The sequence below is a fragment of the Vanellus vanellus genome, assembly GCF_965231255.1.
Source record: "Vanellus vanellus genome assembly, chromosome: 2".
NCBI lineage: Eukaryota > Metazoa > Chordata > Aves > Charadriiformes > Charadriidae > Vanellus > Vanellus vanellus.
In genome coordinates, this window is record NC_138906.1 from 120,091,924 (window position 1) to 120,221,666 (window position 129,743).

General features: G+C 42.6%; 1 protein-coding gene across 1 annotated transcript; it reads left to right on the forward strand.

Moving 5' to 3' along the window:
* Window positions 1–24,488: 24,488 nt before the first annotated feature.
* On the forward strand, window positions 24,489–97,804 carry TAF4B (TATA-box binding protein associated factor 4b; the record flags this gene model as incomplete). Its single annotated transcript, XM_082480067.1, has 15 exons — window positions 24,489–24,777; window positions 42,758–42,906; window positions 43,699–43,806; window positions 48,009–48,176; window positions 48,283–48,405; window positions 50,579–50,668; window positions 53,998–54,582; window positions 59,738–59,873; window positions 60,477–60,582; window positions 66,026–66,198; window positions 69,212–69,342; window positions 72,130–72,255; window positions 73,247–73,303; window positions 86,209–86,328; window positions 97,637–97,804. The coding sequence occupies 15 exons, from the start codon at window positions 24,489–24,491 to the stop codon at window positions 97,802–97,804; spliced, it is 2,529 nt and encodes an 842-aa protein (XP_082336193.1).
* Window positions 97,805–129,743: the final 31,939 nt, after the last annotated feature.

Here is a 129,743-nt window from a genome sequence, read left to right on the forward strand (position 1 = left end):
TTAATTCATAATAACTAAAACCATCTCTTTTGCCTAATTTTGTCTGGTGATTAAATCCATTTATTCCCCTTTGTGATGATTCTTCATTCATATGTTTAAAATGTTGGACTTCCATATTCATAAATAGCAACAGATATAGAGAAACATTGAAAAAAAGAGTCTGTGGTTCCATTTTTTTACCATGGAAAGGGAAATTCACACTCAAAATCAACATTTAAATTAAGGCACAGATGCATACAAGCAGGGAAATAGATAGCTACAATGGAAATGTGCCACATGTCTCAGAACACATAACCACAACAGGGTGTCTCTTTTATGACTTTCTTAATGCACTGCAATATGCCAAGATATCAAAGGACATATGGTATATTTTCTCTTTAATTGTACATTTCTTTGCTCTTGTGAGTTACTCACAACCTTAACATTATTTAATCATAATTTAGATGCATAAATCTAGATCATCGCTGAGAGTTTCAAATGCAAATATGTTTCAATCAGATCTTCTTCGACCCCTGTTCCAACTTTTGTCAGTCTAGCGTCTTTTTTGTTGATGTGCATTTGAGTATGCCATATTTTTTTGAGAGAAAAGAATGCACATAGAGAAGGATGGACTCTTTTCTGAAAGATTTTTCCCCCATGTTTCCAATTCATATTTCTCAGTAACAAGTAGTAGGTAAAGATAGTTCCCAAGATTACGGCCTGGAAAGAATTAACATTTAGTTCCTGGAGAAAGCTATCTGAAATTAAGTGCTAACAGTAGAACAATTTTAGTCTTCTCAGGATCGTGTCAAAATTCCTCATTGCAGAGGACTTCATTTGGTTTTGGACAAAACTATAACATTTGCAGTGATCCAGTCTTCCAACAATTCTGCGAAAAAATGTAAGCGATCTTCAATTTATGTCTGTATTTTCTGCCATTTTATTATCTAAGTTTCCATAAATTTTCTGTAATAGAGAGAGATATGTAAGAGGAGGAACCCACAGACATTCCCATCACAAGCAGGAAAATACAGAATGCTGATTCATCATAATTTTCAAACTTAACAACTGAAATTAAAATTTAAAACTTGGCATTTACAAAGCTATATATACAAGAAAGAGGACAGCAAAGAATGTTATGGTAGCACCATCTGCTTAAACCTGCTTGACTAAAGGTCTTGGTATCAAAGTTGAGAATGATTCCTGAGAGTTAGACTGTCTGTTTCTCCGACAAAGCCTTTAACATGTTGGTGAGAGCACCTCATTTTGTGCATTCACTTCAAATTGACAAAAAACCCCACCTACTTTCTTTACTGCAGTAAGTATGATAGCTCAGGATCTACTGCTAATAGGATGGCAAGGTGAATTTGAGCCTTATTTTCAGGGTAGACTACATTTTCATCTTGCAATTAAAAAAAGAAAAAGGGGGATGTTTATGCCTGTGTTTTGGAACATCAGCAATACAATCAGGTAACAGATCCCAAGGAAGAAGCGTCTTTTGGTAGATGAAAAAGGAAGAAATGCTGGTTTTGGTTTAGTATTTCTTCACCAACTGAACTTGACATGATCTCGTAACTTTGTTGGGATTTCCTATGTGCCCAGTCTCCGTGTTAATTCATCTTGTGCATCTGTGTAAATGGTTGAGTCTTAAAAATGGTTCCAGTTCTGCTTACTTGTTAAGTGGTAATTTGTTATCAAAATACCCAACAATATGAGACTGCTGGTGGAGTAAAACAGTGCTTTTGGCTTCCTAGAAGAGATCGCGCTAACAGGATAAATTTGTCTTTAATTTATTCTGTCAGCTTCCTGTCTGTTTTTTTTCAATTTTCTCATTTATATTCTGCCCTGGCGATTGTAGAGAATATTAATAAGAAGTAGCATCTGAAATTCAAGCCTATATGTTCTGATATAAAGTGAAGCACCCAAACAGCACTGCATGCTACATGGATATCGGTGGCTCTGCCGTGTTCCAGAGGCGCAATAACAAACCCAGAAAAAAATCATTGGGATGCTAAATTTTTATTCTAGTATCTGTCATTTTAGTCTGGAAACATAAATATTTAGAGTAAAGAAACGCACAGCAGGTTCAGCAGTTTGCACTAGTGGGAGTAAGTGCAACAGCTGCGGTGAGAAAATCTTTCTGTGTCCTGATTTTATTCTTCAAAAGGGAATCTCCAGCTACTAGGAATGTATGCTATAAATAAAGAATAGCAGAACATCTAATCTAAGCCTCCTTAGAGCTGAAAATTCTTCAAGAATTCTTAGCAGTTAATATTTTATTTTAGGACACAGAAGCAAAGCACTGTAGTTCACTAGCTTCCTCATTTTTTGAATGTCAAAAGCAAAGCAGAAAAGATAAACATGAGAAGGCACTGCCAAGAAATCCTGAAGAAAAGGTAGCGATGATCTTGATGATCATTGAATATTCATATCTGTTAAAGGCAATACATTTGCAATGGAAAGGTATACTGTTCTTCTGGAGATGCTTTTGTGACATCTGCATCATCTTCAGCTTCTGCCTTCTGAAGACTCATGACCAAGAAGGACAGAGGAGATGACTGAATGGCTACGAGACAGTACTTCTCCCTTATCATCACAATCCTAATCAACAAGTTGCTGAGCTAATGTAGAAAGATAATTATATCGAGTGCAATTTTCTTTCAGCAAGCCTGATCCCATGACTTAAATGAGACCTCCCTCATTCTGCTCCCAATGCTACCCAGGATGCTGTTGGGCTCTGCTGCAAGGCCGCATTGCTGGCTCACATTCCCCTTGTCCACCAGCACCCCCAGGGCCTTTTCTGCAAAGCTTCTTACCAGCTGGTCGGCCCCCAGCATGTACTGGTGCAGGGGGTTGTTCCTCCCCAAGGGTAGGACTTTGCACTTTCTTCAACGTGTTGTGGTCCCTGTGAATGGCAGCACAACCATCTGGTGTACCAACGACTTCTCCCAGTCTTGTAACATCTGCAAACTTGCTGAGGGTGTACTGTTTCCTGTCATCCAGGTCATTAATGAAGAAGTTAAACAGTACTGGCTCCAGTATTGACCCCTGAGATATATCAGTATTGACTGGCCCCCAGCTGGACTCCATGCCACTGACCACAACCCTATGAGCCTGGCAGTTCATCTAGTTTTCAGTACACCTTGCTGTACACTCATTTAACCTGTACTTCAGTGTGCCTACGACAAAGTTATGGGAGATAACTGTCTAAAAGTTTACTAAGGTTGAGATAAAAAAAAATCCACTGGTCTGCCCTCCTTGCATGCTCAGACAGTGTCTCTGTATTGCTCCAGGTCACCTGCCCTTGCTTCCACCTCTGGTAGGTTTCCTTTTTATGTTTGGGGTTTTTTTGTCAGGACCTCCTTGTTCATCCCTGGAGGCCTCCTTGCTCAATTTCCTGCAGGTCGGGGTGGACCATTTGTTTGGAGGAGCTGATCTTTGAAAATTGGCCACCTTTCTTGGATCCCTCTTCTCTCCAGGGCCACACCCTGTGGGACTCTTAAGCAGGTCCCCGAATGGGCCAAATTCTGGTCTCCTGGAATCTGAGGCTGTGATCCTGCTTTTTGCTTTGTTCCTTCCTCTTGGGATCCTGAACTCCACCTTCTCATGGTCACTGCAGCTTCACACCCCCAACCAGTCCTCCCTTATTTGTAAGTGTGAAGTCCTGCTGACCACCCCTCCTTGTTGGCTCCTCAATCACCTTTGTTAGGGATTTGTCAATCAATGCACTTCCCAAACCTTTTGCATTGCTTGTGCCCTGCTCTGCTGCCCCTCCAGCAGTTATCAGGATGGTTAGAGTCCTTCATGACCATCAGGGCCTGCAAACATGAAGTTTCTGCTAGCTGTCTGAAGAAGGCCTCTTCAACTTCTTCCTGATGAGGGTGTCTGTAGCAGACACCCAGGACAACTTTGCCCATGTTGTTCTGCCCCCAGGAGCTCCCAGTTGACTCCTCACCCATCCCAAGGCAGAGATCCATGCTCTGTTCCTGCTGCTGTCTCATATAAATGGCATTTGGGGTTTTTTCTCTTCTGTCTGTTTTCTTTGTTGATATACTCTATATATTGCTTTTTAAATCACAGAAGAGCAAGAAATAGCCATTAAACATTGTGTTCTTTAACTTGCTGTACATAGTGTATCTCAAAGTCACTGTGTATTTTATCAGAAGGTCTTAAAATCTTAAAAAATTAATTATTTTGATGGATAAAAAATAATAAATTATACAATGAAATACAAAGCAGGGAATACAGTTATATTTGACGAAAAGTAGATTATAGAGATAGTCTTGTCACTGTTAATAACCAGCGGTGCCATTTCTCTTACACGGCACCTCAGTGACAGCAAAGCTCAGCAAAAGAAACAATATACTCACATTTCTGCAAATACGCTTTGTGAGTATTACTGTGCCTGAAACCAGTTTGGGAAAATATACTCTAACTAAAATCTTATTGTACTGAATGTACATTTATTGTTTTCCACTTTTAATGTCTGTGGGATTCTTGCTTCTTGCTTGCTTTCTTCTACTTTTCAAGTATTTTCAAGGGCAAAGTTATGATGACTGGAGATCCAGATGCAGAGTGAGGCTCTATAACGTTGCTTATACACACAATGCATACATTTGACTCTTAGCTTGGAATGACAGATATAGGATATTCATATTTTATAGTGTTTAAAAGGGAACGAAAATAAACTGTTGAACACATACCACATCAGTGTTTGTACCATGGTATCCATCTTTCCAGATGTGGCCCCATTTCTTTATCCCTATTTCTGTATTTGGTATGTATGCAGTAATTTAATCATCGGGAACGCTCAAAAGGCCCATAATTCACCGAAGGCCTAAACTCCTTTCTTGTGAAAGTTCACTCATTTATACCTTTCTGTCCTGAGTAGTCCCATCATCAGTGGAAATACAGTAACTGGGTATGTATGTATATTCAAGAGCCAAGAGAATCACTACAAAAAATATCTATGACATTTTGAAATGTTTCCTTTATCTAGTCCAAATTTCTAGCATAGACTGTGCAGGTACAATGAATGGTTGCTTGGAATGGCACTGCCTCTAACTTGCATTACTGTTAACATATGTAAATATATATATATATGTATAATATGTATCTATGCATGTATGTTTATTTTCAAGCAGGAGCAAAAGGGAGAAGGAAGATGCTTTGCGTAAGCGCAGTCTATGAGAACGGGGTCCCAGGGTGGAGGAGGTCCACCGTACAAACCGGGAGGTTGCATCCATGGGGAGAAGTTGGTATTCGCAAGGTAGGAATTAAAGGCTTTGGTCTTCCCTTGTTTTAGAATAAGATCAGCAAGGGATGTGTGCTAGAAATAGGTAAGCTGCCTTTGAACTACCCTACAAAGAGGAATCAAGTATAATTTTCTCTAAGCAACATAAGAAACAAAAAAAAAATAGTAACCGTTGATTTCTAGTATTATTTTGCTTTAAGAATGTGACAATGTTTTTTGCCACTCCTCATCTTTTCCTTTTATTCAGCATGAAATTTTATATCATTACTCTAGTCTAAAAAGATACTCTAGAAAAAGTATTACAGTGTTATTCCATAATTGCTATATATTCTTTTGCAAGTAAAATAGCGATGTACCTTACCATTAAATTCATTTGAAAATCAAGTTGAGTTTGCTCTGGATGTCAGTAAGAAAAATTCTAAATTAAAAGACTAATTAGAAGCCTTGTTGATGGGAATGTGGGCCATAATAGGACCTATGCCTCTCTTGTATTGATTTTATAAGAATAAAAAGGAGTCTTTTGTTCAATAACATAATCTGTACTTTATTATTAAATACTACTAGTCTTTGATAATGATAAAATGTGATTTTGCATAATTTTCTAAATATGTTCATATATTAATGTGTATATATTTTTGCAGCAATAAGGTACTGTTGCTCAAATAAATTCATTATGCAGTTTTCTAAATGCTACATTCTTTCCTACTCATTCCAAGTAGGCCTTTGATTCTGCCATATGTAATGCATCATTTTACCCTTCTGATTTAGCTATTGGGAATAATTTAATTTGGAATAGTTCTGTTATGTAGGATTCAGGGTTTATGTGTTTATTGAAAATATTAAGTATAGATTTTATTTTTCATTGATATTTGTCTTTCCCAGACTTCCTCATACTGTTAGGTCAGCCTCAACTTGAAAAATTGATTAGACACTGGCATGGACAAGAAATTATAACCCACGAATCAAGAATAGAGATAATTTTTCTCTCTGGGGATAGGAAACAAAAAACTGAAATTCATCAGAAATTATGACAAGGAGAGCCAAGTGGAAGAGACAGTGGTCAAATCTGGTGAAGGGAAGCAGATGAAACCTCCTATGTTTATTGATATTTATTGGTTCAGATCTAATTTTTGTAAGCAAAGTAATAAATTGTAGGGCTAGAACAGAAGATAAAACTTGTAATGGATTGAAAATGCAACAAGAAATTGTCTATGAAAACTTTTGCTGGCCTATTCAAAATGGAAGTTATATCAGCTATAAAACAAGTAGAATTGATGGCTAGATCTTGTGTATCTGTTGGTTTGGATTTTTTTTAAAGAGCAAACATTTTATAGTAGAAGTATGAAACCATAGTCTGTTACTCTTCCTAAATGCCTCAAGATAACAGTTTATGTCTTTTTAAAATCATGTACAGTTTTCTGCATTCATTTAGGTAATATTTTACCGTCTGTGTACTTTATATAAAATAGTCACATAAACTGAGACGTTTGATGTTGGTTGTGATGTAGCAAAGCTTTGGTATTAGGTAAGTGATAAGGAAAATATTTATCACAAGGAAATAATGTAAAAAAGGGGAGAGTTTTATACGTAGGGTACTCAAAGAGCTTTCCTTTCTTGAGTGCTGGATAAAATGATAAATTTCTTCAAAAAAAAGGACTACTGGTATGTTCCTGTAAGTCCTTTTTTGCATCAATTCCTTAGTGTTGGTAGGAGAGCACCTTTGAGGAAGACTGAGAGAGCAAAGGAGGAGGGGCATGCTTATATGCTATTTTGGTCATGCTTGAGACTTTCAGCTCAAAATCCGACTTTATTTTTCATTGATCTTATCGTTCATTTCTTTGCTTTAGAAAAGACCTGACACAGTGCCAGTCAGTTTTTCTTTCCTTTTTGGCATTCGTTGATTTGTATATTCTAAGAGAAAGGTTTTATGAGGGGAAATGCTGAGTTTCAAACCAACCAACAAAGTTCTTGAGATGCTGCCCTAACACCCTTTCCATTAGTCTTTCCTAGAAGTTTTCAAACCAGCTGTCTACATCTCTCTTTCTACCTCTGGATATGAAAGGAGCTTCTCATAAATGTCCATGATATGTCATTGTCTACCTTCAAAACTGTGCCCCACCAAAATACCTGTGAAACCAGTGACAGCATTTATGTTGCAGTCTGGCATTATCTTATAGCTCAGTAAACCTCACAGCCAGCTGTTATCAAAAGCCATGTTTTTCCTTCGGCCCCCAGTACACTCATGGCTACATGTTCTCACTCTGTCTCCTGTGCCATCACTTTTACTCATCTGATCTTGTAGTGAGATGTTTAAGGAAGCTAAATTAGTAGAAAACCAATTGCTTTTCTCTAAAAGCAGTTTTCTGCCTGTTGAGTTTCACAAATAGGGAGCAGATGAGTTTTGATGTCAAAGCAAAGGAATACAATTACTAGGGCACAAGAGTGGAGCAGCATTACCCTTCTTTGTCAGCAGTTAGCTGTTAGATCAGCTTAGCCATGATTGCACCTATAAACAGAGAGGATACTGAGAATACCGCTTATCACATTGATCTGTGTTGTCTTGCCATCTCCCTGGGCTCTTGTGTCTGTAACCACCTTATTTCCTTTGTTTTCTACTTTGGCTGTGAGCCTTTTGTTCAGGGGCTGCCTCTCTGTACTGTATTTGTAAACCACAACTTTTGCAACTTTGAAACTTTTTGCTGTGATGTTTACCGCAACTTATCATTTTTCCTTCCTAACAGATGTCAAACATTATTATTTATTGTTTGGGGGCAATGGCGCAGCCTCCACATAGCTGTTTGCTGGTGTCCTTGTGAAAAGACTTGGTATAATAACATCTTCTCTGCGTAACGTAAATAAAGTTAATATTGGAAATAAGAACAATTTCTTTATTCTCATCTAACAGATTGGAATTTGAAGGCTAGGTACAGCTGTGTTGGACAGAAAAAAAAACTGTCACCAAGCTTCAAGAGGAAAGAACTGTGAGGAAATGTATGCACTTGATGATCATGTCTGTTTGGCTTTTGCAGGTGTTGTTCCTGGTGTTACTGCTCCACAGTTCATACCATTGCAGATACGGAGTATGCAAAAGTCTTTTAAAGACTGAATTTAAAAAACGTTGTGAAGGTGGACATAGTGGTTTGGGAGATTGGTACCAAGATATGAAGGCTTGTGTTCCTACATAACTGATTTGAATATAGCTGAAGGATTCTTATGGGGACAGTGGCAATTATTTTGATTTTTAAAACTTATTGGTCCCTATTTTCTTTTTTTAAATCATCTTATTTGGGTCTGTTTGCATCTCATCATCAGGGACAAGCCACTTGGAAAGCAGAAGCTGCTCTGTACTGGTTGCAGTGGCAATAGGCAGACTGAAAGGGACAAGAAAGGCAAATCTGGAGATCAAATTCAGCAAAACAAACCAAGGTGTTACTGGAAATATTCCTGGAGAGTTGGAAGACAACTTTAGGCTTGAATCTGTGCTGCTGTCCTCCTCCTCTGCTCCAGAAACTACCTCTTGACATGCCTGTCTCATTTGTGAGACCCCTGTTCCCTATATGAACTAACACTTGTGAACAGTTGCCTCCGCAGGGAATATTTTCCTTCAGATGAGGATTGAATGAAGGTAAAACTGAATGAAAACGCAGCAAATTGGTTAGACAAACTGCTTAGAGCATATGCCTCATCTCAACGTACAGTTCCATGTGAGCACTAAACTGATTGGTCATGGCTAGTTGCCACTGCAAGACAAAGGTCTTACTCCGGTCTGTGCTCTTCTGTTGTCACTTTTGTGCTGGCTTTGCTGCCCAGCTGAAGCATGGTAAGCCAGGCTGGAAGCCTGACCTTCAGAGACATAAGCCAGGAGGAAAAAGTTTCTTGCAGTGTCTGACCAAGGCCAGGTGAGAGCCCGTAGAGGCTCAGGGAGCAATTCACAGAGAGACACAGTAGCACTGACTTTCATCAGTCTGAACTCTCATACAGGTCTGTGCTCTTGGTGGTGCTACTTCATCCCCTTGTCTCTGCTGTACCCCAGGCACTTCCGTCTCCTCCCTGATGCCCTTTCTGATGCTTCTTTGACTCCTTGTGAAGTGACTCAACTCACTAACCTCACAGAAAAAAAACCTCTTTATTTGCTTGTTGAATTGATTCAGTGTGCAACTGCATGAGCCGCCTAACTCTGTGAGGGAAGGGGGGAGTGATGGAAGAAGCTGGTGGAGGAGATGGAACTGTCCTTTTGTGATGGTCAAACCATTATTAACACCCACTGAGGGTACAATTTGATGTTAGACCTAACCTTTGTGCATGCAAGCTGCTACTGAAGAAAATAGTCCTAAACTCACTGATCTGATGCAAAGTGAATTCTTTTTTTCATGAGTAGCCACAAAGTTTTGTCATTGTTAAATCCAATTCAGGGGAAGCTGAAGGAATGTCTATGTGGAAGTGGTTGGGAAGAACAGACTGCTGCTTTTTGTGGCAATCTCTATTTAGGTCATGCTATCAGGATGTGAAACTGTCCTCTTTGCATGCTTTCAGAAGGGATTAAAACAAAACTAACAAATAATTTAGTAAAAAAAATTTAGTTTTGAGTAAAGTCAACACACTGATCTGACTTAACAGCTGCAGAACAGCTCGTCCTAACACTGGGAGAGAATAAGAAGATGCAGCGAGGGACAAGAGATGGGAAAATCTCTTTTGATAGCAGTGTGTTCTTAGATTGGCTGATGTTGAACATAGAGCTGCTCCCCAAGATGGGGCTTCCAAGTGACAGAAGAAATTCTCAGCTTTTTGTAGTAAATGGGTCACCAAAATAATCCAACTTAAAAAAAATATATATTTTACTTTTGGAAGCTGAGTGTTTTCACTGGCCTCACAAGCAGGTGAATCTGTGGGAGAATAGGAGGATGAAGAACTACACCAGTGAATGAATAATTGACTGGGAAAGGGGGAAATCAGGAACCTACTCAACTGGCTTTACCATCAGGAAAGTTATAATGTGAAATGTGCCTTGGATTTTCTACAGTAGCTTGTAATAAAGAAGAATAAGGATGTATCTCAGCAACTCTGTCTTCCTACCTGCGAGTATGGTGCTGTAACCCCAGTTTCCTGTGGGGTGAAGGGAGTTGTACAATACCAAAACCATGATGTGTGGCATGGTAGGGAGCAGGGTGCTTTTCTTATGTGTTTTTTGAGGGGCTAAATCCCTATTTAATTCTGTAAGGTTACTTTCTGTAAACTTAAAAAATGTTATGGCCTGAAATTTACTTAAAGGTGCTGTTTCTCAGTTAGAATAAAGTTACTTCTGTGTGCTGGTTTGAATTTGCTTCTGTCTTCACCTACATTGCTTTTTCAGCAGTTTCTGACTTAAAAAAAAAAAGTTGCAATGGTTTGCTCCTTCTTGAATATTAATTTGTTGCTAGTTAATGAAAGAGTCTTTGTAATGACTTCATCATTATGATTATGCAGACCTGATTGCTGGTGCCAGAATAGTGATTAACAGCACCATAAACTGTCTCTTGAGGGTCCACTCACAGTAGAATATACCACACACAGCTTTGCAACTTCAGCAGGTAAGCAGTTTGGCACTTTCAGGTTTCCGCTTAAAGCGTCAGATGACCCTGAGTATTGAAAACAAACCGATTGTTTCTATTATTATCTGTAAAAAAAGGAAGTCAGGTTAAGTTTCCTTTGCACAACTTCTTTTAAAATGTGAATATCACTTGAGAAAAATAACTGTTTTCTTCATGAGAAAATAATCACCATTATGAGCTCTTTTATTTTGAGGAGCATGAGCAAACATAACTGTCCTCATATGTATAGATCTGTGAAAAACATTTGTTGTATAATTTGGAAATAATAATGCAGAGAGACTAAACAATATTACTGTATAAAAGAGTTGAGATAAAAATATAAACTTAAAAAGAAAATAACAAAATCCCTTACAGAAGACAGCAATGTGAAAGGCGAAATTGAATGTAAAACTCACAGATGCAGATACTTATTTTCAAATACTAAGGACTAGCTGACCACCTGTGAGCAGGCTGATTGACTGCAACCATCTGAGATGTTCCTTCAAATCTGTTCACAACTGTGCCTGAGATTACATTAAAGGATAATCTGATTAAACCTTAATTTCTGTAGTCTGTGTGGTTTTAACAGGGAATAGATTCTTTACAGTGAAAGCTGTTTTGCCTTAGTTACTTGTGTGTGACTTAAATGAAGTTGTGCAACTGGAACACTGACCATGAACTGATTTCTGAAGATCGCAAATAAGCTGTTGATGTATTAGAAATGAAGATTATGGTGAATTATGGTGAATACCTATATCCAGCCTTTTCAGTCTTGTGCTTCCCTTGCGTATTGGCCCAGTAAATTTATTAATTTTCTGGGATGCCAAAACTGGCCAGCTTTCCCACAGTGCTGCGCACAAAGCGATGGCTCTAGACCTTTTGGTATGTCTGCCTTGACTGTGGGCTTCGATAGTGGTGGGAGTCCTGAACTGCACCAGACAGATCCATCTGGTACCTACCAGTCTTGAAAGATAAGTGTCAACTTATATATATATATATAGTCGGTAAGTATTTGAGTACTTACATGTAAGTACTGCATATATGGACTGTAGGAAGAATCAATTGTACGCATTAAAAGTTTTTGCATAGTCAGTGCATGCCTCTGACATTGGATATTGAATTCTGAACCAAACATCAACAGGATCAGAAGGAAGGTTCAAGCCAACTGAGTCACTGAAACATACTTGGTTTTGCAAATAAAGGTATAATAAACTATAGGAAAAATACATAAATAGATGTAAAGCCTTTACAAAGGCTTAATAATTGCTGCAAGAAATGGTAGTCTGTCCATACAGAAAAAAAATATCCATCTGAAATGTGTCTTGTTTTTATTTGTGACTCTTTTGTTCACTTGTTGTGTTTTATAGAAACTTTTCTGTATAGGTACTGAAAGCTCTCCTATCAGCTGTACTTGAAAGAACACAAACAGCATCTAGGCCATTATTAGAGTATTTGTGCCAGTTTTTGTGGCAGTTTTGATTTGTACCTTGCTCTTCATCACAGGTTTTTGTAATTGACTCAAGCAGGACTGGAACAAATACGGTGAACCCTTCGGTGTACGATCTGCTCACACTAGAAGCTCTCCCTGTCAACATTGCAGCTGTCCTGCAAAAGAGCAATCTGGATGATTATACTTAGGCTTCCACTAAAATTGTAGGGAAACTATTGAATATGTTGGTTGGTCATGCAGGCAATGACCAAGAGGAGTATTATTATTATTATTAATTTATTATTAAATGGAGACAGGTAGAAGCAGGGTGGAGGAAGTCCTCTGGCTAAAGGAACGGTCACACCTGACTGAAGCTGGTCTTGTCCGTACTTTGTACTCAGTCAATCAGATATTTACCACTTTAATTAACTGGAGTAATTTCATTGTTGACTTTGTGCCTAGTGGTTGCTGAAAGCTCTTCCAACGCATGAGCTGATGGGGTACCATCTTCATTAGCGAACAAAACTGCCAAAGCCCACTTTTTATCCCTGAGACCATGTTCGTACCAGACCCCCCTTGCCTTCAAAATGGACGAGCTGTGTCCTGGCTGCCTGCTCCCAATGTGTTCCAAAGACCATTGTAGCAACGGAGAGAATCAAGCTTCAGTGTCTGGCCCCGTGCAGTGACGGCTTTTCTGTTCTGGCATAGGTATAGGTGAGGTAGCTGAAAGCTACGGCAGTGGGTTGAGCTCTGCAGTGCAGACAGGAGCGGTGTCCACCTTTACTGCTCAGGTGGCTTTGGATTAATTCTCTTTGAAGACAAGTATCTTCCAAACTCAGTAGGAGAAGAGGGGGGAGGAAGATAATACACCAGAATGTTGTAATAGCTTCTGTGCTTTGGTTATGTGTAAATTGGAACAATTTTTCTGTAGAATGGATTAAAACTCCCCCAGACCTGTAAGTATATGTGCCATGGTGAAGTCAAAATCACAGATCACGTTTGCTTTGAGGCAAAGGACTGAAGGGCATAAGGATCCTTTTAAGTCTTACGCTACTTTTCTGTATGTTCTGTGTATTTTTTTAATATCTCTCTGTCTTTGGCCACCAATGAAATAAAAAATCCAAAGAGGAAGATGAATATTGAATATCACTTCTGTATTGACCTATCTTTGTTTCAAGTGGATAGTTTTATTATATAAGTATTTATCATTACTGTGTTGATACTGTAAGTGCTAGTTTTATCAATTTGATATTTTTGCCATTTTTCTTACAGCTCTTAATTCTGTTGATAGCTTTAATGTAGCTTCTAGAACTGGCAAGTAAGCAAACACTTTGCATTGTCTCCGTTTAAGAAACTTTGTGGGGAAAGTTGCCTTTTGGGTAATTTGTCAGGTAATAGCCATTCTGGCTGTTAGCATTATCTTCCTTCAATTCTTTTTTGCTCTAAGTATTGGGCTCTTAACTTGGAGGTTATGGACAAAAGGTAAGCAGAAGCGCTAATGTCTTCTTTCCTCCTTTCTTAATTATTTCATGTTTGTTTGTTTGTTTTTATTTTTCCCAAGGTGAGCATAGAGTAGCAGTTACCTACCAATGCAAGCGGTAGTGTTTTTGCTTTGTAGTCTTCTATTGTTCTATACCACGATGTGTCCATCACACTGCCTTCTTGGTTCCCTGTCCTGCTGGGACGTGCCTGTAGTTGCTTCTTATTCCCTAGTTTTTGCCTCAAGGGTGTAGTTAATTGGATTACAGTTCATGTTCACGGCTTGATTCCCAAGAGCCGGGAAGCAGGGAAGTCCTAGCCACCGTCTGCTTTTCCCCTGTCCTGTGGATTTCTTTCATCTCTAATGAACTCGGACCAAAACACAGACTGCTGTGCTCATGAGCCATCACAATACTTCAAAGGCGTTTTTGAGCTAGCTGGGAAAGAATTCTGGGCCATGCAGATAGACGTTGGAAAGATCAAGCAATGAGGTAAGGATTTACAGTATCTGACAACTGGTTTATTAATGACAGTATTATAAACATGAAAAGGAAAACAACTTTCTGAATGTACTTTTTTCACTGCAAACAGTGCAAAACACCATTCTTGCCATTCTCATTTTAATTTGAGAAGATGCCGATGGAACCTTGCCTGCAGGATCAGCAGAAGCATGTTGGCTGTTAGGTCACCGGTAATACGGTTAGTTGACAAAGTCATGGCATGTGTGGAGATGGTCATAATCATCTCCTCAGTAAACCCAGATGAAACTTCTGCCCACCTTCCACTTCCCTCTTAAATGAACAAATGTTAGTGATTTTTAAAAATTATTATTATGTTAGAATAATTTATTATTATTATTAAACTTCAGGGGAAGATAACCTTTGAATCACTACAAATATTTATTCGCTAGTTACTGCAAGAAAAGACAATAGCTGCAGCACTAGAAGCGAGTCTCGTGCACCATACCATGTAGGCACTCCTTAATTCACCAGGAAGCTCTGATAGCAATTTAGATGACAGTGAAAATGAAACAAGTTTTGAATTCCCTTTGAGAGAAACCCTGTGTATGCTTTTTTTTTCCTCTCTGATGTAAAGAAATAGGTACCAAACTTTGGCAGTTCTCCCAAACACACCTTCTTAGCTTTTAACTGAAAAAAAAAAAAACAAACCAACCCCAAAACCAGAAACAACATGGCATTTGTAAAACCCTGAATATAGATCTACGTTGTTTAGAGAAGTATTTTACGTCCTGGCTCACTCAGAATGCTTCTCCAATGCAGAGAATTTAATTTGGGGTTCTTCAACTATTTCTCACAGGACTGTGTTAAACGGATTAGAAATTTGTGTCCCTCCCGTGGCTCTACAGCGGAAGAGGTTTTAGCAAAAACAGAGTTACTAGAACAGTTTAGATAAAGAAATATGTGGCATGAAAAAGTTGGAACTGCTCTTCTCATATATTTATGTTCCTGTAGACGCTAAGATCAAGCATTGAAACATTAGCAGAGTCTAAGTAGAAGCTGCAAGGGGGAATGATTGACCTGGCAGACAGGTGAGTTGTGCACTGCATATTGCACAGTGACAGTGAGGGAGTCCCAATATGAAATGTACACAAGCCTTTGTAAGACTGATTACAGCAGGTAAATTAATGTATCTTGCGGTGAGATTTAAAACTTCCTTTCTGTCCTCCACAGGCCAATGCAATTGATGGCAATGCTAAAACTGGGTAAGAGTTTTTGGAAAGGAATTACCCACAAGAAGCTACAGGAGCTCAAAAGTACACCATCGAATCAGCAAGCAGCTTTGCTAAGAAGTAATTCAGTACAAAACACATGATAAGTGCTTCAAGAAAAGCTTAGGCTTCTTTCCTTCATGAAATGTGAAATGCGTGATAAATATACTTGTTTTAATAATTTCATTGTACACTACGCTGTGAAATCTGGTGGAAAAAACATTGAACTTGCCATAATAAGAAGAAACCAGCCACCACAGGTATGTGTTAATGACTTTATAGGAAACAAGTATACAACCAGTGTGCAAAATCTTCTGACAAAAATTATTCCAGGTGACACCTGTGCATTCAACTTGATGTATGAAATCTCCCCTAACATCTGGTGGTATAATGTTAGGTGACTTTTGCAGTGTCTCTGTAGATTGATAGTGCTGGGAGCTATAGTGATTGCTGCTAATTTATAATAGTGTAAGGCACTGTTGGGAACGTTTCATGCAGGAAGCAGTGTAGGAAGGTGTATGGCAACATGCTACTTGTGTGGGTTGTATAAGACATTATCACTGTCTTTGAAAATGATGAAAATGATAGCAATGTTTTATCCTGTAGTGATCCTTATCACAGTATTTCTGACATGCTGTGGTCTCTTTGTAGCTTAATAGCTTCTGTTTCTCTCTCAAGTGGAAAATACAGGCTTTAGAGTATATAAAAAGAATTTACATTAAAAATATTATCGGAGTACAGCATTTTCATTTTTGGAACAGTTATGTTAATACTTATAACACAGTACAAAGTATTGCCAGCAGGTCAAGAGAGGTGATCCTTTCTCTCTGCTCAGCACCGGTGAGGTCACACCTGGAGCGCTGTGTCCAGTTCTGGGCTGCCCAGTACAAGAGAGACTGGAGACAGTCCAGCAAAGAGCCCTGAAGATGACTAAGGGCCTGGAGCATCTCTCCTATGAGGAAAGGCTGAGAGAGCTGGGACTGCTCAGCCTGGAGAAGAGATGGCTCAGGGGCATCTCATGAATAAATACCTGAAGGGAGGGTATAAAGACGACAGAGCCAGGCTGTTGGTGGTGGTGCCCAGTGGCAGGACCTGAGGGAACAAGCACAAACTGAAACACAGGAGGTTCCCTCTGAACATCAGGAAATACTTTTTTTTTTTTTTTTTACTGTAAGGGTGACCAAGCACTGGCACAGGTTGCCCAGAGAGGTTGTGGAGTCTCCTTCCTTAGAGATATTCATAAGTCATCTGGACATGGTCCTGGGCAACTGGTTCTAGGTGGCCCTCCTTAGGCAGGAAGCAGTTGGACCAGAGGACCTCCAGAGGTCCCTTCCAATCTCAGCTATTCCGTCAGTCTGTGATAGCTGGTGGAAAAAATAAACACATCTTCAAAACTGTGTTTGTTGTTCCAGCTCATCATGTTTTGGGGTTTGTGGTATTTTTGTTTTGGTTTTGGTGTTTGGGTTCTTTTTGTTTTGTTTTTCCCCAATAACACTCAGGTGTGGATGGAGAGAAGGGGTGGACTCAAATTTACCTGGCCTAATTACAGGTATCTTGGGTTTCCTATTGACTGTCTTTAGGCCTTCAGCTTGAATAACAAATTTTAACAATGCGTGTGTGCTTTGAAATTCAGTGTGCATTTCATCTCTCCCAATACAATAGCACAGTCAGTGACTGTGACTTGGATGTTTAGGAAAACAGCATACAGAAAACGGGGGAGGGAGCAACATGTAAACACACTTTCCCAAGTATGTGAAGAAATTAAGCAATTCATTTGCTTTGCATTAATGCTTTTGACATTAATTAGACTAATTTTTTAGCTTTAACATTTGCTCAAAGTTTAAAATCTCTCTCTGCTCCTTCAAATATGTGAACAGGGTGGAGGGAGAGGAAGAAAAAAAATATTGACCTTTTTATTATTCACCAAAAGAAATAAAAAGATAAACCCATGTGTTCTTTGCAGGCACTTTTTATTTTTGATCAAGTAAATCAATCTGTTTGATTGCAGTTCCAGGGTCAGAAATCATGTATTCCCATACTTTTATGTTTTGTGTGTGTTAAGGGAGAATCAAATTATGCATTCCCAGCGGACAGCCAGCCGTTCAGCTAAAAAACATGCACCTGCTTAATCCAAGATGATACACAAGCACAGGGAGGTGGAAATTAAATGCATCACTCCAGCAATAGTTTCCTACAACATGGTGCTTCTGAAGATGAAGGAAAACAAGGACACAGCCTTGTAACTTGAAGGAGGATTCATGATGTGCCCTAATGAAGATGATTTGCTACGTCCTTTTTTCCAGTCAGTAATGGATTTTTGGTTTGGTTTTGGTTTGGTTTGTTGGTGTTTCTTTTTCTTTGTAGAGAAAAAATAACTGCATTGCAGCCTTATTTTCCCAACAAAGTTGGAATACTCATCAGAGTGTTTATTCTTTAACGTTCTGTTTTCTCTTAGAAATAAAAATTTCTAATACCTGGCCTAACTACTTATGTGTTTATAAAATGCTGATGAACACAATTAAATAGAGTACTTTAAAAAAAAATAATTTGGAAACTACCTAGTGGAACATAGCTCCAACTGACACCTAAGCTTGTTTAATACTAGGGCACAGCATGAAAGAACAGGAAGACATCTTATACGCTACAACAGAATTCCAGTCTCCGTTTACAGAGGTAGGTGAACACCAACACCAGTTTTAATTTGGCTGCAGTTGGACTTCAGATTTTACTGGCATAGTTTGTGTTACAGCTTTCGCTCAGCCTTAAAGTGGGTGTTGTTAAGTGGTGGGAAAGGGATGCAGCCCCATTTTAGCACCTCTGGTAACTCCACTGTTGGTTGCCAGCACTCTCTTAATTCACCATTATCTGATTCGTCAATCTGATTCTGACTGTTTACACCACTTTGAAGTGCTTTACAAATATTTAGCAGCACAATTTTTGCTATGGAATGTAATTAAATAGATTGTAGCATCACAATTGGAAATCAGTGGTGTTAATCATTTTGTCTTAGATTTTTAGTGCAAAAGATACTGAAATTCATGTTGCAGAAACAGGGAAGGGGAAAAGCATCTGAAAAGAGAAAAAATAGCTGTTGCAGAACGATTACAATGGCTGTTATAATGTTTTTGATGTTCTAAGAGGCAGTAATTGTCTACAGTGCACAGAGTTGCTGAATGCACTTGGTTCTTCTTAAGCTGAGTTCTGTAGTTTTCCTGAAACTTGATGGAGCTACAGTTGTGCTAAACCCAATGTGCTTGTTCCTCCTGCACTGTGCAAAGAGGCATATCTTCACACATTCCTCTTTTTCTTGAAAATACATTTGCCACAAAAAATTATTAACATGTTTTCCAGGACCTGATGATTTCCCCCAGTTAGTGTTGGTACAAGATATGTAAAATCGGTCAGACACCCCACACACCTTTTTTTTTCCTTTTCTACTGTAACTTTTTGTAAAATGGATAATGACTGCTCAGTGCTATTATGAGTCCAGTAAAGTTCTGATTTTTGTTCTGTTTCATTTACTAAGTGTTGCAATTTGTCCATTATTCATGAAAAATAGATTAGCAATGTCACTTTATGTAATGCTGTATTATTATAGGCCACTGCAGCTTCAGTGATAAAACTGCTTTCTTCTAGTGAATTTTACCAGATAGCAAGTGGTATCCAGTACAACTTCTTAATACAGTTATATAATTCTTAAAATGTTAAATCTTAGATCAGTTGGGTTTTTTTTTTACTGTCTGTGTTCCATTGAGAATATATTTGTGCCCAAAGGCTAACCTTTTAATACTGTGAATCTTTTTGCCAAGGCATTTTACCTGTACCTATTTCCTGTTATTCTATATTTCCAGCTACGCATTTCTATTGCTTGTGCCCAATCCTCCCTTCCTTCTCCCTCTGTTCGCTTGGTCTTCTGACCTTTCTTCCTCACTTAAAGCCTAGTTTGTGAGGTTTGTGTGCTTCCCTGACCTTCCCACCTCATCAGATCGCTTGTGTGGCTTCATTGTGTCACTTTGGGTTCCTCAAACCAGGAAGAACTGCAAGTGCACATCCAGGTAGGACTTGGGGTAGGAGTTGGGGTTGTTCAACCTGGAGAAGAGAAGGCTCCAGGGAGACCTTATAGCAGCCTTCCAGTACCTAAAGGCGGCCTACAGGAGAGCAGGGAAAGAACTTTTCACAAGGGCGTGTAGTGATAGGACAAGGGGGAATGGCTTCAAACTGGAAGAGCGGAGATTTAGACTAGATATTAGGAAAACATTTTTCACTGTTAGGGTGTAAGGCACTGGAACAGGTTGCCCAGAGAAGCTGTGGAAGCTCCATCCCTGGAGGTGTTTAAGGCCAGGTTGGATGGGGCTTTGAGCAACCTGGTCTAGCAGGAAGTGTCCCTGCCTACGGCAGGGGGTAAATGATCTTCAAGGTCCCTTCCAACCTAAACCGTTCTATGATTCTATGATTCCTCTGCTGGACTTTACATGCCTCACCATATAGATAAGCTCCATGTCCAGTTAGCTCTCTTGTTATTAATAGCTCAGAATAGTCAACCAAGCTTTATAGCTTAGAACAACATAAAAGTATATGCCTAATTCTTTTGTTGTACTTTCCTGTTGTACTTTTAAATGTTTCATAAGATTTTGAAGCTGCAGCGTATCGTATCTCATGGAACAAAGAGTTTGACTTATTTATGCAAGTGTAACATTTGGTTTGGCATCTTTCACCTGAATGCCCAAAAGAAAGACGTACTGCCGTAAAATATCATCAGTCAAGACAGAAAAAACAGGGGAGACTGACTATAAATTTAGAAATCACTATAAATTTAGAAAAAAAAATGTACTCAAATTGCAAACTTAATGTAGAGGTGTGGTTTCTGAGGGTATTAAATAGCCAGTCATGATTTCAGTCGATAGTTTTCATCACTAAATAAACTAACATTTGCAACGTTATTCTCATTACTTAACATTTTTAATCATATCTTCTATTACTGCATTTTCAACTAGCTCATTCTCACTTTTTTTTGGGGTGTTGAAATTTTCTATTCTCTGTTTTTTTACTGCTCTTATCTACAGTATCTCTTTTCTTTCAGCATCTTTTCCTGACGAGATAGTGTTCTTTGTTACTATTTAACATGTTTCATGTTAAGCTTTTCATTTTTCCTGTTGGAATTAACTATTTTAACTAATGAGATTAAATCTTCACACATATTTCTTCCCTTCATGTTGTAGTTACATGCTTAAGTGAATTCCGTAGCACTGCCAAGTCTCTGTCATTTAAGAAAAGCTTAAGGCAAATATTACAAGTTTCTCATTCCAGCTAATTTGCTGGTTGTATTTAATTGATGATTTATCAATCGGAGAGAAAATAAAACTTTTGTGAAAAGGATCACTGACAGATTAAAAACCTCGAAGCATATTAGATGGATTTTATAGGGTTGTAGGAAACTAAAACCGAAGTGTTGGATGTGAAAGTGATGTAAGATCTGAGGACTTCATAAAGGTCTGTCTTTGGAAGAGTTAAGGCCTGCTCTCTGGAGAGGAATTTTGGAGGGTGGGTAGTTGGTCTGTGTTTTAAGTATCCGATTTGAAACCCTGGAGAAATCTTGGTAGAGCAGAGACTGATTCAATGTGCACAATATAAGTCTCAACTGTTGGAAAGGGGTTATGCAGACGAAACTATGGGCAGTATATAACCTAACAGCTCCTGGGAAGGAAATCTGAACTGCTGTTTACAGTAATGCTTTCCTATGCCTGGAAGGTAAAGAAGATACTTCTACACGAACATCAGATGAGTCCATTCATGAGTTATTTGAAGTAGTAAAGCAGGTCAATTCTCCAAGGCTGGAAATTCATGGAATGAACAGCTAGATATATCTTCAGCTGACTTTGAAAAGCAGTTACCATATTTATCAGTATGTCCTGGACAAGGTCTTGGGGAAAAAAAGGTGTAGACAAGAATGATTACTTAATTCAAAGATTTTCACTGCATAGTTTTTTTTGGTGGTAGCAGTCGCCCAAGAAAATAACGATTAAAAATCACAAAACTCCAGGTAGTGACAAAAATAACTTTCTTTACATGTGCTGTAATCTGTTCAGTTATGAAAATAGCTTTAAAATTCCAGATTCTTTGTTCCTTGTTATTCTGACAGACTTTTTGCATTTCTTTTACTCTGTGTAATGAAGACTGCATACTGGTAATATTCAGTCTTCTATTACAACACATTTTTCCAGTGTGAAAAAAGGACCCTTCCTTCTATTTCCTATGCAGTTTCATAGAATAATGAGTGCATCTGCTTTGTTTGGAAAGGACACTTACGGCATTTTAACCTTATCTGGTTTGGGGTTTTTTTGGTTTTTTTTTTTTTTTTAAGATATGCATAATTCTAAATCTTCTGGGCTTTTTTCAGTGTTTTTTTTTCTCTTTATTATCATTGTACCTTTTCCTGTGTTGTCTTTCATATCACTTCCTTTGCTCCTTTTGCAGCCTCCGTATGTTTTTCTCTCACTATCCTGTGTTTTTCGCTTCCTTTCTTCACACTTTGCTATGCTTTGCAGCTTTACTGCCTACACTTCTGTCTTCTTCAGCTGTTTGTCTCCTTCAAATATGCTTTCAATCCTGAGCATTTGCACGGGAGTCTCAGAGATTCCTTCAGAAGCTGAATGGCCCCATAAAGAGAAAAACTTGTTCTTAAGTAATAAGCCATCTCTGTTCTTCCCGAAGCCCAAGAACAGTGGACAGTGTGCCTTCCCTTGCATCCTCCTCCTTCTGCCATCACTCACTGTTGGTCTTTGCTGGAACTGGTTTCTCTCTCTGCTGGTCTCTGAGCATCCTTTGGCATGTGGGAGGTAACTCACTGTACCCTGGCTGTTGCTCTGTGTGTGTAACACAACTTAAGAAGTGGCGTAAATTGCCCAGACTTGGCAGAGCTCTAAGGGGTAGAGAGTCTGCCTCCCTCCTGTGTTCTCCCATCACCTCCTTTTCCACCATCTTCCTAGCCTGCTCTCACACCTGGAGGCTGTAACCATTGCTGCTGCCGCCTCTTTGGGATTTTGGACTGTTTGTTCTGGAATGGTCAGCACGCTGAGAGCAGAGGCAAGGCAAGAGCTGCAGCGATGAGGGAGAGGGGATGCCGCATGAGACAGCAAATACAGTGTTTGCATCCTAAATATGTTTTTTCTTCTGTGTTCCTGAATATAGGCTTCTGTGGCACTGTGTTTCTTACCTGGTGTGTTGCAAATGCAGGTGCGATAGCTGCGCTTTCTGCAATCTGTTAAAGCTGTTGATATAATAATAGTGAAAGCATGGGAGTATGAACTTGACATGCATATAAAAGATTAAGACACTTATCCAGCTAGTTCATGCAACTTATCTTCATGCCTGTTGTTACCTGTACTAGTGGAGTTTGGGAGGGTACAGTTACCTGTGTTGTGACCACGCTGGAAATTAAGCTGTGGCCATATGCTTTCAATTTTGACCTCAAGCAATTTCTGTTCTAGAGCTGTTCCAGCTGCTGCTGACAGCATTTTAAAACAGCCATACCATGAAATTGAGCAAGGTTGTGAATGGAAATTGTCAAAAAGAGGAGCGTTTCCTTTGCTCACACAGTCTGACAAACCTGTAAGCAGTGGTGCATGAAACTATCTATCAGGGCGTGGAAGACAGTTGTATAATTTTTTGCATTCTGTTCGTCTTATACAATTTTTCAGTGTTATCTTCGAGTATTAGAATTTCTCATGTACATTTCTACCTAAAGAGCAAAGGATGCTTAATAGGAGAGTAATTAAAATGAAAATTATTTTTTTCTCTCCTAACATTTTGTTGGATTTTGTGCTTGTCTTGCCACTATAATGAACTGTACACCAGGCCTTGGGTTTTGTAATCACTTACGCTGTGCTCAACTTGGGCAGATGAGCAACGCCCCTGGAGTTCCACGGGTAAAGAGGGGCATGTGCAGAAACATGCTTCCAAAACCTCTTGAAACTTAGCCCAAACTCAGCTATGATAAGTAAAAAAACCTCAAAACAGAATTACTGAAGGTCATGCCGATACCCTTATCAAACGAGCAAAAGCTTTTCAGTTATACTGTGAAATTTTATTTTTTTTTAAAAAGCTTCGTTGTATGTCTCCTGCAACGACTACGCTTGCTTTGCGAGGGCAGCAAGCTGCACCTCGTCCCTCCTCAGCCCTTCTTCAGATCCAGCCCTGGGCGCCAAGGTCAAACGAGACAACTTCATCCCCTTCGTCCTTACAGGCAGGCGGCTGCTCTCGCTTTTTCGGCCTGTCAGCAAGTTCAGCTCCGGTACGGAGGTGCGGGTGAACTTCTTGCGCTTGCCGGAGCGCCTTTGTTTTTTAACGGGAGCCCCGAGGACACCTGCAGCCCGCCGGTACCATCAGCGGCTTCCAGCTCGGCGGCCGTCACCCACGCTTCGCCTCCTCCGCTGACTGAAACCGGGGGGCTCTGACAGCGGCCGGTGCTGCCCGGCGGGGACGGGAGCCGGATCCCGGCAGCGAGGCGGCGGCGGTATCTCCTCCCTGGCGAGACCCCGGGGCGAGACCCCGCCTACGGGGCAGCGTACCCGCCTTCTCCTTCTACCGTGACGGGGATACCCTCAGGCTGCCGCCAACTTTCTCCTCAGAGCCGGGCATCACGGCCTGCGCGGGGGTCCGCATGGCTCTACAAACGCGGCGGGCGGGGGCGGGCTCTGAGGGGCGGTGGCGGGGCCGGGCCAGGCCAGGCCGGGGCGGACGCCGCCGCAGTAGGCCGCGCCGGCAGCGTGGGCCCGCCCTCCGCCCGTCCTCCCTCCCTCCCTCCCCACCTTCTCTCCCTCCCTCCCTCCCTCCCTCCCGCCGCCGGCAGGGGAGGCCGGGCCGGCCGGGCCCACGTGCGCGGCGGCCGGGAGCTGGCAGAGCGGGGCCACCATGTGTCTCGGGGAGCGAGGCGGCGGCCGGGGCAGCGCCTGAGCGTCCCCCCGCCCGCGATGCTGTGGGACGGCGCGGGGCTCGACGCGACGCGGCCGTCCCCTCGCCGCCTTCTTCTCCTCCTCCTCCTCCTCCTCCTCCATGAGCACCTCAGCGGCGGCCCCCGTCAGGCTCATGCCCGGCGGGCACCCGGAGCAAGCGGCCGCCGCCGCTCCCCCCGCCGGGCTCCTCTGCGCCCCCGCCGCAGGCCCGGCGCCCGACCGGGGCGACCCCGCCGCCAAGGTGCCCGGCGGCCCGTCGCCCTCCGCCGCCCCGCAACCACCTCCGGGGACGCGCCGGGTGGCCGCCTCCGGGGGCCCGCGGCCGGTGGCGCCCAAGGGGACGCCCACGGCCACCCTCCAGGTACCGGCCAACTTACAGCTGCCCCCAGGTGAGTGAGCGGCCGCCCTGCCGGGCTGCCCCGGCTTCGGGCTGGGTACTGTGTCGCGACTTAGCTGGCATGTCGCGCTGCCCGCTTGCCTGGGAACGGGTCGGGGGGGACGGTGTGGCAGCCGGGCGCCCCCGGGAGCCCGTCGCCCTGCCCTTGCGGCGGGGGGACCGGCGGCTGCCGGTACCGCAGGGGCTGTTTCAGGCGTGTGCCGGAAAGTTTGGGGCGAGTTGCTTTTTCTGCCCCAAACTTGCAGGAATTGGGGCGTTTGCCTGCCTGGCGGGGCGTTGGGAACGTAAACGGGTGAAGTCATTTAGCACTTGGGATGCTCATGGCATCTGAGATGCTTACAGCCTGTCTGGGAGGATGGATCTGGAAGTCTCTGGATTAAGGCAACTTTTTACTTTGCTGGATAGCACGAGGAGCGGGAGGACTAACTGAAAACTTAGTGGCCGGGTTACCTTAATTTGTGGCTTGGAAAAAAAGACTAATTGAGGCTTTCGTGGAACTTGGATGAAGGAGCAACACGGGGAAGTGTGAACGCGGGTTGGCGACTGCGAAGTAACTCCCACTTACAGCGCAAGTCACGCTGCTCGCACTCCCACTCCAAGCGAGCCGTGCCGGAGGAATTGTTTTCGCTGTTACAACCGGGCCGATGTGAACCGTTATTGAAACAAACTATTATTACCCTGCATCAGGAGCGTGATGTTGAAATTTCATTACGTGTTGCCCTTTGAAACGCTTTTTTCTCTGTAAAGCGCTTTATATGGATGTGCTTCCTACAGTGGCAAAGAAAATATCAATGTAGGAATTGCATAGTGCTGTGCTAAAGATGGCTTTAATACTTTGGATGGTAGCGGAGGGTTCGCCAGGGCTCCTACCTGCACTTTGTCACAAGAGGAAGAAGGTGCTGTTGGTTCTAAACTTCCTACTCTTCCCTGTCAGGCTGTATTTAAATGCTTCTTGGAAAAGAAAGTGACTTTGATTCCACTTGTCTTGGTCTCGCTATACTGAGACTCCAAGATAGGTAATCACTTTATTGCTATTGTTGCTATAATTATTTCCTGCCAGGACAGTTCCTTTGTTGGAGCATCTGTTGCAATTACTTTTAGATAGGATGTTGCCTAAAAGGATGACTGGTTTTACATTAATTCCTGTGCTGCTGGTGGATATCTGCATTTTTTTCCTTCTTTTTTTCTTTCTTTCCTCTTTTTTCTCCCTATGTCTTTATCAAAGACATGCACCTCACAAGGAAATATTTAATGCTAATGTAATTAAAAATTGTCTTTAATCAGTAAGTTTCACTTTAGATTTCCCAGCACTCACATGATGCTGTAATGTCTGGGTAGTCAGCAGTCAAGGATGAGTCTAAATCCTTGCCAACTTTCCTCTGAAATGAACCATGATGGAAAAATATTGTAGCAGAGCCTCTGAGATCTTCGGGTTCTAATATTTTGGCTTTCTGGGATGTATTGTCATTCAGTTAAACATCTTTCCATGAAGGTGACTGCTCATGCGAGTTGCCTGTAGTTTGGGAACTGCAATTTAGCAAAACTTTTGTTTTTCCTAGTAGCCTGGCTTTGATTACATCAAGGTATCCTGCTGAATGTCATCTGACTTGCATCGTGGCAGTAGGCAGGTGTAACAAAAGTAGCATTACCCTTCAGTTGCATCAGCTTGTTTTCCTTGCTACTGGGACAAGAAACACAGCAAGCAGACTTTGTATTGGAAGTTCAGAAGTGCAGGTACTGTATAGCATTGTGAGTTAAAAGTAACTGTATGGAGTTTAATGCACCAGAAGGAGCAGAGAAGTTGTCAGATTTCAAATGGATCAATGTTTCAGGGAAACTTGTCTAAATAATTGTCCTAATGACAATTTAAAAATGCTTTCTGGGTTGAGTAATTGTTAGTATTCTGTCTCAGTCTTCTATGTGGATTCAATTTTTAATGAATAATACAATCATTCAGAAATTTAAATGCAAGATGAATAGCACTAAAGCTACAAGTGTTAGTGTCCTTAAAAAAGGAAGTGAAATAAACCACCAAATTCTTCAGCTTGAAAAGTTTGTATTTCAAATAAATTGCAAAATCTAGCTGTGCAGGATAGGATACAGAAGGGAGAATGCATTTGGCTTTAAAAATCACAGCATTCAACCTGTTGTACCTGCTAAGAAAAATGTATACAGAAAGCATCCTCCCGCTGAGTTTCAAGGGAGGTACTTGAACTGGTTTGTTCTGAGGAAGGCTGGACAGCACTGCCCTTACTGGTCACCCTGAAGTACTTGTCAACTGCTTGTGGCTGGGAGCAAGCATTGCTCCTGTGCTTCTACAGGGCCGTTGTCTGGGCAAGGAAGGGCACTCTGGGATCTGCATTTGTCCCTGTGGCTTGGAGGGCAGTGGAGATTCATGGAAGTCATGGATTTAGGCTGTTCTCTTCCATCTCTACCTTCCCCTCCCTCTTGTCCAGAATAAAGCTTGGAGGTGGGAAAGGCGGATGACCAGGTCTGACTCCTCACCTCTTTGAACACAGATTGTTCCTCTGCCAATTGCCACTTTACCTGGTTGCCCAGGAAAGATCACTTGAGCTTTGCAAGGTCTCCAGGTCTTGCAGGACCCGGGCTTGCTCATGTGTAAGAAGGGTTTTTCATCACCTTGCTATGTTTTCCTCTACAAAGTGCTGGTTTTCAGCTAAGTAGCCAGCTGTTAGACCAGTGCTGGTACTCAAGGCTTTCCTCCTTCACCCTCAGGGTATCTCTTGTACTAGCAGTCAGGAGGTGTGAGTTCACCCCCTGGCTTATGGCTGGCCATCACTGGAGGCTTTCACACACAGTAGGATTCCAGCTGGGGACTGTGTTTATACACCTTCAGCTGGGCAGATTCTGCCTTGAAGGTTTGGTTGTGGCATTTTGACCTTGCATACCATCAGCTCTTATTAGACTGAGTGGCTAGGCTACGTCTTCCTAAATGGAGGGAACTTGTATGATCTACCAAAGGGACCCTTCTTCAATTGCCCTCTTTGTTGACAAGAACATGTTAGCAGCATTTCAGAAGTCTGCATGTAGCAGTCTGTGGGACTGGCAGAGAGCAGACCAGCATGGCCAGTGCAGTACTGATGCAGTCCTGAGTTCTGCTGGTCGAGTGGTCTGTGCTGATGCTCACAAAACTGCAAATGTCTCATGTCATGGACCATCTGCTTAACAAGAAATTGTGTCCTCAGTTAACTTGAGCTTAATGTTGGGGGGGGGAAATGGGTGGGCTGTGCTATTAGCAGGAGGAAATCGTTAAAGGTTTGGGAAGGGGAAGGAGTGATAAGGTTTCTATGGGTCATGATGAATGTCTGTAGCTCACCTTAGTGTCTTTGTGCCCCACACTGCTTTGGAGAAGTGGAGGGTGGAAAAAGAGCATAAAAATAACAAGGAAAATGTTATTTCTTGGTTTCCTTTCTTCTTTACTTTTCTTGAACTTAGTTTTTTTGTCACTTCTGTGTCTCTTCTTGTGGCTTTCATTATATCCCTGGTCCTGGAATGCTCATTACAGGCAGGCGTTCAAAGGACAATTAGCAGATGTGTCTGCTTCTCTTGTGGTGGGATGAAAAAATACAGAACTCAACCGGACGCTAGAGATCCTCTGTTGTTACCTCAGGATCTGCTTACAGCAGGAAGCTTTTCAAAAAGCTCACCTGATGCCACTGCTGCTGGTTACAGGGCCATGACAGCAGCTGCCAGCACTCTTCACTATAGCGTCAGCTGCCTCTGATGTGTGTCTTTCTGTTTTACACTTTACGTTATTGCTACCACCAATGGGCCTGGACGAGTACGGTGTCAGCAAAGAGAAGTTGCCCTGAGTCTGCCTTAATTTGCACTAGTAAGCTAGTGCAAGGCATGGCTGCCATGTAACTGGCTGGATGGGCGGGCCCAGAGAGTGGTGGTGAATGGAGCTAAATCCAGTTGGCGGCCGGTCACAAGTGGTGTTCCACAGGGCTTGGTACTGGGGCCGGTTCTCTTTATTATCTTTATCAATTATCTGGATGAGGGGATTGAGTGCACCCTCAGTAAGTTTGCAGACAACACTGAGTTAGGTGGGACTGTTGATCTGCTTGAGGGTAGGATGGCTCTATAGAGGGAACTGGACAGGCTGGATAGATGGGCTGAGGCCAGTGGTATGAAGTTCAACAAGGCCAAGTGCTGGGTCCTGCACTTAGACGATAACAATCCTGTGTAGTGCTACAGGCTTGGGGAAGAGTGGCTGGAAAGCTGCCTAGCGGGAAAGGACCTGGGGTTGTTGGTTGACAGCCGGCTGAATGTCAGCCAGCAGTGTGCCCAGGTGGCCAAGAAGGCTGGTGGCAGGAATAGTGTGGCCAGCAGGACTAGGGAAGTGATCGTTCCCCTGTACTCAGCACTGGTAAGGCCCCACCTTGAGTACTGTGTTCAGTTTTGGGCCCCTCACTACAAGAAAGACCTTGAGGTGCTGGAGCATGTCCAGAGAACGGCAATGAAGCTGGTTGAGGGGTCTGGAGAACAAGCCTTATGAGGAGCAGCTGAGGGAACTGGGGTTGTTTATCCTGGAGAAAAGGAGGCTGAGGGGAGACCCTGTTGCTCAACTACCTGAAAGGAGGTTGTAGGGAGGTGGGGGGTTGACCTCACTAGTAACAAGCGATAGGACAAGAGGAAACGGCCTCAAGTTATGCCAGGGTAGGTTTGGGATGGATATTGGGATAAAGATCTTCACAGAAAGGGTTGTTAAGCATTGGAGCGGGCTGCCCAGGGAAGTGCTGGAGTCACCATCCCTGGGGGTATTTAAAAGACATGTAGACATGGTGCTTAGGGACATGGTTTAGTGGTGGTTTAGGCAGTGTTAAGTTAATGGTTGGGCTTGGTGATCTTAAAGGTCCCTTCCAACCTAGACAATTCTGTGATTCTATACAGTTTCCTTTCCACCTGACTTGGAGGGGAATGGCAGCAGGTACAGGTTCTTGTTTTCTGTTTGCAGCTCAGTTTTGTTCGCTTGGATGTTTTTGCTTGTCCCTGGCAGGTTCTCCACTGCCTACAGTTTATCTAGGTTGACAGTGGGTAACTGTTAAGAAAGCACAACCACTGTTCATGGCAGGTGGCTGGGGCTGCGTGGCAAGACACAGGCAGTTGGCGTGCGGACACCTGTTGGTGGGAGGGAGAGCGCTGATGTGGGTATCCCAAAACTGCTGTGGAGTGGTACAAAGCCTGATCTTGTTGGGTTTCTCTTAATTGGATATAGAAGCTAAGGTAATCTGAAGAGTTAAGGGCTGGTAAACGTCTGGATGCTGCCGCCTTCTGCTTTTGAAGTTGGCCTAACACTTCTCAAGTACAGTACTCTGAATCTCCCTCTTCATGTTCTAGTTGTTATTTCTTGGTTGTAAAACCACATGAGGAATTTGATATTGTCATATTTGCATCTGGGCCTTCACTTTGGAATAGGAGGAAGCACTGATTTTAAAATACTTCTTAGTTTATATTTTGCTTGGGTAGGAGGAGGCTATCCAAAGATTTCGTGTTTCAATAAGACAAAAAAACCTAGAAACTCCTTCAAAGTCTGCAATTTCTGGATTTTGGTAGTCTCATAAAGTCTGAGCATAATACTCGTGCTGTAGGATGACCAGTAGGGGCTAAATAATGCATAGTTACAACATTTTATATCCCAATAGTGTCCTCTGTTTAGCAGGTTTATCAGGATGTATTGTTTGCAAACTTCTCTCTTCACAATAGGCGACACCAGTCAACTTTTTTTTTTTTCTGAGGAGGTGTAAGCAAAGCTTCAGCAGACCTGAGGAACTAAGTCAAACATAAAAAATAGTGAGTAAATGTCTTCTGCTGTAACCAGTAGAAATTTCAGCTGCTCTGTAGGACTTGATTTTGCTTTCCAGACTGAATGTGTCTAGCAAAACAATGCCTTCATATCATTAAATGCACAGCCCTGTGGGGATTATGATTTAAATCTTGGCAGAAGATATAAAGCTAACTTCTAGATTTATGGTTTTCACAAACAAAACAGATGCCTTCTGAATACTGAAGCACTGAAATATGATGCTCAGTAAAATTAATGTTAAATGCTGTTCAGATTTTACAATCAATTGGAGTGTATTTCAAAGAATTACAGCTACAGATTGGTGAATAGTAAACTTTTTTTAATCCATAGATGAGAGAGAATGTGAGCCTGACTTCTGTTGCTCTTGCAGTATTTAAAGGACCCTTCAGCTTGTAGCAGTAAAAATAGTATCATGCACACAAAAGTGACAGCTGGAAGAAATACTAATTATATTTCAGTATTCTTTTCCCAAAGATGCTGATAAATTAGGTAAGCTCATGAGTTGTTCTTTTGAGTAATTTGCAATACTAGATATTTTTTTTTAAGTTATCTTAGAGAACCAAGTATTTGTCATGCCATTTGGTAGAAATCTGTGCTGTCCTTATTGGGTAGGATTGTATGTTACAGTTGTATGTGTGAATTTTGCTGTAAGTTGCAAAACTTCTGATAACTATCAAAGATGAATAATTAGTACTGCCCTAACCACTTAGACAAAAACCCAAAGGCAAATACTTTTTTTTTTAATTCTTTTTTCATGAAGCTACTTCTCTGAAAACTGTGATGATTTCAGAAGAAAAATGTGTATAATTTGCAAAGTGGAAAAGATCACAATAGATGTTTCTAAGTGGCTTGTTACTCAAATTGTCAGAATTAAGGTCTGTTCTGCCATCTGGGTCACCTTTAGAACAAAGTTCACTAATGGATCTTTTCCACCAGTGTCCTGAGGTGGTAAAGAATGGTGGAATGAGGTGGAATGTCTCTGATCACAACTGAAGTGGAGTAAAACTGGCAGCAGCTGAAAGATTCTTGTTGCTCATGAGCAAATCTAGGGTCTGTTAAGGCTGGAGAACTCATGAAGCTCAGTGATCTTACTGGGGTGATTTGGTGAACTAAGAACAGTTGGTTGTTACGATGGCACTTGGTTTTCATAGCTCCTGTTTGCAGACCTCTTCTAGTGCACACTTCCAGCTTGGTGGTGGCAGAGGAGACGTCTTTGTTACTACTGGCTGATCCTAGAAGTTGTTTGGGAAATCAAAGTTCCTTGTGTGGATGTCCAGACTAAATTAACAAGTGGGTGAAACAGCATGCGCTGGTTGGTACAGCACCTGAAGGCTTTCACTTGCAGCTTGTGAAGTGCAGTTGCCATCTAGTTCAAGTGGAGCCTTAGAAGCCAGTTCCAGCTGACTGCTTAGTGATGTATTGCTTGGCAGTCTGCTTGGGGCAGCCCATGGTTTGTGTTAAAGGGGGTAAGTGTATTCAGAACACCTTTATGTATGGCTTGCATACTAGCCACTTGACAAATATCTCACAGTTTTGGTGTCAGTTTCCACAGTATCCATGTAGACAGAAGTTAATAATACTTCCATGGAGGTTTTGCTGTCTTCCATAAGAATTTTTTTTTGCTCCATCCCACTTAGGGGAAAGTAGTAATCAGTGTTGAAATTCAGTATTAAGCACTTGCTTGCCCTTCTGAAATAAGTGAAAATCCATCCAACAGAGGAGTGAATATCTACTTTTAGAGGAATTCAACCTTCTGCTGGTCCCCATGTGAACAACAAGGAAACAAGTGTCCCGTTGTGAAATTAATCTGGACTAATTGAGTTGATTCTCCTCTTATTTAATGGAGACAGAGATTTAATGGGCGCTAATCTTGTCCTTTATTAGAACTCTACCAAGACACCAGTTACGTTTATAGCATCTCTAGGTTTACAATTAAGATTTTTAGTTCAACGGTCTGTAAGTTTCAGATTTCTCTGTAACAGTTTAATAGCTCACAGTGTTCTAGAAATGGTAAGTGCAGGGTATTGGCATACCTTCTGATCCTTAAAAAGCTGTGGTGTGCTGTATATATATGGCTGCAATGTGCCAAGCATCTAACTTGCTATTTAAAGAATTTGACTCCAGTGAATACTAGGAGTACACAGAAAACTAGAAGGTGTGGTATACAGATTCAGTGCCTTTTTCAGTGCAGTAGAAATTGTCTGGAACGTAAGGAAGTGTGACTTTGGCTCCTTTGAGAGGTACTATTTCACTGCCATCAGCTGAATCGTCTGCAAATACTTGAAGCTCCTTCATGAAGTAGCTTGAGTCCCAGAGAACTCCTAAGTCAGATCATCTTATCTGTAGACAGTCCTGGAACTGTTTGATTGCTCAGATAGGAAAGCAACCAAGCCTGGAGAAGCAAAGTTGCAAACCACAAAGAGGAGATGGGGAAATGCTGATGGGAAATGATCCCAGTTGCAGAAAGATGTTGCCCAAAGACAAGAGCTAGATGTTCTCACAGTACCAAGTAAGACTGTCTTGTGGAATGCAGCATTGGCTGGGAATCTCATATGCCTACCCACAATAAAAACAAAACCTCTTGGGATTCAAGTGTAATAAATACACTTTGAATTTGAATAGAAACAGTAGTGGCATCTAGGAACTATGCCCAAAAAATCATCTATGACCTGTCAGTTAATTACACTGTCAGTTAATTACAGCCCCTCCAAGAATCAATGCAATGTCCAGATTTTCTTTAGATGGTTGGTATAGATATCTGTTGTTTAGTATAAGTAAAAGGTATACTACCTTGCAGCTGGGATGGTTATATTTTTGCACAAGTTCTACTATAACTGTAAAATTGCATGGATATAAATGTATTCTCAAGTAATGAAGCTCAACTGTGCATGCGGTTGAGGAGAACTCTTAGGTCTAGAACATGGGCCTGTATTCTGTAAAAAGGCATTAGCACTATGGGGGCCCAATTGCTAGTCTGTTAAATAGAGATATCCATCTGGGCACCAAAATGCATTGATGAGCAGCTAGCCTCCGACAGCTTGGATAAGACTTGCTGATTAAGCAGTGTGTGAAACTTGGCTTCAGATTTTTGCATTTTTAGCACTTTGTGTCTAGTTCCTGCAGGATGGGAGGGAGAGGGGGCATTGTTTAGACTCTTCAGGAAGATGCATGGTGTCCATTATTGCAGACTATTTGAAACAATAGGTTATCAGACTTTATCTCTGCTAGGCAGGATGGAGCAATCTTCATCCCTTTCCCGGCTCCCTATGCTTGAAAAGGCCATGCCTGAACTGGGCTTCTCAGGAGCTGGTCCCCACTGTTAGCACAGAGCCTTGCTAGAGAAAGGCTTGGAGTTACTGGAGGCAGCAGTCCTTGCTGGGGCTGTACGCCCCTTGAGCTGTTACTGTGACAGAATTACAGGTGCATCGTGGTTTGAAAAGCTGCTCACAGCAACCCAGGCAATCCGGGAAACAGTAATGCCAGTGAGACGGTGCTATTGACTGGACAGTGATGTCTGCGAGTAAGGCTAATTCCTGGTTTTGAAAAGGTGAGATGTGGTCAGACGTCTGAGGCTGGTGCAACCTTAAAAGTTGTAGACCAGAGTCTACAAGAATCTGCACAGCAATGTTTGTGCAGCTGGCAAAGGTGCAGTCGACTTTCTTATAAAGAACTTATGGGTATAACATTGTATTGTATTTTATTTAGCCTGTATGTTCTGTTGTAGCATGAAAGCATATTGGGATTATGCCCTTTGAACTTTCCTCCTGACCTAGAAAGTAATATCTGTGGGCAAAACAAGGTGTCTTTCATTGGAACTCAAAATCAGGCATCTCATTGTGACACTGCAATATCTACACACTAGTTGCTGATCCTGAACCATTGCTACAAAGACCCATTGGTATAGAAACTTCCCTGGAACTGAAGGAAAGGGCACAGAGGGTGATTATTTGGTTAGTGAAACAACACTTGAACGGAATGTCTTGGTTAAAGGCCTGGGTATGTGGTGAGCAATTCTGCTTGCTGCCATAACAGTGTTGATTATAGGCTGATTATTGCTGAATTCCTCTTCTGTCAGCTAAAAGTGACTTCCAAAGGTTGGGATGAGTTGCCGTACAGAGTAAAATACTTTGTGGATGTAGTGTACAAGCTGAACAACTCAACATGACCCATGTGGTGTAGATGAGCACTCTACCCTGCTTGTCTGGGAAATCTTAAGAGCAATCAGAGATGTTTTCCCAAGAAAAGCCCCAAACAGGCAATCTTTGTGGCTTCCCAGAAGATCAGTTGTCCAAAGTCGATTGTATTTGATTTAAGAATATGAATTAGAGCTCATCATTGGGAGCCTGTGGCGAGGTAACCTTCGGTGGCTGCCAGATCTTCATTGTAGCTTCGTTCCTAAGACAGTGAGAAGTGCAGGTAGCTGTTGCTTCCAGACCGAGCTGTTGTCATTGCTTCTTCATCTTCAGTACAGAAATCTGCAGTAGACATCTAGGAAAACTCAGGTACCAAGTGAGGGTGATGGGGAATAAGTAGTTCTCCTGCATGCTGTACAGTCCATGCTTCATCTGACAACAATACAGCCCCAACATATTAGAAAGGTTATGGAAGTCATAAAAGTTAAGTCACTTCAGTATCGGGCTTCCTATCATGTCTTTCACAGTTATTTCATTAACACTTTCTGCCTCTTTAGCAGTTTTTTACAGCCAGCATACAACATAACACATCTTGATATGATCACTGCCTACACAGTTAATGTCTCTAATAACGTTTGTTCTGGGTCTGTCTTATTCAGTCCTGTAATGTGCTTCTGTAACTTTTAAGTGACCTGTTCTGTGGGGCTCAATAAATGGGGTTGAAGAAGCAAAAATGTATTTTGTAAAGGATGCCTTTAGAGAGAAGAACTATTTTCAAAGCTGTTGCATGATTTCTGAATTTCAAGTCATCCTAAATAGTCAGACTCAGAAACTTAAAACCAATATTCTTTTCTAGTTGCCATTCAGTTTCCTACTAAAACATCCCCTTTAAAACTTGGTCTTACTTTGTAACTGCCTTAAAAGCTATCCCTTTGTTTTGAGCAGTTCAGATAAAGAATCAGATTTGTTTAGGAACAGAGAGCACTTAAACGTTGTTTTGTAACAGTTTTGTTGTTAAAACTGTTCACTTACTGATTTGGGACCTGAAAGTCTCATTTAGCCCTGTATTTGTAGTTGGTGTTAAAGTGAACTTTACTAAGCAAGTTTGCTGATTATACCAAACTGGGTGGGGTGGCTGATACCCCAGAGGGCCATGCTGCCATCCAGCGTGACCTGGACAGGCTGGAGAGCTGGGCAGGGAAGAACCTAATGAGGTTCAACAAAAGCAGGTGTAAGGTCCTGCACCTGGGGAGGAAGAATGCGAAGCACCCATATAGGTTAGGGGTGGACCTGCTGGGAAGTACTTCTGAGGACAAGGATCTGGGGGTCCTAGTAGACAGTAAATTATCCATGAGCAAGCAATGTGCCCTTGTTGCCAAAAAGGCCAATAGAATCCTGGGCTGCATAGGGAAGAGTGTGGCCAGTAGGTCGAAGGACGTCATTCTCCCCTCTACTCTGCACTGGTGAGGCCACAACTGGAATACTGTGTCCAATTTTGGGCTCCCCAGTTCAAGAGGGACAGGGAACTGCTGGAGAGAGTCCAGCAAAGGGCAACTAAGATGATTAAGGGCTTGGAGCATCTGCCTTATGAGGAAAGGCGGAGGGAGCTGGGACTCTTTAGCCTGGAGAAGAGAAGGCTGAGGGGAGACCTTATTATGGCGTACAAGTATCTAAAGGGTGGGTTGAAGGAGGATGGAGCCAGGCTCTTTTCAATGGTTCCCAGTGACAGGATGAAGGGCAATGGGCACAAGTTAGAACACAGGAAGTTCCATTCAAACACAAGAAAAAGCTTCTTTACGGTGAGGGTGACAGAGCACTGGCACAGGCTGCCCGGGGAGGTTGTGGAGTCCCCTTCTCTGGAGATTTTCAAGACCTGCCTGGATGCAGTCTTGAGTAATGTGTTCTGGGCAATCCTGCTTTAGCAGGGGAGTTGGACTAGATGATCTCTAGAGGTCACTTCCAACTCTGAAACTCCGTGATTCCGTGAAGGCAGGCACCCCATATTTTGAAATAAACTAAACTTACCCTTCGGTGAAAGCAGCTTTTGAGTTGGGTCTAATGTAGTTGGTTCTTGCTTGTATTTTATTTTAGGAGCAGGAGACTTATTTTCATTTCCTCATGTTGCTCCCCAGCTAGCAGTTCCAAAGAGCTGTTGTGTTGGAAAACATGTGTTTAAAGTGGTGGCTTAACTTGACAACTTCAGCTTCATGTGTAACAGCATATGGCGTATCTCCACTGGAACACACCTGCTGGCTGGTTCATCTCAGGAAATTCCTTCTGGATGTTCCCCTTCAGAAATGGCCTCAGGCTTGTCTTATGTGGTAGAAATTTAATGGTGGAAGTTGCCCTTATGGTGCGATACTTTTAGCGTACATTGGCTGGATGAAACCTTGAGCTTCAGTTGACAGCACAGCTTTATGTTAACAACAGTGTGGTTTCCTCACCTCTTCGCTCTTCCCTGAAATACGGTGAAGCCCACGCAGGTGGCCTTACGTGCAGTGGCATAAACAGATCTGTGCAATGATCCCACAGCATCTTGCTCATGTCTCTGGTGAGTTTTTGGTTCTCTGTCTGTAATTACAATGAAGAGATATCTGGAAGCTGCTCTTCTTGCTAACCTGTGTTTCTTGATTCCTGGGTTAGATGCCAAACACAGCTACAGCGTAGAAAATTTGAAGTGCATTATAACCAAGTTCAGAAAAAAGCTGAATTTCCTTGGCTGGTGGTGCTGGGACAGCAAAAATTTACAGGGGGGGTATCTGAGGTTTGAGCAGCATATGGAATTTTAATAGAAGGCCTCTGGTTTTCTGCATCACACACTGCTGGCGTGCCTAGCTAGAGGCTATTCTGCGTGGTGGCTGGCTCTTTGTAGGAGTGATGCTGGGCACTCTTTCTGGAGGCACGGTTCCTGGAGGCTCTTTTCCAGGAGAAGGCAGGTCACTGGAGAGAAATGGTGTAGATCTCAATCAGACCTCGTCAAGGTGAGAAACTATAGTGTGGCTCCATCTGTGTAGCTTTGGAGAGAGACAAGCTGCGTTTCAGTTGTTGGTTCCTTCCCTGCCAGCCTTCCTGTAGGATTGCAGCTGAAGGAAGGTGTGCAATGAACAAAGGGCCGAAATAGCTGATTTTGTTTTAACTGCCTTCTCTGTCAGTCAAGAAAAAGAAATAACTTTCCAGAGGATGTTTTTGGCACGACAGACAGAATATCTAGAGACAGAAGTGTCAATTAATTATAGAAAGGGCTGTTTGTTAATTTGTGAGAGACACCCAAGTCCTCCAGCGAAGCACATAAGAACTAATCCCTGCTGGTAACTGGTTACTTCGGTTTTCTGTTTGTGATCTGAAAATAGGAACAGTCTTGTAGCCCCAAAGGGATTGGGCCTTACTCTTACTATCAAAGTGCATCAGTGGTGAGAAAGTTTTTCCTGTTCTCTGAAACAACGTCAGTATAACTGTCAAACAGTGTATCCTGTAAACGTTGTTTTCTTGGAAGTACTGCCTAAAAGAGGCCACCTTTGGTGTTACGAAGATGCCTGATTGTGTTCAGTAACAACAGTTGGTGCTGATATTTTGGCCAGACATTGTGGATACCTGTTCTGTTTTAAAATGCTGTGCTGAGCGGTGATAGCTGAAACTTCACTGTTTCAGCTGTTCAGAGGTTCTCCCCTCCCCCCCCTCCCCCCCATTTTCCTGTGGAGTTGCAATGACTGCCAGACCTGATCTGTTTCCACGTTTAGTTTAGCAAAAATTGCGTTGTAGTGAATGTGAAAACAGCTCTTGATAAGAAGCTTTTTGTTGTTGTTGTTGTTCTCCAAGTCACGAGTGTGGATTCTTACACTTATCTTTTCTTCATTTCTGATAGTAGCATCTTGGTAGCTGCACAAGTCTGTTTATGTGACCTTTCTGTTTTTATGTGACCTTTCTGTTGAGAACCTCAAGGTTACCATCACCTGCTGTTCCCTCATTTCACACTTGTGCAGCTGTACGTGGCGTATGAGACTTCAGGCATTGGTTTTGAGTGCTGTGGAACCTTCTCTTCTGGCAGAAGACACCTCCTGTGTCTCCTCTTGGAGCCTGCACTATTGAATTCAGTGTTGGGTCATTGCTTTTGTTTCAAGGCAGAAAGGGAGTATCAAAAGATTAGGGGTATTTTTAAGTTGTGAAAAAGTGTAAGTAAATTGTGGCATCCAGAAGTGAAAAATAAATGCCCTTCTCAACAGCTTTCAAACTGTTTCACACAATCCACATCAGTTTGCTGTCACTTCATGACATTAGGTTGTAACTGCAGAAAACTGTGTTTCATGCTTCAAGTGATGTCTTGTGGCTCTTCACTGTACTGATCTGTAGCTATGGCAGTAATTTCAAATTTGCCTTCAGCTTTATTTGTGCTAGCATCAGGCATTTACAGTATTAAACCTACAAAAGCAGTAGTTAGTAGATTACCATAATATTGATTTAGGACTTCTAATTTTGCTAGCTATTACAAAAAGCTACTGCTAGGAAAAGGCTGCCACCATATTCAAAATTCTGCCAAGTGGAACAAATATAGGGAAATCAATGTTTGTTTTAAGTGAACAGGTTCTTACTATAACTTACATGGAAGTGAACAGGCATCACCTTAGTCGTATGTTCCAATCAAGACTATGACCACTGGAGTGGTGTGCTGGTTTTGGCTGGGGCAGAGTTTTTTTTTCTTCATAGTAGCTAGTATGGGGCTGTGTTTTGGATTTGTGCTGGAAACAGTGTTGATAACACAGAGACGTTTTTGTGGTTGCTGAGCTGTGCTTATGCAGAGTCAAGGCTTTTTCTGCTCCTCACCCCACCCCACCATCGAGCAGGCTGGGGGTGCACAAGAAGTTGGGAGGGGGGACAGCTGGGGCAGCTGACCATAACTCACCAAAGGGATGTTCCATATCATATGACATCATGCTCAGTATATAAAGCTGAAGGAACAAGAAGGAAAGGGGGGACATTCAGAGTTATGGTGTTTGTCTTCCCAAGTAACCATTACGTGCAGTGGAGCCCTGCTTTCCTGGAGATGGCTGAACACCTGCTTGCCCATGGGGAAGCAGTGAATGAATTCCTTGTTTTGTTTTGCTTGCGTGTGCAGCTTTTGCTCTGCCTATTAAATTGTCTTTGAGTTTTCTCACTTGAACTCTTCAGATTCCCCCATCTCCCCAGGAAGGAGTGAGTGAGTGGCTGTGTGGTGCTTAATTGCCAGCTGGGGTTAAGGCACAGCAAGTGGCCTTAAGTAACTTCTGTGCATGCTCCCACCAAGAATAAGCCTAAAGTTATTTTACAGTGTTTTGATGAAGTATGGATGTCCTTGTATTGACTAATCCTGTCACTAGGAGGAAAGTTGATTTATGTTTCAGGGTACAGTGCTGTTGGGGATCATTGCAGTCATGGTCAAATGTAAAGGGGCTACTGGGATTTGTTAATATTTGTGCTGGTTGGTTTTTGTTTTTTTAGGTATTCATTAATTTGCATATGAACTGTACTGTATTTGCATAAGCTTGATAGCTGTATTGCTCTTGATTTAATTTCCTGTCAAGTAGAGTCTGCTGGAAACTCCCCATTGAAGTGACTGGAGGATGGGATACTCTTCAGGCAGGGTCTCCATCTCTGGCAAATGCTAACTGAAACTTCAGAATAGTAGTGCAAAAAAAACCCCAACCCTATAATTGCATTGACTGGTAATTATGCTGTTGCTGGTATGCAGTATGATTCAGAGAAGTAGAAATTGTGCTTTTGACAGTTTGGCTTAAAAAACAAATGTAATGAGTAGTGACAAAATAGCCAAATACATGGAAGCGAAACACTTAATGCATTCCAAATCTCTAAAGGAATTAACTTATATATGCTTTTTCAAAGAGTAGAGCTATCCGTTTTTAAGCAAGTTTAGAAAAGAAGAGCCTAAAACTTTCAGTAGCAACACTTCTGCTGTCCTGAGTGTAAACCTAGAGCAGAGAGAAATGCTACTGCTATCAAAACGTGTGGTGCTGTCAGCTTTCTCTCTTCCTCTAGAATCTGCATAAGCATGTGATGTCAACAAGGAAAAAATGCCCTTTTTTGACTGATTTGATTGTATGCCATGAATTATTGTCTAAATAAGATGTCGTGAAAAGAAAAATAGAAATCTGATATGTTTTCTCTTATTCTGGGTATTCATTGGTTAAATTAAAAAGATCCATATGTACCTAAATATACTTATAGTTAAGATTTCAGTGGGAGGAGGAGAAGCTGAGTTGTCAGATGGAGTAACAGTATTTTTCTGGATATGCAGCTGTCTTGTGCATCTGCCCTATCTGCTAAAGGCTGCTTGAGAAGGAAGGGAATCACTCCAGATGCTACTCTTGTGGTCTCAGTTTGTGTGTGCTATGTAAATGGCAATATGTTGATGTTACAGAATTTTATACCAAGTTTTGTGTTGTCTTGCAATATCCTCTTATGCTTTTAGATGTGGAGGATGAAAAGCTGTTTCTAAGCATGTGGTTATAGCTTGATCTTTTTTTTTTTTTTTTTTTTTTTTTTTAAACAAAGCCCAACTCATGGAGCTTGTGGCTTTCCCTGTTGTATTAATTTAAACTTAGACAAAAGCAGTGTTTTAGGCTGTATTGTACAGCAATATTTTGACAGTTTCCAGACTAGCCAGGTAGTAAAAAGACTGTTCCATTGATACAGTCTTGTTTTACACTAGGAAGGATCATAAGCGTGCAGAGAAGATCTGGGATTCTTCAGATATTGGATAACTTCAAAGCAAGTTTGATGCAGTCCTCAAAAAATGTTGAGGTACTCTTATTTACACATCTGGCATTCTCCTGTACCTTCCCCCTGTCTTTTATGCAAAAGGCCATTGAGTGAGGTGTTTAAGGGCGGTGGTTTTAGTGATGGACTGTTGAAGGTAAAGGAGGTGAGGCACCAGCAAAGGTAGGGTGCCCAGTAGCTCCCTTGAAGGATCTGAAGCCGTTGAGACCAGGGATCCAGCTGGCATTTTGTATTCGTGACCCTTATGAAACGTCTGGATTTTCCGGAGCCGAGCCCTTAGGGGGCCGAGGAGGAGGTAGCTGAATGGTTTCCAAGTGCAGGGAAGATGGGACTGTGTTGTGGCATCTGCTGAATTCTCTTTAGGGTGATTTTCATTTGAATGCTTTAGTAAATATACTCGTTGTTTGTTAACTGTTTAATTGTTTGTCGTTATAGCTGATGGGGTAGGAGAAAGGTGGTAGGAGTTGAATCCTGCTGGGCTGACAAGGAAAACAAAAAAGGAAGCAAGGCAAAAGAGTTGTTTGTGTTTTGTTTTTGGTTTTTGTTTGTTTTTTTTTTTTTTTTCCCTCTCCTCTTCATTGGAATATCCCTATTTGGTTGTAAGTTGCTTTCATTAAAATCATGCATTTTAATGCTTTTGGACAGACCCTTGAGAGAGAGACAGCTTCGAACGTCTGAGTGGCCTTGGCTTTCATTGGAGACCACAGCCCTCTGGATGGTCTTGATATAGGCAGGTGAATTGGTATTAATCAGGATTCAGTTCCCATTGCAGTTTTTCTTTAAACCATATATTACTTTGCCCGTAAGTGTGTGCCTAAATGTTCAGAAAATGAAAATGTGTAGAGGCAACTAAGTCTGTTAATGGTGATGGAATTTGTGGGTTGAAGAACATCTTAAAGAAGTTACTGTTAAAGTAATCTCAGAGCGCGTGTGTGGGGTATGTCTGTCTTTTTAGTGTCCAAAATATTGTTTTGGCACAAATGATGAACTGCTTTGCAATTTACATCTTGCACATAGTGTTTCAACGTGGCTGTGCAGAGTAAAGCTGATGTATGCTTAGCTCTTACATTTCTTGGCAGCTGTTCCTTGGAGTAAGAAGCATTATATTATGTTATATTATATTATATTATATTATATTATATTATATTATATTATCAATGTGGTCTAGTTATTTCTTCCACAGAAGCATACGAAAGCCATAATATTGCTTAATTTCTAACAGTTTGGATGTTTTTCTCCAACAGGAACTGTTCTTATCAGAAGCAGTAATGGCCAACTAATGCTAGTGTCTCAACAAGCAATAGCACGAGCACAGGGTGAGCCACAAAATAACACGACCGTGAGACTATCTGTACCAACCAGCACACCTGCAATCAGAATATGTGCTGTACAGGTAAATTCTCTCTTAGCTTTAATTTGATGTAGCTGTATGTTATGTAGTTATAATAGGGTTTGCAAGTAAGTTATGGAGGGTTAATAAAACATTTGAATGCTTTCTGAACAACATGATGCTCTTTGGTTTTGCATGTAAACATCACTGTGCTTTGGTTTCTCGGTTTGAAAAAAGTGCTAGCCATTACATATGGTATAGTTCAAATTAAGGAATTCTTCTATGCTGATGATGTAAAGGGTTTTAAGAAAAAAAAAAAAAACAAAGGAAAAAAAAAGAAAAAGAACACAAACCTAAAAACTACCTGAACGGTGACTGCTAGAAACTGCAACCTTGCGGTCCTCTGGTGGGATACTTCTCTGAAGCTGAGTGAAGCTGAAGACCTTTGCCATATCCTCAGGATGTTCTTCATTCCCTGAGCTCTGCTGACTTTTTGCTTCCATCTCTTGTAATGTCAGCACGCAAGAGTAAGAGCAGGTACCAAAAAAGTAAGCATCTGCATAGGTCTTGCAACATACTCATCCTTTAACTGTTTTGCTCTGATTATGCATTGTGTCTGAATGTCTCTGAATCTGTTCTTGAGCATTAAACTGGCAGATAAATAGCTTTGTTGAACAGTGTTTAAACTGTATGGGCTATGTGAATGATGCCTTTATTGTTACTGTAAGAGTGGGTGTTTTGGTTTATATCGGACAAGAGTGGGTACTAACTTCATTGTCTGTTTTGTCATTGACTCGTCTGACAACTGTTCTCTGCAGGTGTTTAATTTTTCTTTTTTTTTTTTTTTTTTTAAAGAACTCTGGCACCCAGTTACTAAAGAAAGTAGCAGCTACTCCTGTGAAACCATTATCTCAAACAAAAAATGCTGTGGCTTCTACTGTTCAGCCACCTGCTGTAATACAGGTAGGTGGCATGCTTTATAGTAAGGTGGAATAAGAAGTGACAGAGAGAACTGGAAGAAAATATGAATGCATTCCTGTTATTTCTAACTCTAATCTGGTTTTCACTGAGCTGGTAACATCTGTCCTTGTGATAAATTCTTCCCTGAATGTCTTTTTTTTAAATGCCTAATTTAATAATGCCTCTGCCTGTGTGTGTCAGCTCATCTCTTACTGCAGTAGGAAGACCATGAACAATGGATAAAATAAATAGTTCAGAGAGCCATTTCCAGTGCTTTTGTACCCTATGACACAGCTTCTTCAAGCTCTAGCTGAAGGTTTTCTGGGAGATGGAGGCTTCCTAATGCTCTCTCCTGTTTGGGTTCCCTGATTCCTTAGGGGGAAAAAAAGTATACCTGTGATGTTGTTCAGGGGAAAGTGAGCTGTCAGCACTAGTCAAGCTGGTTTTCATGTTTACATTTTTTTCCCTCATTAAAAGCTGAAGTAAGGTCGTAGCTGAAGACCTCTGTTCTCTAATTGAATTTGTCAGACAGGTTCCACAGATACGACTGTAAATAGACAGTGGTTGAAAATGCCTCATTATTTTTAGGTAGTGTTTTTTGTCTTATTTCCTAGGTCTTATTTCTCTCTTTCCAGATAAAAATGTTGTAGGACTCTTCTGAAGAGGGTCTTGCTACCTGTAGAGTATGAGACTTCCAGATACAGTTCTTTCTCTGTTCTTGGGGAACAGAGTTCTGGATAAGCACGTGTGATGAAAAGAAAACTGCTTCTTTGTGCTGCTAAAATATTCTGTTCTTGTAACCTGGAGGAGAAATCGGGAAGAAGTCTGCCTTGCACATATATTTTCTTTTGTGAACAAGAGCTTGAAGGAGACTGGGCTGTAGCAGTTGACCAAGCACTCAGTAAATGAGCAGGATCAGTCATTCAAAAAAATGTGCTGGATGTATGTTCTTGACCTTGAGAGTGTTTGAAGGATTGGAGGATGTGTTCACTGACAGTGGTAACTAACAGTCTGACTTATAAATTTGTCCTCCTGCTGTTCTTCTGTATCAGCAACTGAAGACTACTCACAGCTCTGCGATCTTTTCTTTCTTCCTTCTCACTACAGATGGATAATGTTGGGGCTAAAGGGGAAAACCCAAAGGTCTCTCTTAATACACTTTTTATTTTGCTTAGAATGGAAACAACATATGCTTTATGTCTAAGAAGGACAGTAACGGGTATTCCTTACTCACTTTTATTTTGGAATACTAGCTTGCAAACCACACACGTGTGATTTCTGCATAGAGATCTTAAGAATGTAAAAGGACTAGTCATCTGCTGTACTATCCTTGCACTGGGGAGAAGAGACGAAGGTAAAGATTTCTTCCATCTGATGGATGAACCTGCCTGCATCCTCATGCTCTCACATGGATAAACATTGAGATTCATCATGCTATTAACTTCTCCTTTTTTTAACTTGCATCTGCGTTTGACTTGTTTTTTTTGTACTTTCTTGGTTCAGTTTTGATGTAATCAGTTTAACGTGTTCTTTTGAGATATTTAAAGAGGTAGACATGGAGTATTTTTTGTAAGCCATTTTTTTTTAGTTGTAGAATCTTGAATGCTTCTAACGTTGGGCTTAAACAGCAGGAAAGATGACTCTAGGAAAAATTAATAGTGTAATACAATGAAAAGTAAATAGGTACAATATGGATACATCCTGCCATCACAGGGTCACTTCGTTCTTCACCCTGGGGAGGACAAGAGGAGAGTGCTGACAAGGGAGTCTGTACATAAGGCTGGAGGAGCCGTCTGGGGAAAGAAAGGAAGAGCCCTTCGGTCTGACTTCCTTGGCAGCTGTTTTCTTCATTGGTCCTAGAAGAACTTGCTGGTGTTAGCCTTAACAGTTTTTTGAGGTCACAGAAGAGTAGTGTTGGTGTGGAAGTATGACATCATCACAAAAAGTGGGAGACAGTAGAGAGGAAATAATCCTTGGCTTGGTTGTGTATCTCCTATCCTGTGCGAAGTGCAACTTGGAACACTACTATCTGTAAAACTCTCAAGTTGCTGACTCCAGAATTAATCTCATCATCTACAAAAATACATCCAGTTGTTGTCATTCCTGAATGTTTAAGTTAGACAAAATACCTGCACATTTTTTTTTTACCTTCTTCCCAGATGGGGTAACGAAGCTGCAAAGTATCTAATTAGCATCATGCTGGGGCAGTTTCATTTAGATGCAGAGCACTTCTTCTCTTGAAATGACTGCAAAATATGCAGGATTAATGCCATTTTGTGTGGCGACTGTTTCTCTGTTGCTCGAAGTGAGAATGAGAATTGTCAGTAGTGAAAAAGGTTGAGGGCAGATGACAGAAGTTAATTCCCATATATTCATCTTCCTGGGAAAAGGGTCCAGCAGACCTCCTGTTGTTCCCTCCCTCAGCTGATAAAATGCCGTTCTGGTCTTGATGTATAAACACACTGGAATTTGCAAGAGATGAGCTCCTGTGAACCTCATGTTTTTGGCTTTTAAAAGCCCAGGGCATTGCAACTTGACAGATCTGTACTCTGTCCCCTTCCGTCTTCCTCCCGTCCATCTGTTTATGGGATTCTCGTGCCCAGTTTGCCTCCCTATGGTCTTAGAGCTGTTGAGCCTCATCCTTGGAAGAGGCAGTGGTGGTGGCAAAGATCCTGCAGAGAGCTATTAAAGTGTTACCAACAGTGGGAGCCTAAGCTGGAAAGCTTTCTGGTAGCTGCCTGCTTCTTTCATGTCAAGCTGGCAGCAGCTTGTGGGGGGGAGGACCACCCAAGAAAAAAATAGCGTATAGGTAAACAACAAAAGCAAGAGTGTTTTGCTTTAGCTTTAAATGTTTGCTCACTAATTTTCTCTATCCTGAAAGACTTAAAAGCCCTTTGATATTCGTCATTATGTCTGTCTAACTCTGATTAGTTTTTGTTTTACCCACAGTAGGGTTAAGTTGGGCTCTTGTGCTACTGTTTTATCATTAATGCAGTTAGCAAGTATTAAGTTGTGATTGCTGAAAAAACCTGTGGTGTTTAAGTGTGTTAAGAGTCAGTGAAAGGAATTGTGTTGCACAGATCTGAACGTAGAATTTGGTCTACAAAACCAGCCCTCCCCTTTCTCTTGAGAGGCTTGGAGGAAAAATGACACCCAACTTCAGGTTTCAGATGCTAACCTGAAACTTTCGCTTGTGTATCCTGCAGGTTCAATCTGGCTTTTTAGTTTTCAAGTTGAGAAATCGATAGTAGTGGTTTTGGTAGCGGCAATGTCTCTTACTTATATTGTATTTTGTTGTATCAGAAGAACTGTGGTGCACGTTTTGACTGTGGGGTGGGGTTGGTTTTTTTTTTGTTTATTTTTTCTTTAAAATCTGAAGAAGAAATACTCCGGTTTAGTAAATTTTCCTCTGGAAACTACTGTTTAGCCTGCTTTGCAACGGAGAGAGGCAATTGTGTTCTTATTTTTTCCTAAACCTTCATTACTCTCCTGTTGCTGGAGCTTCTGAATCTGTTGGTAAATGCTAATGAGATTTTAAAAAGAGGTCTTAAAATAATTGAATTTTGTGAGGGTTTGTGTTTGGGCAAAGGAGAGAGAGATCCAAATTGCTGCCCACAAGGAAAAAGCAGGAAGAACTCGTTAGGTGCGTTTGCTCAGCTGGCTGCTTCTGCTGACGCATCCTTCCAAAGTGGACACAACATCTTTCGCCTACTGCATGTGTGATAGGAAGAGTAAGGGATATTACAATTGGGAGACGAGCTGCAGGGGAAGAACGGAAGATAAATAATCACTTAAGGTCATATTTATCTTCAGAGTAGTATCAACTGGCTTTTCATTGTCCAAAATTCATTAGTCTTAGATTGTAGGAGCCTGGCAAAATTAGTCTATTGGTTTCTTCCAGACAGTTTTACCTTTCTCCCTTCACTTGAAGTTTCAGGCAGTGCTTTAGTCTGGGTGAGCCTTTCCATTTCTTCCCCCTACCCTTGATTTAAAACCAGAATTATGGCTGTGGGGCTCCTATCACTTCCTGTGTTAAATAGAGACTCTCAAAGCAAAGGAATCAAAACTTTAAAAATGAAGATAAAAATTGTTTATTTATGTTTTAAACAGTAGTGTGGAGGGAGGGTGCTACTTTATACACTAGCAGAATACAGTATGTTTGTCACGTTAGTCCTCGGTTAAAAAGTGTTAATTTTTCTTTTCAGCCAGCAGCTGCAACAGCTAGTGTTACTACAGTTACTGCTATAAAGCCTTTGAGTACTGGAACACCTGTAAAACTTCCAGTTACAGGACCACCTGCACAAGCTATCTCCCAAAAGGCAGTCTCTGTGAAAGCAGAGGGCACAACAGTAGCACAGACCAGCGCTTCTACAGTAAGGAAAAAAAAAGTTTTTAATTAAAAATTAACATTCTCTATATTCATCAGAGGTTGGAGAGCCAATGCAACATCTAACAGACTTCTCTTTATTTCCATGCTAGGAGATGCTAGAGAATGTAAAGAAATGCAAGAATTTTCTTGCTACACTAATAAAACTGGCATCTAGTGGACCTCAAGCCTCTGAGATGGGGCAGAATGTGAAGAATCTGGTGCAAAATCTATTGGTGAGATTATTTTTTTTTTTTTAAACAAAGCCTGCATAATTTGTGTATCATTTTTGACATTGACTTCATCTTAGTTTTGTTCCTTGTCTTTATTTTATTTTTTTTTTTAAACATCTGAAGAGTTTGATTTGTGGCTGAGTACATCTTACCCTCTAAGTCTTACATTATAGCTCCTGTTTTAAATGAATCCCATGCTGTATTTCCCCCCCCCCAACATTCCTGTTTCATTTTATGTACACAGGTAACTGACAGCTGGAGGAGCTGATAGTGTTAATGCGGCTTGTGTGTCTAAGCGGCTTTATTTTCATGTTAGTGTAGTTTTGACTCCTCAATGGCAAGAGTGTTACCGTAGAGGTTGTAGTGCAGTGCGAAGTCCGTGCTACTGCTTTACTCCAAGACAGAACTGACTTACAGGTTGATAGTGAAGCTCCAGTGGAACAAGCATGACATTATCTATGTCTTTAGACAATGGCATCGGAGAAAATAACGTTGTGGCTGCCAACCTCTCTCTCTCCTTGCAGGTGGCTTCCGTATGCTGCTTTGTGCTGTACCCCAGCACAGCTGGGTTTTCTTGGTAACGATTTCTCCTGCCACTTCTTGTCCTGGCATTTGACCGCTGCTGCTGTTTTGTTGTTCCACTGTAGCAGAAGGTTGTGGGCTGATGGAGGGGGATGGCTTTGCTAGCAGTACCAAAGGACTTTTCAGTCTAGAAAAGCATGGTATAGATGGAGGTGTAATTTAAGAGAGCAGACCGTTAGAGGATGCAGCCTTGCAAAAATTTGATGCTTTTGCCTCTGCGTCCCTGCTGGACTATACACCTTGCTTCTGTAAGAAAATACTACAATTGTTCCTTCTTGTGCTTACAGTACTTTTATTTTCTTTTTTTAAGAACAGTTGTTAATATACATTAATACGTTGTTAGCTGTGCACTTTTTTGCTCTATGTAGTATTTAAAAAATGCTGTTCTTCTACCATTCAGTATGTGTATATTATTTAAATGCAAAATAAATTAATGCTTCATATGTATGAGGGAAATAAGTAAATGGCAGTGGTGAATTCAAGTGCTCCTTAAGGCAGCATCTCATGAAGTAGGTGTCCAAGCACCTTGTATGTACTGAGATGTAGCATACCAAATCCCTGCATCTGTATCGGCGAGACCTCAGTGACCTGTATCCGCAGCTCAGTGAGACCTAACAGGCAGCAGATCAAATGACTAAATAGGAGAGCTGCTGTAAGTTCTGTTTGTTGGTGAATATACAGTCCTTAAAACGCCTATTCTGGTCATGTAGCTCCTTGGAACTTCTGAAGGACAGTATGGACGAAAGGAGCAGTTTCTCTGCAGAGACAGAGATTCATGCTGGGGTGCCTTTTCCTTGTGTGCCTGTACCTTCTTAGAGGAGGTAACGTTCTTGGTGACTCCGTGGCAGGGTCTCACCCGGGAGGGTGAGAAAGGGCAGCAGTGTTTCAGGCTACCCACCACCTCAGCCCTGTTATGGTGGCACTGAAGTAGTGAGTGAGGGGGTCTGTTGCAGCTTCCTAACCCTCCCAAGCCCTTGAGTCAGGTGTGTGTTGGGGCAAAGCATTAAGAAAGGAGACTCCACAAGCCAGACGACTGTTGCCATAGTGGTATGCAGAAGTGTTCTGGTGTTCAGTTGCTCCTGCTTTTGAAAGACAGTGTTAAGTGTTCTGCTTTATTATGCTAAATATGCATTAGACTAGAATTGTCTTACAAAAACTACTGAGTTGTCTTTTGTCTCTTGTCTCTTTAAATTGATCTTTATGTAGATAAACTGCCTTTACAGCAAAAAAAGTGCTTGGGTGGATTTTAAATATTTCTGCATAACAGTGAGGTACTCATTGCTATTCAGTGCTACTTGTAACCTTTATTTCTATCAGCTCACTTCAGTGAGGTGTTTGAATAAGTATCCTTAAGTGTGTTAACCTGCCTAGAGTTTAAGAAAGTAATTTAATTTGATAATACTATATCTAAATTACAAGGTCATTCTATCCTAAAACCTGTTGTTTAAAAATGCAAGAGGAAAACAACTTTGATTATTGATATTTTAACAATACCACAATAATGTAAATTTCCATGAATTATTGATACACTTGGGGAAAAAAATGTTGGAGATCATAGTTATAACTTACCATTGTAATTATATTTTTCTCTTAGGAAGCAAAAATTGAACCAGAAGAATTTACAAAAAAGCTCTATGTAGAGCTCAAGTCGTCTCCACAACCCTATTTAGTTCCTTTTCTCAAGGTAAGTGTCTGATTGTGGATATATAGTATCTAATGAGGGGAGGGAGGAGGACCAGAAAAGAAAAGGAATGAGGCAGAACATTCAAATAGGTATTTGCTCAGGTCAGTTGAGGAATGGTGCTTAACTCCGCTCTGTGTGACTGTTGGTCTTGGAAAGACTATTTGGGGGGGGAGGAAGGATTTCGGAGGAGTAATTTACTCTGCGTTCTTAAATTGGAGAGTAATTACCCTCTAGTCGTTAGTGGATACTGATGTTTTGGAAGCTGGTGCATCTACAGTAGAGCAGCTATACTAAGATGACCTCTTATTTTCTCATCAAAGCTATAGCTATTCTGAGTTCTAATACAAAAGACTGACAACAGTGGCTGTGCACAGTTTATGCAGTATTTAAGCTCGAAGAATCTACATAAAGCTAGTATTCATCTGCCTGCTTGTTTGTGCTTAACTGAAGGCAGAAACCCCCCCACCCCTTTCTCTAGAAAAGGTCTGACAGGACCACTGCAGCTTAGGAAAAGTAATGCAGGACAACTCTACCTCCATTCAAGCAAATAATCACGTAAATTAAAATATGTTCTCTTAATGCTTTTAATCATAGGATAGAATAATACTAACAAAAATTAACATCTTTGTACAGAAAGCATTAAATCCCAGTGAAAACAAGGAAAACTTAGTTACATTTACTTCATTGCAGTGTAAGCAGTATTCTTAGGCTTGCTGGATCTGTATTTTTCCATGGCGTTCATTATAGGCATGGTGGAGAATCAAGGAAGCATAGTTTAGTGGTAAAGCTGGAACAGAGGTTTTCTGGAGTTTGTCCTCCTCCATAGTATTTGACAGTACGTATGACAATGCATGAGATAATGTTGATATTACCTTAGGTGGCTGGTGTTAATCTGTTCAGGTGGGGGATGAATATTTTTGTTACAGTGGCTTTAAATTCTTTGCTAGCAAGTTTGCCATGAGTCTAGAAGACCACAGTCATTTTTGCAGGGCTTGATATAAAAATTTCATGTTGGTCACTTACTTATTCTCTGTTTAACTCCCTGGAGGCTTTTTAAATGCCCCTGCAAAAGCTAGAAAAACAAACAGCGCAGAGTACGGGCTTTCCTACATCTAGTGCAGCTCTGGCTGCAGAAGGACTGGGCTGTGAGTGCAGGGTCAGTGTGACTGGCAGAGGTTTCCTAGGAGCTGTGTGGATTCTCAGCAGAACTTTACTAACTGCCAGGGCAAGTTTGACTTCAGAAGTAGTGGAGCTGACTTCTGCAGGACCCTGGCTGATGAACCCTGCTGGATGTAGGCTGGCTGTGTGTGGGGGGTCGGGCCAGCTCAGGTGCCCCTGTGTTGTGTTCCCAAAACGGTGCAGATGAACCTCAGTAGCTCCACGCAGATGCAGCCTAAGTCTAGCACAGCTAAACTTCATCATGGGCTGGTGAGCCCTGACAGCCCTGGACTTGTTCATGCAGAGGAGCTGAGCCAAGGGGTGGCTGTGCAGCACTTGCTAATGCTTCTACCCCTTTGGGTCCCCCAAGGGTTTATTAGCTCAGGCGCAGTACTGTCCTCATGGACTCGCAGAAGTGCTTGGCCTGAGTTAGTAAGCCATCCCGCAATGTGGGGAGCTGCCCAGACCTCAAGGCAGCTGTACAGGAATTGAGTTGGGTTCATTAGCATAGGTCAGACCCTGACCCATCACAGCAGAGCTGTTGCATGTTTCTCCTGCCTGGTACTGGTATCATCTAGGCTTTTTGGGCAGTTTCCATATCCTATAATCTTTGACAAGGTGCTCTGTCCCTATTACACGCTACATTAACAAAGAAATACTGTGACTTCAGAAACGTCGATTAGACATTGTCATGGTCAAAGTTAGCTGACTTTATAGTGTTATCCATCCTTTAAAACATCTTGCACCCTGATTGCTTTTTTCTGAAATACCTTAAGAATGTGTTGATACACACCAGTTAGGTCTGGTCTGTAACTCTGAGCACCTGTGACAGGACTGAGTGCCAAGGGAAAGCTGACTTCAGGAGCACTTCTCTAAAGTGCTACAAGATTTGGTACTGTCCTTGTTTGGGGGGGAAACGCTTGCAGCTCGAGTCTGGAAAGAAATGTAATACAGCGGGTTGCCACACTTTTAGCTAGTGAAGTGGAATTTTAGGGAGGACTCTGGAGTTGTCTCTTATCTTTGAGCTGCAGGTTGTTGTTGAAGTTGTTGCATGTGTTTTGTTTTGTCTATTCCAATAGGTGGAAAAGTAGAGTGACTTTTGCTGTAAAGCCTGCTTGGTTTTTAAAATCTGTGCTGGATGCTTTTGGTAAATAAATTTTGGTATTTTGGTAAATAAATTGCATTGGGAGCATGAGGAAAGCTGAACAGCCTTTTAAAAGAAAACAAAGTGAATATTAAAGATAGGTGTGCCACAGAAGGTCTAGATGTCCAAACGATTTGCTCACTCGGTTTATTAGCATGTGAGACAACATGTTCCTTTTGCATGAAGCCCAGAGCAACAGCACTGTGCTGGAGACTCTTACAGACTTCAGAAACTGTTGGGGGTGGGGGAAGGGTTTGTGGGAATATACATGTAGCTGCAGAACTGATTTCCCCTGGTTCTGAGCCATAACAGATTGTAAATAGTCAGGGAGAAAAATCTGTAGAGGGCTTGAAGATTATTCTGTCCATTAACCTTCTCAAACATAGCTGTAGTAAAAATGAGATGTTGCCAGATACCTTTACTAATGTTCTCATGTTGCATAAAACTATCTGGCTTGAGTTGTGCTGCTGCAGCTATACAGGCATTATTAAAGTGGTATCCCCCCCTAGTGTAGATACAGCTGTATTGGTATAGAAATGATCATATCTTCAGAGCTTGTTTCTGACTTTATTGGATAATTTGTAGTGCTCTATCAGGCAGGCTCCATGGAATAAACACAGCTGTTATAATATAGCAGGGGGTTTTGGCAAAACCAAAATTTTTTGAGGTAGTAAAGCAGTTAAAACAGTCTTTTTCTAGAGCACAAATTTCAAATTGAAAAATTTAAACAAAAGAACAAAGTTAGGGGTGAGTTCCCCTATAGATGGGATTTGCTACATGCAGTGAAGCTATGGTGACTGTTGACCATTTCTCAGCCTGTGTTGGTAATTCTCGTGGTCTTCACTGAGCTGTATAGTCATCGATTTAAGGGTACCTGAATTCTAGCAAAACTTGTTTAGAATAAGCAATTGATTGTCTCATGAAAAAACACGTTGGAAGATGAGGAATAAAATTCAGTTGCTAATGTATCCATATTGTGTAAGACTCTGCTGATGTTATGTCCAGTGTTTTTTCATTTTTCTTCTAGAAAAGCATGCTTGCTTTACGGCAGCTGATGCCCAATGCTCAGAGCTTTATCCAGCAGTGTATGCAGCAGCCAGCTCCAACCCAAGAAGCTGTTTCAACTTGTGCCTCTGCAGCGCCAGCTCCTTCGGTAGTGGTGGCAACCTCAGCTGTAGCAACAACTTCTATTCCAGTTACAAAACCAGTGTCTGCCTCTGTAACAGTCTCAGCTACTCAAGCTATAAAACCAGTCCTTGCCAGTGCGTTGGCGACAGCTTCTCTGCAGACCATGAAGCCTAAGCCAGTTCCTTCCTCCGTAGTGGTGACAGCATCTCTTCGGCCTGCAGCTTCAGTCCTCACCACAACGATAGCAACATCAGGGCTGACTACTATCCATGCTGTCAAGCCAGTCTTCAGCTCTGCGGTAGCAACGTCCTCTCTTCAGTCTGCAAAGCCATTATTGGTTTCTACAGCAGCATCTTCAGCAGCAACCCCTCTCCAGCCTCTGAAACCAGTCATTGGAACCCCAGTCAGTATTAAAATCCCACAGCCAAACTCCATCGTTGCGCAGTCAGTGGGTTCTCAGCAGGTGGTTAAAGTGAAACAGTTGGTAAGATTAATTTCTCAGCTTCTCTTTAACTGAGCTTCTTTATACTCTGACTCTTACTGTTTTGTAAAGAGAATACCAATTTGGATCTTTGCTTTTTTTTTTTTTTTTTTTTTACATATGAAGCTAGCCTGTCACGAGTTAATCAGTTAACTCATGACGGTCTAGCTTCTGCTTATGTTTGTCATAGTTAAGGATATTGAGCCCTTGCTGAAAAGTTGAATCGAAAGCCAAGTTGTAACCTTGGTCTTATGCAAGACCACCATTCACCAGACTGAACATCCAGCTTGAGACACGAGGGAACGTGAGTTCTGATGCCTGTGATGCGGGCAGCCAGGCTGGGTCAGCATCTGAAAGGAAAGGCAGGAAATGCTACTGTCGGAAACAGAAATTGCTGATGGAATGCTGGATGGAATTGCTGATGGAATGCTTCGGTTAATTACTATTAGATGCCCTGTTAGGGCTGTGCTTCAGCTAGCCACCAGGGATTTCAGTCCCTCTACCTTGGTAGTTCCCACTCTGAATATTTTGCAGGCACAGGTGGCTTGATGATGTTTAGTGATATGTTCACTGAAATATACAAACTAGCTCAAGGAGCTTTTCAGAGCAGAGTTCTGACCTCCAAATTTATACCGAGTAGTATGCTATCTGACTGGTCTACCTGCAAATAATGTTCTCAAGTATTTTGAGAGAATAGTCTCCCTTTGGCACATAAAGAACTTGATTCTTGAATAAGACTTCCTTGTAAAGATTTGTTCCTTAAAATGAGGGGAAAACATTAGACCTTGTAGGAAGCTAGATTTACTTTCTACAGGTGTAGCAGGGCATCTAGCGTGTGAATTTCCTTTGTAGTTTGTTTATTGTGTATACTTGATTTAACAATATTCAGGTCCCTAAGAGGTTTTGCTTTTTAAAACTTTCCTTTCAAAGTGCAAAAGGCAGATGTAATACAAGAATCCTGCATTCTAAATTAAAGAGCTTATGCTACCAGCTTTTCGCCTTTTCAGACTTGCTTAAAAAGAACAAAGCACTCCGCTATATGGAGGGGACAGGGGTCCTTTTTATGAGTGGGTTTGTTTTAAAAACAGTTATCAAGCATATGCACTAACAGTTTTTGATAGTAGTAGCTAAAGCCAAATTGGAAAAGGAGTTGATACCCTTACTGTCTTTTAGGACTAAATTTGAAATTACAGCCAGAAGAAAATGAGGGCTTCTTAGGTTGTACAAGGGCTGGAGAGCAGTTTGTTGGCTACACAGCAAGCCTTGTAATCCAGGGGAAAGGTTGGCCATCTGTACAAATAGACGAGGAAGCTTAACTCTACACTGGGGAGTCGAAACGCTTCTTGAATATGATATTGGTGAACTCAAGAAATTACTTCTGCCTCCTCCACTACTGCTGTGTGGCAGCCTATTGCAGTTGCCTTTCTTCACTGTGCCTTACGAGCATTGAATTGCATACAAAACATGTTTTCATCCTCATTTGTGTAGATCCCAGGCACAGTGGTTAAAAGATTTGCTCTTCAAGATACTTATTTAATTTTAGTCTTGTAGTTGAAGGGCTGAGTTGACCATTTCACAGCTTAGACATATCAGGAGCTTGGTGTTGGTTCAGACATCCTGTTAGCATGAAGAGCAAGCTTGTAAAAGGGGCCGCATCTTCCAGGGCTTCCCTGGTGCATTTCCTTGAAAGGACAGAGGGTCTGTTTTCCTCCCATAAGAAAGGAAATCTGGACCTCCCCTCCCTAAACAGGAGGGTCCTGCTGCCAACTGAAAGGAAGCACATGCCAGCTGTGCAAATCTGTCCATACTACGCTGCCAGCAATTTCTTTCCCTTTCCAGCCCACAGGGTTGTCTGATGCCATACACTCCCGCTGCATGCCCATTTCTAATTTAGGTCTCTTGTGCTTGGGAATGTAAAGTGAACTTTCATGTGCCAGCGCCAATGTAACGTTGGTGCTGCTTAAGAATGCAACACTGTAGTATTTTGACTTCAGAATTGTGACCATAGTGATACAACGTGTAACTGTGTTTTCTGTGGTTTAATTATCAAAATTCTGGGTTTGTATGGTAGACACCGAGGGATCTGTTCTTCAGGGATGCTGTTGGGGTTGATAGCACATCTGTGCTGTGAGAGTTGCGCGTTGGACAGGGTTCCTTCCCAGTGACATTCTTAACACAGTCTCATTTAAGGGCATTGGCACACACAGAAGTTTCATCTTGGAAAGATAACTTGTTTGCTGTAGTATTGCTTTGTCTCTTGTTAAAGCACAATAAATGAAAATTTTCATTACCAGCTGCTGGCTTCCAATGGTGCAAAAGCTGCTGTGAGACTACAACTTCATGTTAAGCATAAAGAGCAAGAGTTTTATGGTGTAGTTCCCCCAGTCACCAGTGAGGTATGCTCCCTGGACATTGCTAGCGGTTGAAGCAAGGAGTGAAGTGTTTGTGCTGTTCCAACCACTTGTTCTTAGTGAGTTGTTGTTAGTGTGAAGTCCCCTCAGAGCTGAGCTTTCTTGAGCAGAGAATCTCCTCTGTTATTTTTCAAGAGTGTTTTTTCCTGAATGTATGCTTTTGCATTCAGCTGGTGACGCTTCCTTCAGGAAGCAATACTGCTTGTGGTGTGTAGTGGTAGCTTGCCATCTCTCTGCTATCTGAACTTCACTTTATGAATGCAAAACAGGTTCCAGTAAGGCTAATCAATGTCTTTCTCAGGCAGCTGTCCCTCTGCTGTCAGCTGGATGTTACATTGCTTTTTTTTTTACTTAGGTGTTGATGCTTCTTATGTCTCTGTCAAACTACTTAACAGGGCACAAAGGAGCAGTCCCTTTTCTTTATTACTTCTTGCTGCTAACCTGAAGAAAAGAGGCAATAGCTCTTTCTTACAGATATTATCTATTTTTCTGGGATTAGATTCTTGTCAAAATTTCTAGGATTGTTGCCCTGTTCTGTTGCAAGTCCCAAGGACTTCTAGCTTTTGTTAGTCTAGCAGCTAGAACAGCAAACACAAAATCAGCTTTACTTCCAACACCTCCTTTCTGTTTCTTGTTGGTGTACTCTCCTCAGTTACATGACTGACTTCCCAGTCTCCACCTAGGCTATTGATTTAACATCGTCTATCTCTGTTCTTTTTGTCTGCCATACCTTCATCTTGAATGCTTTGTTTCCTCCCCTGCTGTTTCAGTGCTGAAGGTGAAGCATCGTTCTTGCTGGTGGTAGGTAGGATCTGTAGGTGCATATTAGTGTGGGTGCTGGTTTATCCAAGCTGGTCAGTGGTTCAGTAGTTATCTGAACACGTAAACAATGCTGCTAACATTATTTTCAACTTCCAGCACACGGCAGCTGGATCTTTCAGAAAGATCAAATTGTGTTTTCATAAAAATACATAGAAGCAAGTGTGAGTGTGTGTACCCGTTCGCAAGGCGGTGCTGCACGCGTGAGCCTTAACTCTGTCAGCAGTCTGTCCCTGTGCTCCCATGGTTCTTTTCTCGGCATAAAAAGTCAGGAGATATGGATCTTACGTTTCTTCTCAAGAACTGCCTGTTCATTATCTGGTTTTCAAACACCACCTTCAGCTCAGTTGTTCTATGTTAGTGCTGCTATGCCAAACCATGACACAGATAATATGGGGGTGGGTGGGGCGTACCTTGACTATTTGATATGCAAAGTACCTCTTTTTGTGAACGTGTGATACTTATGCTGATAATGTTTGCTGATAAATCTGAATTTAGATGAAAGATGAAGACAGCCCAATTACTGAAATATAATAAAGGTCAATTCTTTATTTAAATTAACTTGTGCAATGTTGCTGTGCAAGCGCTCTTCAGACTTTCTGAAGCTAGAATAAAAGATGTAGAGGAGAAAAAGTGGTTTCTTTACCTTGAAAATTCCTTTTGTATTAGCCCTTTGCTGCTAAAAAAGTAGGATTCAATCTAAAGGTGTTGATAATCGTGGTTTGGTAAAAGCTCATCTTTCTACTACTTGTAATCAAGAACTTTTCAAAGGATGTATCAAAAGCTGCAGCCCACATTCTGCTAGCTAGGAGGCTTAAAAATGAAGCTCTTGGGGATGCTGCAATTTTATTATTTTCTTGCATTTTAATAGCTACCCCTGAAGAGGAAGAATTAGTATTTATGGGCTGTGCCCGTAGGTTTTGTGTTGTGATGACATCCTGCTGTCTGGTTTTGTTTCTTTCAAGTGCCTCTTTAAACAAAACTATCAGCCCCCTTTCTTTTTACCCTTCAGCAGTGCACTGATGTTTTTGTGTAGAGGCTGTAGTTGCTACAGGTGTTGCTATTTGGTACTTCATGTTCCTGCTAACTGATGTGTGCAAAGTCCTTTTGCTTAACACTTTGGAACTCAGCATCTCAATTTACAATTGATGTTGCAGCTCCAAAAATGCATTAGTAACTTCATAGTGTGTACTCTTAATTCTTGGCAGGAAAAGAATTTAATTCAAGACTGCTGTTTGTTTTGCTGTTCTCTCTTTTTAACTAGGTGTATGTGATACCTGCCCTTTTGAACTTGTTGGCAAACAGACTCAATATTCAATTGTTAGTCTGTTAAGCAAGACTTACAGAGGGGAAAGTGTTTTAGTGTAATGGATTGTGTAGTCCTCAGTGAAACTTGTATAATACAGTTATCAATAGGGAGCAGTGGTGAAGTGTCTGTTAGAGCTCACTGAATGAGCTGGGGCTTAAAGCTCACCACCAAGTTGTTAAGATTTTGTTTCTTGTCATGAAGTAAAATGGCTTCAAACTGGAAGAAGGTAGATTTAGATTAGATATTAGGAAAAAAATTTTCACTGTGAGGGTGGTGAAACACTGGAATAAATTGCCCAGGGAAGCTGTGGATGCCCCATCCCTGGAAGTGTTTGAGGCCAGGTTGGATGGGGCTTTGAGCAACCTGGTCTAGCAGGAGGTGTCCCTGCCCATGGCAGGGGGGTTGGAACTAGATGATCTTTGATGTCCTTTCCAACCAAAACCATTCTATGATTCAAAAAAACCCAATTTTTTTTCTGAGCATGCTGTTTGCTTTAAACTGAAAGCTAGACATGCATGCATGCCTAGTGGCGCTTCTGGCTGGCTGAATGTGTTGATACTATTTACTTCTCTCTATGTGTAGCTTTTCTCACTCTTTATATTGGATATTCCACTTCCAGGTAGTCCAGCAACCACCAGGAACTGTTGTAAAGCAAGTATCCACACTCCCGCAGCCCTCAACACTGGCCCTACAGACATCTGCTGAGAAAAGGATGCCACTGAACACACTTGTTCAAACTAACCAATTTCCTGCAGGTATGGTGGAACCTCTTTAATGGAGAAGGGAGACAGCTGCTGAGGTATAGAAAAGAGTTCAGGCTGTTGGTAGATTGTAGGAATGTAAGATGGTGGTTGTCTTTTGGGAGCAACCAACTCTGTGCGAGAAGCTGAACATTTTTACAGTCTGCTTGGAGTTGTCATGAGATATTCAGTGCCATGTCTACTTATGTCACCTGTTAAAAGCATGTCAATCAAACATATATACTTGTTAAAATACTGTGAGTAAGCTCCTTGCAGTAAACTTCCTTTTAAACTGTGATGCTTTTGAGAATCACTTTGTGAGACTGCTTTCTACTTCAACAAGTCCAGGTTGATGAATAAGGTGAGTTTGTCTCAGCCAGGCAGTTTTCACTAAAACCTTTCACTGGTCAGCACAGAGGAGGGTGTTTGCTGAGAGCATGTAGGTTTTTTTGGCCATACATAACATGCAGAATGTAAGACTCTAGAGTATCTGGTTTTCAAATGGGCCTAATTAGTTGTTATTGAGTCTGCAGTAGCCTTTGCTAGAAGTAGGAACTGATTAAACAGTTGTCTTAGCGTTTTGCTTTCTACTATGGCATGTTCTTTGCTTTGTTTTAGGTTCCATTCTGAAACAAATCACCCTGCCAGGAAATAAAATTCTGTCCCTTCAAGCACCTCCTGTTCAGAAAGCTAAAATAAAAGAGAATGGACCAACATCCTTCAGGTAAAAATAAACAATGTCAGTAGTTTACTATAGGAAGCAAATATAGAGGTGGGAACAGAGCCCAGATAAAAGCAACTTTCTTTAGTGGCTTGTTTATGATAGGTGGTTTTCATATTAGAATACTTATTGGCAAGGGGGAACCTAGAAATTTTGACCTCATAGTAGATGTTAATTATTCTTAATATAAGAAAACTGTCCTGATGGGGTTGGATTTTCATCGTGCTGTTACAAGAGTCTAATTATACAAACAGGGTGCATCAATATGTATCAGTTTTTCCCTTGTAGAGGAGGCATGTTGATCTCCTTTCTGTGAGTACTATTAACTAGTGTAAAGCGAAGTTGCCTTGTATTAAAAGCTCTCCTTAGGATTAAAGCAAATATAACCTCTGTTTTTTACTGGCCACCAGATAGCATTGAACTGTTATTTGGACTGACTGGTAACCTGTCTAAAGCTCTGTGCTGTATTACGAAATCTTTTATTAGCTCCTCTTACGAGCTTGTTCCTGTATGTAAAGGTGAAAGTCTTTGACTACACCTCTAATTATGGCTTCTGGCATATTCTCTAGGCCTTTAGATTACAAGAATGCTCAAAGCTTTTGGTTCTGGTAACTCATTAACTTCTCAAAAGCAGAAATTATTTTTGTATCTCTGAAATGTGATGTTGAAACAGAGGCACAGACTGCTGTAAGCATTATTGGTCTTATGACCTTAAGGCAAGTTTCCAAGCTTGGGGATAAAAGCAGATATGACAGCTTTGTCTTGTTGACCAGTTGACTTCTCATCTCTTGAAAGCTACAGCTTTGTGTGCACTGATATAGACAGAGAGATGTTGTTATTTACAGTAACATACAGTGTACACTGAACACTAAAACATTGGTAGCCAGAAGTTAAAATGAAAAGCTGATGTTAAAGCCATAGCTCTGTTCAGCTTCCTCAAGCTCTTACAAAATATACTTCAAAATATAATTTGTGATGTAATTTTGTGTAGTGATATTTGAAAAAATCACTTGATAAGTATCATTAAAAAAAACACAACAAAACAACAACAAAAAAGCCTAGAAACATTTTTTTTGTGATCTTCCAATCAGAATATATCAACTGTCTTGCATGAAAAAGTTTGAACTCTTGAAGTTTGAATTCTTCCCTGAATTGTTAAGTTCTTAGTGTAGGAAAAACTCTGTGTCTAGAGTGTGGTACAAGACGGGTTTTTGTTCCTGCCTTTGGATTGTGATTTTCAAAGTAGTGTAAATCCATGAGAATTCAGGTTTGAGATCCCTAGCTCACCTTAGATTTTTCTAGTACGTCTCTTCTCTGAAGAAATTATCTCTTTGGATACATATACACCGATACTGAACTTTCTGACTTTAAAAACTATGTATGAAAATCTTCATGTATCTGAACCTGGGCAGCGTGTACCTAAAAATTTGGCTTCCCTAGGTCAAGTTATCTGTGTTCCCCAAGCAGGTCTAGCACCACATAGTGTTAATCTGAACTGGGCAGTAGACTTTCCTTGCTCTATTCTGTCTTAACTTCTATTATTCCCAGCACAGCTGTTCTTTCTTTGACCTGTGATCCATCAACTGGCTGATCGTTTGTTAGGCAGAGAGAAGAACCATGGCCCCCTTTCAGGTTCTGTGACGAGATTTGTAATAGGCAGAGAGCAGGTCTTGTCATTGACTTGATTGTACATGTGACAGTTCAAACTGTGGCTTCTCATTGCAGTATGTCATCAAGCATGACTCCCATTGTGTGATTAGGTTAGGTTAAGATTCAAGAACGTAATACTCACTAAGCTGTATTTAACCTTGTCTGCTCTTTAGTGGGCTGTTTTGGTTGCTCGAGATAAGCAGTAGAAAAAAAAAAAAGGTGATCCCCACCACCCAATTAAAAAAACCCTTCTAGAAATGGGAAGATTTCAGCTAAGCATGGGCATCACTGGCACTTGATTGCCCCATGACAGGTATTGTAAACGGCAGTCTGTTTTAAAAGCGTCAAGATTTTTATAAACTGTACTGCATACTTCTGTAAAGTATATGCTAGAGCACCCTGGAAAAAATAAGGCACGTATTTGCATCTTCAAATATTTATTTTTTACATCTATTCTATTAAATAGGAGTTGTTCTCCAAAGCAAATACAACTGACTTGTGCATTTTATCTGGAAGGTAGCAGCAATCTCAACTAGCAGACAAACAGGAGTGAGACAGCAGTAGAGAACATCTGGCGGCTGTTACTCCTGCCCCGTGGTGGTGGGGAGTGCTCTGCTGGAGTTGTTCTGTCCCATGTAGTTGTCCATGAGGGTGCACGGAAGTTTGGGTTAAGCATGCCTTTCTAGTTCTCCCTTTGACTACTGTATAAAATGGAGTAAAGAAAGATGGATTTAGAAGACGTGCGTTGGTCGAACACCAGAGGGTGCCACAGACTCACTTTTCAAACAATACAGGCAAATTCGTAGACTGAGGTGCACGTGCATTGCTTGGGCTTCTTTTCCAGTGGAATATTCAGTATAAATGTCAAACCTGACTTCGTGCAGGGTAATGCTCAGAACCCCGTGTTCTGTTTTCCCCCTTGTCCAGATGAGCTTAAATCACAGGAGACTTATAAGAGCTGGGAGAGTTTTTCTTGTTGATTTCTGGGTGTGGCATGATCAAATGCAAAAAGCATTAAAGGAAGTGGTGTAGAAGAGGGGCTTTATGGAGGGAGTGCTGAAAATGAAAGCAAGCCTGTATCCAGCAGAAATGTCTGCATGTGTACTCTGGAATATTTTAAATTTACAGCTTTAGTAGAATGATTTTTATAGTTTACTCAAAGTACATGATACTTTACTTAAAATTGTTGAGGTTTGTTTGAACAGCAAGGAAAAAAGAACAATAAAAAGTACAAACTTAAGATGACTTCTGAAACTTACATTAATCTTTAGTGAGCCTACTTCTAAGGGAATGTAATGATAGTTTCTTTGGGTTAAGTAAAATAAGTGCAACAGTGTTTTCGTAGGTGCAAATTAATCTTTCATCTAGGTTAGTGACTCAGTGACTTTATCCAAATGTATCCCACAGTGGAGAAGTTAGAATTGGTCCTTATAAACAGTACAGGTAGAGATATCTACTTGCATATAAGCTCTTGTATGTGTGCAGTCACAAGGGAGACTGCATGCATGGAAATATTAAAGAAAATAATAACCTGATAAAGGCTGGTTTTAGAGGATTGAAACTTGTGTATGTAGAAGGGTAGAAAGATACATAGTATAGAAGTTTACCTCCTTCTTGCTTGACTATTTGGAGTACATGGCCAGACTAAAAGCTAAAAAGATTTACTGAAACTGCTATCCAGTTGTACCTGAGGTGCAAACATCCTTACTTGGATTACATAAACAGCTCTGCTGGGGTAATATCATGTTCCAGCATCTGCAGCTCTGATAGCTTGTGATATATGTTCTCAGCGCAAGTTTTGCTGGCTTTCCTTTATCAGCAGATCCGTGGCAGTCGCTGCTCTTTGGTGGGATTCTTGCCTCTGCCATCAGCAAAGACTTCTCTGTAGTCTTTAAGAACTCTTATGAGTTTAAGTCATTAAGAAGAGGAAACTGGAGTGTACTTGTGAAGATCAGTTAGCACTCAATTAGCGTGCAGTGAAGCTTCATTTACACAGTTTTTGAAAGATCAGAGCCTCTGTAGGCTGTTAGAGCATGAGTATATGCTTCAAACTGCTTAGTTGCTGGTTGTGAAGGGAGTAGGAGGAGGGAAGCTGTTCTTGGCAGCTGTGACTTCAGCTTTAAGTTGTAACTGGGGTCACTTGACCATTCTGACAATCCTAGGGTGTAACACTTTTCTTAGCATGATGCATCTGGGGCACAATCTAGTTGGGAAGCTATGCCTAGACTGAATGAATGAAGCTGGTTTGACAATCTGTTGGGTCTCCTTTTCCCTGAACAAATCGCATAGAAACTCCTATCCGTGATGGCAAACAGAGGAATGGCAGAAGGAGTAGGGGAAGGCTGGACTCCTTTCCTAGCCAGCCTTCTCTCTAGAAGTTTGTGGGAGAAGACTTGCGCCACAGAAACTTACTGAAGCCCAAAGGAGAAAACGCATCTGTAGTTTAAGACAAAATCCCAACACTTTCTTTTGTCTTTTGAGTATTGCTCAAACCCAATCCATGTTGTAATAACTTCAGCTTCTACCTGTTGCAAGTCAAAAGACAGCCTCCAAGAGATTCCATTTCACCTAAGAATGGCAAGTTTCTGACTAAATCATTGTTCAAGAGTTATGTAGGCCACACAGTATTTTCTGAAGACGAACTTTATCAAACCTTGTCAGTGAATACTTTTCAGGAATGGGGGGTAGTTTTGGGTTTTGGATTTTTTTTATTTGTTTTCCAAATCAAAAGGCCTTCAGATTGAGTGCTTCCACTTGTCTGTATTAATAAAGCTGACTTGTGTTCTGGTTCTAAACCCTTGAAGCCACCATTAGGGCCTTTGTCACTTTGAGAAGCAAAAAAGGCTTTATTTTGATGATCTAAACTTAATTGAAAATAACTTGGGTATTTTCATTGCTAAAGTCTTGCAAAAACTACCCATATAAAATCCATTCAGTATTATAACTACAATGGTCCTTTAAAAAACAAAAACACCTGAGGCACACAGTCTATTTGCTTAAGATGAGCTCTGCCATGATTATAGGTAGTCTTACTTATGTTAGCCCAAAGTACACCAGACTTGAGTTTTTATTTTGAATATGTAAGCCAAAGCTGCTACAGCAGAATCCAGATAACGGAGGGATGTTAAGAACTAGAGCTTTGCTGCTATTCTTCTGAAGCATATCATCTTCCCTGCTACGCACATAAGTACTGTATGGTAGGACTGATTTAAAGGGCAAGGCCTGGTTGGTTCTGTATGCTATTAAGAAGGAGCATTTGTATCTTATTTTTTAAGGGAACTCGCTAAAAGAGAAGTGAAGATCAGGTTTGTGCTAATATGCTTGTGCTGTAAGCTTAGGTTCATAGGATAGACATTTCAGTTAGAAAATAGGCTTGTTTATAAGTTCAGTGAGTCAGTATTTCTAACTTTATTCAACACTTGGTTCTACCTGGTGAATTAGAGCTTTAGAACAAATTTCAGGCTGTAAGAGTGGTTGGTGCAGGGTGGGGGGCTTGTGGGGACTTCTAATCCAGGCTTAACTCAGTCCTGGCTTTCTGAGCTTGCTCAAAATTTCAGTTTCATGTAAAGGATTTGCATGCCTAGTAACTGAGGCATTAGTCCAGTTATCATTTGAGGCACTTCATTGAAGTATGAAAGCTTTTAGGAGCTGTCTGTCCCTGTCCACACCCACACTAAACATCTATTGTATAGGGGTACCCTCCAAGATACCCGAATGTGGATGTTTGTTAATAGTCTAGAGGCTTTTTCTTTGTATCCATTCTGAACAAAGCATAAAATGTTGGGTTTCTCTTTAGTAGAGATGAAGATGACATAAATGATGTGACTTCTATGGCTGGGGTCAATCTTAACGAGGAGAATGCATGCATTTTGGCAACAAACTCTGAGCTCATTGGTACAGTGATCCGCTCTTGTGCAGATGAACCTTTTCTGTCCTCGGATGCACTTCAGAAGAAGATCTTGAACATAGGTGAGAACAAAGCATTTGTAACAGATATGTACGGATGTAGTATTTCCTTGTCTGTTTCATCAGCCAACCTCCAATCTTTGAATGAAGGAGCTGGAACTATTAACATCTGACATCTCAATTAGGGTGTTTCTGCCAAACTATACTGAGGTTTTTACTTCTCCTTCTAGGAAACAACTGTTCTCCAAGTTTTTTTTACATGGAAATAGTCTGAAGCACAACCAGAAAAAAGAAATTGGTGCCACTTCTACATGTGAGAACTGAGCAACTTCAATACTCTTAAAGTTAATGGAACACATAACCATATAGATGCTAGTGTCAAATCAAACACTTAAGCGTGCTTTTCTATTTCTGCAGCTCCTAAGTTGATGCATTACACTGACTTTCCTGACAGCTGTTGCATTCCTCAGCCTGTTCAGATATATGTACTCTATTGACCAACTTTACAGATCCTGCCCATGTGATTAGGAAGAAGTTTCAAAATGCCAATATGCATGGGGCAGGCCTTTGTTTATGACTTCCTCTATGGAAAAATCTTTTGTCAATTGGATGCAAAAGAGATGTTAAAGAGCTGGGGAAGGACTTTTTACTAGGGCATGTAGTGATAGGATGAGGGGGAATGGCTTTAAAGAAGAGGGCAGGTTTAGATTACACATTAGGAAGAAATTTTTCACTTTGAGGGTGGTGAGGCACTGGCACAGGTTGCCCAGAGAGGTTGTTGAGGCCCCATCCCTGGAGGTGTTCAAGGCCAGGCTGGATATGGCCTTGGGCAACCTGGTCTAGTGGGAAGTGTGCCTGCCTATGGCAGGGGGGTTGGAACTCAATGATCTTCAAGGTCCCTTCCAATCTAAACCATTCTATGATAATACCGTGGAACGTATGTTGAATGCCTGAGACTAAACTGTAATAGGAAGTTATTAGTGTGTGTATTGTCTCACCTGTTAGTTTCTGAGCAGAATAACTTCCTGAGCCATGTTTGCTTTTGTATAGTACCACACTGATTGGTACCACTGCTGTCTACAGCAAACTGGATGAATGTTGCTCAACTCCTTTCTTCTGCTCTCTGCCTGTTAGCTTGCCATATGGAACAGTGAGTTTTGCAGCTGAGCATTCAGGAAAGCCTGCAGTTCATATGTGCAGTCATAATTCTGTCACAGTGGATTGACTACATGATCACAAAGTCTTTTTACATGCAACTGGTTCTTAGTCCAAAGTAAGCACCTAGCCTGTGATGAGCATGTAACCTGCAAATGCGATCTCCTACCTCAATATGTCCTGCACTAGTGAGCCAGATGTGCCATCTGAGTGGTATGGGGCATAATGGAGTGAAGCAAGTGCTGTGCTGCTAGTGGAAGAGGGAAAATACGCATTGAAACTGGTGCCTAGAAGCTTTTCTCAAAATTCCGTAGAGGGTTAACCAGTTATCCATGGGAAGCAGGTATAAGGAAAATTAAAAGAGCTCTACGAAAACAAAGAGAGAGTACTTCTATAATAATTGTCTGGTTTGGGGTGTGAAGACAATTCATTGAAAGGTGGAAAATACAAGCCTGCCTGTTTCATGGCTGACATGGTAGCTGTTCCACGTAATAATAATTAGTAATAATAATAATAATAATTTATGTTGCAAATGAAAAGTGTTTTGATTGCAAGGAAAGGAATACTCTTGGAATACAGCAGTTCAGAAAATGAATGCTTCAGCTCTTGAACTGATCCCTCTTTGCTTTAGGAATTGTGTGTGTATGGAGGGGAGGTCTTGAGGTTTGGGGGGGATTTTGTTTTGTCTTTAAACTGGTGTTTCAGTATTCTGATAGTATAGTGGGAAACTGTTGAGAAAGTGTTGAAAGTTGCTTAAGCAAATGAGGTTTGCGCTCAGCTAAAGTAGAGGCCAATGCATACTGGCCAAGATCAAACAGTGGGAACACTTCGATTGTATCTGGGAAAAACATTGTAGATTCTCCCTGTCTTGCAAGACTGTTATTCATTTTCAGTTAGAGTAGCAAAGGCAAATGAAATAGATGATTAGTGTTTTCTGTTTATCCATTCTTAACACTCCACTTGGCAATAAATACCGAAATGGGTTTTGAAGGCAGGCTGTATATTGCATCATAAAGTATTACAGCCACTGTAAATGCAGTGAGGGGCAAGGAAAAGCACTTCTGATGGGTACGGCGTATGAAGCGTGTGAAACTGCTGCCTGCTGTACCTACCAGGGAAAAGTTGCTGCTGTTCAGGTGTCTTGATGGAGTTGTTGAGTGACCGGTGGTGTCAACCACAGGAAGGCTTCTCTGTCAGCAGCCTGCAGCCACAAGAAGGTTGCAGGGGTGATGCCCAGCTCTGAGCACAGGGCTGGGACAACTTTGCCCAGAGCAGTCACCAGCCTCAGTCACAGCTGCTGAAACACAAAGAGGTGTAGCAGCAGCCTGAGAGAAAAGGTTGAAGGTGATGGCATGATAACCGTGGCTGGACTTGGTCTGTGTTGTCCGACCTGCTGCCGTGAGATGATTGGGTCTGTCTGCCCCGTGCCAGTTGGTTGAGGCAGGTGAGAGGGTTCTGTGTGCCCAGAGTGTGCTGCAAAAACCATCCCCGCTCGTCGAATAAATGTCATGAGTTGTTAACAAGCACGGTGTCAAGCAGGGCAAAATGTAATTCTCTACTTTTTTAATTACTGGAATTAACAGAATATGGCACTAATTTCTACAGCTACTGCTTCTCCCCCTCCCTGAACATGAAGCTTGATTTGTGTTCTTATTAACTTTGTCCTATAAATGACCTTGCAAGGAGAGTGGTTCTGGAGGCTAAGTGAAACAATGTCTATATTTTCTGAAGCTTCAGGCTAAGTTTTATTAATGTAATGTCTAAGATCTTTGAAGTTGTGACTTTACCAGGAAAATCATAATCTCCAAACCTTTATTCATAATGGGTATGACTTCCAGGGGGAACAGAATACCTGCTGTGCTAATTATTTCAATTATCAGCTACTACTAAAACACGTAATGGATTTTCTCTGCTTCCACAGGTAAAAGGCATGACATTATGGAACTTAACTCTGATGTTGTGAACTTGATCTCCCATGCTACACAGGAGAGATTACGAGGGCTCCTAGAAAAACTAACTGTAATTGCTCAACACAGAGTATCAACCCACAAGGTAAAGGAAATCATTAAGCAAGTTTTGCACCAAAGTTTTTCTGCTTTGCAGCCTTGAAGGTAAACCTCTTCCCAACTCTAGGCACATCATATGCAATCTGTGCATTTTCAGTATCTACCAAAGGCTGGTTTTGTTTTAACTGTTTATAGCCTCTAACTATTCTTTACGTATTTCATTCGACTTGTTGGATAGGTGCTCTTAAAACCCAGCATGAGAGTAAATGCATGCATTTCTCCTCCTCCTGTTCTATAGAAATGGTGGCTGTTATACAAAATCTGTCTTGCATGGTAAATGTAAAGCTATTTTTTAATGCTCTCAGTGGTCGGGTTGATTTAAGGGCTTGTGTTCGCTTTATGCGTTTACTGTTGGTGGAACTGCAGTATTGGCTCAGTAAAAAGCCTTGGGAAACTGAATTGAATATTCTATTTTTAGAAAATGCTGCTTGTGAAGGCAGAGACCCCTTTGATCTTAAAGTTTCCGGAACTTTTTTCCACCAGCACTACTTAAGATTCTCTCCCCTCTCTCTTTATTAGCTCCATTGACTATAAGGTATATTTGGTTCCAGTGAACCCGTATCCCTTAAGATGCTTGTTCAAATGGGAAGCAATAACTTACTACTGGCCAAAATAGCGCTTTGAGGCTTTTTTTTGGTGTCATTCAATAGTATTAGTCCTTACTTTTTTCAGTATCAAACTCTTTTAGAAAAAAAAAAAAAGTGGAAGTTAAAAGCAGATGTATCTGTCAGCTCTTAAGTTCTTGTTTGTTTGGCTTTTTTTTTATAGGAACTTTATACTTAATGAAATTTAACAAGAGCAACTAACTGATGGGATAGGAGTTATTTTTGTACTGAATACTTTTTATAGGCTTTTAAGCACTGGAGAAGCAATAGTAAAAAGCAGGAACTATTTGGAAACTTCCAAGTATTTATAGTGATGTCTGGAGCAGTTGGACTATGCTGTTCCTTGCCAGAAGGAGATGCAGTAGCAAAAAAATCAATACAGAAGAAGTAAAGAGGTTTTTTTTATGAGAAGCCTTCAGAAATCTGCACGTGTTCTGTGTTGTCTCTCCAAAGTGAGAGATCCAATAGAGCTTGTGAGCTAAAGTGAATGGAAGCTGAAGTCCTGAGTAACGAGTAGGACTTGTTGTCTTGCAGACACCAAGGACACAAGGGAATGTTTTTGGACAGTGGGCTTGATAGGGCTGATTTCTTTCTCATTGAACTAAAGCAATAGAAAACTGATAGTTTTTTGTCTGATTGAATTGCCAGAAGCAACGATAAGATTGTAAGACTGCAATAAGCTTGCTTTCTTTTCCTCTTTTCTCAAAACCAAACCAAACAAACAAAAACTAGTGGGCATAATAATCCTAGAGGCACAGGTACCCTCTTTCATTAGGAAGATGGTATTAATACTACAGAGGAATGTCCTACAGGATTGCATTTGTGCACTGATAGTCTTAAATACGAAGTCTTAAACACTAATTTATTACTTAAAATACACCCTTGCTTAAAATATAGCTGTAAAATATGCTGTGCTTATTCCAGAACAGTTGTGTGTCAAGGTTGCTTCATTATAGCGTGAGTTTGGGGTAGGGTAGAAAGAGGGGTTGCTGAAAGTATATAGTGTGTTTGGCTGGTAAAAGCCCAAGGATAAATTTCTCAGGAAAAGACAAGTTCACAAAGTAACAGAGAAAGATGACTCTAGGATGTGCATTAAAGAGTGGTGTAAATAGGTGGCACAGATGTGCCTCATCTAGAATGGGCTCCTTGCCTTATTTTGCCTAATGCCCTCTGGCCAATGCATGGCTTAAATAGCCTGTCTTTGGAAGACCAGAATGGTAAAACCAAACATTTCATTGCTAGTTGACCACATTTTTGATCTTTCCTTCTTCTGCCTTCTTCACTATCTGAAGTAAAACTGAACTCAGACTTTCCAGTGAGGGGAAAACAATAGTATGAAAAATAAACTGGTCGTTACTTTTTAGACCAAAAGGACCATAGTCTTGTTTTAGTGCATGCATGTCCAGTTATCGTTGGAACAATTCATCAGTATTCACTGGCCCAGCTTTGCGCAGGGGACTGGACCAGATGACTTCCACAGGTCACCTTTCAACATAAACTATTCTATGACTTGAGAGCATCCACTGAGGCAAAAATACGTATCCCTAAAGCTATAATAAATCATATATATAATTTATGTCACTTTCCCCACCCCCAAGATTCATTATAAGTAGTTCTAAACCACCCCTCCACTCTATAAAACCTCTTTTTGGAAATACCACTTGAGGCATGTTTCAAATTCTGGATTAAATGGCTGAAACTAGAACACCAAACATTAGAAGCTTAAAATGTCTAACTTTGTTTTTTCTTTACCCTTTCTCTTTAAAGGGGAGAGAATATAATGTTCTGCTGCTTTACATTTCTTTTTTTTTTTTCCTCTTAACCTGTCTAGAAGACAGTCTTGTACATATACAGTAAACATGCAAAGTTGCTGTTTAAAACAAAACTGTTGACTTTAAGACTTTATTGTTGTTATAGTTAATATAGACTAGATATTATTAATATCACTTTTTCAATAACCTTTTACTAGTCACAGATGCCAGGGAACATGCTTCAGTGGGGAGGAGATGTGTAAATGACTACCTACCACCTGAAGTCTTTCTAAAACAGCCTACACTTTTCAACTTTGGAAAAATAGTGGTATTCTTTTGAGGTTGTTTCCATTAGGTTTATTAGCTCTAGTGGTGTGTATGAAAGTTTGGTTGTCTATAACAAACTTCTCATTCCAGGGTAGTGATAGGTACATCGTATCTAGTGACACCAGAGCACAGCTAAGATTTCTTGAAAAGCTTGATCAGCTAGAAAAGCAGAGAAAGGACGAAGAGGAACATGAAATGTTGCTTCAAGCAGTCAAGGTAAGAACTTCACTTCTTGCTTTCCAAGGAAGTAATGGGGTCCTTTAGACTGGTGAACATCTTCAGGTTTCTCCTATTTCTTCTTTAAATGTATTAACCATTAACCCTGTAACGGAAATCCATAATGTTTAGGATAGCTTAGGCTATACAGAAAAAGGCTTTTAGTTTTTTACATTCTTTAAAAAAATATCAGGAGTTCTTTCAAATGTGTGAAGGGGTGAACTTCATTTGAGATTATTCCTACTGGACAAAATGAAATTAAAGAAGTATTCACATAGCTGTAAATGTCCTTCCCGGCTCTATTTCTGGCTCTGAAATTGGTATGTCTTTCTCTATACCTGTGTATGGCACTGTTTGGAAATACGAGTTCACTATACTTGTTCAAGCTGGACCCTGGTGGCCTTGGAGCTGATACCCTACCATCTGCAAACCCCTGATGGAGCTGCTGCCAGTACAGAATAAATACCTTTCTTCCCCCTTCCTTCCCCTCAAGAATAAGAGGGGAAGAAAAAATCAGTATATGTGACTTGATCATCTTCTGTTTGGTGTTTTGTTTTTTTTTTTCTTTTTGGTTTTGTTTCAAGCTGAATTCTGGAGCCCCATGGGTGGAAACCTAATCTAGACTTGAAAGAATCATGTTATACTTGCCTGAGTACAACTCCCTTTCTTTTCTATACTTCCTGTCCTTTTTAAGTGTCTGCTGCTGACATGAACAGCATCATGCCTAGACTGGACCTGACTGACAGTGTTAGCATCATTTTCAGCTTAATCTTGCTTCAGGCTAGAGCAGAGGCAGCCGGCCCAGATGAGGAGGGGGGTTGTGCGTATGTGCGTGGAGGGGGAGGGAAGCCAGTCTGGACTGAGGCATTCAGCCCTGGAGCTAAATCTTTCAATCACCAGAGAAAATTGTCATTTATTAAATATTTAACGGATACGATGGTGTTTGGATGCCAGTAATTTGTGTTCAATCTTTTTTCTCTTCCTTTGGTAGAGCCGTTCCAGTAAAGATGATCCAGAGCAACTGCAGTTAAAGCAGAAAGTGAAAGAGGTAGGACTTTTCCAGTTACCATGCTTGCCTTTGTGTGTTGAGAGAAGGTTGGCAGCCCTGTCCTGGCAATTAGGTCAGGGTTTATTTTGCTGCTGCATACCATTTGCAGAGGCCTTGGGGAAGGACAGGAACTGCCACAGGCAAGGGCAGTGCTTCAAATGAGGTCAATGAATTACGAGCTCTCTTTTTTAACATTTTATTTTTGTAGTTTCGGTCCTGGCTAGAAACAGTTCTTTGTAAACTGCAGCAGTACACTTGGTAGGAATATAATGTGGGATTAGGGAAAAAAAAAAAAAGAAACTTTGAGATTTAGCATCTGGGACTGTACAATAGGCTACATTTTTCCAGGGTAATTGTTCGTTTTGTAAATCTGATACTGCTTATAATTCTTTGGCTGGGAGGCGGTACTGGGATTTAGTTTTAAATGGAAAATGCCTCTGGCTTTTAATTTTCTGGGCCCAGCAGTTTTCTGTTCTGGAATGAAGCCCTTGTTTCACACAGTTCATGTTTAGCTGCAGGGGTTTTAGTTTATAGCTTAGACTGGTTAAGCTTTTACTCCCAGAGGCCTCTGCATAGCAACTGTAGAAATCAACAAATAAGTTCATTTATGTCTGCAGCCTCCTCTCAGTAGCTGACTTTTTACATTTCCCAATATCCATTTCCTGACTTTTCTAGCCTGAGAGAAAAAAGCTCCACTAATTGGAGCTTATTTTAATTGAGCCTTAATATTGGATCTCACTGGAGTTGCCCCCAGAGCTACTGGGAACAGAATGAAATGAAAGTACCTAAGGTTGAAGATGTGTGTGCGTGTGTATGTGTGTGTGAAATTTTTCACTTGACCTACAGATTCTTTTCCCTGCTGAATAAATCATCAAGCCTGTTCACATTTCTGATTAAGGATCTGACAGCAGACGATAATAAAGACAATTGAGGTGTGAGACGTGTGATACAGAGCTGAAGAAATTGGTTTCTATAGTTACTTGACTGATTTCATGCAATTTTTAAGGATCTTTGTGCTAAATGAGAGTGATTTTCTGAGCAACCTTTTTCCTTAACTGTGCCTCTTGAACTATGAAATTTGTTGTTGCTTAACATTGCTGCACTTGGCTCCTAGGTGCCGGCAGCAGCAGCAGCAGGTTATTTATGAATGCTTTAAAGGCCCTTATTGTTTGGATTAATGTAGGAGCCCAGGCAAAACAAATGGAAATCCAGTAAAATAGTATTAGAATCAATGCTCTGCATTTGCACCGTAGTAGAAGAAATTTGTAAAATAAGAGGAGAGAGAAGGAACTTGCTTTACTATCTACCTTTTAATTCTTTCTTTCTTTCTTTCTGCTTATAACTCTTTCTTCATGCTTACAATCTGTGAGTACAAGGTTGCCCTAAAGCCTTTCCCAGTTTGCCTCTAGTGCCACCAGGATCAACAATCAGTGGGTGATGCTAATTTGTCTTGTTTTGTAGGTGGCTTTACCGCTGCATCATCTGGCCATTTCTAGAGGTTCTTTCTTTTAATAAAACACTGCCAAGCTATTCATTTATGCAGCTTCTTTTCTCTTTTCCTCTGAACAGGCATGTCTAGGATCTTGAAAAATATTCCGTGATCTGGTTATTTAGAACAGAAAAAAGTTAGGTGTGTGTTTTGGGTCTTTTTTTAGATTGGTTAGTATTGTTAATGAGATCTCTTTTAAAAAGCGGCATACAGATGTACAGAAAAGGAGCCAACAGAGCAGAGAAGGTGTCTAAGTTTAGTGCTTGGTGTTCTACTAAGTGCTTGAATTCACCTCCTTCACTGCATTTTATATTGTGCCAGGCTAATACATTCTTCGTCGCGCTTCCCCTGCATATTTCTCCGTGCTGTGCTGCTCCCAGAGTGACGGTCTCCAACTGCTTCATCAAAAGAAGAGGAGGCAGGTGTGCCTTGTGGGACAACACAGATCTCTGTATCGGTATTGCCTTGCCCTCTGTCCTGCTGCTTTGTTCCTCAGAGAATGAGGCAACCAGAACTTCTCCAGGCTTTACGTTCCGCATGGGAAACCCACCTTCTGTGCCAGCGGTGCTTTCTTATCTGTGAGACCATCTCAAGCTTGAGTGGAAATGAGCCCAAATGCAGCTGGTCACTTTTGACACTTTATTGACAGTTTGGAGATAAATGGTCAGCACACATTTGCATTAAAAAATGCAAATGTGAGTAGAGCTGGAATAAAAGCAAAATAAAAATCAACAAATACCCCAAGGCTGAAACTGGTAACATAGAAGCGCAGTGTATACTGGGATAAAAGCCTGAAAAGGCTCACCATTGCCTGTCTTGTTGTGTTATGAGTGTAGCCTGCTCCTAAGAAACCATTTTGATACCTCTGTTAGCTGGAATCAAATCCTTTCCAGGCCACTCTGGTTAAGTATCCGCTGGAAAGCCTGATCTGATCCCCTTAAACTTCTTTAAGAATGAATATGGGCCTTCCTTCCTCAAAGCTGTATTTTATGTGATGATGGTGACCTCCCAGAGAAGGGAGAGGGTGTGGTGTAATGACACTGGAGCATGTTCTAAAGCAACGTTTCCCAAAATGCAGAGTGTACATACTAACAATGAATACTTATAAATCCAGGATGTGCTGTCATCCAGCAGCTGGAGGCAACATCTTAACATTGCTGGAAGTACATCCAGAGACTCGGCAGTGGATTCTTTTATCCAAAAGGCTATACATAATTGCTGTGACCTTTTCATCCCTTTTTGCATGACCTATTGCCTCAAACTTCCCCTATGCTAAGCCATTTACTTTCCTATATTCTTAGTCTATGTAGCTTGCTATGAATTAAGCCTTTCTTTACTTCCCCATTTCACCTGTTTCAGCAGATTTTAATACCTACAGAAAGTGCGCATTCCTTCTGAGACAGCTGCAAGGCTTGCCTCAAGCTGCTCCTTTGTGCACTCAAGAATTTTGTCCTTGTTCACCTCACGGGCCAGCTCTTTGTGCAGTGGCATTCCAGAAGTCTGGGTAAATTACCCCTGCTTTTCATTCAGCCTTATCTGCCACTTCAACCTGAGAGGATACAGTCCTCTCATTGTCCCCGATGCACTTTTAAACCATAACTTTTTTTAGGTGCTTTCTGCTATTTCCTGTTCTACTTTCAACTATGCTTCCAGTTAGAAAGAAAATGTTCGGTTGATGCCGTTTTTGTAGCCGTATTTCTACTTTATCTCTGGTTTCATCCCTTTTCTGAAAGAAGCTTACCTAAATTGAGTAGGTGTAGGATACTGTCACATGCACAAGCAGAAGACCTGTAAAAATGTCAGTATTAAACAGTGTACTGTAAATTTAAACACAAACCCTGATCTTTTGTACTTCTGTCTCTCATCTTCAAAAGTGAGTGTGCTTGCAGTATGGCTTCAGGAAGCTTAAGGCTGAAGCTGGGCAAACCTTTCAGATGGTATGTGTGCAAGATTGCTGCTTGGGGTTGAGCACATACTGATAGCATCTTTGCTTATTCCGTAGTAGCTACCTTCATCTCTGCTCTTACTTTGTGGCACCTTGCAGCATCTATTGGTGCATAAAGGTGAGCAGCCGCATCTTGAACTAGGAGGAGCACGTGGAGCAAGCACACGATGGACAGCAGACTTGCCTGCCCCATGCCTTGCTCTTCCAGCAGCTCTGTTCACTTACAACTGCACAGGTCTTCCCGGTCCCTTATTCCTGACTGTGTGATGCACTTGTGTGTTTTACTGTTATGATTTTGACACAGATGTCACGAGGCAGATGAAATGCTGAGAAAATTCAATACCTTTAGTATCAACTAACGAGGAGGAAAATAGAAAACCCTAGTTTTTCTGTAGAGACAAAACACACCGAACAAAAACAAACAAAAAAATATAGTCTGTATGATTCCAGTGAGCTCCTGGGTGCTATATAGTAATGACTGAAATTTAGTTTTTCTGTAGTATCTTTTTTCAAAAGTCATCTTTTTTTTTTTTTTTCCTGTTTCATGTGTCCATCCTAACTCTTTCCCTTATGTTCTCTCACATTCTCAGATAACAAGTAACTGTAACCTGATTCTTTGTCTGCTGCCCTCCCTACTGTCTCCAACCCACACTTTCAAGCTGTTCATTTCCTTTCCCCCCTCCACACCTCTTGTGCTGCTTCTCTGTTTAGTCTTCTGGACCTAATGGTTCAAATTCTTTAAGACCACTCTTGTGGCTGGGGAAAAGAAAACTCCCTAGTTAACCATAACCTCTCAAAAAAGCAAACAAGATGCTGTGAGCAAAATAAGATCTCATTGCAATCAATTGGCATTTGATGAGCCTTTAGTGACATTCTGAGAGCTTCTGCTTAATTATCTGATTTATATTGTCTTTATTGTTCTGTAGTGTTTCTTACCTGCTTCTGCATGGGGGGGGAGGGGGAAGCATGATTATTGAACAGCCATAATTTTTGTTACCTGCAGCGAAGCCCTGCAAATAGCAAGGGGCTATCATCAGAAATTCAGTGTGTTAAGAGTCTTGCAGAAAGTCAGGGATGGAAATCCTGTAAAGTATTAGATTATTGAGCAAACTGGAAAGTGTGAACCAAATCTCTGTTTGTGGCATTCATCTTGGTGTTTTGAAGGAGTGTAAGAAAAGAGCAGCTGAGATACTGCATCAGGTACCCTATAACCAGCTGGCTGGAAGATGATAGCAACTATCTTTATCTGGTGAAAAACAAAAGGCCCCCCAAACTCCATTAAGCCTGTCCTTTGCTTTTCAAATAGCCTTTTCTAAGTTTCACTGAGAGACTATAATTGATATGTAACCAGCTGAAAGCATGGCCTTGGATTAGAAACTTGCTAATAGAGGAAATTTGAGGACTAAAAGTACAACAAAAAGACAATGGAGAGCCAGAGTTCTGTGCCAAGAACGAGTGTTGGGTGGACTGCACGATGAGATGGAGAAACTTGCAGGTGGAACAGGTTTTAAACATTCTCTAGCTTTGAGACCTCAAGAGTGATTGAAATAACACAGTGCAGTGTTACAGCAGCTAAAAATCATTCAAACTATCGTGTGTTTGGAAGAGCTGATTGGTTTTAAAGTAATGTTTAGCAAGGGCTGGACAGTGTTCTGTTGTGGTGATGCAGGTCTGCTGACGGTCACTGAGCTGTCTTCTCGCACACGATTGCATCTGAAACAAACTACAGAATATATTGCTTTGGTGTAGCATGCTATAGTCTTTTCTTGGCCTTTCAACAAAAGTAGCCTGGGCTGTGTCTGAAAACACACATACAGAGCGCTTGATGCTGGATGCTAGACACCCAGGAGCTTCCCTGGGCCTCCGAGTAAGGCCAGCTGATGCAACTGCACAGGGGAAAGCGTGCTCCAGGTGTTCCAGAATACACAGGCATGCATCAATAATTGTTAAACAAAACAAACCCTTTTAAAAGGAGACACACTTGGGAAAGTCTTAACAAGAATGGTCAAAATTAGGAGTTAATAAGTCAGTCACCCTGGACTTCTTTCTTAAATTCTGTGGGGACCTAGTTATTTATATATTAAAGAATGTCAAATATCAACTGAAGGAAATTTTTTTCCCCTATGGGTAGATTACTTCGTGGCTATCCTAGAAAAAAAATTTTGTTTTTTCTCCAAAACATCTTATTGCACCCTTTAGTTCTAGACAGACAAGGCACCTGGTCTTGGAGGACACAGCCATGGTAGGGGCTGTTCTGCCACTGAAGCATATATGTGGAATATTAACCTGAAAGACACCTACAGTATTATATACAGCCCTATTGTAAGTTAGGACTGCATATCAAACCAGTGCATACTACTCTGCCTTTCTGCTGTTAAATCTAAATTACAACAGAGGGAAAAGTCAGTGGAAACTAATTGTATGGCTAATTAAAACAGTTTGAAAGGAAGCAATTGCAAGAAGAGAAATTGCATTATAGGCAAGAGGAAAGGATGATAAATGTTTAAATATGCAGCCTTCAAATGTCAGTTTTCCTCAGAGAATGTCCCCCATATGAGATCCTGTAGGGCAGAAGATTTTGTGTAGAAAAGGTAGAGGCTGGAGGCAGTAATGCTCATTGAGCTTTATGACAACCAGAGCGAGAGGCTTGGGATTGAAAACAGATTTTTAAGGTTTATTTTTCATTTTCGTCACAAGTTCCTTAAATTGCTTTAAGGGAATGCGAAAAAAATGGAGTTCTCTTTTTCCCAAAGACAATGAAGGGAGAAGCGACTGGGAGCAGTAGGAAACTTTAAAAGCGCTAAATGGAGGACACAATGAAACCCAGTGAAACTTTGAAAAAGATGGTCAGAATAAAGAATGGATAGGAACAAGAGAGAAAAGTCAGTTCAGTGGGATAAGTGGCCCTGCTTAAAGGGTACCTCAACATTTAGTTCTTTAAAAATGTACAGTAAAGGCAATAGTAAGGATTCACGTGAATGTTCAGGTGCCTTTTTCACTGATGGAAGCTAGAAAAAAGTAAACGATATTTGGTCACAGTTGCTTTGACTTATTTTGAATTTAATATTCATTAATTTATTGTTTTATTTCTTTATTGTGGAACCTGAAAGAATCGGGGGCTTCTGCCTCTTTTGTATGCTTATATTCCTTGCTTTTTCGCCCCCCCCCCCCCCCCCCCCCGCAAGTCTTATACAAATTCTTGTTCATCTACTTTAGTGCTTTTATTACTCCTGATGTACTTATTGCTGGATAGCACACATAACCCTTAGGCATACATTAACTTGTCTTCAGCCTTCCCTGGTTTCCTTTCCTGCCAGTTCTTCTGTTACTTTACATATTTATTTAATCTGTCCCGTACTCTGTCAGCCTACAATGTCATACGTGGAGACATTTCCACTTTTTTCTTGATATTAAAACCGATATCTTGTACATATATGCTTTTTAGTCTTTCCCTTATATTAATAGTAACCAAGTCCAGAATGGTGGTGTTTAGCTTCCCCCTCTGACTTACCAGCATTTCTTCTGAGCTCATTTACATTCATACGGCTGTATTTATTTGTTATTGCATTGCCAAGAATATTTTGGTGGGTTTTTTTCCTAAACATAATTCCTAGTACTTAAATCTGAGAAGTGGAGAAAAGAAATCTCTCTTCATTTATTTCCTAGTACTTTACATGCCGAAGCTCCTGCAGAAGTGGGCAGTGGTATGAATTTCTTGACACACATGTCATCTGCCAGCATTGTGCTGGACGAGTGCCACCTGTTTGGCTTTTCTTTCACCTCAGATCTGTTACTGCTCGGTGAGTCCTGGCTAATACAGATGCTTAATTTCTTGTCTCTACCTTTAGAGAAGTCTTCCCTGGTAAAACTATCCTTGAGGATCTAGACAGTAAAGGTTTCATGTGCTTTGTCTTCTGTGAAAGCTCGTACCAAATACCCTGTTCTGCTTTGGGTACTTTGTGACCAGACATGAGGGTTTTCGTTACCTCTTTTTTGAAGGTGAACGTGTATTCAGCTAGGTAGCTCTTTTCCCCTCTTTGGTAATACAGCTACTTGCTGCTGTACACATCGTGGATTAGCTGGTGTGAATTAGTTGACTTTGTGTACTCTAGTATACTTTTTCCTTTCTTCAGTTGTGTTTGAGGGATTCTTCCTTGCAGTGTTTAGGGAAAGTCTTGCGAGATTTGCATATCTTGGATTATTGGAGCTCTGATACTGCTAACAACCAGATACCATGAACTTCCTAACTGAAAGTTAGTTGAAAACCAACTTGCAGTATTGTTTTAAAAAAACGTCTCGGCATCTCATAACTGAATTACTTCTTGTCTTCTGATACAACTTGAAATCTAATTTTTAATATTACAATGTCATTGGTGTCATAGTAAAAAATATATTTTGCATATTTTCTGAAATGTGGAGTATCAGACATAAGTGAGAGAGAATGTCTGTGAGCAGGAAAAGAAATATTTTTCTCAGTAGAGAATTGAGTGAAGAACAGAGAGGTCAATTTTAAAACCTTTCATTTTGTGTGATTACAGCCATGCTGCAAATGACATTTCACTATAAGGGAGGACTTTAAAACATACCTTACTTCTTGATTTGTGCTGCAGGTCAGATTAACTAAAATGGTTATTGTGTCACCCTAGAGATTCCTGCTTGCTGCAAGACCAGACTTTAAACCCTATTTTTATTATTAAAAAGGCCAGCAGCAACAAAGACTATTTTACAAGTTCTGAGACGTTTTCACAGCAATTTGATCTTTATACACAGGTTTTTAGAACTCTTTGTACTGCAATTCTTAGCATATGTAAAAATCAGAAAGGAGAGAGAAGGAGCATGAACATTCATTTGCCTCTTGCCTGGAGACCGTCCCCTCTTAAATGCCCTTCTTGAGGAATGAATTTTGAACAGAACATCTGTTGGACTCCTGTGTTGTGGTGAAACAGCAGCATCTTTCAGCAGATGAAGTAGGTCAGGTTGACGGGAAACCTGCTAATTGTGGCTCCAATGTATGGCACAGGTTCCCCCAGCTCCTCTTGTATTGCCATTACACGCTTCTCTCTTCAAGGAAGAAAAATCATCTGTTTTCAAGATACAAACCTGGGTATGACAGTTCCTATTTGTCTTCTGGTTTAGTCAGAGACACCGATATTAGTAAAACTGACCCTTAGAAGGGAAACAATACTAGATGCAGCTTTTCTATGTTATATTGTAATAAAGCGTATATACTACTCTTACTGTCTTTCACTTGCTGCAGTGATCTTTCTGCCCTAACTTGTGTGCTGCAAAACTGTCTGTTAAAGAAAGATTTGACTCAACGTAGTTGCTTCTTGCTCTTTCCTAATCTTGTTTAGGAAAATCTGGCAGTAGTTACGCAGCCAGTATCCTCGGGTATCCCTTGATGTTATCTGTCTGTCTTCTCCTTATCCTGTGCTTTTAACTGCTCACACAATGTTTGGACATTTAATCTCACACTTTTTAATGGAACAAAACTTGATGAAAAGATGATTTTGCTGGCTTCAGCAGGGTAATTTGGATGCCTGCCCATATTGCTTAATGGGGATCTGTTGAGTCCATTATGGAGATTGAGTGTTTAAATTCATTTGTCTTAATTATGTTCTCAGAAAAATCCCCAAGATGTCTAGAATGCAACAAGACTATGATTTCTTTTTTGCTTTTGCTCCAAAGCCCTGGTGAGGTTCTGCCCAATTTGAAAAATCCTTTGACCGGTTACGAGGTGGAAAATACATTGGGGAAAGTAGGTGATGGTAGCGACATGTATTTCTGGCACTGTCTTGGGCACTGTGTGGTCAAAGGTGCATCAATTCTGTTTCTAGATAGCACATCTTTTTCATACCATCCACCAAGTGTCATCTTGTCCTTTGTATCCGTGGGGTTTCCGCCTGTACTGCCCTCCAGCAGCAGTGCTCGCCCTGCAGGGCGTCTGTGTCGACAGCATGCTTTGTCAGCTTGAATTGCATGGGGAAAATGAGTGATGGTGCCCAGGTGCTACCCGGTCCTCAGCATCCTGGTACTCCACCAAGAAGCACTCAACCCGCCGAGTCCCCTCCACCCCATGCTGATGCCAAGCCAAAGCACCCTCAGTATTTCATTCATAGCTCTGCCTCTTTTCTGTGGTCTTTACCATGGCTGCCCATCAACATCATCTGTAAAAAGGAGAAGTGGTCTTATTTCAATGCTGCTTCAAGCCAGTGACCAGATGTTCAGCAGCCACTTGTTTTTGACATGTCTAACTACAGTGAAGCTGGTTTGTATGTGTTTTATAGGATTGAGGACTGGGGGGATATGTTTTCTAATGACTCCCAGGGATAGAAGCACAAGGTTAGGCTAATAAAGGCTTTTTTCTTTCTTTGTTTTAATGATTTTAAGTCTTTTTCATTCGAAGTGTAGTGATTCTTATAAGTAAAGCGAATAATCTTTCCCCTTCTGGTTTCTTTGCCACTGGAGTCTTTTGGAATTGAATCTGCCCCCAGAGGGGTGCTATGTGCATGGCATGTTGTAATGCCTCTTCTCATGGTAAGACGACTGTGGTGTACATGCAGCTACCATGACAACTGACCTACATTGCTAGCAGGAAGGTATACTTCTACAGGGATGCTCCATTGCTGCCTGTAAGTGGGGATGGCTCCAGGTGTTGGCGGCCTGGGCAGCTGGGGCTGGAAGTCAGCACATGCCTCTGCCAAAGTGTCTCAGCATTTCATTGCTCCCAATTAATCCAGAGAGCGATGAAGTCACATAAAAATAGTTTCTAAGCCTCTGTGTTTCACAGAGTTTGTGAAGTTTCAAGTCACTTTTTCAGATTATTTTCCCCCATTCCTGATAGGTTGCAATGTGTTCCTGAATATAAATATACATATTTAAAACTGAGATTGAAGGGGAGTTTATCTTATAGAATCATAGAATGGGTTAGGTTGGAAAGGACCTTGAAGATCATAGAGTTCCAACCCCCCTGCTATAGGCAGGGATACCTCCCACTAGACCAGGTTGCCCAAGGCCATGTCCAGCCTGGCCTTGAACACCTCCATGGATGGGGCCTCAACAACCACTCTGGGCAACCTGTTCCAGTGTCTTACCATCTTCACAGTGAAATACTTCTTCCTAATGTTTAATCTAAACCTGCCCTCTTCCAGTTTAAAACCATTGCCCCTCATCCTATCACTACATCTTAAACATCTTATGCAAGTCGACCAGCTGGGGTAATGTCATACAGTTGCAGAACTGTAGTTTTCAATTTTAAGGGACATAAAACCTTACAGTCTCTAAAATATTCTTGAAAGCAATACTATGTACTTTGAAAAAGACAAAAAAAGCAAGAATAGCGTGTGTGGTAAGTGAATGATGGTATCTAGCATTGAAGTACTACTACGTTTCTGTAAGCCTACATAGTGTGATCAAAGCTGACTTGCAAATGGTGGTGTTTTCATAACTGAATCATTTGTCTCATCTTCAAAAAAAAAAAAACCAAAACCAACAACAACAAAAAAACCCAAAAAACAAACCAAAAAGCAAACCAAACCAAACCACCCCAAAACCTAACTACTCTCAACATATGTGTGTTGAAGTCTTGCATTCCCTGATTTCTGTTGAAAAATCTTGAGTATGTGTATAGTTTGAGTCTTACAGGGCAGGATGCTCTTTTAGGAATCTTGCACTGAAATACCGTTTTACTTTTAATAGTCTATCTGACTCCACTACTTGATGTGAAGCTGCCAGCATCACTAAAGTAAGAATGAGTCTACCAATCTAAAGTAAAATTACAGACTTAAAAAAAAAACAAAAAAAAAACAAAAAAAACCAAAAAAAACCAACACCCAAAAAACAATCAACCAACCAACTAAACAAACAAAAAACAAACAAAACCCCAACACTAAAACCCCCCAAACCAAAACCCCAAAAAACTAACCCCAAAAGCCAACCCCTACCAAAACCCCCAAACTCTCCAACAACAAAACCCCCAAACTCTCCAACAACAAAAAAATAATCCCCCACCCAACTCCATGGTATGTGTGTGTTTTGTTTTTTTTTTTTTTTTTTATTGTGGATTCTTACTTAAGTAGTAGCAAGTGGGAGACTGATGCTCTGTAGGTGCTACAAGCTCATTTCTTAGCCAGCTGAATTTCTTTTCCCCAAGTAGGATCTCTGAGAGCTGAAAAACAAGTGAAAACACAGTGTATTGCAAGATTAGTAAGCAAAATATCTACTGATGGAATGAGGAATTCCAATTAATTTTTATATTCTTTAATGATTTGCACGGTTGAGGGAAGGGAGGACAGCGGGATGCTTTGCTACCATGATATGGCTGTACTTTCTTTAAAGATATGGACATGCGTGAATGTAGAGAATTCCCATCCGAACACATTTTGTAAGTCTTCGGAGTGGGGAGAGCATGGGATGAGCAGTTCTAGTTGCATATCAGATCATTTAAGGATTATCATCAAACCTGGAGGTTTGTGTTTAAGGAAAAACTCAACCTGAGTAAATAGAAAAGGTTCCCTCTCTCCAGAGAGAGAGTGCACTCCCATCCACCCGTGCTCCAAGTTGGACAGCTGGTGGATCTCAAAGCAGTGTGGTTGCGTTAGCAAGGTGGCCAGTCCAAGCTAGTAAGTCTATTAGCAGACTTGGCTATGAGCTCCAGAGCAGCTGGCATCTATAGTTATCGAATAGAATGAAGTAGTATGTACCTCAAAATGAAGAGATAAAACTTTTTTTTTTTTTTTTCCCCAATCCTCTTGACTATGGGTCTCTTTCCCATCCCAAGTTTACTTAACCCAAGTAGAAGTTGTTTCTAAGGATTTCTTTGTGTTGAATGGTTTTTTGGTGTGAGTGAAAGTAAGTATATACAGTGTATCTCTAACTTGCCGCAGATATGACTGAAGATTCAAAATATGTATCGGGAAAAGAAAGAATATCAGTGAACTGACAGCATCGTGTTCAGTTGGACAATAAGATGTTTCAGAGCAGCAGTATTGAGTGCTGGGTTCAGGTAATACAGCATGAAGAAATTGGGTGTTTTGCTTGTGCAGTCATTAATTGAAATTTTGAATTAAGAATATCCCCAATTCACAGAACTCGGTAACTTCAACTTTTAATTCCAATCCAGCCTCATAAACCAGTTCTGAACAATATTTTCTGTTAATCAGAAATGGCAAAGTTTATGAGCTGAGGAACCAGAAGCAAGGCTGCTGTTAAGGCTGCATTGATACCACAATGTGGTCTCCCTAAAAGGTGTCACTTACACAGAGCTATCTATTGGGCTGTTAGCATTTCAAGGGTATAAGTGTGAATGAGTATTGGAATCTGTCAAAATTGTCCAGAAAGACAGGAAAAGATGTTGTGAAATACGTTGTTTCAGTAGGGACTGCAGAGCCGTCTGAAGCTGCCATAAAGAGAATCAAGATATATAGCATACTGTATATCATAATTAATGTAGGTGTTTTCTTCTTAAATTAGATGCAACAATTGGAGTTAGCACAAATGCAACAAAGAGAAGCCAACCTCACAGCTTTGGCAGCAATTGGACCAAGGAAGAAAAGACCATTGGACTCATCAAACATTGGATCTGGGCTGGAGGTATGGAGATGACTTGCATGTCATTGTATCTTCAAACGGAATTATTTTTATCTTTTCCTGTAGGAAGAAGTGAAGATTCTCTTACGGAAAATGGCTGGTTACGTACTGTAAGAAAACTAGTTCATGTGTTAGATACTTGAAAGGATTGTTTCTGGTAAACTTGATGGGGGATATTTAACTGTGTCTTATAGGAAGAACTGTGGATAAGAGCACTGTGTGTAAAGGACTGAATTAAGTGATGGCTCAGAGAAACGTTAACCTCCATCTACAGTGGAGGGTAACAAAGCAGTGGTGGTCTTCCACAGCAGCTAGTTGTCATAGCCTCTCAGTTGAAGTCATGATGGTTGTTTTGGATGGCTTTTGAAATGGCTCTTTCTTTGATATTTGGCTGTGGACTTTTTTCCATGCACAATGCGTAGGAACTCTCTTGAAATATGCTGTGAGTTCACCTTGGCTAGATCCCCCAGAAAAGCAATAAATAAATGAAGCTAGACCATTCAGTTTCTGCAAGGAGCCAGATCACCTTTTCTGGCTCATGCTGCATTTTAGAAGTGCCTTGAAGGTTCTTTTAACATATCGTGGTCTGAACAAATCTCTTAATGTTGTGCTGGAGATTAACTGTTTCTGGAACCTTGGAAGCTTATAGGGCTGCAGAAGCTCTTTCTGACGACACTGATGGCTTACTTCTGTTAGTGATCATCTTGGCTGGAGGTGAGAGAAGTGTATTGTGGGCTGTCATTCAAGTGTTATTGCCAGTTTTGCCCCTCTTTCTCATGAAGCCTCAATGTTGCTCAAGCGAAGAGCTGGTTGGCTTGTGACCCAAGCACAGCAAACAGAAGCCTGGAGAGTAATTCTTCTGTGGAAGAAATGGTGATGAAGTTGTCCTTTCTGGTAATCCTTAAATCTTTTTCATTCTCATGGCCTAGGAAGCTTAAATAGGTGCTAGGATTCAAAATACTCCAGCGTTTTTGCATACTGGAGTCTGGAAGGACCTTTTATTAAGCTCAATTATTTGCAGTGTAACTGAGACAGTGGTGGCATCTGTCCTGTAGGTTTTCTCTCGGCCTCGACTGTGACAAGGGGCCTCTATAAGGCGGTGAGGTAGACTTGTTTCTCTGATTATTTTTTCTGATGTGGAGACACAATTAGCTCCTTGAATGCTCCCTGTTTACTGCAAGTGAAGGGAAGGAATCTGTATCTAAACAACCAGCAGAAAGCAGCGTTCCCAGCTTTTGAGCAGCTATTCTTCACTTTGAAGTTTTTTAATGCACTTTCACATGAAGCTGAAGGTATACTTAGTTTTTTTATAATACCACTGGAAAAACTAGAAAAAATGAGTTTAGCACAAGAACAGTTTTCCCCATCGTTTTCTCCTCTTCCCCCAAGCTTCTATCAAGTAACTATTCTTGTTCTTCATAGTGGTTTTCTGTAATTATTGCCGGATTTGTTTCTGAATATTTAACAAGTCTGCCTGTTAGGTACTTTTCAGTTATTTCTCATCGTCTGCGGTGTGTCTGCCTTATTAAACACTTCATGAGATCGTGCCAAAGTGAGACAGATAACAATGTTGCTATTGAAAGGTGGTGATCCATTATTTACATTGCCAGGTTAAAAGAACATGGACATAACATGCCTAAAACTAACCATAAACCTTGACAGCATTTCATTGTGACAAATTTACCTGCTGTGTTTTAAGATGCTTCTCATATAGGTTGCCTTACTAGACTGAGTTGTAAGGACAGTAGGTGAAAGTAATTCTGCTAGTGAAACTACTTTTGTTTCTCCTGTGCAATCTTGCATTCCAGTGCCTAATACTTAAGCTTCATGCTACCAGAAAGTATTTCTCTGTGGACCTCTCTTCTTTTTTGTGAAATTATGCAGGATAGCAAACTTGAGAAGGATGTTTAGACTTAGACTTTTAAGTGTCCCAAGATATATAAGCAGGATTTATAAAAGTCTTAAGAGTTCTCATGTAGAATAAAGAATGGTTTTGACAAACACTCTCTAGTTCGAGAAGCAGAACATTTGTAATATATTCATGATAACATGGCAAAACATCCTGAGCAGTAAACAACATTCCATTCTTCAGAGATGAAAGGAGGTCTTTGAAACTGAAAGCAAGTACAATATGGCCTTAGGCTGATACACATTTGGGCATCTTTAAAATGATCTTTTTGGGCAACCTGTCTGAGAATAATTTAAACAGGCAGGATGTACTTTCTCATTTCAAATTGCAAATACAGACAGCTTTACTCTCAAGTAATCTTAAATGTCAGATCTTCCTGACTATGCAATGGCAAGGAGTAAATCTGTGCATAATACTCCTGTGGCCATTTTTGTTTTTTTAAAGCCTAATATCTTGGAAGACAGGTATGATGGAAGATGTTATCCCTGAGTATGAATGATCGTTTGACAGTATTGAATGAAATCACTGATGCTAACTGCATTTGGTTTTTCAACTGAGACTTCAGCTTTCCTTGGATAATGTTCTTTGTACAGTGTTTGTATCTATTATTTCCATGTTAGAGCAAAGTTGGCTCAGTTCAGCTTCTTTTTATTGTTGCCTACTGTAATAATTAAAGGAAACGAATTGTTTCAAGCCATTATTGATGTGAACTGAAGCCCTAAGGTATTTGGGGAGACAGGGAAGAAATAATCAGTTACAGTATGTATTTAAGAAGTGAAACTCTGTAAGCAAATTTGTTACGTATTTCCCTTTCTTTATTCAGTACCAAAGTATAATGGGTACTGGAAAAGTGCAGCTCAGCAGACTGGGTCGGTATGTATCTGTTACCTTCTGTTGCAATAACATTAAGCATTAAGGGCTAAGAACAGCATTTTCTTAGCATACCATGTTTCCTTTCTTCACAAATGAGTATCTGTGTTTAATTGGGGTGGTGCCTCAGCCCTAGGTATCTGCTTCCTTTATACTCTGCTGCTTGGTTTTGCAACTCTTCTGGAAAGTCTTTTTCCTGGGATAGTTGGATGCCTGATTCCTGCACATTCATCCTATCTTGTTCTCTGAAATTCTGCTGTCTTTACTTGGTCTTTTATGAATTATTTTAATCTGGGAACTAGAACATAGTGACATTAGCATGTGCTTTACAGCTAGAAGCCTGCTTACCAGCAGCCACATCACTTTATAGTGTGGCAGGTAGCAAATAAAGAAAGAGGTTCTTGACCAGAGGAGTGTCTGTTAACTAATTTGGACCTAAAAGCAATATAAAAAGGGTAAACTATATCTTGCCATGATTACCGCTTACGTATCACTAAACTTGAAATAGCAATAGGTGCAAATCCATGAAGATCGTGGAAAGAAAAAATAAGACTAATGCTCTAGGCTAATTTAAAAGAAAAAAGTCATCAGTATAATGGGAATTCTTTCCCCGTTCTGGTTAGAAACACTCTTTTGGATAGTTTTGCATGTTCTCTTCACTACATTTTAACATTTGAATGGTATTGTTCAGAAAGAGTAATTTGAGAAAGCCCTGGTAAGAAAATCCCTCTATTGTGAAAATGTGTTAATTGGTGCTACTTGTTATCCAGAGGTGGTAATATCTTCATCTCTCTCATTCTGGTCCCTCTGGACACTTTTGGATACAATGAGGGGGAGAGGCCTTTGGATTTCATTCATATGTGTTTTTGGGTTTGTGTATTTGTTACCCACCTCTTTTCCTTTTTTGGGGGCATGTGGTGAACAGTAATGAATTAAAGGGTGGGAAGAATTGAAAAATAACTCATCTTGGGAAGGGAGAACACTTCTAAAACAAATCAGAAAAAAACAAACTTGAAGCCACAGACAGAGTTTCCCGATTCTGTGTTCTGTTTCATCGTTTTTATTGGTTGGTAACATGCCCCTTAATGTTTTCAATGCTGAGAAATAGTCAAGGATTATTTTGGATTAAGTTTTACTGCTTTTCTGATGACAAAGCTATTTTGGAAACAGCTTTGTTTCATTCTCACTGCAACTGGAGTCTTAGAAGTTTGAAAACTGTTGCAGATATTTAAAGCTTTTTCTCTGTGAGGAAACAGGCTGCAGTTCTGAGTCCCTAAACTTACTTTCCTTCTATCCAGAGGTGTCCCGGATCCCAGCTCATCTTTGGCCTTGAAGTGAGAGCAGTATATTTGTGTGGTATCACACAGAAGGGATAGATAGGTTTTTGGAAGTAGAGCTAGGAGCCTGGCTGTTACTCTTATGGTCAGCTTCTGAAGACTATGGTCGGACCACTTTTCTGCTTTATACAGGAAAACTTACTTGGATGCTTGCCCTTCTGTGTAATTTTTTGGGGAGACTGCTTGTTTCTCGTCCATTTTCTGGCTCAATGATAACACGTTAACTATTTGGAATTGATGCAGTCTGTCTTGCCCGAAAGTGCTGTTGGTGGTGTATCTTTCACTTGCCTTCTTCCAGGTTGGTCACATTGACTGACTCAGGAATAAATCTTGTGTCTTTTCTTTTCTTTCTTTTTGCCTGAGCCAATGGCAAAGGAAATTTCTTCCTTCCAGACACTGTTTGTGGCTGTTCTGTCCCCCACCAAGACTGGCTGCTGTGTTAGTACGTGTAAGTCTCTCTTGCCTTGCCACCTAGGACTAGGTGGTGTCTAGCTCTGCTGTGGAAATGGAGGCTACTGCAAGTAGCTGCTACAGAAGTAAATGATGCAGCTGATATCTTGGGGTCAGTGCAGAGCCATTCAAGTACTTTCTTTCTGTCAAACTCCTAGCTTTGGCTAATGTGCATGAAATAATGTGATACTTCCAGAGCGATGCACATCTTCTGATATACAGCAGTCCACAAATAAGCTTGTATTCTCCTTTTGGGAAGAACTTTGGCAAGAAGAAATGGGAGAAATGTCTTGTTTACCACACTGGTCATTGTTCCATTTTTAGTATTGATTGTGGGTGGAGAAAACAAGCGTGTTGTCTTCTCTTTTAGGGCAAGGTCTCTGCCACATCTGTGATCATTGTTAGCAGAACTTAAACTTATTCTTCTTGCTTTACAGCTTAGCATGCCGGTATGCATGTTGATCAAACATACTCTGTATGTGGTGCATGTTTAAACTTCGGAAATGCTCTTTAGGCTGACCTGGGAAGAACTAAGCTTTTAACCAACAAGTCATTTTCTGCAGAATGAAAGAGAACCCCAACTGTTCCAAATGTTTGGGGAAGATAGATGTTTTGGTTTTTACACTGTGTGGCAATCAAATAACTTATTTTTTTTGGCATTTGCAGGAGGGATGTGTGGTAGTTAAGGGGTATCTGGCTTTATGCTCTTATAAGTGGTAGCTGTAGAAGTTACTGCCACATTTCTGGCCAAAAGCTCTTCTGATGAGAGTACATGCTAGCATAATTCATCAACTTCAGTATTGGTATTAAGGATGTGACTGTGTCTAAATGTGAATTAAATGTAGAAGTTGGCTCTGTAGCGAATGGATGACAGGTTTGCTGCTCCCTGTATATCCATGGGGCACAGAGAGGCTGCTGGCTGGTGCCTGGCATTGGTACATGATAGTCTGCTAAAGTATTTTCTTAAAAGCTGCAGAAAATGAATTTAAAAGCAATCACTTTTAAATTGAACCTATACTACTTGCATGTAAGTAGGTGTTCAGAGTCAGGCTACAAAATCTATTTCTACACTTGAGGGTTTTCCCTCTCTTTGTCTGTCTCTGTCTCTACCACCCCTTCTTCCAGCCCATTTTGAGATTTAGGTCTGAAGTGATTTTCTTTTTTGTACTTTGCACATGCATAACATATGCAGACTTTTGATTTCAGTTTCTGGTTCTTACTCAGGCTGTCGTGAGAATCGACAAGTCTACAGCGTGGTCATACCTTTGGGGAAGAGGGGAGCTAAAAGTGTTACTGCAATTATAAAATATGGCTTCAGCATCTTACTTATCTGCTGTATGACCTAAGCACAGCCCTGTCAGCTAGAGAGTTTCAATTTCAGCGCTAAATTTCCTGGCTGCTGTCAGTCTAGGCCATACACTTGATGTGAATTTTTTCCCATGTAAATAGGCAAAAATATTCTTGACTGCCACTCACACACTTCAGAAATACAGTTCATTGGCCCATATCGTGCCTTCACTGTGCTAGAGATGAACTTCATTCTTCTTATGTGTGAAAGATATCTGCAATTTAAATGACTAATTGCATTGTAGCTTTAGGCTGAACATATTGGTAATGCGCAAATGTTGATGACATGTGAAGGGTCAAGAGATTTATAATTTAGTTGACAATACATTGCTTAAAATGATGTGGCAAAGAGCCAGAAAATTTCAGCTTAATAATTGTCTATTAACTAACATGACATATTTGTATAGTATTCATTACCTCCAGGTACAGATTAAGCATCTGATGTAGCCATACGAAGTGACATGCGTACATGAATCTTGGGCATAATAGTGAATAAACTGACATTACATTTGCAGTAATTTGTTTCAATATGTAAAACGTGTTGTTGCCTACATTTGAAAGGACTTGTAGGAATGTTGCAATGAAATCTGAGGAAAAATGCGCAGTTAAATAGCGTTCTCTATTACATAGATCTAAAAGCTTTGTGAGGACTCTTTTGTAGATTACAGCAGATAACATCATAAATATACGTTTGTTTTCAGCTGCACAAGAAGCAGCCTGGAAATAGAGATCTAAGCCTTTCGGGCAATGGCTTGATCTAGTCTAACGGTCTATATGTTTAAAAAAAAAAAAACACACCAAAAACAAAACAAAAAAAAACACCACCGAACGCCACCGACTTTATTTTTTAAAAATACCATATTTATATAAATATTGGGTAATGTAGTATTTTAGTACTGTGCATGTGGGAGTACTTGTAGCTGACTGAGGCTTGTTAGAATAGGCAGCAATGACAAGTAATATCAACTTTTTTCACTTTGTTTTCTCTGGCCTAAATTGTGCATTTACTTGTACAAGCAAAACTTCCACAACTCTGACAGGGTCTCTTCCTTCCTCCTCCCTGCTGGGGGAGACCCATGAAAGTGTTTGAGCATTGCACGGTCCATTAATGGCTTTTTAACCCTTTTTTTTTTGCTCCTGTGAGACAGGAACATGTTCTGTGTTTTGCAGCTGGGAAACTAATGTACTAGATATCACAGACCATCAGTGTGACCACAGGTGACAGAGCTGGGGGTTGAACCTGGATGCTTTTGCTCTGATTCGCTAGATGCTTTTACCACCTTCCAACAATATCTCTGCTGCACGCAGCTGTAATTACTCGGTGTTTGGAGATATCATTGAAAACTGTCTCATGCCTTTGCTTCCTTCTGCTGGTGGTATTTTTATAATGCGCAGAAGAATTGCCATGACAGTTTTCTCTCTTGGGATCTTGGCTCTGAGACTGGGGTGTGTTTATGCCACACCAAAAATTAAAATGAGAACTCTTGGCTTGAGTTTTTAACTTGACTGAATGCTTTGCTCCCTTAAAGTGCCCCCCTCTTACAGGTTTAAAATTTTGAATGCGATTCGTCTGAAGCCTTTGAATTTGAGAAGGGAGAGTGTACTCTGCCAGGAACAGCTCACTGAGCCTGACCTGGACTTGGTGGAAAGGAAGGTGACTGCTGACCCCTCTTGAGCTTTGTATTAGGGCTTGTAGACTAGCTCTAGCAACTTTGATATCCTTGTCAGTACCTGTAGATCCAGACTTGTAGATCACATGCTCCAGATACCTTGGAGACTAGGAATAAGGTGATGATGGTAGCTTCAGTAAAGGAAGAGCTTGTTGTGAGCTGTGGCTCTATATCAATTTGATTGTCGCCTTTTCAGAGAGCTGGTGTTTAATTCTCGGTCCAGCCACTGGAGAGAGCTCTAGAGATCTCAAAACAGGTTTCAGGAGCAACCTGTCGACAAAACTAGCTGCATGACAGGCGTGGGACTACAGCAGGAGGTCCACAGTGTGTTCTGCTGCCAAGATCAGTGAGAGTAACTGGTCTCTGTCAGGTGTGTATAAAAGGCTCTGAGGATCAAGAAAGGGTAACAGCATGTTGCTTTGGCAAAGTTGCAGATTTGACTTTATTCTGAGGATAGGCCAGGAGCAGGACTGCGGCTGTTGTGGCCTCCTGCAGCTGGTTTTAAGCCAGCTGCTGGTCTTGGTACTATGAAGGGTGGTGGTGGTTTCCAGTGGCGCAGAGCCACATTGCTGCAGTACCTTACCTGGCTTACGAACAGGGACTGTCAGCTGTTGATACCCAGGCTGACTGGTAGTATTCCTGTTGGTAGTTACCCCTCCCGGGCTGCATGTCACCGCATTGTTTCTCTTTCGGAAGGAAAGTGGGGTGCTGGGGGTTCAGTGAATGCAGGATCTTCAGGATATGGCTGATGTCTTCCAACCTTCTCTGTGGAGAAGAGGAGCGTTCCCAATTTAAAATAAAAATTAAAAAAAAAAAAAGGAGAGAGGAAATAAAAAAAAAAGTTGCTTGTTAGGGCACTAATATATGATGCTGCAGAAAGGGGGTGCAGGCTGGTTGCAGTACCCTTTGCTAGAATTAGTTCTACAAGGATGCATTTTATATTCACTTGTCTTCGTACTTGTCTGTGGCCTGGTTGAAAAGCAGCATTTTTCCTTTCCCCTCAGAAAAGGCTCACAAAGCTGTCTTAGGGTAGGCTAAAGATTTTTGCAGTGAAGAATCCCCCAAAATAGCAAGACACAAGCGGTTGATGCCCAACTAGGAGGAATATAGTAGAGATGTCTGAGGGCAAGGAGTAGGCTGGTGTTGTTCTAACCAGGGTATTAAGGTCTCAGAAGCAGCGTGGGGTAGTTTCTGTGCAGGAAGGGGTATGTGAGCTGTAAAGGACGGGACTGCTGACTGTAACCTAGGACCAGACAAGATCAACCTGCTGTCCAAGAGGAAGTTGCTTGAGAGGAGGCTCTGAGAACTAAGCAGCAGAGGAACCTCCCCTAAAGTGTCCATTGTGTCGGCTGGAGAGCACAAGAGTTGGGGCACTTGTTAAATAATGGTTCGTTTTGATGTGCAGATGGCATCTTAACTTCAAGCTTTCTCACTTTTGGTTCTCTGAATGTTTTATTACAAAAAGATAGGCAGTACATCACCCTCCACTGCTTGGTCCAAAGTCCAAAACAAACCCATGAAAGACCAGGGGATAGTAGCTAAAAGGAATTAGTGTTCATCCCTGTATAAACTTAATTCAGAGTGAGTTCTCCAGCGCAGTCCAAGTCTGGACTGGAATGACCAAGGCTGACTGTTGGCTTCTTTAATTTTAAACCATCATGCACTTTGAGAGAAGGACCTTTTCTTTTAACTTGGATGTGGTAGCATCTGTTGGTTTAGATATGTTCAGTAACTAGTGAAAGGGTCCCTGGCCCCTGAAATGCTGTACTCAGTAGCTCTGATAAGCCAGTGTGGTGCTGTATGAAATTTAGAAGTATGAACCAGCTGTTTTAGCAAACAGGAGTCCAGGATAAGCTTTGGCTTTGGATGTGATATTCGAGTTTAACATCACTTTACGTCTCTGCACTGGGCATGATGGGTAAGAATTTAAGAATAAACAAATCCATAACTCAAGCACAGGCAGCTTGGTGCTTCTGCCCTATTGTAGCATCTTGCAGCTCCAACAGCTTCCAAAACAGGCTCGGCGGTTTGTGCTGCCTGCCTCCTTTTTGTAAAGGAGTGAACAGGATCGAGGTGGCTTTGTTTGGTGCCTTTTTGAAGGTAAGACTTCTAGTCTAATGACTATTTAGAGAGAAAATACTTTCACCTCCATAAAGTTCTTTGAATTATAAAGGACATTGCTGCTGGGTTACTGAAAACCCTTGGGGTTTGTTTCATTTATAACATTGCCTCGGGCCTTCTGCTGCATCCTGTTGGATTGACCTCCTTTTCAACCCATGCTGGCAGCTGCATTGCAGCGCTATCTTTTCCCTGGATCCTTCAGGGTTGTCATATGACAAACTTGAACTGTGACCCTTTTGTGTCTTACCAGGACAGCAGTGCCCTCTCTGTGTGATGTGGCCAGCAGTCTTCCCCACGCACGCATTTGTTCCAAGCCATTTAACAAACTGAAAATTTCAAGTGATGGCATTTCATAGTGTTTAATAGTATCGACTGTAAAGCAAATGAAATGGTGCTGAATACCCTGCATGCTGCTAGTAAGAAATACAGCTTCCATTTCTGCAATATGCCCTGGGTTTTCTGTGGTTAGTGCATGCTCTCTGGTGAATCTCTCTATTTTTTTGATACATTTCAATGCTTTCCCCTTAACAACAGTAGCATTCACTGCTATAGATAGTCCAGCACTGGTATTTGTTTCTAATATATGGGGGTTTTAACCAGATTTCTCTAAGCAAACTGGGCAAAGTCATTTTGCTGAAGTCTTGCAGAGAGTGTTAGGGTAAGAATTGATATAGTTAACACGGCATCCAAGCAACACCGTCTCCAAGTGGTGTTGATGCTGGCAGGCATTGCCTTGCTGAAGTTACAGAGACTGAGCACTCGTATTTGTACAAATTGCATTCATTACCGAGAACCCTCCAGTAGTGATAAGAGACTGGCTGTGTAGCATAGATTGGCTCCAAGATAAGTAGCCAGTCTATTGTGCAGCTCATGGTAATCTTCCTCCTCCCCACCCCTAATAATAAATCTTGGGGCATTTTGGAATGCGTGGGGGTTGCTCATTCCAGTAGCCTGAATGTATAACTACTAAACATCATCATCTCCTACCAATTGTGCTTTCATAACCAAGTGAGGCAGCCGGCTGAGACAAATAGGCTCGATAGTGTTATGAACACGTGGATGCTTCAACTCTGTGTGTTTGCTGTTCCCTTAAAGGACAATTCACAGGTGAGGGCCAGGGTAAGAGTTTCTCCTGGCTGTGTTTCACGGCTAGAGCCCACTCACAGTGATGGTTTTCCTCCAGAAGAGATGTGAACATCTGGAGCTTGGGTGTTAGCAAGTGGGAGTAGGAGCCTTGCAGCACCTGGGGCTCTGCATAGGAACCATCGTAGTACCATTTTTGTAGTAAGCTTGTCCTTTCTCAGTGCAAGTGTCTGTGCAGTACGACTTCAGTGAAACAGCAGTTATTTTTCTTACCATAATAATATAGTTTTAAAGAAAGGTAGAATTTTCTGGTTGCTTTGAGTGGAATAAAGCATCAACTGGCAAGTGCTCGCTTTGTCTTTTAAAGTATGCAAGGACTTCTGGATTGCTGGTTTTCAACATGTAAAGCTGAACATCAGCAAGCTAGTTTTATGCAAGTAGGCAGTATAATCCAACCAGTGTGGTTAAAAACTTGTATTTACATGGAATTCTAATGTTTTTTTCTCTCTCCCTCCCCCATTTAGGGTTTGAACGGCAATGGAATTGCTCCTGGATCATCAGGTTTTAGACTTACGAAACCGCTGCTCTGTCCAAGAATAACCCGTGTCTGTCTCAGGGACTTGATATTCTGCATGGAACAAGAGAGGGAGATGAAGCATTCTCTAACCTTGTACCGTGCTCTTCTGAAGTGATTTGAATTTTACATTTCACCTTGCTGTCTACTGCCAAAGAAAACACTGAAGCATTGTTGCACTGTCTTGAAATTCCAATTTCTGGAAAACGATCCGTTGTAAGGACAACTTTTGTTTACAGATAAACATTTTTATTAGATACCTAACTTAGCACCTGTAGAGTTTTTAATAATATTTGGCTTAAACCAGTCTGTAAACCAGTGAAAACACTGAGCTGCACACGCAAGCACCTCTGACTACCTGCCTGCATTTAACTGACTTGCAGGCTCTGAGGGCTGGATACGTGTACCTAGTTTATGTATGTCACTTGCTTCAGTACTCCAGAGTCTGCAACATCTGTTCTACATGTAGTGCCTTCTTCTAATCCAACCTTATTTAGGGAAACAAATAACACTTTACAGGCACTGCATAGCATGGCAACTGTATTTAATCATGAACCAGCAGTCAGTCAACATGCTAATGTATTGCCTATCTCACTCAGCATCTCCTTAAATTTTCTTGGTTTAGAATTACTACTGAATGCTCATTTGTGGAGAGCAAAGTAGCAAGCAAAAGTAACGAGGGGTGCTTTCTCACCCCTACCTTGCCTCAACTGCCCTCCCCTTTTCCTCTGAGAAAGAGACTGAGGGAAAGTGACCAAATTGGTCGTTCTTGTGATTGAGGTACATCAGACAGTGTAGTTAGGGCATACTTTGATGTTCAGCAAAAATTTTGAGTTACTAAACTTGAATACAAGAAGTGAAAGAGCCTAAAAAGGAAGGGTAAACAGAAGAAACAGTTTATCTTTCTGTAGATATAAAAAATAGCATTGAACCTGAGCGTAGATGTAGAAGGAAACGAACAAAAGCAACCTGTGCTGACTGCAAAAAAAGGGAAAACTTGAGATGCATTGAAACTTTGCAGCTGGGGACCCTCTTAAGGAGAAAAGCAGTGTTTGCAAAGCACAGGATTCACTGCTTTGTTTGGAATACTGATTTAATACATTTAAGTGGTATAACAGGGAAACTTCCCAAATAGAAAGTATTTAGACAGTTGCCTGGTTTCTGTTCAGTGAGGAGGGGGACTCCCAATTATTGTTAAGATTGTTAGAATAGATTCAAAGATTTTTCTACTTGCTAGTGAAACTGCTTTGTGGTGGAAGGAGAATACATCTGGGTCACCCTTCTCCCCAGCCTCCAAACGTTTTGCCTCCCGTGACAGAGCTGTCTAGAATAGCATGGCATGGCTGTTTCCTAGGACCGGTGAGAAAGGCACTGACTCTATTGAATGGCTTCCTGCTGAAACTTTTTTTCTTTTAAGGCACAAGCTTCCTATGGTTATTTGGCATGCTACTTCAAAACGTGAAGCGATGATTCAAATGCCCTCCACCGTCAGAACCACTGCAGATAGTTACCAAATTCAATAAGTTGTGAATTGGTTATGTTGGTTTTTTTTTTTTTTTTGTTGGAACAGTAGTAAACAAATCTAGTAAATGAATGCTGTAAATTATTTATATATGTATATATGGCATATATATATATAAAAGAAAAGCAGTACTTTGACTAAGCTATAGTTTGCAAGATATTGATGGCATCAGGCAAAATTGTTTTGTATAATTAAATGCTTAGCTTTACTTTTTATGTAAAGTGCAGCATTTTCCATATTTGTGTACTGTATCTTATTGATCAGATGTTTAAAATTATTTTAAATACTGCATTAAAGCAATTATTTTATTAAAAATAATAAATTGGTAACTGTTTCCTAACGCGAGAGATTCAGCGTCTGAAGCTGTCATCCCCGTGACTAATGGTGTGGCTCTGAGAGGGAGCCCCGGCTATCTGCCCATCATGGTAATTGGCACGGTTGCCCCGTGTGGTGTATTAACGATAAACATCTATATTTTAAGGTTTTTAAACACAGCTAGGTGACAGAGAAAAGAATTACTTGAAGGGGGATTGGGCAGGGAGGAAAAGCAACCTCTCCTTTACCTGATTTCCCCCAGTCAGTCAGTGCAGAGGCTGGGGTTTTTGGTTTTTTTAACAGCTGGGCAGAGGTGAGCACTTTGCATGTGTTCTGGGAAGTAAAAACACAGAAACAGTCTCAGACTTCAGCAATGTGCAGTGAAAGCGTTGTCCTAAATTATTTTTAAAGTAACACAATTAATTAAATGCAGGTTGGAGAACAAAGATGAGCATCTGCATATTAGCCTGCCTCTTTGCCTTCTTTAAACTAGTGTGATACTTAAAATGAAAGATGTTGAAGAAAATAACTTAATTGATAAATTGATATGTATAAAATACGACAGATGATTCAAGTGTTTTTATGGCCTGCCTGCAATGCAGATTGCATGCTTTCATTGCTGCCATAGCAAGTTGTCTCTTTCACCAGTAGTTCCTCCCTGTGTGCCACCACTTCCCCATCCCCCAAACACACCCCAAACCCCAAAATTTTATCCTGTAAAGAGTAGCAGACATTTTCAGAAAGGTTTTTCAGCAGGTCTTTAGGCCTAATTTCAAAAAAGGGACAGGCAAGCCCTTGCTGTGAAGACTAAAAATACTTGTCTCCCTCCCAAGGGTTCAGCCTGCCTCTCATTTGAGCTCAGCTTGGTTTCTGAGAAGAACAAGTGTCCTCTAAAGCAGCATTTAGTTAACAGTTGGGCTTTGGTCAGCCACACCAGCAGTTAAAGGAGAGACGACCATGGGTTCACTTCCCTCCTTTTCCCCAGTCTCATTACACATTATGGGAAGGTGGACTGCTCTTTGTGTAAACACTAAAAGCCCAGTCATAGTTGATGAAGACAAACCATGCCGTCATGCTCCCTTGTCTCTTCGTTCTCAGCATGCTTGTGTTCTCCCCACGCTTGGGGACTGAGCAGCAGAGCCATCCATACCACCAATGCCGTGAGGGGTCTAAAGCTTACTGCAGGCACTTCTTGCTGGCCAGGTGGCCTGCTGGCCTCATGGCTATTTCTGATGTACCAAGCTGCCCAGGGAACCATTGCGGCCACTCGAGTATTCTGCCTTTAAAGAAAACGGTATATACAGTTGTGGGGGGAAAACTGTCGTTGTTGGCTCTTTACTACTATCTTAGCAGCATAGTATGCCAAGTTTTGTATGTTATGCAGAGACTCTTTCTCCTCCAGCTGCTGCTTTTTCCCTTTATTGCCATTTTCAAGTCCTACCACTGAATCCAGCCCTTTGCACTGTCTTTGACTCCAGCTTTTTCCCTTCTCCCCCTGGGAAAGACTAGCCGGAGTGCACTAACACACCCTGCAGCTTTGTTCGAGGTTTAATGAGGAAGGTAGTGGGGGCCCATGAGATGTTGCTAGATGATTCCTCAAAGCCAGTGCACTCTCTTGGACACTTTGACACAAGTAGCTTAAGGCTACTGTTTGCATCAAGTTGTTCTAGGCCCACTCTCTTGTAGGCACCTGTGTCCTGCCATGTGAGTGCACTGTGCTCAGCAAAAAATGCTGTCAGCTGTTCTCCAGGTTCATCTCTTTGCTCTGTTCTTTACTTTCCTCTTCATTTGTAATCACCAGGGTGAAGAAGGAAAGACTAAGGCAAACAAGGATGTCCTGAAGGGGCAGACAGTCCAAGTGATTGGACATGATGAAATGAGCTTGCTCCCAGCAACTTTTCAAATGAGGGCTGCTGGGTTTCTGAGGCCAAGTGCTGCATACACTTTCCTCTATGATGTGTAGCACATGTGATGTCTACACATCCTCCAAGAGCTGGAGCCAGTCTTGTTATCCAAAGTCCCATGGCTGGAGCCTGCAGCTCTGGAGATAACTGCAATCTGCAGTGAAGGCTTTACTCCTTTGATGAGTGCAAAATTGTGTACCAAAGCTGAAGAATGGAGAACACTGGACCTCTCTGTTATGTCGCTTTTGGTACTGGGCTTGTTACCACGTGTCAGTGGCTTGTCCCACCCTCATCTGGTAGGAAGGCTGCCAATCTGCAGGCCACAATGCCAGTGTTTCACTTGGTGTAGTCCTTTTGTAAGCTAGGCAAGCATCCCTTTTGGCTTTATTATGTTTTGAAGGAAGAAGCAAGAAACCTTGTCCTTTCCTTCCAGATACATCAGTCCTTGTTCCTACCACCTCCTCTTTCCTCTGCTACTATAGGCATGAGCCTATAGGTCAGTCCTTGCCTGCTATCTGTAGCTACTCTAGCACGTTAGCTGATAACTTTCCTACCCAGTCTCAGGATCCCCAGTTCACAGGTCGCTTGCAGGCAGCCTGCTTTTGAAGGGTTTTTTGCTGTGAAGGAGGAAGGAAAAGGAAGATCCCCATCCTGAACTTGAAAGTTGAATGGCTGTTCGGGAGCGGAAGGAGGTGATGGTGCAAGTCAGCCCATGTCAGCCCTGAGGCTGCTACTTTCTGTGCAGGGAGCAGATTCTCAGAGCAAGTTTGTGTTTTGCAGTGGGCAAGACTTCCACCATTAAGTCCTACTTCAGTCGAGGGTTTTCAAGGTCCTTGTGGCAGTAGGTACTTCTGACCTTCCAAGGGATGTTCTCCTGGCAGAGCCACATAAAGTTCCTGCCAGAAACACCATCAGAGCCGGTCATCCATTCTCTTCCCCAACCCCATCTCACAGTCCCCCAGCTCTTCCAGGTGTCTCCTCTTCAGTCTCTTTCTGTCTCAGAAGTATGAAACACTATAGAGCTGTGTCTTGTGTGATTCAAATGGACATTGGGCAGTACCAGGATCCACACTGAGGCCCCAGGCATGACCAGTACATGTTTCTCCAGAGCTTTGCCTATCAGTAGTGTCACTGAAAGACTGTCTCCCCTGGGGCTGTGCCCTGGCAGGAGGGAGCAAACGTGAGGGTCTTCTGCATGGGTACTGCTAAGGCAAAAAGTTGTCTTCATCTCACCAGTTTGGCATGCGTGCTCCCGCTCCACAGGCTTTCCTTGAAGAACTGCAGTTATCAGCAAGCCGTTACTCTCTCTAGCAGATCACAGGGAATACTATTTTAAAATCTATTTGGAATGAAAAGTTATCTGAAAGATCATCTGTATCTGTTTTTGAGAGCTAATTCATAATTATGTGTAGTTCCCCAAGCTTCTTGAGATATTTGCACTTCCACTTTGAAGTGTTTAGAGTGACGGGGTTTATTATTTACAGTTATTTGAAGGGTGTTTCTTATTTCTGTCCTTGGAAGCTGGAAGGGAGGAGGGGGAGTATTTTTTCTAAGTAATTATGTGTGAATATACATGTACTCTGTGTGTATAAGGATGGCTAAGTAACTTTTTAAAAGAAATACCCTACTTCTTGTAAGGGCTGAGTTATAACGGCTCCCAGGTGTGAAACTCCAGCAACAAGGAGAGAGGGAGGAAGGAGATGAATTCTTGAAGAGGTTGCAAGTTTTAATATGTTAAAATCCTTTGATACCTTTTGTGCAAAATTAGGCAGAGAATAAAGACTCCCTTGAAGAGCTGATCAGCAGGACTTCTCAAGAAGGAAGGGTAGGAAAAGGAGAAGGTACTCAGAGGACTGAAGGCAGAGCTCAGTCCTCTCTCCAGGAGCTTCAGTGATACCTTTACGTGTGTTCTGGTAGAGGCTTGCATTTACAGAAAAGACAGAAAAGGGCCTCTCTAGAAAAAAAAAATAAAATCCATCAAAGTAGGTGGGTACAGGTATGCAGGCTATGTATTTAATGAAGCAGACTTATTGGGTAATTTCTATTTGGGGAAGAAATTCTTAAATCATCGCTTCCTGTTCAATGCAGTTTTCATTCTTAACTTCATGTTTCCTAAAATTTGGAGAAACCCTCTGTAATGATCTCACCTCTCTTTGAAGGAGTGGCTAGAAGGAGTAGCACCAGCTGCAGCCCAGGCCTGCGGTCCAGCCTGAGAGCTGAAGCACTGCAGGATGTAGGACAGGGGGACATGTGGTGTCCATGGGAGTTGGCGGCCTGACTGATCCTGAAAGAAGAGGCTGGAATGAGCAGAAGATGTGTAGATATGGTAGACACCAGATGTGTAGATAACGGTAGATACAGGATGTGTAGATGCAGCATGGCCTCAGAGCTGTAGCAGTTTTCCTCTACTGATGAGAATAAACCATGGATGGAGGCTTACAGCCTGCGTGAGCATCTGCCTTGCGTCGAGCTGACGTGGTGATCAGGGTTGGGCTACCTCTTGTCAGGGCCGGGGCTGTAATTTTCTGCACCCTGCCTTTTACCAGCCAACTCATTAGCCCTTTGCAGCACGGCTGGCAGGCGGTGCGAACTCAAACAGGCCTCATCTCACACAGCTCTCAGAGTCTTTGCTTCTAATTTGAAAGCTTTAGCCTTCTTTATTACAGGGGAAAAAAATTGAAAGTGACCCAAACTTCAGGTACAGAGGGCAAATATTAAAAGCAAGGTTGGGTTTTGCCTTTGAAATTCCTCACTTCTTAGAGACTGTTGGTGAGCGATGCCCCAGAGCTGAGGAGGATGGCTCCAGAAAGAGATCCCCTCGAGTAGGTAATCAGCCCTTCACAGCAGTCTGCTGGGGATGCTGAAACAGAAATCAGTGTTTCGAGTTTTTTTTCCCATGCCGTAAAGAAGAACCTGTGGGAAGGTTCTGCCTGTGTCCTTACACAAAACCAGGATATCCAGTAATTAGTGAGAGATACCTTCAGGGCAAGCTCAAATTTTGCAACACTTCCCAAGGCAGGGAAAATGCCCTGGGCTAGGGCAGTCTTGGGAAGAGAGTGAGTCAGGAGACTTTTTTTTTTTTCCCTCTATAGTCTTGATCAAGTCAAAACTTAAGAAAACTTTGCAGGGACCCGATTCTTCCAGACCTCCTTATACCTTGGTGGGGCTCCTCCACCTCCCGAGGTAGACGGCTGCCTTTTCAGGTTCTTTCTCTATGATAGGCTAAATTTTTTGCAGTCCTGAGCCGCAGCTGGCTTTCCAATGTTGTCTGGGAGTGGGGAAGCCGAGCTGACCCCAGGGACTGTATCCCCCAAGGCAGAAAGCCGGTCAGGCACAGCCCAGGATGGCAGGGGCAGGGTGCTGTCTCTTTTGGTGATGTTTTTGCCCCCCAGAAATGCAGGTTTCTGCTCGAGAAGGGATTTAAAACCTGTATAGCTGTCACCTGCCTTGGGCGGTGCTTAGGCACATAGAGGAAGTCGAAGCAGCCTACGGTTTGGGCAGGGTGGCTGGCACAGGGGCCATGGGTGGCCGGGGCCATGGGTGGCGGGGGCTGGCGGCGACTTGCCCACGGCTCCTGCCTGGGGACTCGGTCCCAGGAATGATGGTGGGGCTGTGCTGGCGGAGGCGCCCTTGGGAAAGCCGCCTGCTTGGCGGAGGGCCCAGAGGAGCCAGCACCACCCCAGCGCCCCGGGGGCCGCCGGGCATGCCCAGCCCGGCCCAGCCTGCCGGGGGCCCGCGGAGCTGCCCTGCCCTTCGGCTGGGGTCCGGTGGCTCCCGGCCAGAGGATGAGCTTGTAGGCGGGTGGGTGGGAGGCCTGGCTGTGGGGGCTTTCAGCCTTTGTTGGGCCCAATGATGCGCCCCCCAGGCACTCCTCGGTCCATCAGAGCACCACATGCTCAGCCTCCTCAGACATGTCCCACACTGAGGAGGTCTCCTTGCCAAGCCAGCCTCCATCACAGGCAGTAAGCCATACATAAGGGACTTGAGCTCCTGACGTCGGGATGTGGCACACATACTCCCCGGCTCTTTGAACGAAGATCCCTGGACACGTTTGGAGGAGATGTGGGCGCAGTGGCCCAGCTCGGCTTTCCCACTCTTGCCTTTCATTCCCTTCCCCTGGTTTCTGTGGTGTTGGATCTCCTTCCCACATCCCCTCTCCCCCCCACCCCCCCCCCCGCTGCCTTTTGTCCCCATGCTCACGCCTTGCAGCACAAACATGCTGTAGCACTGCCTGCCTTCCCCTGCTGGGCTCCATGGCCACTGCCCTTTCTCAGTGTTTTAAGCCCTGGGAATGATTTGTAAACACGGAGTGAACTGTCTGCTTTGTCCAGGCACCTTCTGGCCTGGCTATAACTTCTGTGCTCAGGTGAAACCCGAGTGAAATGCTCACAGCCAAGCAACATCCAGATGGGGTGCTCCCACCCTCTTCTTGCACTGCTTGTTGGGCACGTTTGCTCTTCCTAAAAGCTTGCCTTCGTCTTCAGCTTCCATGACTGCTCCGGTTCTCCTCCCCACCCCTCAAATAATTTGTTTCCCTTGGATGACTACTGTCCCTTCCCAGCCATCTTCAGGCTCGCTGCTTTGATTGCCTTCCATGAGAGACATCTCCTGCACAAACAGCTCCTCAGCTGCCACTTGTCTGAGCTAATGGCTCTCAGATCTTGATCACAAACCTGGTGTTCTCCGCACAGGCAGAAGTTGTGAGCACCTGGAGACTCTCTGTGCATGCAGAGATGTTAAATCAAATTCAGTAGGGCTAAAATAGGGCTCAGCTACTTTCTCTTCCCATGATCTTTGTTAGTGAGTAGGCAGTGTTGCTCCTGGTGCACTTGCCCTCTCAAGAGCTTCCAAATCTTGGAAATGACTTCTGGTGAGCCTTGAGGAGTTCTGGCTGCAAAGGTCTCCACCGTCATCTCCAGCCTCCCGAGGTGTTGGGGATACAGGTTCCCTTTTCCTCAGGGGAGGAAAGCCAGGTTAGAGTGATTTTCCTTTCCTAGACCCCTGTGTGTGCCTACTGCAGGAAGGAGATGGGCTGTCCCAGACAGCTGCAGTGCTTTTAGGCTATTAAAGCTGTTCCCTGTCGGATGTCTCCTTCAAGTTGGGCTTTGCTGTAATGCCAATAAAAAGTTGCTGGGTTTAGGCTTCTGTAGCACTGCAGTGAATGCTGCAAGAAGGAAACGTTTGTTTCTCAGCAGCTAAAGCCCTGCGTCAGGGATTTCCCTACATCTAGTTTTGGTAGTTCCCCTTCCCAATGTGCCATCCTCTGAGGATCTCCCTGGCACATCGCTTGAGACAGTGGAGTCCCAGGGTGGCGGGGGCTATTTATACCTCCCTAATACTTACCACAGCAAAGCCCTTTCCTGGAATTATCTGTGAGTCCCAAACCCACCAACAAGGCCACGTCTCATAGCACCTCCCGCGCCTGGCCCCGCACACTCAGGGCTGGCACCCCGCAAACCCTCTGCCTTGCAGCGGGGCTCCCTTTTGCTCCCTGACTGCTGCTCTGTCTTCAGGTGGGCAGGGATCCCTTGCAGGGAATGGAAAACATTCTCCGCTCCCATGGGCGTGGGGTTTTGCCTTCTGCCGTGCCAGCAGCAGGCTGTCTATGGGAGTACAGATGGCACTCAGCACAGACTTCGGATAATTAATGCTGTTTCTTTTGAGCTAAGGTAGCACTTATGACCCTCATTGATATCTACGGTGATATAGTCCCTGGCACGACTGGATGAAAAAAATATTTGAAAGGAAAAATTAGGATTTTTTGCTACCTGGCTGAATACGGATCCAAAACCATCCTCTTTTCGTACACCCAGGAGAGGCCCTTAGATGCTCTCCTGGGGGCTTACGTGCCCGTGTGCACCCCAAACCTCCCTCCCCAGAGCAGCAGATGGGAGCAGGAGCTCAGCTTCCCCACAGAAACACGTGGAGACAGACAGGTCATATCCATCACAGCGGTCCAGGGCTTGTGCACCACCCCAGCACAGCTGTGGTGGGCGGACGGCATTTTCCAGCTGCTCCTAGGGGAGAAGAGCCCTCGCCCAGCCTATCCCACCCTGAGGCAAAGCAGGAGCAGGGAGGAGTTGCTCCAACTCGCCGTGGTTATTTTAGACTATAAAGTTGTGGGGAATTTTTTGTTGTTGTTGTTTAGTGAGCAGCTCACTGTGAATTTAATAGATGAGTTTTGCTATCGGTAACAACTCCCCTAACCCCCGAGCAGTTTATTTCATGTATACAAGAGTAAAAAAGGGAAAAGTAAGAACACCTCTGGGGAAAATAAGGGGTTGGGAAATGGCTGTAAGTGCAAGCACAAGATTGCCAAACCCACACGTTCAAATAGCATGAATCAGATCTCCAGGAATCACAAGACTGGTGGTCTGAATTTCAAATACGAAATCTGGGCAGTTTCTGAAGGGTATTTCCCTCCATGTTTTCAATGCTCTAGGGGAAGCTGCATGCCCTCTGTTGAGGAGAGGGTGCTGACGGGCTGGAGTCGAGGCTCACACGTGCTTATAGGAACCCATCCTCCCTATGCTGGAGCCCAAGATGATCATCCCACCCTCCCAGTCCACTAAGCCTGCCTCTTTTCTCTGCTTTCCCCTGCTGCGGGGCATCGCTGCTGCTCCCTTGCACCCCTGCTGAGCTGCCTGGAAGGGTTCCCATGCCCCAGCACCCTTCTCACCACAGTCACTTACAACAGGGGCAGTCTTCTCCCTGTGGATAGGTGGTGACAAAGCGGCATCTCTGTTTTGTCCCGCAGACTTGTCTCCCGCAGGGAGAGTGGCCCGCGATGCCTGATTTGGAGGGACATGAATTGCTTGCCACACTATGCGAGAGCACGCTACAAGACAGAGGTGAAGATATTTTATCTGGGGGGTACAAACAAATACCTCCTCCCCCAAAGTCACCCAAAAAAAGCCCCCAAACCCAAAAAGAGGAGCGCTGTGGCAAACTTCCCCAGTGCCAGACTAAGTCGCCCAATTTGTTGGCGGCTGAGCCTCTAGGCAGTGAGAAGCCTTCACCCACACCTCCAAATATGGATGTGCTGGCAGGAGAAGGAAGCTTCCTTCGTCTCCTGCCTCACTTGAGGGCCTCTAGATCTATAGCTGATCTAAACTGCTCTTGCCCAATTCAGCCTTGCAGAGTCAGCTTTGCTGCAAGTCCTTTCTTGTCTATCCCTCTAGAGTCCCTCAGCCACTGCCAGTGCTGCAATGTTGGTCCTTGCAAGCTCTCCGGTCATGGTCCAGCTGGTCAGCTACAGCTGTCCACGCCAGAGAACCATCAGGGTGACCTCTGTGGGGAGATGACTCCTGAGGTCACTTGACTATGCAGCACCATGAGATGGTCCTCCCAAGCCCACACACGTTAGTGTTGCCCCCCTGCACTGGACCAACACCTCTTCTGCTTCAGGAGTAAGCCACTCTCATCCTTGTGCATTGTCACTCATGTCTCAGCTCCCAGTTACAGAAGCGTACCCACTGGGACTCATTTGTGTGGAACATGGGGAAATCCCAGGCTGCACGGCTCTTCCTGAGCATCTGTCAAGTAGGCAAATTACCTGTCGCAAGGAGAGGATTCAGGAGTTAGAGGGAATTGCATGCAAATGGCAAGAGCAATAAAAGAGCCCCAGTTCTCCCAGACCTGCTGAGGCTGAAGTCTGCAGTTGGCAGTGCATCTGCTTCAGTGAAGGGTGGAGTTGCGGCCACGCAATGGATAAAACCTCATAGCCTCTCTCCTTCAAAGCCGAGCATCATACTCTGCTCCGAAGCACTTGTACCACCCACCCATGGAAGAGGAATCCAGGTGACTTCCAACCCGATGGGCAGGGACAACAACCAGCAGGCAGTGAAACCACTCACGTCTAACAGGAGCAGTAGATCTTGCAACGGTAGCTCACGAGCAGGAACTGGTAGGTTTCCAGGGCAGGAATGACTCACAGCCAGTTTATGGTTACCTGTGAGCCGTCATGCCCAGCTCTGAGCTCCCCCGGGGCCCGGTGTAGCAACGTCTGCTTCCTTAGTTCAGTGAACGGGAAAAGGTGCCTCACTCCCTATTGATGAGCGTGAATTAATCCACTCTTGCCCTAGGTTGGAGGTAATACCAATAGCACCGAGCACTCTCTCCTGCTGCATAACAAGCAAGTGTGGGAGTATCCTGGCCTGAAGAACTAGGCATATTAGCCTGACCTGTAAGTGATGCATCTACATCAAAGAAGAGGTGAGAATAATGCATACACGCACAGCCAGCTACAGTGGCACCTCGTAAACGTGCCTGCTTGCCTCATTAGAGGCTCTTTATCTGGTAGATGGTCTCATTTGCCAATATAAATACACACTTGCTAGTGGGGAGACAAACACGGCGCGTGTAGTGCAGGAGAAGCTGAAAGAGCAAAATGAGCCCAGCACATGTGGAGATCCCAGGAGAAGAGCATCGTCAGAGCCCAGGAGGACAGATCCAGCCATACCCCGGTATAGTTCTTGCTTCGATTCCTCTTCTCGCAGTCTCTCTTCAACCACAGCTATCTGAGAGGGAGAGAGAAGACCAGGAGAAGTCCTTCTCAGTGCTCCCTGGGGTCACATATGGTACCTCAGGGCAGGGACTGGGTGAGAAAAGTTCCACCCCACTGTAAGAGAAGATGAGAAGACCTGAGGAACCTGAACATACAGAAGTCTGTGGGACCTGATGAGATGCATCCCAGAGTTCTGAGGGAATTGGCTGATGTAGTTGCTGACCCACTCTCCATTATATTTAAAAAGTCATGGCAGTCAGGTGAAGTCCCCAGTAACTGGAAAAGGGAAAATATTGCAACCATTTTTTAAAATGGCAGAAAGGAGGACCCTGGGAACTACTGACCTGTCTGCCTCACCACTGCGCCTGGGCAGATCATGGAACAGATCCTCCTAGATGCTATGCTAAGGCACATGGAGGACAGGGAGGTGATTCGAGACAGCCAGCATGGCTTCACCAGGGGCAAGGCCTGCCTTACAAACCTAGTGACATTCTATGATGGAGTGACTACATCAGTGGACAAAGGAAGAGCTACAGATGTCATCTACCTGGACTTCTGTAAGGCCTTTGACATGGTCCCCCACAACATCCTTCTCTCTAAATTGGGGAGACATGCATTTGATCGGTGGACTGTTTGGTGGATAAGGAATTGGTTGGATAGTTGCATCCAGAAGGTAGTGGTCAACAACTCAATATCATGATGGAGATCAAGATGGAGACTGGTGACAAGTGGTGTTCCTTAGGGGTCTGTATTGGGGCCAGTACTGCTTAATATCTTCATCAGCGACATAGACAGTGGGATCCAGTGCACCCTCAGTGAGTGTGTAGATGACACCAACATGAGTGGTGCAGGGGGGGGTGCCTGAGGGACAGGATACCATCCAGAGGGACCTGGACAACTCAAGAAGTGGGCCCATGTGAACCTCATGAGGTTCAACAAGGCCAAGTGCAGGGTCCTGCACATGGGTCAGGGCAACCCCTGGTATCAATACAGGCTGGGGGATGAAAGGATTGAGAGCAGCCTCGCGGAGGAGGTCTGGGGATGTGGTGGGTGACAGGCTGGCCATGAGCTGGCCACATGCACTTGCAGCCCAGAAAGCCAACCTGGGCTGCATCAAAAGAAGCATGGCCGTCAGGTCAAGGGAGGTGATTCTGCCCCTCTACTCTGCTCTCATGAGACCCCATCTGGAGTTCTTCATCCAGCTCTGGAGCCCTCAGCACAAGAAAGACATGGAGGTGTTGGAGCAAGTCCAGAGGAGGGCCACAAAAATGATCAGAGGGATGGAACATCTCTTCTATGAGGAAAGACTGAGAGAGTTGGGGTTGTTCAGCCTGGAGAAGAGAAGGCTCTGGGGAGACATTATTGCAGCCTTCAGTACTTAAAGGGAGCTTATAAGAAAGATGGGGACAAAATTTTTAGCAGTGCTTGTTGTGATAGGACAAAGGGTAATGATTTTAAACTAAAAGAGGGTAGACTCAGACTAGATCTAAGGAAGAAATTTTTTACAATTAGGGTGGTGAAACACTGGCACAGGTTGCCCAGAGAGGTGGTAGATGCCCCATCCCTGAAAACATTCAAGGTCGGGTTGAACGGGGCTCTGATCAACCTCATCTAGTTGAAGATGTCCCCACTCGTCTCAGGGGGTTTGGACTAGATGACCTTTCAAGGTCCCTTCCAACCCAAACTATTCCATGATTTTATGGTCAGCCTACGCTGTTGGTTGGAGCAAGGTGATGAGAACTTTGACTGCTCCCAGGCTGACTGTCTGTGGTGTAGTCTGCAGAGGAGGAAAGTTAGGTCTCTCTTCACTCTCAGTCCACAGCTGACCATCACAAGCCTCTCTTGCTTGCAACAACAGAGAAGCCCATGTGGGCCACGCTTCCTAGAAGATCTGCCAATGTAACATGTGGGCCTCCTGGTCTCTCACACCACTGGCTCCAGGGATAGAGGACGTAGAGTTCCACAGCAAAGCCACCTCCAGCTGCTTGCTGCCAGCAAGTGCTGTGCTACAGTTGCCTCTCCATCCGAATGCTACTTTAGGTCAACACAGTGAACACCTTCCAGATCCGTATGGGGTTCCCACTCTTCCTTGGGACAGGGAGTACACAGTGTGGGGTGCAAGGCTTATCCTTCCAATCCTCTTATCCGCTTTGCAAGCCTGGTGATTTAATACTATTTGCTTGGTTTCCTGATAGGACTCTCCATGCCCAGATGTTGCCTGCACCCTGACTGGCCAGCTGTTCCCCACAGCCCCCTTGCACACTTCTCCCAATTGCCTTTCCCCTGGGAGCTGCATGCAGTGGCTATTTTGGGACTCAGAACATCAGCCCGTGAGTGGTGAGTGGGTGCTTTTACTCGTCCTAAGCTCCCCATCAAGTTCTTCAATGTGCGCAGGCTCTGGAAGAGCTCTCAGGCTGTTTTTATGAAGCAATACCTGTCTGGTTTTAGCTATGCGTGCCATCGGCCTGCTGAACTCTCCTCCTTTGAAGGGGTGGGATTTCCCACCCTTCGCTGTGAACTTTCGCTGCTTGCAAGGGTACTTTGGTCTGGGCAAGATGGCCTCAAAGCTGGCTCGTTCTTGATTTCTGAATACCGCTGACTCTTTGAAAGACTGGGTTTGCTGCTGGGTCTTTGCCCTCAGAGCAGCAGCCCTTACCCAGCTAAATTCAGCTGGGGGAATTCCACCTGTAAACGTGCAAGTAAGGGCAAAGGCATCCTCTGCCTTGTCCCTGTCAAGTTTCTGCTCCCCAAGGCCTTGCTTTCTCTGTTGGTAGTTCCTGCATGCAGCAGCAAGTCTGCTCCCCATGTGTTTCGCTAAAGCCGAGATGCCCACACATTTTTTCCATTGTGAACCTGGCTACATCCCTGCCAGCTCACGCAACCAGCTATTGTTAAGTAATTGTTTGAGTCATCCACTGAGCCCACGCCCAAGCAGGCTTTTCACATTTGACACATGGGAGATTCACTACTGTTGGTGTGGCTTTGGGGTACTCTGCCTCCTGCCTCCTCCCAGGAGGGTGACAGCAACGGCCCAGAGATGCTGCAGATGGGCTAAACGTGGCCATTTTCATGCCCTTCCTTAGGTTCCTGGCTCCCAGCCACCACTGGCCCTTTTCCCTCTGTAACAGAAACATAATATGATACAGAAAAGCCACCAGATTGCCCCCACGCAGGAGCTTGCATTTGCATCCTGATGCTGCTAGAGATCAGAGGTCTTCCTTTCTCTCCCTATCCCTGTTGTCATTGCCAGGTAATGCAGAGCAAATATCAGAGCTTCTTCCCCCACCGGTGATGATACCTCCTCCTGATCCCTACTTGACGTGTGGGATTTATAGTTCAATTTAAGTTTGGCATGGTTGCTGCTCCCCAACTCCAGCAATTAGAGGATTTGAGAAGTGCATTATGGGCCCCTGATTTTTCATATGGTCATTCTGGCTGACACCGCCCTTTTTACCGCTTCTTTACATACACAGCCAAAATGCTCGGCACATTTTCAGAAGAGGGAAGATTAAAAACCCAACCAAAAAAAGCCCAGAAAAAACCCCAAAGTGAATTACTAAAATTTTTAAGGCTAATACTTTATAGGGCTAGCATGCACAGGCCTGGGGCCTTCAAGATAATATAATCTAATACTCGGAGATCCCCTGATGAAAGGCACTATATATGCAAAGTGCTTTATAAACATTAATTAGTTAATGTTGAAAATTTTGCCCAGGGCACAAAAAAAAAAAAAAAAAAAAGAAAAAAAACCTACCAACCCCCCTCTTCCCTCCCTCCCTCCCTCTAGTCCCTAACTGTACAAAGTTAATGATTCTGTGTGTGCAAACTTAGAGCACATTTTAATTTATGTTTACTTCTGGGGAGATGGAAGCACTGGAAGTACTTTCATATACATTACGCTTCTGCAAGCATTGGTAACATGGCTGCTTCTCCTAATGTGTGATTTAAGCTTGATGAATGAGGACACCTCAACATCTACAGCATAATCTTTACCACAGTGTTTGCAATAAAACTGCCCAAGCTCTGCTACCTCATCCTTTCATACTCTGTAATCACCAACCAACCCATGTGTGAAGGTCTTTGTGATGATAACTTTCATTCCAGGTCACCTTTCCAAACCTTGAGGAATCTTGAGCACAGGGCAGCTGGTTCCAGTGTGGTCACCACATCATATGTCATCACGTAATGTATGCACAGAGAGCAATGGATAAAGTAATACACTTGTTAGCTGTTGCAAAAGGAGGAAAACTGGACAGTCTGAAGGATAAAGTAGACCTTGCTTTTGTAGCTGCTTGCATGCTGGCTGAGGCTGTGTTTCAAAGTAGGGAGCAAGTTGTGCATTCAATGATATGCCCAGGAAGAATCATATTTCACCTCTCCTTTGTGATCCTTGCTGGGGCAGCATTCAGCTTCTAGATAACGCTACAGGGGCTGCTTTGCCCGAAGCCCACTTCTGCGCTGCTCTGCTGGATGCTGTGTAGACCCCCTGGCAGAGTGAGCAGAGCCACTTTCCACCACAGTCTCTTCCTGCTGCTTTCAGAGCAGCGTGCTCACCCCCGTGCTTTGGAAAGCTTAGGGGCCCTTGTAGGCAACTCTTCCCCCCCCGAAATCCTCTTTGCACCCCCAACAAGGTCCTTTCGAGCTCTACTCAGTCCAAGCAAGTCTGCACCATGCGTGCTCCTAGTATGACACAAACCACCACAGACAGCTTGCCTGGCTCCGGCTGCTCTAAACTCATGTCTGTCAGCAAAAGACCAGCAGGTCCCTTGACCCACAGGCAGGATGGGTCATCACCTCCCACCGCTGTCCTCCCAGTTGTGAGGGCGGCAGAGACCCTGAAGGAAGCAGAGACGCAGGCAAACTGCCTCCCTGAAAAGCCGGGGGCATCTTCTGGAGCCCTTCTCCTCCGTCTGTCCTGTTTGAACCCCAAACTCATGCCTGTCAGCCCGGACACTGGAGTAAGTGCGCTTGAAACTTTAAGTAAGTGCAGGTGAAACTTTAATGATGAAGTGGCAAAACGGAACCCACTTGCAGCAGCACGGTCTGGCCCAGCAATGGTTTTCAGGACTGGGTCACCCAGGTCCCTGTGGCAGCACCAGGTCATGGGAACCCCCTTTGCTGCCTTCCCTGCCAGTTGGGTTTCTGCATGTGCCTGCTTCTTCCCCCAGCACCCAAAGCAGCCAGCAGCGCCTCTCTGATGGTGGCCCTATGGTGCAGCATGATTTTCCCTCCCTCTCCGGGTTCCTGTGTGTCTCCAGGGCTGCTCTGGAGAGCATTTTGGCTCCCCATGTCACCACCCTGTGAGATGTCACCTAGTCCAGTCGCTGCCACCTCCAGGCATAGTCATGGTTCATCTGAACATCCAACTCAGGCGAGCTGTTTTGGGGGAGCTTTGCCTGTACACGAATGCAAGATCAAGCTAGCGGAGAGCAATCGCTTACACACGTATCTAATACAGACGTACCTGAATGAGCTAAGCTATACTTTCATCTTGCACAGTTAAGGATGTTTAATTTTAATCCCGTGTCAATGGGGAGAAAAAAAAAATGGTATGAAGTTCTAATAAATAAATCATGCCGCCGAGTGCTCAGATCAGCACATCCTTGCTAGAAGCAGTACAGAAAAAGTCGCCTTCCAGCACTGCAGACTGCTTTAAAACCTCCCTTCAAATAGATCTTGTTGCAAGCCAGCGATACACCAGTGCTGTTGTGTTGACTTCTCATCATGAAACGTTTGCTATTCGGAGGGCGTGCAACACCGAGGAAGAAGAAAAACGTGAAATATTTAGTAGTTTTTGATGTTTGACTTGAGAACTCTTGAAGACCCCTGATTTTCCGAAATCACTGTGCATCCGCTCTCAGACAGCCTGGCTGCTTTCAGGTGCATCACGCTGGGCACCTGCCAAGGCAGCCGCTGAAATCACGAGTCTGCTCGGAAAAACTAGATGGGAGATTGCGATGGAGGAAACCATCTACGCTGCTATTGCTGAAGTTACTGATTTTTACCTCCTGTGTTCTTAAATTACTTTGCGGCGTTCTTTGCTCTCAAGGACACAACTGGAAATTTAAAATGCCAGAGATGCCTTTTGCAGTGCAACAAGCAAAAGTCATGATTTTCCTGGGATTTCTTGAGTGCTCAAACCCTGGTTAGACTCCCACGATAGCAACCAGCACGGGGAACTGTTGCGTCTCAGTCCGATGCTACCAATTTCACCAAAGCCGTCAGTCTGTGCCGCAGCAGAATATTTGCAATATGTATTAGGACGAAAGCTGTTTACCACCCACTGATGAGCTTTTATGTGTAAAACGTCCCTTTCACTCTGTGCTGAAGCAGACACTTGCTTTGATAGTTATATGAAAAAAACCTTAACTTTGCTTCAGGATATTTATAACCAAAACATGCAGAATTATTGCAACATAAAGTCTGCTTCGCTGGGTCTTGCTGATATAAAAAGGAAAAAAAAAGGAAGAAAAAGAAGGTTAATATAATAAAGAAAAAAAGACAGATGAGTACACTGAACACAGTTCAGATCTACAGCACTATGTTGTCCCAGCGATGCCACCGATTCAATTTAAATCCTAAGGAAAAAGCTAATGCTATTGAAGCACTGCAAATTAACAACAGCCCTGGCCTTGTACATCACCCCTCCACGACAAGCGGCACATCAAACACCTTCGCCGCTCTGCGAAAAGTAGCATGAAAGTGAAATGGTTTCTCGTCCTCTGCCCTGCCGGAGGCAAATGCCAACTCTCGCTGTTGTAAGCTGTAAGGCAAGGCGATCTACGGCCTTATGGAAAGAAAACGAATACCACACTAGCAGGCGAGCAGGCAGAAAGAGATGGAGGTATTTTTAATTGATGCTAGGCGAACATAAATAGATGAAGCTGGCATTAAGCAGCGCAGCCCTTTTTCTCTCTCTGCCAGGTACCCATTTACTCAGGCTCATAACCAAAGGCCAACATGACATCAGAAGCCCTGTGGTGTTTTGCCTTTGGGCAACAGCCGGTAAAACTGGTTTCATCTGGCAGATGAGCGTGTGAGCTGAGGTAATTGGTGTGTTCTTTTCTGCCTCAGATTCCTTATCTCATCCTGAATATTCCCATAACCTCCCTTTTTCCAGCCCTTTTGTTTCTCAACAAAAAAAATATTTACATTGAAATAAACAGTGGGAGTCTCTAGATCGCATCTCGGGGAGATGCCAGGATGTGCCGGTAACTTCACAAACAATGAGCAGCACAGTGACAGCTGCAGAAAAGATAAGCTGGAAATGGGGGACTTTTTCTAGTGGGATGTCTCCCACTGAACAGGAGGGGTTTGAACAGACACCGTTTGATAAAGGACCCTCACTCTAAAACAGCTGCCGCTCCATTTCTCTTTGACTCCTGAGATCGGTTTGGATTATTTTTCTGTGGCGTTTTGCAACTGAAGAATAGAAAAAAAATCCAAATGCGATGGGAGCACAATGCGTAGGTTTCTACAAACCAAGGCTGGGAACAGTCAAGGCTGCCTATTTCCAGGGCTGCAATAGCAGTGCTTTGCCAGCGCAGCCATCCCAGGTTTTGCAGAGGTTGAGAGGACTTCCTGCGGGCATCCCCCGCATCAGTCCCTGCTTTGCTGGCTGAGGAGAGCAGGGTCACAGGATTAAGCCTGCCAGTGTAAGCATATTTTCTACCGTATCACTGAATGTGCATTATGTTTGGGTTTTTTTTTTTTTGTTAGATTAGTTAAGTGGATGAGGGACTTCACCCATCATAGCTATTAGTTTGGGATGGTCACAGCATGTCTGCAGGATACACGTGCTCAGAAGACTCCTGTGGGGCAGCTCCATGGTCAGGCAAGCTGTGAGTGTGTAAGCTGGGTGATGGGACAGACATTTCTGGCTTGCCTACAAGACCTGAACTTCTATGAGCTGCCCTGGAAAGAAGTGGGAAGTCAAAAAAGATTTTCTTCTTCCTTCCAAATGTACTTACTGATAAATATAAATATAAATGTAGCAGAAGGACTGGGCACGGTGCCTAGCAGAGACTCGCTGGAGATAAGGTCCCTGCTCTGACACTTTGGATCAAACCAGGTAGGATGCTGCCTCCATCACCTGTAAGCTCAGGAAACATGGCCTGCCTTTCAGGAACGTTATTCTTTCTACCTTCAGCTCCCTCTGGAGCTGGGGGTACTGGAAGCACGGAGTAGCTTGAGAAATCTGGCCACAGACAAACCCAGACACTTAGTTTTATCCTCTCACACCAGAACATTTTGAGTGTTTTCCCTCTGCTCCCATGGATATCACTGGTGAAGATTCCCACTGAAGTTGAGCTGGATCGCAAGTCTGTCAACCCTGGCCTATATTAAGAGGGAGAAGAGAATGAAGAATATTAGATAGAAAAGGGAGCCTTTAACCTGCCAAACAAGGCTAAAACACAAATCTGGTGGTTATGTTAAACAGTCCAAATGAAAATTATCCAAATGTTCAGGATTATAGGAGAAGAAAGAAAACAGACGACTGGAAAGAGATGATGAAAAATGGGTTAAGAGAGGAGGAAGATATAAAAGGTGGGAAAATCCACTCTGGCATGAGGGAGAGGCCAAAGAAGATGTGAAAGCAGGTGACAAGTGGAGGAATGTTGGTGTGAAACATAGGAGGTGTGGGTGCAGGGTCAGATACAGGGGCTTTGACATCAGGGTCTGAGCCACACTGATGCTGTGAAGAGACTACCCCAAGGAGCACCAACGCCTCCAGAGAGGCTGGAAACTGTCTGAGCTGTTTGTGGTCTCTATGGAAAAAGACATAGGGGTAATGGGGCAGGGAAGAAACCGAGGAGGGTCCTCTTGTCCTGCCCACCCTGCTGGATGTGCCCCAGGGACCGAGCCCGGGCAGGTGCTCCAGAAGCCCCTGCTTTTTCATAGAATCATAGAATGGTTTAGGTTGGAAGGGACCTTGAATATCAAGTTCCAACCCCCCTGCCATAGGGAGGGACACCTCCCACTAGACCAGGTTGCTCAAAGCTCCATCCAGTCTGGCTTTAAACACCTCCAGGAATGGACCTTCCACAACTTCTCTGGGCAACCTGTTCCAGTGTCTCACCACCCTCACAGTGAAAAACTTCTTCCTAATATCTAATCCAAACCTACCTTCTTCCAGTTAGAAGCCATTCCCCTCATCCTGTCACTACATGCCCTTGTAAAAAGTCCTTCCCCAGCTCTCCTGTAGGCCCCCTTTAGGTACTGGAAGGCTGCAATAGGATCTCCCCAGAGCCTTCTCTTCTCCAGACTGAAAAACCTCAACTCTCTCACCCTTTTCTTGAGGGGCTTCAGGGCTTCGTGCAGAACTGAGGAGCACAGGGCAGGGGTATGAGGCATGGCAAGTAGGGCAGACCCAGGTGGCTCCTCCACCACGTCCCCCATGCCCTGACACACATGTGCACACCCCTCTTTTCCCCACCCTGCTGCTTCCCAGACTGTGAACCAGCACCAGGGTGGCACCCATGGCCCATGCAGGTGGCCAAGGGGCTGCAGTGCTGTGCTGCCTCTACACCCCTACACAGCACGTAGATATTTGGGGGCCTAGGGGCTTGAGAGAGCGCTGAGCTAACCTGGAAGGGCAGTTGTCCCCACAGACCCAGCCCCGTAACTGCTGGGCAGCTCAGTGACAGCACACGATGCTCTTTGGCCACCAGGTTTCAAACCAGTTCCATGCATATGAAACTGGGTGTGCGTTTTGACCTCTCCTCCTGTTCGTGTCCTCTCTCCTGCACTTGGAAATTTTTGGCCAGAGTTTGACCAGGGTGTCAGTAGCAGAGCAACATGCTCCCCCCCTGCTTCCCCTTCCCTTTGGTGAAATACTCACCAGCACGCTGCTTCGGCAGTGAGACAAATGCCTCAGGTTCAGAAAGCACATTTTGGACTTTTAAGAACAGTGAAATGAGGCAGCTGCCCATTGTGGGAAATTTAGCTTAATGTGATACTGAATTCAGCTGTTTAATGCACCCAGATGCTCCAGCAGTGAGTGTATTAAAAAATTCTTCAATAAATAATGGAGATGTGAATAGGGTTTGTTTGTTTGTTTGTTTGTTTTCTTTTTTAATGAAAATGGCAAAACAGTAATTTGCTACTGTACATCTGCATCAGTTATTCAACTTGACATCTTGCCGTAGTAATAATCCATCAACATCCAGTATTACATATGGATTCATAAAAAGGTTTATGCTTGTGTCGGTGCATTTGCTGTCTGCCAAACCAATTATATACATTTTACAATAAATTATATGTATTGAACTGAGAACCTGCTGTGTTAATTGCTCACATTTTTATAGGGGAAAAATGTGGTCATGGAGTGATTTTTCTTTTTAAGCATATTGAAAACATGGCAGAAGAAGATGCTGTGTCTTGAGTTTTCCAGAGCTCAAAAATCAATATTTAGCCCTACAATCAGTAAAACAAACAAAAAAATCAGGAAGAACAAACTTTGGGGATGCTTCCTCTTGTGTCTTCTCGCCCCTCTTTCCTTTAGGCAGCTGTGTCTTAGCTTGGTGAGATATGGAAATATACGCACAATTTTAGTACTGTGAGTGTGCCATTGAAACGAGGACTAAACTTCTACTGTAGCGATGGCTAAGGACACCCTGAAATGCCTTCCCAAATCAGGGCCCCACAAGGGAGCTGTGAGGAACACTGGGTCTACCTTTCTCAGAGCTCTGCTGTTCATTTGTTCGTTCTTCAGCAACAATGTCATGTAATTATGAGCTGCAGCTTTGCTGTTCACAGACTTGCTATGAGTAATACTTTAAATATAGTTTATTACATCAAGCTCAGCACTGGCACCCGATGGCTTTCAACCCCCATCAGGACTGAATCCCTGTTCAGTTTCCTACTGAAAAAAATGTTGTAAAAGATCTCTTTCAGCTAAAATAAATGAGAGGACAGAATAAAATCCCCAGATAATATGACAAGGGGAGGAAAGCCAAACGAAGTGATGTCTTTTAAGAAGATACAAGACAATTGTGATGCTCCAGAAACAAACGGCGTAACTTAAGAGTGACACTTGGAGGAAGAAGTGCATTTGTGGCTTCTCTGGATCTCTGAGAAGTGCAAGAAAGCATGAAAGCCCTTTCTCTGCTGTTTTTTATTTTTGAGGCAACACACGCAGACTATTCTGTTTCTGACACCACTCTAAAGGCTCTGTTTTTATTTATGCTTGTTTCATGAGAGTTCCTAGTTGGCACTTGGGAGAAGAGCTCTTCCTGCAAGAGAGTATCATCAACTTTATCCCACTGCGTAGAGCGGAGAAGTTCTCCTTTCCTGCAATTCCCAAAGCAAACCTTTACTCAGGCTCTGCCCTGCCCGGTTTCTTTCAAAATACAATGAAACGCCAAGGTGGGGAAATGGACAGACACAGAGTGCACGTTCATTATTTAGAAAAACAGTCATGTGTTAGTGTAAATAATGATTGTTTCTGAAAAAAAAAAAAATCTATATATTGTTTCTATTTCTTTTGATGAACTTCCTGACAGTCCATAGCATATGTCGGGCAAGACAGAATGAAGTGATGGCCAGGCAGAAGATTGACTTTGTAATTAGTGTACAGATGGTGTCAGGACAAAGTAATAAGAACATAACCTGTAACAAAACAGACTTTTTCAGGATGCCTTTTCTTTTTTCGCCCAGCATAAAGTGTCTGACCTGTATTTTTTGTTGCAGTAACAGGTGTAACAGTTAAGTTTTTCTTTTTTAAAGAATGAAAGCAATCGAGGTAATTTTCTCCTCTACGCACTTTCACTCAAATTACTGTTTTTCTCTCACTTTGGCATGCTAAGGAAAAAGTACGTGCTAATCACTTCCTTGCATGCCGCTTTGCTTGCCCTCAGCATTTATCATTCCCACATTTTGCCATTGCTCACCTGAATTAACAAGTGGCATACGAAATACAGACCCAATAGCAGAGTTGCCAGTGATCCTAAATGCTTCACCTATGACGTTGCTGTTCACCATTTTTGATGACTTAGAGCTTCGTTTTCCCACATTAAGACCCTTTCTCGTTTACATGGTGTTCTTCCTTCCATACGCTGCCTCCACCCCTGCAGAGCTGAGCTTGCGCTGCAGAAGGGCAGGACTGGGACCCAGGGCGCGGAGCCCTCCATCCAGCTAACTGCTCAAGCATGCACTAATTGTCACTCGGGGACACAGCTGGCCCGTCCTAGTAATGCCCTTCTCACACCCCTACATGCTTCGCCAGCACCCTCGGACCCTGGGAGGCCCCAGTGCCTTTCCATGACACCTTTGACGCCCTTCTCCGGCCTGCTTTCCCCGGTGCAATTTTTTTAAACAAGTCTTGCTGGTTTATTTGAGGTGCTGGGAGCACCAGGCCTACAGTAATGCTGTTTCATGCAGGTAGTGCTTTTGCAGGCCTGGCCACAGGCTTCTGTAGCCAGCTCTATCGGCTCTCTGGAAATTTTTTGCACTACTGGTGCGTTGCTCTGCAAAAAGAGGAGGACCTTGATGGTACCAAGCAGGGGGATAGGGCCACATTTCACTCTGCCTGACAAACCTTTCACATCTCAGTCAGTCCAATCTTCTTGGAAACAACCGAAACACAGAGCGGTTGAGGTTTGAAGGGACCTCTGGAGATCATCTTGTCCAACCCCCAGCTCAAGCAGGGCTACCTTGAGCCAGTTGCCCAGGACCATGTCAAGATGACTTTTGAGTATCTCCAGGGGACATGGAAGACCTTTGCCTGGAAGATTTGCCTGAGGGTGGAGCAGGAAGCTGGACACCTTGGACACCTTGCTGCCAGCAGCAGCCCTCCCACTGCTGCAGCCTGGACTGTCCCCAACAGCGGGTACAGGAGCTGCCCCAGCCCTCGGCTCTCCCTTGCTGCTGGACGGTTACAGCCACAGCAACTTTTGGGTGGTTTCTCCTCACTGGTGCTGCTCTTGCAGCACTCGCTCATGCAGCAAGGCCCCGAGCTTGGGAAGGCACCGTTAGAAGGAGGCCCTTGGTCACCCATGTCAGTCAGTCACCACATCTGCTGCGCAGAGCACCAGATGAGACTGGACCAGCTGAGACTGCTGCAACAAAAAGAAAGCCAAGCCAAATATTGAGGACAAGTAAATGCCCTAATTTCTAATGACACGCATTGAAAGAGGCGGTTCATCTTGCATTGCAGCTCTTATCAGGCCAATGAGAAAGACAATAAAAAGCAACAACCAAGGATGTTGCTAAATCTGTAAAGCTAAAAAATAGATGCACGTTTTAAATGAAGGCATACTAGCTAAAAGATGCTAGAAAAAGATTAAGATAAAGAGTAACATTTTCTACCAATATGTGCAGAAACATCTTGCTTCTCAATTCCTTATCGCAGTAAGATTAGAAAAAGATCTGTCCCATGCACAACAGGGAACAGGAAAGAGGCATATCCTAAACACTTTAAGACATGTCCTTTTTTTCCCTACCAAAACAAACTATATGCTATTCTGATTGATTTATTATCTCAGCAGTGCCTTTGGGGCTCAGTGGATATATTAACATTAAGCAGGTAAAGACTTAAGAATAATTTAAAACTGAGCTTACAGCAGAGTTGCAGATCAGACTGATTTCTGCTGTTGTACGGTGAAAAAACAGGAATGCTCTGCCAGATTTAGAGGAAAAGACAGTTGTGTTTGAAGGTGTCAGCGAGAAGGTGGTGAGACTACACGTGGCAGTGAATCCACCGTCAAGCCAGTGCCTGAACAACGTGATGCAATTGGTTTGGTCTCACAGAGAAGGTCCTTCCTCTGAGCCTGACATTTCCTCAGTCTCCAATGAGCGACTGGATGATCTTTCCCTTTCAGAAAGTGGCAGATCGATCAGGAATGATCTTGAATGCATGAAACGCGTTAAAACCACCAAGTTACATGAGCTGTATTTGATTTTTCTTAAACATGGTTTCTTTGTACTTCCTTGCTAGCCTTCAAAGTACTCCAAGTACTCTGCTCATGCAATATCTGGTTTCAGGCAACCAGCGTGGCAGTTTGCCTGAGCTGAGAAAATATGCTTGAAGTCGGCATTCACAGGCGGCTTCAACATCCTAAGGAAAATGCTTTGTTTTTGTAGCCTGAAAGTATGTCACAAACATGAATAGAATTATACGCTCGCTCTCCCTCGCCCTCAATCCTCTTTACCTTAGGAAAAAATTATACACTTCCAATTACAGGGCCAGTTAAAATCAATACAAAGGTGGGAGAAAACAGATCATTTTTCTTATGGAAGTAACTGTTTTCATTAATTTTTCATTAGTCCTGCTTTTGTTGTGCTATCCATCACTGAAGGAGCTGGTATGCAGTAGATTACATTTAGGTTATCTTACATGCTTCCAGGATTTAGTAGATATTGCCTGATAAAGCTGCGAGCTTTATGGCTTTAACTTACATCTATCAATAATGCATCAGAAGAGAATTTTTCTGCGGAACAGCTGTCCCTGAGCCAAGCAGCTTTCTCCTGGAATAGCTGCACTGGTTACGGCTGAGATGATAGCACAGCTTTTAAACTACCCATCTAAAGGCTACAACTGCGAGAAAGAGGAGCAGATGCTTAAGGAGGAAGATAATCCGTGAGGGTTTGAGCCCTAGTTTCCCACTGTTGTCATTTTTTATTTTGGAGCATTTGAAGCCGGGAGCCAGCTGTGCCTTGCCCCGTCTCAGCAACCACACCTGAACAGCGTTCCTGCCATCGACCATCCTGGCACGCGTCAGGATTTTGTTGTGACCACTATATGAATGACCAAAGCTCTTTCACAAATTGCACTGGAACCTTTTGTTGTTCCCCTCTCATCCTCCCCCAGTGCCTGAGTTCTATGGTAAGGAACCAAAGCATCATAAACAGAAAATCATAGTCACTACTGAAGAGCTGAGGCAGAGGAAGGAAATAAAGACGTCAGTAGACCTTGCTTAAAACACGAAAGGTGAAGGGAATTTTATTGCTTTTATTTTTCTCTCACTTGGGAAGGAATTAAAAAAAAAATAATCCCAAAGGTACATCAAGCTTAACACTTCTTAAGCTTATTCAGACATCTCAGGGATGCTTGAATAGCTTGCAACTCTCAGCTTTAAAAAAACATGTGTCATAGAACCTCACCGATTCCAGCCTCTTTCTATACTGCAAGAGGGGTTGTGCAAGAGGGTGGCAGCTGAGCGTGACTCTTGAAGCGCCGCGTGCCACCTGGGTGGTTGGAAGCCAAGCCTCTCCAGTCTCCCCAGCTGCAAGATGAGCTTATTGCTACCTTCTTCTCTTACAGGTAGAGAGATGCTTAATTGAAGGTTTGTATGACGCTTTGAAGAGACCAAGCACTGCGTTAGGGCCAAAACTATTACTCTTGCGCTGCCCAGGCACAGCCCCAAGTAGAAGAAAAACAAACCTCCCGAACTGGAGGAAGCGAGGGAAAGAAACGCACAGCTACTTTCGTTACTTATCTGGCAATAAACATTTTTTATGTGAGCCACCCAGAGCTGAAGTATTCATTCAGAAGCGGCAGGGATTAGTGAAATCACGGCTACAGATCTCCAGAGCGTGTTAACATTCTGGTGGTTTTGTCTTTTGTTTTTGCATTGAGTGTAATTGCTTGGAGGTTAATCAAATGAAGTATCAACCATCCATTGGCAATCCCCGCTAAGCTCCCTGGTTTGAACTAAAGCCAGAATGAGTTCTTGGGACCTCAGCATGTGTAGTTTTTGTTTGAAGTCAATGCTCAAAGCGAGGTGCGCACTCCACAGGTCACTGCGCTGCCCTTTGGACTGCATCCTAACGGCGAGCAGGCAAGGCCCGGCTCCCACACTACACGCTTTCCTCGGGAAAAGTAATAACACCACTGACAAACTACATAATAGAACAGAAGCTAGAATACCATTTGGTGTTGCAGATGAGATAATTTATCAGGCCAAACCCCAGAGTACAGAGACAAATCTCCCTCCCTCTGTCTCTCCCCGGACCAGCAAGCCAGAGCTGCACTTCAAGCTGGGCTGGGTGAGGGCACCAACACCCCAAGCTCCTTGAGGGGCACAAACCCAGCCCGTTCACACCAGCAAAGGGTTCTTTGGAGAGAAGAGCTCATGGACATACAGTTTCAATGGGACTGAGAGAGAACAGTCTGATCGAACCCCATTTCCTCTGACCTGCAATGGAAAAAACCTGTATTTTTTTAGAAGCAACACACAACAGAGATGATGAACAATTGCTGTCAATGCAATGATACTGACAGCCATGCATCTTCTCATAATCCCTAATTTACCCTAATCTGTAATTCAATTCATAACTTGGGCGTGTGTCAAGTTCACCATGAATACAGAGGGCAAAAGATGAGATCTGGCCCATAATATCTGACATCAGTCGAAGAATAACATAATCTTTGTAATTTTAGCGGACTCAATAACATACTATCCCCCTAGCCTAAAACATGTGGAAAAATTCACAGATTCAAGGAAAAGTGGACTTCTCCCCCAATGGTCAGAGGACGCCTCCATTTTTGGAGCTCACTCTCATACAAAGAGAGGACAATTTGGCAGGTTGACACTAGGGTTTCCCCCCCAGCATGGACATTAGCAACCCCGTTACCAGCTAGCAGCTCTAGCTCAGCTTACAAGGGGCTGAATTTTTGTGCTATGTGCCAGCATCTTTTTTTTTTTTGGAAAGAGGGGTGGGGATGCGATTTTGGTGGTTTCAGTCTCAGATAAAGGATCCCAAATGCTATGTCAGTTCTGGGGTCTTCAATGACCAGATCAATGAGATAGCAGCCAAAGCCAACATAGGCACCTGATGCAATGTATTGATTTTTGGTGGTGGCGATCCCTCCAGACCCTCAAGAAATAATAAACCACTCAAACTGAAGTCTGAGAAAAAGCAACCGGTCTACAGGCCCTGAGGATGTCTTGGTTTCATTTCCACTGTAAATAAACCTCAGGCAGCAAGAATGCCTACATACAAATACCAGTTGTCCCTAGAAATAATTCATAATATAGAATTCCGCAGTCAAGAAATGACAGATGGAAATAAATGTTTTCATTTCTCTGAAAAACTGACCATTGGTCATTAAAAATTCTTTTCTCACCCCCCAAAATCAAACCCTTCCTCCCCCAAGTCCCCAAAAATGTGAACGTTAAAGAAAAACTTGACAAGTCATTTGGGTAACAGTAAAAACCCTGTAATTAGTATAGCAATCAATTTTTAAAGGTTGCTGCAAAAAATTACGCTCATGAACAAAATGTTTCTCTTCAAATTGAAATCAGTGCCTGTTTAGCATAAAGAAAAATAATTGAATGGGTGGCTCAACTTTCATGTTTTCTGAAGGTTATCACCATTGGATTTTGTTATGGATTCTACTGGGCATCAAAAATCAATGCCTCAACTACACCTGCTTGTGCCAGTCAAGCACCGAAATTATCAGCTTGCTTCTAGACATGTGGCAATGGAGAGGAAAAACATTTGCTGGATCAGGCTACCTGGCCAATAAGTACCTGAAGACAGAATAAATTAGCAGCACTTATTTACAAGTACTGCTTCTGGAAAGAGAGATTAACCTAGTGACTAAGCGAGACTTCACTTTCTCCAGAGCCGGGTAAATTAACTCAGTCTTCAATGGGACACTCACAGTGTAAAGGTTCATCCAAGCGTGCCAGGATCCGTACTTATGTATGCTGTTCGGTACATGAAGGAGGCAACAGGGGAAGAATTAAACCCTGGGTCGATGGTTATCACAGAAATTCAGTGTTCAAGTTGTCAAAAGAAAGGGTGAAGACTCAGTTCCTCTGCCTGTGTCTCATTGTGGGAAGAGGCGTTAGGTGGCATCTGCAATCTCTGCGTGCCCACAGCAGTTCTCCTGGCAGCTGCTTAACCAAGTTGCTGAAGTACAGCGTTGGCAGCTGCTGTTCACTGCAGCTCTTCCTCTTGTTATTAAATACAGCACCACTGATAGCATAAAATGGAGTCATAGTTTTTAATAAAAAATTAGATAAAATTAAACTATTGTACATGTCAATTACTAGCCTCCAGAAGAGAGCTGACCGTAATCTGGTCCTTCTTGGTTCCCCCCACACCCTCCCTTCCTGCATATGTTGCTCATCTGTCTGTTAATCAGTTTTTCTAGAGAACATTTTAAAAACATATGGTTAAAAGCCTCAATTGCAAACAGGACTAATCTCAGTGGCTCTCTAAAAATCTACATCTAGCTTATTCCTGCATACATTTTTCATCGGTCTTCGCTTTGTTTATTCATGACCTCTTACTCCATGACCACACCGTACTTGCAGCGACATTTACATTCAAGGTCTTGGAGTGATTTTTGACTCCATCAACAATGAACGTGGGTTTGGTGGGAGAGCAACCAGCCAGTTAGGGATTTAGGAGGAGCACAAAGGTATCCTTGGTGTCATCGAGTCGGACAGGTACATGCTGAGCAAGCAAAACCACCGGCTGAGCACAACCTGATGGCTTTGGGAGCAACACAATGAAAAGCACTAGTGGCAAAGCTCCTCACCTTCCACACCCAGCCTGTGCAAAGGCTGTGGGTGGCGTGGGCACTGTCAGCCCTTGGGGGGCCAATTTTGGCACTGCTGATGCTCTTGGCCAGGCAGGTTTGGGGTACCTGCTGGCCATGCTGCAGGGAAAGGATCTGCAGCCCCCCTTGACTCAAGCCTGCACCAGAGCGTATGCCCGTACGTAAAACACAGCGACTAGCCGGGAAGAGCTGGATGTGAGAGTACCTTTGGGCTTAACAGAGAGTGTAAACATATCCCCAGGTACATCACGGAGGCCCCAGAAAGTGAGGCTCCACCTGGAAGCGCAGGGAGGGTTTCTGCAGTAAGTAGTCTCCGAAACATCACGTCGCCTCGCACTGGTACCCATGTACTCTCAACACGTGGGGGCCAGCATCTTTTTCAACATCACAAATTTCATACCACTTCCAACAGCTTGAAGATCTGTTAAAAATATTTATTTCCCAAGGTTTTAGCTTTCCAAATTCTACGAAAACTAACAACCAAGTTGTGGGCCGTAAGAGCAAGCATTTGTTTATTTTGTAAGAGGACTACTTGCTGCTAATTGAAAACACGCATTTTCAATGACGCAGCTGTTTCAGTACTGTGAATAGACAGATCAGCATCACACCGAAGATCTAATAACCAGCTAAGAAACCTTAAGTTTTTGAGCTCCCCTACCCCCACCATTTCCACATTTCAGTAATTTCAAAACCATTGATATGTGATGCCAGAGAGTTATTTAAGTGCACCCTCTGACATATTTTAATAAAAACCAGAAAAATGGTAGATTTGTTTGGAGTTCTCAGACTATATTAAAAACCTTATTACATGTATTTAACAATTTCTTTTTTTTTTTTTTTCTTTTCTTCAATAAATAGCAAAGTGTCACCAAAATGAAAGGAACGCCGGCACCATTGCGTCAATAGAAACTTCCATACTAGGATGAATACACAGTCATATTCTGGAATATTGCATAAAAAGATACTTTGGAGGAAAGGTGGTGGTTGCTGGTGCATCTTAGGTGGTGAAAGCATCAAGCCATGAACGGTCCGTACGGCGGTATGGCGCCTTTGCAAAATCTCACCGGCCCGAACCAGGTGGCTGCAGAGGTGGCCTCGGTGAGACTCTGCAAGAGAACAACTCGCAGGACATGGAACGCAGGACATCGACTTACCACCCGTTACCAAGAGCGACGCAGCCGACAGCATAACGCAAGGGGCTGACCGTCTCACTCTCTAGGCAGAGCAACACTAGCTCTAAACAAGGGAAATGAACAACATTAAAAACAAACAGGCTGACTAACACTCAGCAGGGCA